Raw genomic sequence first — 140,523 nt, 5'->3', positions numbered from 1 at the left:
ATCTACTGGCTGAGGAGAAAAGCTTGAAAATATAACCCAAGTGCACTGTAGCAGCTCAGAAACCAGACTGACAAATAAAAAGAAACATGTGTGTGTGTGTGTATATATATATATATATATATATATATATATTATGATCATAATCTCATGATTGGGGGGACCTGACTCATGACTTTTGAATGACTAAGGTGTGGTTGACAATGCTGATCATGCATCCGTTCCCACTGGTGCTTGGCAAAACACTTTCAGGGGAACCTTTTTTCCATTGGAAAATGCAGTTTTGTCAAAGTCCAACTATTTTGCGGGAATGTGTCAATTCTGACAACATTTTAGATGCATAAAGAACCAAAATGAACCGTTTTGACTTTCTGGTTTTGTTTCGATAATGTTGAAGTGGTTCATATTGATAGAGTCAAAACACAGCGTTTTGAATCTCCTCATTTTCATTTGTTTCGTTTTGACTTTTATATTAAACCGTTAATTGTAATGTATTTAAGATTGATGGTTTAATAGTGTGTATTGCTTTGACATTAACTAAACAAAACATTTTAATGGTTCCAAATTTAAATTTTTGGAATTTTTTATTTTGCGGGCAATTTCAGCTTTTCAGTCCAATTTGGAACAAAAACCCGTTTCAAAACGTTGGCACTTCCATGTTTCCTCCAGTTTCCTGGGAACAGCTGTAATTCCTGTTATTCAGTGAGTGTCTCTCCAGAGAGTGGATTGATTTGCTCACCCCACCCCCACCCAAGATGAGGTCTCATTAACTCTCCTGGTCTCTGTTTCTGCAGGCTGGACTCACACCTTGCTAAATTCCGGCACCAGCCACAAGCCTTGGGGGAGCTGAAGGGAATGAAACTGCTGGCTGCCTGCTTCATGTACCTGCTGCTCATCTGTCTGGCCCTGCCCAAAGCCGAATGCCGACTCCACGAGCGATCCATGGAAATCAGGAGTAAGTCCCTGTAACTGCAGCAGCCAGGCCAGCTCCTCAGCTGGTGCAGACTGGCGCAGAGCCACCCCAAATGGCTCTGCTGCCCCCCCCCCCCCCCTTTTGTCTGCCCTCCCCAGATAATTGGACCCAGCACAGAAGAGCCTAGGAGGTCGGTGACGGTATCAGTGGGTGGCATGGCAGGGTCAGTGTTTAATAGAGAGGCTTCTCCTGTCTCTCTCCCATGGTAGCCTATGTTCAGAGCCTGGTTTAGTCACAGGGTGGAGAGTCTCCAGAGCGCCCAGGCGTTGAACAGGGTGTAGTGCAGAGGTGCAGGAGCAGCGCTGTGCGCGTATGAAGTCTGCCCGCACTCAGAGCACCTCAAGCCACTCTGCCTCCTCCCTGTATCTCCCCGTGCACACTGACCGCAGCCGGGCATGGGCCTGGCATGGCAGGAGCAGGGTCTCCTTGCACGCACGCACACACCTGTGTAAGGACTTGTCCCAACCTGACCCCAAACACGTGGAGTTGTTCAAATGCAGCAAAAGTTTTTGAAAAGGCCTCTGGGTTAAGGCTGTCATTGCTAGTTACTGTGTGCTCGGGCCTGTGTAGCAGCGCCCTCTGCCGGTGAACGTGCAACATTGCGGGTCACTGCAAGGCTAGAGGCTGCAGCGTGAGATGGCTGAGCTTTCTGTCCTTTCATTATCTAGGCTTTGATCTTGTCCTTCCAGAATCCCCCTCTTGCTCCTCCCTCACCCAGCCACTCTGCTCTGGCTCAGTCCAGGAGCTGGACTTCAAAACGGTCCTTTAGAGAGACTTCAGACACTCTAAAACAATTCCTTACATCTTTTCACCCCCTTCCTCCCGCCCACCCCGAAGGCCGTTCTCCCCAGCAAGGCCTACAAAGGGCCAACAGACGGAGTTTCCTGGCCCAGCCGCGTTGCAGATTCCATGAGCCAGGAAAAGTCTAGAGGAACTTTCCAGACAGCAGAACTCAAAAACTTGCAGTTTTTAATCAGCCTGTCCAGCAAATCTCTTCCTACAACGTGTGTCACGGCAGCACCCGGTGGCACCCGACGCGATCAGGCCGCTCTGTGCTAAGCGCCAGGCACACCCCTGGCAGTAACAGCCCTTCCTGAATGAGTTTGCAATATAAACACACCAGACACAGGGGCGGTGACTTTCTCGAGGTGACAGGCAGGGTTAGAACCCAGCTCTCCTGACTCCCCAGCCCACCTGAATTAGCTTGGGCAATGGAGTTGCCTGGTGCTCTGGTGGTGGGGCAGCCTATACACACACCGGGCTGTCGGCAGTCTCAGGATGACAGGGCCCCACGTGCTCATAGCACAAAGCCCATGTTCTAACTGCCGCGAGGACGCACAGGTCGCATGTCAGCAAGTGAGTCACTGCAGAGCCAGAGAACTAAGCACATGGGCCAGATCCTCAGCGGCTGTGAATCAGCAGAGCCCCACTGATTTCAAAGGATCTGCTCCAAGCCAAGAATGTGGCCCTTGGTTCCCGTCACCCCAGCAGGGCCCTGTTTGCGCTGCGTGGCTCAGGGTGCCTGCTGTTGGTTTTTAGCGGTGGTTGTGAAAGGGGCTGGACGGCAGTCCCTGGAGAATCGAGTCCTGTGCTTCTCCATAGGCCTGGCACAACGGGAACCAGACAGGGGAAGAGGGTTGCACCCCATTCCCAGTGCCCTGAGTCACCCAGTCCTCTGTATGGCTACCCCCTTCCCTCCTGCATTACTGTGCAAAAGACATTGTCATTTTAAAATAAGCGAAGGCCACGCCACCTGCTCACCACCGGCAATGACAAGGCAGGTGCAACCACTGGCAAGTGTATGTTACAGGTTGGGGCCTGAGCCTGAGCCACAGAGGATATGAGCGATCACAGCCTAGAGCTTGGGAGCTTTAACTCCAGCTGGACCAGTCCATGGTTTTAGCTCGGGAAGTCCCTCCTTCTCCATCCCAAGCAGGTGGCTGTGACACATGCTCAGGAGAATTAGTCCTCAGCCTCACGTTCTAAAGACTTCCTGGCCTTTGCCTTCTAGACCCTGATATCGACCCTTCCTGGTACACGGGGTGTGGAATCAGACCCGTGGGATGGTTTGGCCGAAGGAGAGCTGTCGTGGAGAGCTCCCGGAAGTCGGGCTATGGACACAGGCAAGCTTGCTTCCCTCTAGAACAAAGCAGTGAATCCCTTCAAGATGAATGAAATGGCCAAGACAAAGAATGAATTTGAATGATGATAAGAAAAGACCCTTCTCCTCTCTCCCTTCCACATCCCAGCCTCTCTTCTAGGCACATGAAAATGTTTGGTCTCATTTCAATGTAAAGTATCTTTGTGGCTATAAATGATAGAAACCAAAGAGCAGTTGCTAACTCCAGTATTTTTGCAGACAATTTCCCTCTTGTCTGTTTTTTCTTTTTCTCTCCCCTGTTCCCCATTTGTCCCCATCTCTGGCTTTTGCTCTTAAATCTAACATGATTTGTGCCAGAAAATTGCTGGGGGAAAGAAATACAAATTCCCATGTTAATTATCTTCCTAGAACATGGGCTCTTTTATACAAACCAAAAAAATAATTAAAAAAATTGAGAAACCGAGCCCGGCACGTGTCTGCTGTGACTTGAAACGTATCAGACTTGTCTCAACTCTCCTGGGCCGTAGGATCTTTAGAACCGAGTGGCGTCACTTTCCCCTGAGATTGAGTCTCTCTTCCTGAACAATTTCTCTTCCACACAATAAAGTCTTTTGACGTGATCACCGGGCAGAGGAGCCAGCGTTTTAGTCTGGATTCTGAATCCATCTGAAAGCAGGTGGAATATAACTGGCCCTACTCCCCTGACCAATGTGTCATGCCAGCAGGAGTAATACGCTGGCGAATCAAGATGACCATTTCAGCAGGCCCCACACAGCTGGCTTTGCAGCAGTCCAGATGGCAGCCATCTTGCCATTGTGCATCTGTGCAGTTCCACCCACCTCCTAGGACAACAAACACTTATTGCTCTGCTGAGGCCTGAGCTGGCGTCTCTAATTCCCAGCTCTGTTAGTCACTCACTGCGGGCCACCCCTGCCGCTCTGCATGAGATTTGCCTATTAGTCAGGTCAGACCAGATGATCTAATGGTCCCTTCTGGCTTAAAAGTCTAGAAGATGCTGAATTAGGGTGACCAGACAGCAAGTGTGAACAATCGGGACGGGGATGGGGGTAATAGGAGCCTATATAAGAAAAAGCCCCAAATATCGGGACTGTCCCTATAAAATCGGGACATCTGGTCACCCTCTGCTGAATCCACGTAGGCCTGACTTCCCCCTTCCACCAAACTGCCATGTCCAATGTCCCTGCTCTCCTTTTAAACACTGCATGCCTGCTGCCCCGCACTGAGCTGGCTGGGCTGAGCTCCCCGCTGCTATCCTGCCGTCCGCGGCCCACCGGCAGCCAGCCCGGAGTGCCAGGCTGCGCTACGGTACTTGAGAAACACTGCGGAGTAGGCCAGATCCGCTGCGGGTGAAACTCGGCCTAGCGCCATTGGCTTCAGTGGGGCTGCAAGCGCCTCTGGAAAAGGGGGATACGAGTCACGCACCACGTTTGGCAGTGGGAGCAATACGCAGCTGCTAGCACAGAATCAGAAATGAGGGTTGCCAGGTGTGCGGTTTCTGACCAGAAAGTCCAGCTGAAAAGGGAACCTGGCGTGTTCGGTCAGACGTAGTGACCGGACACTAACAGCCTGGTTACTGCGGGCGGGGGGGTAGTGGCAGCCTGTTACCCAGCCCTGAAGTGGCGGCTCCCGCGGCAGCAGGCACCAGCAGGCGGCAGGCAGCCCCTTTGCAGAGCCTGGCTTGTGGGGCTGTGGCAGGAGACAGCGTGCGGGACCCCTGGCGAGTGGGGGAAGGGGCTCTCAGCAGGCACAGAACGTTCCCCAGGAGGGAAGGAACACGAGCTGCCCCCCCAGCCGGCCGGCGCTTCCCCTGGCTGCGCTCTCAGGCGGCTCCGGGGCAGAGAGGGCTGGAGCGGGCGAGGAAGGGGGCTGCTGGGCAGGCAGCACAGAAGGAGGCAGGAGGCTGCTCTGTCCTCTGGGGGAGCAACTTGGGTGCTGAGAGCTGCCCACTGGCCTCTGCTTCTAATGACCATGGAGAGCCCCACCGTGCAGCCTGCGGGGAAACAAAAGCCCAGGGAGAAAGCCCAGCCCTGAGCTCCTGCAGCATGAACAGCCGCTGCTGGGGAAAGCAGCAACTGCTACATAATTAGGGGCCCGGATTCTCCTTTCTCCCCCCCAGGGTAACTCAGGAGTCACTCCACTGAAGCGGGTGGGGGAAATTCTCCACCTCCAAAAGTGACACAAGCCTTGCGCACAGTGAGGCTGCTGGGCAGGAAGCAAATGGAACGACAGCCCAGGGGCTGAGAAGGCTTCTGGAGTGTGTCAGCGCTGGGGTGAATGTGTCCCACGCTCAATCAGATGGAAAAGGGTTAATGTTCTGCAAAGGGAGCCAGGCCCCAGAGGCCCTGCTCAGCCTGCCAATTAGAGGCAGCCAGCTTCCAGCTGGGCTTAGCAGGGCAGGTATTTAAGCAGGAAGAGGCAGCAGCCTAGGAGTTCCTAAGAGGAAAGCCCCTGAGACAAACCCCTGGATTCTCTGTGTGACCCAGAGCCCAGCCAGTGATCTGCTCCTGCTGGAGGGTGGCCTGTCTCCTAAAGACCCTTTCAGATAAGCCTCTCCATTCCCTTTTGGTTTTGAGCTGCCTGGGATGTGGGTGATGGATTGTGCCTGACAGGTCTATGCTGGAGGCAGGGCTGATTCACTTCCCAGAGCCAGATCAGTGCATAGACAAACTATAGACCCAGGCCTAAAGCTTCAGTGCCTGGGATCCCACTTCTGACCCTCCTGGCTGCAGGGCAGTGGATGGAAAATGTGACCTGAGACTAACCAACGTGGCGATGTCTGCCTGGGGTCTGGCCCTCCCTTGAAAGGCTTTGCCCCCATGGATTATTCCAGACTCTCCCCGCCGCAGAAACAAGCTGTCCCAGTAACAGTGCAGTTCTGCTGTGTATCTGCACTCCAGGCTTGGTGCAGGCACAGGTGTGTTACACAGGGGTCACCCCCCCGATCCAGCCATGCTGGCAGAAGGCTGTAGTGATGACCTGGCTTGAGCCAGCGGATGGCCAGAAACAGCCACCCTGAGAGGTGTGAACTGCCCCATGCCTCTAAATGTGTCTTTACAACAAAACCCACTGCAAGGGGGGCTAATGTGCCACCCAAGCAGGAGGGGAAGAGAGAAGCATGCTTAGTCCACCATCGAAACAGATCCACCCTGGCTCCTTGAGAAAATACACCAGGGGGATGGGGTGTAACCCTGACATGCCTGTGTGACACATCCAGGACCAAGCCTGCACACTGCTAGGAGCTGTCCTGGCCTCAACACAGGTGATGGGAGGTTCCTCTTTCTCCATGTGGTGCTAAGTGCACTTGTCTGTAATACTTGAGTTGATGGCTGATGCTAATAGCAAGGTGGCCCCCCTTGCTGTATCTCAACACAGGCCAGTGATGGCCTCTGAATTCCCTATACCCTGACATAGGGAAGCAAGCTGGGAAGTTTTCCGTACTGTCTGTCTAGAGGAGAAGCTCGTATACAATTGACACCTTTGCAAAGCAATGAAGCTCAAAACCAGCTGCAAGATGCAGCACCTCAGTGTAGGAGTGTGGCCGTTTGTCAGTAACTAATTGCGGTGAACCCACCACAGTGCAAGCAAAGTTGCTAGGTTCAGCCCCAGCTGAGTCAATGTGGCATACTTCAGCCATGGAACTCTGTAACGGTTCCCCTGGGCTGAGTCTGTCTGGGGTGGGATGATGTGTATAAGCAACAGCAGGAGTTTAGCGGTGAGATCATGTGACGTGCTGTAAGCACATGTGCACAGGAGGATGACTTCACCCTCCTGAAATAGCAGAGACTGGCTGGTGGCTGCTACAGCTGCAGTGAAATGAGCCCTGCACTTCCCAAATGTGGGGTCATTGAACCAATTCACTGAGTCTTGAGCACTGGTTATAGCAAATGCCCTGTAGACCCTCAGCTGTGACCCCTTCCAGGGTGTTTTCTCGCTGCATGTGCAGTGCTCCTATTGACAGTACATCTCACCCTGGCTTTATCTTGCAACGTTGGCTGCAGTGTAAATACTGTAGCTCAGATGGTAAAATGGCTTCAGTTAAAGTCCGTTTTCACAAGCTCATGATCCTGTGCCTTTTCAGATCAAGCTTTCCATGCTTGGTCTCCACTGGAACTTAGGTAAAAAATTCAGTAAACCTGAGCAAAGTCCCTTCAGCTCTTTCGTGCTCCTCAGACATAAGTGAATCAACTCCCTCCCGCCACACACCATTAAAACTACTGCCTCTCTTCAGAGGGACAATTCCCAAGTATCAGAGGGGGAGCCGTGTTAGTCTGGATCTGTAAAAGCGGCAAAGAGTCCTGTGGCACCTTATAGACTAAGAGACGTATTGGAGCATGAGCTTTGTGGATGAATACATCATACATTCGGCGAAGTGGGTATTCACCCACGAGCGCATGCTCCAATACGTCTGTTAGTCTATAAGGAGCCACAGGACTCTTTGCTGAATTCACAAGTAGATGATCTTTGAATCTTGACATGCCCTTAGCATTGGGGCATCGGTGATCAGTTCACAACTAAGTGTGCTGAAATTAACAAGGTTAGATTACAGTTAGTAAACTGTTTACCTGACAAGCACAAGACAGAATTAGATTTTTTGCGTAGTCTGCAACAGAAAAAGTGTGCTGGGCTGGGGTAGCATCTTGGCAAACCCTTTTTGTGTAGATGCAGCACCACTGTGCCAGCTGGAGTTTCTAGTGTGGACGTGGCCTAAGTGAGAAGGTCTGATTCTCTTATTTACACCAATGTAAGTTAACGCCGTTCGCTTTAGTGTTGCAAGTGTGTAAGTTTGAGCAGAATCAGGCCCTGGTTTATTTCTATAAATCTATACTATTGAAGTATTGCCAATCCCAGGTACTCAATTGAGAAATCAGCCCCCATCTCCTCCCAGAAATTCATGAGACTTTTAAATAATGTTCAGAGTCTCCTTATTTACAATCTGGTTTCTGGACCTTCAGGGTGTGCTTGTTTCATGTTCTCAGTTTTTTCCACAACCAGGAGGGCCAGAAAATGTTAGTTTTGGATTTGTTGTTTGTTTAAAGATTCCCAAGTGATCATTTGACTCCAGCAGCTGAAGCTTTAAGAAACGCCTAAAATCACAAGACTCATGACAAAATCATGAGTTCTTAAGGCAATATTAAATTCGAGCTGCATGTTCTGGCTATTCCATGTCTTGCATTTAAGATTTGGTGACCTTAATGTTAACAGCCTCTGTAAAAGTTTTATAGAATTTGCAAAGGTGAAGGGGGGGGAGAGAGAGAGAGAGATTACTCCTCCTTTTTGCTGTTTTTATTTGTGAAGCTATTTTGCACTGTATTCTTGTATAATGATAACACTGAGCAAACACAAGCGAGAGGAGACTTGCAGCGCTTTTCAGGTTCCTTGCATTGGGCAATATCTCCTCTCGTACAGTTCTTCAATCGAACACTGACAATAATGAAAAATAAAAGCAATAATCACGGTCTGACACACCAGCTGCCCCCTAGAACCATGCTGCCTGCACACAATACATAGGGCGAGCCTCCCTTTCCCCTTTCCCCCCCCCCCCCAATAAAAACACACTTGATGGTAACCTTAGGTCAGTCTGCCATTTCCTTTAGTTCATGCAACACTTCTTAGTGTGATTGCTTGGCTCTCGCAGGTCCACGCGTGACTTCTTCCAGGGCTGAGGCTGAGGGGCTGGTTCCTTCTGTTGTTCCTATTTCAATAACTCGGCAGCTGTGAAGAAACTCAGAATAAGAAATTCTCGGTCCTTCTCTGCTGAGCTATTGTAACATTTTGTGCTACATACTCGGACCCTGCTCTGACTTTGTTAGGGCAACTTTCCATCCGCTAATGGAGCAGCTACGGGTTCCCCTGCTGTGTCCCCCTCCCATCAGCAGTGGGCTGGGGTGTGGCCCAATCCCCAACCAGCAGAATGGTTCCTGGTGGTGAAACTTAGAGCAGCCCCAGGGCTCTTTCAATTTATGCCAAGGACTGACCCACAACAAGCAAGAGAGAGAGGAAAAGGAACCTTAGGAGCCACTTTCTCCATCCCTCATGTGCTTTTTGGCTAGGCCTGGGGATCTGCCCCTCTAAATTTATTAAGATTTAAAATATCTAAATATGAGCAACAGGGGATGGATCACTTGATGATTACCTGTTCTGTTCATTCCCTTTGGGACGCCTGGCAGTGGCCACTGTCAGAAGACTGGATACTGGACTAGATGGACCTTTGGTCTGACCCGGTATGTTCTTATTTATAATGTTGATTTAAGTTAAGTTTACATTTTAACTTTATTAACTTCCTATTTTTTTACCTTGAGACCCATATGGTTCTTGGCCTAGGACTCCTGCATTTACTATTTAACAAACTTCCATCCACAATTTTCCTCATGCTCCTTTGTTCTTTCTGGAAAATGGTCCCTCCCTCAGGACTCTCCCATACACCTCTTCATTCCCCACCCTAGAACATCTACAGATTCCACCGCACCTGCATCATGGACATCCCCCTAAAAACATCCCAGGACAGCAAATGTTGTATTGCACCAAGTTGTCTGTAGGAAATCCCATTATCAGATAGAATGGTGGTGATGATGTGCAAATCACATCTCTATAAGCTTTAGTGAAATTCTTTTTAAAAGGAAGTAGAAGTAGGAGACCCTAACTTGAAACTGGCATAAGATGGGTGCTAGGTGACTCATGAATTGTCACTCTCAAACTGCTAGCATTCTTAAGGACCAAGAATATCTATGGGGTAGTAAATGCTTATTATTGGTTCATGATATGCTGTAGGTGGAATCTGTTGCTGCCGTTGTGTCCTATTATTCTAGAGCTTTCTCCAAGCGGTTTCATTAATAGGAACAAACATGAGAAGACTCTAGTGCCATCTCACGGACTGCCAAGGTAATGGCAGCGGTTTGCCATTTGTGCACTAGTGCAGGGTCAAGCGGGAGGCATACCCCACGTTTGAATCCCCATATGGCAATACAGGGTCAGCTGGCTAACGTCTGTGGGGTAAGCTACGTATCAGAGGCCCAGGAGGCGAAGTGGGATGGGTGGGACAGAGCCCCAGGGTTCCAGGCCTGGGCCAGTCCAGTGGAGCGAGGCTGACTCAGTCTAGCTGAGCCTCTGGCTCTGTTGCCTAGCCCCGTGGTTCTCAACCAGCGATATGCAGAGGGCTTCCAGGGGGAACATCAGCTCATCTAGATATTTGCCTACGTTTCCAACAGGCCACATTAAAAAGCAGTAGCTAAGTCAGTACAAACTCCAATTTTATACAGACAATGACTTGTTTATGCTGCTCTGTGCGCTATACACTGAAATGTAAGTACAATATTTATATTCTAATTAATGATGGTAAAAGAGAAAGTAAGCAATTTTTAGTAGTTGTGTGCTGCGACACAGCTGTATATTTGATTTTACAAGCAAGTAGTTTTTAAGCGAGGTGAAACTTGGGGTGCATAAGACAAATCAGGCTCCTGAAAGGGGACAGTGATCTGGAAAGGTTGAGAGCCACTGTCCTAGCCGGTTCGAGGGCTTTATTCTAACCCCTAAGGAAGAAGGATGCAGGGATCTTGTTTTGCAGCCTGGGTGAGGCCTCTGATCTCTGGCCTGAGGGATGAAGGAAACATGGCTTGGTTTGTCTGGGGATCATAACTGGGGCCAAGGGGAATGGGTCTCGGAGAGAAGAGCTCCTCTGGGAGTGACAGTGAGGAATCTGGGGAGTGGGGAGAAATTCCCACTTCCCCATTGCTAGGGCCAGTGGCTGGTGTTCCAAAGGGTGGGTGAACCTCCTCCCCATTCAGCGCTCAGCAGGTTCCACCCTCACCCGGCGGCAAAGGCAGAACCACTCCAGAAGTTTGCTTGTCTCAGAAGTTGGGGGCAGCAGGGGGGCAGCCTGTCTGTGTTTGCAATGGGGAAGCCACTGCTCTGGATCTGTCTCGCTCGCTCTTGGCAGCTGTGAGGCTTGACAGGCCAGAGTGTACCAGTCACCTCTTGTCTAGGCCTACAGGCAAGGCACTGCTGCAGTCACAGTAAAGACTTTCCAGTTCCTGGACCTCTTCAGGTCAAGTGACTCAACCCTAATTGCCCCTGAGCAACTGGGAGCAGACAAGCGGTGCAGTGCTATCGCTCACAAGGCAGAGAGCTGGCACAGACCTCTCTAGTGCTGTTACCTGTCCAGCGGCTTCTCACTTGGAACTTACCTATGGCCATAAGCACCTCGGTCACTTGGTGGTTGGATTTTGCCAACGTTTCCATGTAGATTAAGCTTTCACTCTTTGCAAACTCCTCCGCCTCCTAGTTGGGCGGGGAAGGTACAAAACCAGGGTTATTTCAAAGTAGACGAGGTGTGTTCTGCACGGTAATCACATCCAGCTTGGGAAATGTCCTGGAAAGTGGTGGAAATAAGGGCTCCATTTACAAGGTATTGGCTCTTGTCCTTAGGCCTGGCAGGGAGGCACAGCTCCTCCCTGTATGATCAGACACCTCAGGCGTTACAGGGCCCTGCCCAGTGTGGACAGGGCTGCAGGGTGCCAACCTGGAGAAGCAATCTCGGAATGGACACAAACACTAGTGTAGCAGGGCAAGTTGCGGTTCTTCTGACTAGTGGCTGAGAAGTAGGAAGAGGAGCATGCAGAAATCTCCAGCTATTTGCAAGGGTGGCTCTGGAACAAATCTCCAAGCCGGATGCTGCAAACTGCCTTAGGGCCTCGTACCCCCGTCGTTAGCTCCAGCGCTTGCACTGTCAGACTAATGATGTACAAGGAGCCTTAAGGCTCAGAACTCATCTGCATGGTGCATTAGTCTGCACTGGAGTGGGACACATTCCAGTGTGTTGTGCACTAACAGGCCTGTGCGTGCTGCAGTGATGCACACTAGGGAACTCTCCGTGCATGCCAGCAGGTCCTTATGGGCCAGTTAGTGCACAACACACAAGTGCACCCTAGACCTTGCCCCCCCCGCTCGTGCAGACAAGCTCTTAGTTTACACTGACTTTAGTTCCCCACCTTTCTGAAGAGCAGCGTGTCCGGTGATAGAGCCACCGTTGCATTCCAGCAGATTCTGCTGCGAAGCCTAAAGCTTCCTATTTCCCCAGCTCACGCTCCTTCTGTTCCAGGCACACGGTTGCAGCCGAACTGTTTAGGCAACACTTGTTTTCTCTCTTGCACAGCTCAAGGCATTGCAGCCGCTCTCTGACTGGAACCTGTTAAAACTCCCTGGCTCACCGGGTTTGGATGCACTAGCCTTGCAGACGGCTTGGTTTGGACTGGACATATTCAGAGCGAGATCTTGTCCAAAGTGGAGGGGGTGGGGGTGAGAAGAAAGGTGTCAACACATTAATACCACAGGGTCAAAGCAGGAGCACAACTGCAACCATAGATGCACTAACAGGCTCTCCTGGGCTGAGATTTAAAGCTTCTTAGGGAGCTTCCTGTTTCCTGCTGCTTCCCTGAACCCGCTTGAGGAGAACAGGCAGTCAACTGACATAATAGGAGCCAGTTAGGCCTTAAGATGCTGATATCTTCCCTCACTCAGGCCCTGCTACCAGCCTGCTTATTTGTCCCCTTCAACTGAGTGTTGAGAGCCACTCTAGCTGGCACAGAACAGCAGTCATGAGTGAAAGAAGAAACGCCCCTCTGGGGCAGCATTCAGAAAAAGAAAGCAAAGGAAGCTTTTGTATCTAAGCAGGAAGGAGCTCTCCTGAGATACATAGACACAAATGTTCACCGTGAGCCTTCCGGCCCCAGTGATGATGTGAGTGGTGAGGAGATGCCTGATCTTCCAGTTAGTCAGAGTGCAGGTGACCTGGCAGCTACTGCAGCATCCATATCTCCCATCTCAAATGGATGTAACCAAGCACATTCCTGAAGAAAAGCGTAGATCAGAGAAGAGTGTGGTGGAGGCACAAGAAGCAGCTGCTGCTGAGTTTAGTTCCTTAAGTCTAGATGATCCAGGACTGTGGACCCACTTGAGCAGTAGCCTGAGGGACTTCCTTGTTCTGCATGGGCCACAGCAAGTGAAACTTCATGTTCCCCAAAGACAATGAAAATAGAAGTTTCCATCCAACACATTACTGGTGTGAAATCCCCAATGGTGACAAAGTGGAGGCCACGGCTTATGTACTCAGAAACCCAGAATGCTGCATACTGTTTTTGTTGCAAACTCTTCCAGTCTAATGTTCCAGCCACATTGGGTTCTACAGAAACAAAGGACTGGAAACATCTGGCAAGAAATCTGGCATGCCATGAGAAGGCAGCAAATCACCAGAGAGCATTGCATAGGTGGAAAGAGCTTGAGATGAGACTAAGGTTAAAGGCCACCCTAGATGATCAGCATCAAGAGAAGATTGCATCAGAGTCTCTGTACTGGCAAAATGTTCTGAAAATGCTTCCGACCCAAAACCTAGCACTTCAGATCAGCTGTCTGGGCCAAACAATGGAAACTTCCTTAAAACTGTGGCGCTAATGGCTGAGTTTGATGCTGTACTCAGGAGCATCTAAGAAGAGTCACCACTCAAGAAATGTACATACACCACTACCTTGGAAAAACCATTCAAAATGAGATCATATAGTTACTGGTAACAAAAATCAAACAGAAGATTGTGGCAGATTTGAAGTCAGCAAGGTATTACTAAAAAGAACAGGCGTACTTGTGGCACCTTGGAGACTAACAAATTGATTTGAGCATAAGCTTTTGTGGGCTACAGCCCACTTCATCGGATGCATGCAGTGGAAAATACAAGAGGAAGCTATATATACACAGAGAACCTGAAACAATGGGTGTTACCATACACACTCTAATGAGAGTGATCAGTTAAGGTGAGCCTTTACCAGCAGGAGAGGAAAAAGAATTTGTAGTGGTACTCAAAATGGTCCATTTGCAGCAGTTGACTTCTGGGCTGCACACCTAACATCAGCCATATGCAATAAATGACTTTAATGGTGCATTTTGTAACAAGAGAAGAACCTAGTGAAAATGTCCTTGCAATGGTGACGGTCAGAGAGCATTTTCTAGAATTTATTGACATTGATGATACTACAGGAGCTGGTATGACAAATGTGCTTCTTAAAAGCTGGAAGATACAGGAATTGCGATAGCTGACATGAGAGGTCAGGGCTACGATCATGGTGCCAACGTGAGAGGAAAGAACAGAGGAGTGCAGACACGGATCCGAGAGTTAAACCCTCGAGCTTCTTTTGTCCCATGCAGTTCTCATTCACTGAACTTGGTGGTCAGTGATGCAGCATCAGCTTCTAGTGAGGCTGCTGAATTTTTAATATAATTCAAAGCATCTATGTATTTTTCTCTGCATTGACTCGTCGATGGCAAGTTTTGAAGCAACATCTGGGAACATTCTGTCTGACATGGAAACCTACCGATGCACACTCTGAACCCTCTGAACAAACCCACCAAAGCTCAGAAAAGTCTCGAAGATCCAAGAAAGTTAGCAGCTGAAACAGATGGCAAAATGGGATTTATGACCTCTAACATCACTGGCAGCCAGTGGGGCCTTGCTATATTGCTCACTGCTAGGAGAATGGCGTTCACATAAACATTTACTTATAAACTGTTCAGTGTGAAAGCCTGAAGTGCAGCACTTGGGAAACACGCTGCCGTGGTGTTTTTGAAAGAGAGAATCTGCCAAGTGCTGAGATTTTACTGCAGTGCACTTACCTCAAAGGTGAATTCCGCTGAGCAGCAAGATCTATCTTATTGCCGACTAAAACAATCACGAGCTCATCGGAAGAAATTCCTTCTCTAATTCCCTCAACCATAGCTTTGCTCTCGCAAAGTTGCCTGGAAAGGTGAGAGAGAGACACACACACACCGACGTTAAACCAACAGATACTCAGCAGCTGTCACATGGCCCAAAGGAGATTGGCAGGTGAGGGGTAAAAATGGTAGAAACAAATGGGTAATGCACTTGACAGATAGTGATGCTAGGAGCACTACTCAGCATGGAACCAGCTCTAAATATACTTGCTTCCCCAAAGCCAAGGATGACTTCTCCTCCATCAGACATGACCCAACCACCATGGATCCCCAGTGGGTCGTAGACCCAGCCTACAGGTGATGGGCTGAGGTGATTGGGCTCTCTTGTGATGGGGCAAGGATTCTTAGAAGCTTGGTCTACCTCTTCAATAAAGCTCTGTTACTGTGAGATGTTACTCGTCAGCAGCCTATGGTCTCCTCCTTCTGTAACTACCATGGCAGTAATACAGACATATGGCCCTCGGTGTTGCGGTTCCTGTGTGTTGCATATTACTAGTAAAAGGTAAAACCTTCATAACGTAGTGGGAGATCATGCGACATGTCCCCCTGGAACAGTCCATCAGAAACAGACATTAGTGTAACTCATTTTATCTCTCTCTAAGTCAGGGCTTGGCAACCTTTCAGAAGTGCTGTGCCGAGTCTTCATTTATTCACTCTAAGTTAACGTTTCGTGTGCCAGTCATACCTTTTAATGTTTTTAGAAGGTCTCTTTCTATAAGTCTATAATATATAAACTAAACTATTGTTGTCTGTAAAGTAAATAAAGTTTTTAAAATGTTTAAGAAGCTTCATTTAAAATTAAATTAAAATGCAGGGCCCCCCGGACCGGTGGCCAGGACCCGGGCAGTGTGAGTGCCACTGAAAATGAGCTTGCGTGCCACCTTCGGCACCCTTGCCATAGGTTGCCTACCTCTGCTCTAAGTGGTGTCGGTGCCACTAGATGGGACAGGACACCACACCCAGGTGTGGGGTTACATGAGGGTAGGGGAACAAAGAGCACTTAGTGATGCTCCCTCATTACCTACTTGGCTGGTGAGCTGGACTGGGCTGGGAGGCAGGGGTAGACAGAGAAATCTTGGCTTTGAGGGGGAAAGCGTGAGCATTTATTGTCCACTGTCAGTGAAATGTCTGTACCAGTTCCTTGCATGTCTTCACCCACCTTTACCAGAAGAGAAGGATAAACCTGCCCATGATGTGTAGCCCTTACGTGATGTGTGCAGGAAAAAGCAGTCTTGGTTGAAATGTCTGGAGACGTATTGGGAAGCGACCCTACACTAGAACTATTGCAGCCTACCAGCGGCGTGGCTGCATGATCAAGATTCAGTTGGGATATTTTAGAAAGATAAAGGCAAACCCTTCTGGAGGAGAGAGGCAGGAGAACAAGCCATCGCTGCTCTTACCTTTCTGGCTATGTCAAATACAAGAAGGGCAGCATTCGCCCCTCTGTAATAAAGATGGCAAACACCATGGTACTTCTCCTGTCCTGCAGTGTCCCAGATCACAAGCTTGATCGTGGCAGTCTCTAAACATACCAGCTGGGTAAAGAAAGAACCTGGAAGCGCAGAGATGGGACAGCTCCTTGAGAAAGCCATAGCATGCACCTTAATTAATGTTAACCTTCATCTCGGTGATCTGTGTGAAAGATGGGTGTCGAGATTGGGTTGGAAAGGGCTGCAGGGGGAGGGAGGATGAGAGAGAGAGAATTAAAACACCCCCCCCCCCAAAAGCAATGTAACAAACAGGCTGGTGAACTGGTCTTACCCAATCACAGCCCGGTAGTGCACCAATGCACATCAGCAGGGTGTAGCTGGGAGATGGGGAGGAAGAGGAATGAGAACAATGGTTCTTGCTCAATCCATCAATATTAGTGGCATTAGCAAGCTTTGGTTTTGCAGCTGTCTAGCTGGAGGAAATGTGATGGCAGGGTGGGAATTAGGAGTCTTGAGTTCTAATCCAGCTGTACAGTGCCTGGCCCCTGTTGGGTGCTGCTGTAACAGAAATACTGCTGTCTCCCCGACACTGATTTGCATGACCTTGGGCAAGTCACTTAAGACTCGCGTGGGCCCCTAAGCACAGCCCTGATTATACAGAAGCAGCGCTGTCCCAGGAGTAGCCCGGGAGGTGCTCAGATGCTTCTGAGCTACAACTGCTTGTTCTTGCTCTTAGCCCATGCCAGCAAACCTGCCCCACCCCCAAACTGGCAGGGCTCTGCTGGCCAGTGGGCGGGGGTGACACCAAGGCCATGCCTGCTCCCCTCTCTCCCTGCTCTAGGGAAGTGAGAGGTGCACGTTTGCTCCTGCACACCTGGCCCAGAGGCGTAAAGGGGGGCAGAGGCCTTTGCTCTCCCATACTCCCCCAGGCAAATGTGTGGGCCAAGTCCCAGCCTAGCCCCTAACCTTTCTGTCTCAGCTTGCCCAGATGGAAAATGGGTCTAATTAAAATCCACCTCCCTGGAGTGCTGCGAAAGCCAGCAAATGTCTGCAAAATGTTTGAAGATCCTTGGTCTGAAAATGCTATAGCAGCTCAAATGTGCGGCTGTGCACAGTAGACAGGCAGAAGCCATCGGTTAAGGGCCAGATTGTCTGACAAATACATGGGCTTGAGGTAAAGGAGGCAGTACAGAGCCAAAGCTCTCCAGAGAGCCCTGGGAGGGACAGAAGCTTTCTCTGAGTGGCAAGTAATGTAGGCGAATGACACCACACTCCTTGGTGTAGGCACTGTGACTGCCTGGTGTGTGTGGCAGCGTGGGAGACCCCTTGGGCCCTCCATCCCCACTCTCCTGGCAAAGGTCGGGGCCCTTCTTTAAAACAGGAAGAAAAGGGTCTTTCTGCCTATTTCTGACGTAAAGACACCGAGCCAGATCCTTGCTTATGTAAATTGGCCTTGCCTCCATTGAAGTCAACATCTAACAGGTGGGGATCAGTCCCATGAACATCAATGGCCTCCCTAGCTCATACCAGGGTCTGTAAGCTTGCAAAACTTCCTAAAGAGACTTAACCGACCTTGGGTTGACATCTCCAATAAAAACTAAAGCCATGTTTTCCACCAATGTTGCCTACTGAGATGAATGTTTTTGCTTCTGATGATGGGAGCGCGTAGCAGAACTGGGTGAATAATGGTGGTTTGGTTTTGTTGTTGGCAATTTGAAAAGTCAAAACAAAATTGATTGCAAGTCCAACACCACATGAAATGTTTCAAAGATTTTGACTCTACGTCGAGAGAAATTTTATTCTGGGTCAAATGAAACATTTATTTTAACTTTGACCATTCTAAATAAATTTTTTTAAAATAAGACTAAAGGAATTTTTGAAAGTCATTTCAAACCAAAAAAATGAAACATTGTGATTTTTTTTTAAAAACAATTCAGTGAAACTACCATGAACTCACAAGGTGGGTGAGATAAGATCTTATCTCGACCAACCTCTGTTGGGGGAAGCGACACACTTTCATGCTACACAGAGCTCTTCTTCAGGTCTGAGGAAGGAACCGGAGTGTTACAGCTAAATCCTCTGCTTCCTACCCAGACCCCGAAGAGCTCTGTAAAGCTCAAAAGCTTGTCCCCTCTAGGGTGACCAGACAGCAAGTGTGAAAAATCGGAATGGGGGTGGAGGGTAACAGGCACCTAGATAAGATAAAGCCCCAAATATTGGGACTGTCCCTGTAAAATTGAGACATCTGGTCACCCTAGTCCTCTCGACCAACAGAAATTGGTCCAATAAAACACCTACCTTGTCTCTTCAATATTCTGGGACCAACCTGGCTACATGAACACTGTTACCATGAACTCCTAAAATGTGGTCGTGTCCCTGGATCTGCAGCTTTTTCAGAAAAATGTTCAGCTGAAATTTCACCTAGTTCTAGTGAGAGTGGGTGTCTGTTGAAACAGCAGGAAAATGTCAAAGGCAGGTTTGCTGATCACATTGGAGAGTCTAGATGGGCTGCTTTGACTAGAGTGACTGGAGCGATATCATGGGCAGAGCTGCTGGGAGTCTGGGAAGATAGCCTTTTAAATGTCATCCGTTGGAGGCTCCGTTGTCATACGTCCTCTGTCACAAACAGGGCAGAACAGAGTGTTACGTCTGTTTTTCTGACACCCAGGAATTATACAAGGGGTGGTTCCAACCCAAACCCACTAGATCGGACTCTGAAGCGCAGTTCCTGGGATTCCAGGATGCGCCTGTGTCAGTTTGTGCAGCGAGAGTAAGAACGTGGTGCAATGTCGCAGTGAGCGCTGGGACTGGGACTGGCACCCATCCAGAGATAATACAGTGCGATTGGTAGTATTTCTGTGGGGCAGCTGGGAGAGCCAGGACTAGGGGGAGAGCACGGAGAGAACGCAGAGGGGAAAATCTATAACATTGAATAGTAAATGGTGAACACTCTCTTGGGTTACTCAGAACTGGCAGGTGTAGACCAAAACGCTCCGCTGAGGTGACCTATTTAAATGCTGCACTACCTGCAATGAACCGCTAGCTGTCACTCTGACTCCACAATGAACACAGCTGTGTTGCTGGTCCCCTGTTCATGATTTCCTGTCTCCAATCTACCCCAGCAGAGAAATGTGTCCTGCCTGGGGCCTGAGCCTCCCTGCCAGTGAACTCCAAAGGCCCTTTGCCACTGGTGTCGGTGGAGCAGGAGATGCTGAGGCCTGACTTTTTTCAGACGTGCTTCTTAGGTTGGTGCCTAAAGATCCAGCTCTGAAGAGCAGCGTCAGACAAGGCCCAGCTTTTAAAATGGGCACATCAGCCTGCACAGCTTGTGCCGCCTTAACCAGACTTTTCCGGATCTCGCCGTTGTCAGTCCTGTGCCTGAGCTGAGAAACCAAACTAACCCCGCGCTCACGGGCTGTACCGTTGGGGGTCTGTTGGGTCACGTTCCGTTAGCTGCCAGAGCTGCCAGCTGGAGCCCCTAACCCTGCCTGCTGAGTGACGTCCTGCTGCTGCTCTGCTGGGCCTGAGAGCTTAAGCAAAACCAAACGTCACGCTAGCGTCGCTCCGCTGACTTCAGCAGAGACACTCCTGCTACAAGGGAGATGCAGATCAGGCCCTTTGTGTTGCACCAAAGGATTAGTTCATTGCTGCCACTCACTCACATCCCACAGCGGGCACGGATTCCCTGACGTCCTTTTTCACATGGCGGAAGGCTGTGCTTGACTTTCCCACGGCCGCGCTCCCCAGCAGAACCACCTTGGAGATGTAGGCTTGCTCCGTGGACGGCCCCGCCCCCACCTGCTGCGTTCTTCTCGGGGCCATATTCTGCAAAGAAGAGAGAACCCTGTTCAAAAGGCATTGACAGTGCGCTCCAAGGCCCTCGGATGATTAGCTGCGTACACTCTAAAGAGTTAGGCCCAAGTCCTCGATTTCCCACTCAGCGTAGCAGGAGACGTGGCTCCAGTTTAACCCTGATATTCTGTGATTCTATCTGCTATTCTATGATGCTGTATGATTTAGTTGGGAATTGGTCCTGCTTTGAGCAGGGGGTTGGACTAGCTGAGCTCCTGAGATCCCTGCCAACCCTGATATTCTATGATCCTTCCTGCACCCCCGTTCCAATCATTCAAGCTCAACATGCTTAAAAGAATCCTAATGGGAGTCTAACCCTACGGGTACATGTACAGTACAGGGGGGCTGTACCAACAGAGCTCTGTCACTGTATTGGCCAGTATGACGCCGTGGTATAGACACAGCCCACACCAACAGAAATGGGGTTTCCTTTAGTGTAGGCCACCACTTCCCCGACAGACAGGCGCTTCAGCGATGGAAGCCTTCTTCTGTCAACACAGGTGCATCCACCGTGCAGGTTAGGTTGCCATGGCAATGTCACGCAGGAGTGTGGCCAACCACAGGGCAACGTGCTGACCTAACTTAGGTGTAGACCAAGTCTCATCCATAGACTCATCAACAGTCTGAGCTGCTGTGGCCACAGTCACAATGTCAGGTGGCCTCTCGTAGCAGCACTGTGAACTCCAGAGTCCCGATCCTAAATACTGGTCATAGCGCTCCAACCAACCTGTTTCCCCAATACCTGACCTCCTGAGAGAGCTACCCATCAATACACTGGCTTGGGCTCTTGGAACCATCAATACACTGGCTTGGTCCCAAAGCTTCTCAACTTGATACAGGTGGTCCCAAAGCTTCCAGCGCTAGGCTCACAAGGGGCAGTCCAGATGCACAGCCCTGAATCCGTCGGACTTGTTCCTTACCAAGAAACCTCACTGGCCCTATCCCTGTGGTTCTCAGGAGTCTCAAAGGCCAGGTGAGGCTGGCTATGGTGGGAGGCCTGGGGGTAGGGGGTGGGGAACCATCAGTGGCTGAACTTTCAACCCTAACAAATAGGTTCTCTTGAAGTCAGTTTCTAGTGCTTGGTGTTATGAAGATGGGCCACATTTTCAAAGCTATATTCAGTCTCTGGTCTGGCTCAGCTCAGTGCACCAACTGAGTGTGGGGGGGAGGGGTGTGCAAAGAGGTCATTCCTGCAGCTGGGGGTCCTGTCCTGCACTTTAGGAGCGGAGGGTTGCTTAGAGTTCTTGCTGATTGGCCATATAGGGTCTGGGCATTTCGCTACAGCAATAAATTAGCACAGAAGTCTTAGCAAACTGTATTTCACCCCTCTAATGTTGGTCGAGATACACATGGTGCCAGTGATGACCTGCCAAAATCTTAACAACTGGTTTCCTATAAAAAGTTCTGATTTAAGAGGGGGGAACGGGGGAGGGGCCAGGGCAGGGGGAGACATACCCGTGGGGCCAGGAGCCCCTGCAGGGCCTGGGGCAAATTGCCCCACTCGCCCCCCCCGGCAACCCTAGAGCTTGCAGCCCCTTCCCCCCTTACCTTGCTGGCAGCTCAAAGCAGCAGGACGACTCAGGATCACAGCTGAGCTGCCCAGCTGCTGGCCATGCTGCAGCTGTGTGGGGGGGGGCGGTAGAGCTGGGAGGAGACATCCTCATGGGGCCATGGGCCCTGCAGGGCCTGGGCCAATGGACCCACTTGACCCCTCCTCCTAGCCAGCCCTGGAGCTTTCAGCAGGACCCCCACACACACCTGCTGCCTCAAAAAGCGGCAGCAGGACGACTCCCGAGCTCAGCTGCCCAGCTGGTGCCGGCGGCTGGCCATGCTGCAGCTGGGGGGATGCGGGGGAAGGGCCGGGGGAGCCTCAGCCTCCCCAGCTGGGACTCCTGGGAGCAACAGATCTTTGCCCACCCCTGGCCCTTTAACAACCGGCTCTCCACGGAGGTCTAATTTTAGCAACCGGTTCTTGGGAACCTGTGGGAACCGGCTCCAGCTCCCCCCTGCATGGTGCCTCCATGGGGCTCCACTGCTGAAACCTATGAGACACCAATGGTGCCCAGAGAGCAGCAACCACTCCTCTGTGGTGTGGTTCAGCCTGCCCGCCCTTGGCCACTGTGCAGTCACTGGAGCCTGCTAGGCAAGAAATGGAGCTGTTGAGTGCAGAGCCGATCTCAAGGCATGTGCCTAGGACAGCAGCACGCACGAGACCATGACATGGGCATGATGAAAGGAGGCAGTTGGATCTTCCAGGGGTACGTCTCCCCCGGGAGCCATGCTGGTGGCTTCATCTCCTGCTCTGGAAGGGGCAGCGAGGGCAGCCCACGGCGAGTGGAGATGGCAGGAGGAGAGGCACGCAGCTTGGGAGAAGGGAAATGGAAAGCAAACAGTGCGAGTCCCGGGGCGAATGAGATTCATGTCTTCGATCCTGTAGCCCTGAGGTTTTCAATTCAGTGTCTTGGTGCCTTGCAGAAGCCTGTGATGACCCATCGACCCTGAAGAAGATGGAGCCTCAAGACACTGCAATTTTACTAACAATGCCTGGCCTCAGCTCAGAGCTTCACCTTTATTTCCCTCAACACATTCTCCGAAGGGCTGGACAGAGAGGAGGAGGCAGTCCCGTGGGACAGGGAAATCCTGCCGAGTTGTGCTTACAGAGCTCCGGCTCCACCTCGCTACCCAAGCAATCAAGTCCCGAAAAGAAACTTGCTGCCTGTTCCTGACAGGATTTCCAGCCCACAGTGTCTGGCAAAGCAGCCCCAGCTCTTTGTTACAGCACACACCCACTCTGTCTCTTCCGCAAGTCTCCATTGTTGTGAAACCAGGGTGTCTGTCTGCATTTGAAAGCAGCGTTGTCAAGGCTGGGAGCTGGGAGGGTTAACTCAGTGGGCCAGATACATGCTGGGTGTAATTCTGGTGGCTTCAGTGGAGTGAGTTGCTTTCCTCTTGGGTTGGTGCAGAGAAGTCAGTGATTGGACCCAGCAGTGTTCAAGAGTTTGCAGTGGATTTAAAGTGCCCACTCCCCACTGCCTTGAATGGGCGTCACGTGCCTAAAACCCAGCCCAACACTCTGAAACTGTGCGGCTAGACGTTTGCAAAGGTCACTCTGCAGTTCTCCAAGTTCTTTCCATTCGCCCCTCTCCCCCCCCCCATGGGCAGGAGCGACAGAAGCTTCCTAAAAGAGGGCTGGAGGCCACCTCAGTATTTCAAAATGGAAACATCTAGTTTAAGAATGATCCATGTGAATCCTCGTGTGAGTAACATGTCATTGCATTAGGCTTTGGTCACGAGCGGAAGCACCGAACCTCTGCAGATCCGTCCTGCAGTCACTTCATTGCAATAGCAGTGAGCTGGACCCAGAGTTACCACGTCACAGGAAATTCTGTGCTTTGGGGCATTTTTACCGTTCTGAAATGGAACAAAAACAAAATATTTTATCTCCAGCGGAATCAAATTCCAAAAAAAGGTTGGGGGTCAATCAAAACGTTTCATTTTAATAAAACTGAAACCTTTAATTCCCATTTCGATCTCAAAACTTTCAAATGTTTTTAGATAAAAAAGTTTTTTTTTTAAAAAGTCATCTTAAACTGAAAAATGAAACTGTTCCAGTCCCAATATGTCAAAATTGGATGTTTCAATGTTATTAAAATGCTTCTTAGGATGTGGAGAAAATTCATCAAAATCAACATGTTTTTCAAAACATTCTGATTTGACAAAATTTGCATTTTGGGGGTTAAAAAAAGCAAATTTTGATGAAAATTTTCCAACTAGCTGTAGTTGTAACCAACTAATGGTATTTGTATCATCAGCCTACTGTTCTTATTCTCTTGGTCATGATAGCTGAAATGAACCAATGCGACTTCTCCGCAGCTGCTGCCTCATTTTTAGTATAATTCATGGAGAAGCTACTTAAATGCTCAGATTCCCTTCATGACCCTTTAGAAGTCATTTCCATTCTCACTAGTATAGTCCAAGCTGAGATCTTGAGTTCTCTTTAAGTTGGCATATGGCTAGGCTGTTCCAAGAAATGAATATAATTATCTCTCTGTTAGAAACCAACTTCTAGCCACAACCATGTCATCACAGCACCCTGCAAGTCAATTAAATGACCAGTTGTGTATATATCTCACCACTGAGCTGACATCAAGCATAACCCAGTGACCCAGATCCTCAGCTGGTGTAAGGCAACTCAGTTGAAGTCAATACAATGATGCAGATTTATACCAGCTGAGGACACTCAGATGCCCAACTCCCAATGGGGTCTAAACCCATTGGGTCTAAACCCAAATAAATCCATTTTACCCTGGATAAAGCTTATACAAGGTAAACTCCTAAATTGTTTGCCCTCTATAATGCTGATAGAGAAATATGCACAGCTGTTTGCCCCTCCCCCTGGTATTAATACATACTCTGGGTTAATTAATAAGTAAAAAGTGATTTTATTAAATACAGAAAGTAGGATTTAAGTGGTTCCAAGTAGTAACAGACAGAACAAAGTGAATTACCAAGGAAAATAAAATAGAACACGCAAGTCTATGTCTAAGAAACTGAATACAGCTATAACCTCACCAGTTCCAGTAAGCTTCCTTTTACAGTCTAGTCTCCTTCTGGTCTGGGTCCAGCAATCACTCACCCCCCCTGTAGTTACTGTCCTTTGTTCCAGTTTCTTTCGGGTATCCTTGGGTTTGGAGAGGCTCTCTCTTTAGCCAGCTGAAGACAAAATGGAGGGGTCTCCCAGGGGTTTAAGTAGACTGTCTCTTGTGGGTGGAGGCCTCCTCCTCTCTCCTATACAAAGTCCAGCTCCAAGATGGAGCTTTGGAGTCACATGGGCAAGTCACATGTCCCTGCATGACTCAATTTTTACAGGCAGCAGCCATGGCTTACCTGCTACCTTGAACGTCCTCGTGTAGACTTCTTATGTGGATTGGAGCCTCCCAAGATCCATTGTCTCTTAAGTGCTTCTTGATTGGGCACTTAACTTGCACATTCCTTTCTCAAGAAGCTGCTCAAATGCTTTACAGAGGCTACTTAGAAATCAAGCAAGTATACAGCCAATATTGCTAACTTCAAGTACAAAAATGCTACATGCATACAAATAGGAGGGGTGTATTGAGTAGATCATAACCTTTACGTAGATATATTACATGGCATGTGTAGCATAAAACATATTCCAGTTATATCATGTATACATTCATAAGCATATTCCCATGAAGCCTTATGGGGTTCACCGTCACCCGCAGTTCCCCCTTTAGTTCAGTACCAGTCTATCAGAATCTCATGACAAACCTCGGCAATGTAAAATAAGACTCTAGCTTTCAGGCCATTTTTATTTATCTGCTTTCATCCGCCTCTGTCCCTATATATCTGTACATATGTTAAGTCTTACAATAAAGCCGATTTTGTGTTAGGAGATCCTAGCACCCCATTTTGCGTCTGCGTTCCTCCCTCTTGATCTCGGCAGAATTGTTTGCCTCTCCGCTGACTTTCCTCACTTAACCAGGCAGTGCAACTGCATCATATTTGCAAAATACAATTGTTAAAGTACAGGAAATGAAGCTGTGGCGTTGAAACAGAGGATTGGGGGGCGGGGGGGAGAGAAATACATTCATTAACTTGGCATGGATCACAGGCCTGTGTTTTCACACTCATTCAGGAGCTACAGAGGAGACTTATTAAACAATGCCCCATACCATACATGCCCTATGGGCTGCATTTTGTTATCTGGGGCCTGTGCCGTTGTGTTTTAAGCACAGGAGCTACCAGAACATCCGCGAATTAACAAATGGGATTGATGCATAAAAGGAAGTAGGAACAGGAGAAATTCTTTAGAACAACCCTGCCCCACCCCAACAAAAAAGGTTTGATTTATTGGTGCATTAAGTTCTTTGCTTATTTGAATGGCCACACCTCTGCAAAGACCAAACAAATCACATTCCGATGCTGTGATCTAATTCGGGTTCATGCAGTTTGCAAGCAGGCAGGTTTCATGGTGAATCCCATCAGCTGAGCTGGTGAGCTGTTCAAAATGGCAAGCTGTAAAGTTGAAAACCATGAAAGGATTCCTGGATACACAAACCAGAAGGGCTGTGGTCATTTTTCTTTAACGACTGGCTTACAAATTGCGGGACACAACGGCTGATTTATGCAGCTTAACTACAGTTACACAGTAATTTCCATGAGAAACATCCTCGCCTCTCAACGCTGCAGTGCACTTTCAATTCTGGAACAGGACAAGCGCTTCCATAAAGTAACATTTCCTCGTCAAGGCTCCGTTGGCGGGAATATCCCACCCTATGACTAGTTTAGCAGTATCTGTGTCTATTGCCACTGTAGCCAAGACCTTTAGAATCCAGCTTTTCCAGCTGAGCAAAGCATATCCTGAGGTTTTGCCCTGATTCCGGTCTTCAGTGTAGCTGGTCTAATACAGTCCCGTTGTAGACAAGGTAAATGGTGTGTTGAACTGGTGTAGCTTATCTCTGCATGAAACCAGGCTAAGCTACACTGGTGACAATTAGCAGCATTACCTTGTTTACACTGGGGTTTTGCAATGGGGCCTGGAAACAAGCCAGATCTCTCAGTGTAGAGCAGTAGTTCTTAACCCAGGGCCCAATCAGCACACAGCTGCAGCCCATGTGACATCCTCAGAGCCATTCAGGTAGTATATATGTTGTGTGGATGCGGCCCACATAACACAGAGAGCTGCATGTGCAGCTCACAATGGTAAATACGTTGAAAACCACTGGTGAAGAGGGAGCCATAGAGAGGCTGGTGGGATATAATTGGTTAAATAACCATGTTACAGTATGTTAGGATTGGTTAGTTAAATGTCAGTACAATGACTGGTTAAGGTCTAGCTAAGCAGAACTCAAGTTTTTCTATGTAGTCTGCAGTCAGTCAGGAAGTAAGGGGGGGATGGGAACAGGGGCTGGGGGTGGGGGAATTGGGATCATGTTTTGCTAAGGGGGGAATGAGAACAGGGAATAGGAACAGGGACACAGGCAAGGCTCTGTGGTGTCAGAGCTGGGAAGGGAGACACTAAGGAAGGAAACTGGAATCATGCTTGCTGGAAGTTGACCCCAATAAACATCAAATTGTTTGCACCTTCAGACTCGGGTATTGTTGCTCTCTGTTCATGCGAGAAGGACCAGGGAAGTGAGAGGGTGAAGGAATAAGCCCCCTAACATTTCTCAAGGATTAATTCTTGAAAATAAATATCAGTGAACTGCAACGCAATATAAAATCACTGCCACTAACGTGGGTGGGTGATCAAATACTAGCAGAGCGGTAATTAATGCTGAGGACAGGGCAGTGACGCAGAGCAATCGGATCCCGTGATAAGCTGGACCCATTCAAAGAAAACAAGTTTGAAAAGAACCAAAGGAAAGGTCCTACACCTAGCAGCAAAGCATGCAGGCCACACCTGCAGAATGGGGAAGTGTATCCAGGAAAGCACTAACTGTGAAGAGGATTGAGAGGCCATGCTGGGCAAGCCATTCAACATGAGCAGCCAGTGTGATGCTGTGGTGCCCAGGGCTAACGCCATCATTGGCTGGATGAAAAGAGCAGTGAGGAGCACAGGGAGGTGACGCACCATCGGTAAGACTGATCCTGGAATACTGCATCCAGTTTTGGCGTCCGCCTTTGAAAAAGATTTTGAAATATTGGAGATGGGGCAGCAAAAAGCAATGAAACGTTTTGAGGGCTGGAGAAAAATGCCTGCTAGTGAACTAGTGAAAGAGCTCAGCATGTTTAGATTATCAAAAAGATCAGGAGGTGATGTCATTGAAGTGTTGAAGTGACTTCATGGAGAGAAAATAGCTGATATTAAAGGGCTCATTAATCTAGCAGAGAAAAGCATAACAAGTCCCAGTGGCTGGAAACTCAAAAGAGACCAATTCATATTAGAAATAGGGCACAAATAGTCAACAGTGAGGATGAATCACCAAAGGAATAAACTAGAAAGGGAAGTGGTGGGAATTCCCCATTTCTTGAGGTCTTCTAATGAAGACTAGATGCCTTTCTGGAACGTGTTTAGTCAAAAACTAGCTACTATGCTATACAGAAAGCAAGTGATATGCAGGGTGTCAGATTCCATGGTCTAATTGTCTCTTCTGTCCATAAAGTCTACTAATTTATGAACAACTGAGCGTAGCATGGGGAAGAGCGTCTCGTGTTCTACTGTATAGTCGGTGTCATCCCCACAATGAAGAGTCATTGAGTGGGGTGATCCAGGGAAAGCAGCACAAACATCCAATGTGGCTGGACAGGGGCAGGACATCAGCACTGCGGGGGAGGGGTGGGTGTGGCAGTGACATCACAAGGGCCTTTGGCAGGACCTCAGCCTATTGGACAAAGGTGGTGAGGCGATGATCTCACAGAGAGCTCTTGACATCATCCAGGCAGGACAGGGGTGCACGACAGGGGCAACCTTGGAGATCCCTGTGGCTTTGCTTCAGCGCGTCTCCATCTCGAGGTCTCTCCTTGAGTACCGAGATAATTCACTTTTACCTACGTGAGCGTAACGAGGACCCTCTTCAGAGTTTTCTCTTCTTCAATTATTGATTTTGCCAGAAAACAGACGTCCCTATATAGAAGGTAAGAGCCTCTGAAAGATTTGGAACCTGTTCAGTCTGATCCATCAGGTGCCGGCTGATTTTTAGGAAAGGAAAACACTAGATTGTGGGGGCAGCATTTTATTTCTGACCTAGGACTTTGTCCCTTAGAATCACTGGGGACATTGGGGTTTCTCCTTTTTGTTTTCCCTTTTCCTGTCTCTCCCTCCTTTCTCTTCTTCTCTTGCATCTTTGTCCTTTCCCCCTGCTCTCCTTTCACCACCAGGACCTGTGTGCGCATGTGGAGTGGGGGGCAGGGGTGGGGGGTTGCGCTCCAACTCTCCTTGCGGGAGGCCCTCCCAAAGATGTGGCTGGAATAGTGCTCTAAGAGTGACTCCCTCCGGTGGTGACCTGCGACAGCTGGTGAGACCTCTCCGCTTTCTGAGTCTCAGAGTCTCAATGCTGATTGGGCTGAGCATGGGGCTATTGTGAGGGAGGAGACTCAGGTCCTTGTTACTCTCTTTTAAGACCAAGGAAATAAGCCAGAACCAAACGTGTTTGTTTGCTCTTGCTGCTTTTCTCCATTCGTTGTCTTTGAGCAATTCATGATTCTCTCTCTAATGGGCTAGTTCTTCTAAACTACTTACTGAATCATTAGCTTTTAATAAAGCCACATGCAAACCCAGCCTGCCAGTAACAGAGGAGTCAGGCAGCACCCTACAGAATGGGGGACAGTCCGCTGGAAAGCTGTGACTCTGAAAAGGATTTGGGGGCCATAGTGGATGAGCTGCTCACCATAATCTGTCAATGTGAAACTGTGGTAAAAAAGGTTAAAGCCATTCTTGGCTGGATAGAGTAGTGAGTATGGAAAGGGAAGTGATCCAGCATTGGTGAGCCTGAAACTGGAATGTTGAATCCAGTTCTTGTGTCCACATTTTGAATATTATGTTAAAAAAATTAGAGAGGGTGCAGAAAAGATTCCTAATTGAGTGATTATTTCCTGGGCTCTCTCCTGCCTCTGTGGGGTTGTTGTCTGTTAGTTAGAACAGGAGTCAGGACTGTTGGCTTCTCTTTCTGGCTCTGTCCCCACTTTGCTGTGGGACTCCTTGGGTAGGTCCAAGGGAATAGGGTGGATTCTCTAACTCCTGGCAGCAGTGAGCCTGGGTGAGGATGGATGCTCAAGCTGTCTGCGAAGGAGAAAGGGATGTTTCCAGGTGTTGAACGTCAAGAATTCTAAACTTTGCTAAAATGGCAAGTGTAGAGAAACAAGAAAGAGTTGGGGCCAAACTTTAACCATTGTCTTCTTTAAAGCCCATTCGGGGATGTGAGGCCCAGAGAGCCCAGTCCCACAGATCAATAGGCAGCAATGGAGCCAGGAGTGACACTCCCTCTCAAAGGCAGGGGGTGCGGACACTAGGGCCTGGTTGCGATTGCCAGCTGTGGGAGGAGTGTGCAGCAGTGGTTAGGAAGGGGTCCATCCATGGCTCTGACACTCGGTGTGACCCTGAGCCAGTAGCTGAGGCCTGTTTGCCATCAGTAGGGTCAGGGTCCCATGGCTACAGGCCATGGGGTTGGGAGGCTGCAGGAAGGTGTGTAAAGTGCTGGCATGTCAGGATCCTGGAGGAGCTGCTTGTCCAGAGTAACCGATGGTCTTTGGGACTGACCCCATTGCTCTAAAAGGATGAGACTTCCTGGATCTAGCAGCAGCAGGGATGACGAGGGGGAACGTTGAGGGGGAGCAGATCACGCAATGAACTCCTGCCAGTGTGTGTAGCTTGCACTCCCTGCGCTCCTATGGGGGGAGAAGGGGCTGCTCTGGTTGGAGCAGGGCTGAGGAGGACCGAAAAGGCCCAGGAGTGACCCCAGACTCACACCTGTTCCCGCTCGATTCCAGGATGGCCAAGCTCCTGCGGAGGTTCAGGAGGAAGGCTCTGCAGGTGCCCCAGAGCCTTCGGGAAGGAGCGCCCATCTTCCCAAGGGGCAGAGCCACCTCTCCGTCCCCGCTGGCGGGGAAGCAGCTCCCATCCAGGCCAGAAGGCGGAAGTTCCCAGCCTCCTGGAGAACAAAGCCAGCTCGGCGCAGGCGCCGACCTGGGAGAGGCCCGACCAAGCCCAGGTGGAGCTGGCTCAGGATGAGGTTTGCGGACAGGACCCAGCCCAGGAGGCGCCGGGCAGGGAGGCTCTGGGGCCTGTTATGTGGGCAGCAGCGGCCCCAGGAGCCCAGCCGTCATTCCCAGCAGGGGGCATCGCCCTGCCCGGGCTCTGAGGATCTTTCAGCCCCCTCAGACCAGGAGCTAGAAGATCCCAGCACCATCAGCTCAGCACGGGACAGCAGCAGTGCCTGGGGCTCCAGCAGCAGCGACGCCTCTGGACGCTGCTGCTTTGTTCCAGGTGAGGAGCCAGGCTGGGCTGAGGGAGGGGTGAGGACGGGGATGTGAACACCCTGGGCCCAGACACTCTCCCAGTGATATGGCGGGGGGGGAGTCCCCAGCCCAGGTGTCTGGCCTGAGCCACGTGAACCCCACTGACACCAGCAGCAGTCACACAGCTGCCCCTGCAGCAAGGGAGCTGGGGTGGGGCATCAAGAGCTGCTGCCACTTTGTCCCTTGATGCTCCGGGGCTGGGGGAGTCGGCACCTCCCGTGGAGTCCTGGACAGTGTGAAGGCAGCCCTGAGAGGGAGGTGTGGGGCCCGATCTGCCCTGGGTGCCTGAGGTGGGAAGGGGGGTCCTTTATCCTGCGCTCCCCACCACACCCCTGTCCTTCCCCCAAGGGGCAGCAGACATCCCCCTGTTCCCTTCTCTCCCGGGTGCAGGGACCCCCACGGAGTCAGCGGCGGAGGAATGGCTGGAGATGACCACAGAGGAAGCTGCTCTCAAGGTCATCGGAGAGCAGCTCCAGGGCAGAGACAAGGTACAAATGTTCCCCACCTGGGCTGGAACCAAGATTGTCCTGTCCCTTCCCAGCATCCCCACCCCCTGCCGAGGTCTTGTCCTGATGATCCACCACCCCTAATGGGGCCCTTGTACATCCCTGATGTGGGACCCCAAGATGGGGGTGTTTGTCCCACAACAGCCGAGGTCTCCTCCCCCCACAGGCACTGTCCCAGTTCCCAGTCCTGCTTGTGTAGGAGTCGTGGGGGATTTGGACACGAGGCGGCTCCCCACAATCCCCCATTGAGGCCTGAGCCCTGGAGCTGGTGTGGGTGGGGAGGAAGGTCCCTAGCTAACAGGTTCTCTCTCACTATCCCCCACTCCCGGTGGGTACAGGATGAGGGGCAGCAGCTCAGGTTCCTGCGGGCCATCTACCCGCGTGTCTTGCTGCACAGGACAGAGGGCAGGACACGCTGGAGCCGCACTGCTGCAAGGCGGCTGTGGTGGAGAGGATTGTGGTGAGTGAGACCCGTCATCCGGCAGCTGGAGGGGGGAGAGAGATGTGGGATTGGCCGGGGTATGGCCGGGCTAATGGGTGGGGGCTGGGGGGTGTGGGTGGGGGCAGCAGAGGGCAGGGATTGCTGGGGCTGAAGGCAGGGAGAAGAGAAGGGAGAATTGTGAGATTGGGCAGTGGGGGAATTGTGGGGCTGGAGGGCAGCTGTGACTGGGGGACAAGGAATCACATGGTCCCAGCTCGGTTGTGGGGATGGTGCTGAATGGGGGCAGGTTTGACAGGGAGGAGGGAAGAAGGGGATTGGGACTGAGCTGGGCAGGAATCCTGGAAGGGGACCAGTTTGCTGGGCAGGAAGAAATGGGAGGAGCGGGAGGTAGTGGGGGATCCTGCTGGCCATGTGGGGCACTGGCTGTGTCATCTCCTCACGGGGAGGTGTCAGCAGGGCCCGAATCTCTGACGCTCCTTTGTCTCCTTCGCGTCTCACAGGAGCTCATTGAGGAGCTTCCTAAAGACTCTCCACCCAGCGAGATCCTCGCCAGCTGCCTGGCTGCTGTGGGCAACCTCAGGTACCGAGACAGCCCCCTCCTCCCCATCCCCACCTGCCCTCCGCTGGCTCCCCTAACCCCAGTGCTGCTCAGGCCCAAGGCTGGGAGACTGTCCCTCCCACTCCCAGGTCGCTCACCTCCCAGGAGTGGCTCCTCTGGCAGAGCTGGTGGGGCGGGAAGGGTCACTCTGTCCTGGCTGGGCTCTTCTTTTCACCCCACTAACATTGCAGGGGCCTTGGGGAGGGGCTCACTCCCGGGCTCAGATACAGGAGGGGCAGCAGGCTCCAGGGACCTGCCCTGCCACTGTCTGTCTGTGACGCCTCGGCCTTGTCATTCCCTAGCTCAGTGCCTCAGTTTCCATTCTCGCCAGCCTGTGCCTGTAGCCCTGTGGTTTCGTGTCCGTGTTGGCGACAGTCCCACCCCCGCACTGCGCAGTCTAATACCAGCTCCTCTCTCTTGCCAGCACCATGAAACCAGCCCTTGAGCCTGAGCTAGAGTCCCGCCTCTTGCAAGCTGCCCTTGGCTCGGTCTTCACCCTGGGCACGGAGACGGACGCCACCGACATCCAGGTACATCCTCCGCCTCTTCCAGAGTGGTCCTTGTCCGGGCTCCCTTGATTCGCTGGAGCTCCAGATTTAGGGGTGGGGTAGGCAGAGATGGAACAAGCTGTAGGGTTGGATCCTTCCCTCCAGAGGATTACCCCCTTCTTTCTTTCTTTCTTTCTTTCTTTCTTTCTTTCTTTCTCTTCCATATGCCGTGTTTTGCCCAGCAGCCCAGCTTCCATCCATAGCAACTTGGCTGTATCCTACTCTTCCGCCTACAAGGCCGTCTGCAGAGACCTGCTAAGCTCATGGATCAAAGATCCAGGTGTCATCAATCCTTGCTAATTGCCTGCAGTGGGACATGAATGAGCGAGGCCAGGAGATGTGTTTGGGAGTCTCACCAGTGCTTCCCAGAGAACCCTCTTCCCATCCTGTGGCAGGGGTCGGCCCAGTTTCCCTAACTCTGACCCATGCTTTGCAGGCGCTACACAAAGTCATGCCAGAGCTCCTGGATGCTGTGCTGGGGAACCTGCTGGCAGAGTCCCCAGACGCAGGCAGGCTCCACTTCATCTTGGAGGTGAGTCCCATAAGGAGGGGTGGGAACCAATTTTACCTTAACTCTTTGGGGGCTGGTAAGGAGAGACTGGCAGATCCAGTTTCTATTCTGTCCTCCTAGCTGGGTCCCCATTGGGGCGTCCTTGGCTGGGGAGGTCAGTGCAATGCAGTGTCAGGTCCTGCTTTCTTGAGGGACAGAGGAAGGAGCTGGGACATCAAGCCAGAGCTCTGCCTGCTTCTGTTGAACACTAATCACAGGGCCCCTGGTTGTCTTGGGAGTGAGAGTCTGAAACCCCCCCTTCCCCCGCCCCCCCAACACACACACCCCACGAGTTTCCAGAGATGGTTCTCAGAGAAGAGGCACACGCTCCTTCCTAGAGAAACAGGAGGAACCCAGGGAATCAGCCCTTCTCTCTGATATGCTCTGAAATTCCTGGGGGGATTGTGCTCTCAGTGACTCCTTACATCCCACCAAGGATTTTAGTGGCAGGGAAGGGCGAGGATTCAGTCTCCTTTCTGGTGAACTCTTCAGGAATCAGGAGCTCTGGGAGGATGGGACCAATCTAGAGAGACCCTGACAAGTTGTGACCTGCAGGATACAAGCTGCGTCCTGGGGGAAAGAATCCCCTTCTAAAGCTCTGTGATCAATGACTCAGCTATTCTCTCTGTGCATAATGTCTCGGGCCCCTGGGGCTGGGGCGGGAGGTGGGGCTCATTTGCAAAGCACCACCTGCCCATTCATCCTGACCTGCCTCCTTTCCCCACAGCATGTCAACCGCTGGATCGTGTCCAGGGTGCCCCAGGAGAGAGCCAGGGCCATTAAGAGCAGCACGGCCCTGCTGAGATTTGCAGTCACCCTCCCCGAGTTTGACGTAAGTGACCTCTGACCCCAGCTTCCTGACTCCAGGCGCAGGCGGGCTGGCTCCACCGGGCTGTAGGATCTGCTGCTGCAGGGGCTGTGGGTTCGCAGTGTTCCTCTTGGGAAGGCAGAGTCAGAGCAGGGAATGAGACAGGCTTGAGTCAAGTTCTTCTTGTCCTGGTCAAGTGTCGTCCCTGGGCCTTGAAGGGGATTGTCATAACTATAAAGGGAAGGGAACAGCCCTCCTGTGTACAATACTATCCAATCCCTCCTGGCCAGAGACACCAAAATCCTTTTCCCTGTAAAGGGTGAAGAAGCTCAGGTAATCTGGCTGACACCTGACCCAAAGGACCAATAAGGGGACAGGATACTTTCAAATCTTGGTGGGAGGGGGAGGCTTTTGTTTGTGTGCTCTTTGTGTTGGGGGTTGTTCGCTCTTGGGACTAAGAGGGACCAGCCATCAATCCAGGCTCTCCAAATCTTTCTGAACCAGTCTCTCATATTTCAAACTTGTAAGTACCAGCCAGGCAAGGCGTGTTAGGTTTCTCTTTGTTTTTTCAACTTGTAAATGTTCCTTTTTGCTAAGAGGATTTACCCTGTTTGCTGCAACTTTGAACCTAAGGCTAGAGGGGGTTCCTCTGGGCTCCTTGAATCTGATGACCCTGTAAAGTTATTTTCCATCCTGATTTTACAGAGATGATTTTTACCTTTCTTTCTTTAATGAAAAGCCTTCTTTTTAAGAACCTGATTGATTTTTCCTTGTTTTAAGATCCAAGGGTTTGGATCAGTGTTCACCAGGAAATTGGTGGAGGAGTCTCTCAAGGCTACCCAGGGAAGGGTTCTAGTATTTGGGAGGGAGATATTCTAGGGGGGAGGTCGACAGAGTTTCCCAAATAACTCTTAAATGCTTTGGGTGGTGGCAGAAAAACCAGATCTAAGCTGGTAATTAAGCTTAGAGGTTCTCATGCAGGTCCCCACATCTGTACCCTAGAGTTCGGAGTGGGAAGGAACCTTGACAGGGACCATGTTCCAGCCCCTGCTTGGCATCCCAAAGCAGCTCCTGGCTCCCTTGGCAGCAGAGCAAATGAAGGGTCTGTCTCAGGCTCCTCTCCCCCAGCATCTCCTGCAGAAGGAGCCTTCTGGCCCAGGGGGGACAGGGAGCTGACAGGAAAATGCTGATGGAGTCTCCTCTCCTCTCCCTTCCATTAGATCTCAGCAGAGTTCCCTAGGCTGGGTCAGCACGTGGCCCAGCTGGCTCTGTTTGTGAGTTACCCAGACCAGGACATCAGCCGGCAGGCCAGGAGGACTTACCGGCTGTACCAGCTGCTGCTCGAACAGAGGGTAAGGAACCCACTGGGACACGGAACCCATCAGGGGACTGAAAGGGACCACAGGTGGATAATGGGACCCCAGACAATTTCCCTCAGCCTGACCCAGCTGGAGAACAAGTCTCTCTCCACCTCTGTTCTTCTCCACTCCACTGGGCAGCCACCAATGGGATTGGAAGGACACAGAAACTGCAACCAGAATGATCAAAGTGTCTCTCTCTCTCTCTCTCTTCCAGGGCTGAGCATACACGAGGTGGAGGATCTGTGGTGCCACAACTGGTACCAGGACAGCAGGCTCCTGGGCTATCAAAACACAGCCAGGGTGGGGGAGGTAAGGACACTGTGGCAGGGTAGGACACAGCTCAGGGAGTGGGGCTGGCTGGGGTCCCTGCAGTGGATGCCTCCTGGAGACAGGACAAGAGCCCACTCCTTATTTCCAGCTCAGAGTTCCTCACCCAGCACCCAGTGGGACAGGCTGGTGCTAAAGGTCCCACATTGGAACCTCGCTAGTTGCTGTGATTTGAGTGTCTTCCATGGAGCCGTTGCTACGTGGCATAAGGCGAATCCCCGGGTGGGTGAGTTAATAGAGGATTATGGCTCTGGGTGTCTCTCTGCTCCTTGTCCCCTTGGCTGATCCCCAAGTGTCTGAGAGAAGAGCACTGGGTCCGTCAGTCACTAGTGCTTGAGCAGACCCTTGTTTACTTCCCTGCACCCTGTAGAAGCAGAGAAAGGAGGTGGGGTTTGCCCAAGTCCATTGCCAGTCAGGAAGCAGAATGCCCCAAGCCGAGAACTGGGGAGGGGACACAGTGAGCTCCAGAGCCAATATGCACCACATGCGCCTCCTCATGTCTCCAGTCCCGGCCAGGGAATGGCAGAGTATCTGGACCTCAGCCACTGTGCCAAAGAAGCACATTGTCACTGACCCAAGTTGCGACTACTTGCTGCACAAGTAGAAAATCAAAGACCTCCCGGCCCCCTGTCTCACAGCTGTGCTGAGAACATCCAAACCTTGGAACACACCATAACCCAGTGCCCCCAGATTGGAGTCAAAGGTGAAATGGGTGATTTCCACAACATCACAGAGGAGGCCTTGGAATGGCTCCTGGATCTCCAAGTGCATCTACAGAATGCTGCCCTATAGACGCCACGTGAGAGAGACTCTGTGAGCTTGTCCTGCCTCCCACAAGCTGAATTGCTGCAGCAGAAGAAAAGTTTCCTAGGAGTGTCTGTGATGGGGACTGGGACATGAGTCTCCTTATCCTGGTCAGGTTGCAGATTGGATTCCCTTTGGCAGAAACCAAGGAGCTGCCGAGGCCATAGCCAGCTACTAGAGAAATCACTAATTTGGGGGCAATAGACCTTTGGTCTGTCAGCTCCAACCCCTTCCCCCCCCCCCACGCACACTCCTCTAGCCACTGAGGTGCAGGAGATCTCTCTGCTGGAAGCAATACAGGGTCCCCTATCATCTCGGTGCGCTGCACAGCAGAGTGGGCCCTGCTCACCCACATTAGAGATCTATTTCCAGCCCATCATGGCCCCTGCGATCAATTGCCCTCCAGAAAGAGCCACTGGAGGCTTTGGTCCCTAAGCATCTGCCACCTTTTCATAAAGGGGCTTCCTGAGCATGGGACCCTGAAAGCCTCCTGGGGAATGAACGGCCTTGGCTACAGCAGCTCTCTTACCCTTCCTTTGGGGCACCGGACACTGAGGCCATTCTATCTCCAGGGCTTGGAGGCTGGCTCTGGGCAATCTGCTACAGCCTCCTGTCCTGTTGGTTTTAGGTCTTTGGAAAATTCTTCTCTGCGGGGCAGAGGAAATGCTTCCTCAAGACAGCCGTGCCAGCGATCTACAACCCCCTGCTGTGCATTAGCCAGGCTGGGCTTCTCCTCACATACGCCATCCTGGGGGAAGCCGAGCAACTGCTGGGGTACACGGTAAGCAGCTGCATTCGACTCAGGAGATTGGAGCGGGGCCCAGGCCTCATTCCCATCCTATCACCATTTGCTGGCCTGGGAGCAAGGAGCCTAGTGGGGACTTGTGGACTTCATGGACTTGTGTTCTTAGGATGTGATGCTCTGCTCTCACTCCTGGGAAGGGCAGGAGAGTCCCCTAAGTGCCCTGTGTGAACCTTTCCTGCCCCACAGAGCTGCACCCATTTCCCCATGGCCTAGTGTCCATGTCACCCCAGCCACCACCCAGAGTTGCTCCCATCACTGGCAGCCTGGGAGGCCAAGGACTGATGGGTGATGGCGACCGGCCAGGCAGTTCTGAGGCACATGGGTGGGGGAAGCTTGTCCTGCTGCTGGCAGGGCTGGACCCGCTCTAGAGAGAATGGGAGGATTCAGCCAGCAGGGGCTGCTGACCTGCCCCGTTCACCAGGGCTGCCATCCTCTGGCTTCAGCATTTGTCACTGGGGTGACTTGGGGAAAGGTCTCAACCTCCCCGCAGGCCACTTCACTGCTGTCAGAATCCCTCCTGCCCTACCTGGGTGGGGATGGAGGCAGGGGTGGAGGAGAGGGTTCTACCAACTTGAGCGGTGTCCCCAGGTGGGTTGGAGGTGGAACAGCTGTCAGGGGCACTGAGGGGGAGGCGGCAGGAGCTAACCCTAAAGGAGGGGGGCTGGCACTGGAGGTCACTAGAGAGGACAAGAAGCCTCCATCCTGAGGATCAGGAGGGTGAATCCACCACTCAGACATGAGCAGCTGCTGGGTGGAAATGGTGCTGGTTCCAGGTGCCCTTAATCCTCCCTGATTCCTGGGCAGTGTCTCAGTCTCTGACATGTTCTCCTTCCCCTGCAGCTGGAGGACACCACCGCCAAGGTGATGGGTCAGCTCCGCAGCATCCGGCAGCTGCACCAGGTGCCTGAGGTGCTGCAAGGGCTGAGCCTCACCTGATGCCCTTAAAGGTCCCCCCTCAGCAACTCCTGCTCCCTGCTGCAGGTACTGCTCTGTCTCCCTGGAAATGGGGGGCTAGTGGAAGGGGAAATGGAGGCCCCTGTCACTGACAGAAACTCTCTCCCCTCTCTGTGGAGCAGGGTCCTTCCCTCTGACCCCAAACGTCCTTCATCTGGGGCATGAGCTCTTCCCCTCACTCCCATACCCCTCCCCTCTTTCCTTGCTCTCACCCCCATCCCATTCCCCGGGCTCCCAGGCAGAGCTCTCCCTGCCCCAGATGGCGCAGAAGCACCTTTGTGCCAGAGCTACATTTTCCGTCTGCCCAACTGAAGCTCAGGAAGCTCCACATTTGAGGAGGTGAGGATGGGACAGAGGCTCAGGGCCTGCTTCACCTCTTGCCCTTAATTCTTCCTTTGGCCCTTCTGTGGGCTCTCAGAGGGTGACATGAACGGGAACCTCCTCCCCACCTGTCTGCTAGGCCCTGGGGTGTGTGACAGCCTCCCAGATGGGCCACCTCAGGGAGCAGTGGGGACAGGTCACCTTGTCCTAGGAAACCAAGCAGTGCTAGTTCTCAGAGAGGCTGAGAGGGAGACCCCGCTCCCTCGTGGAGGTAAGAGCCATTGACTGCTTTGGGCAGATGGCAGTGGTGAGCTGGAGCCGGTTCGCAGGAACTGGATGTTAAATTTAGAAACCCTTTTAGAACCAGCTGTTCCAGGACAACCGGTTCTGAAAAAGCTTTTCCATTTAACAAAAGCTCGGGCAGCCGTCCCCCGCCCCGCCCCAGCTCACCTCCCCTCCTCCTGAACGCTCCGCCCTCCTTCTCCTCCCCTCCCCTGCTTCCCGCGAATCAGATGTTCGCTGGAAGCCTGAAACAAGCAGCAGGCAGGTAGGCTGGGGCTGGGGGTGCAGTACAGCTCAGGGAGGCACAGCGCGGCCCTGTCTGGCCCCAGCCGAGTGCCCCAGCCCAGTCGGCCAAGCACCCCCGGCTCTGGCCCCAGTGGCTCCGGCCTGGCTCGGCCCCGTGGCGCCAGTGCTGGTCCCGGACGAGCGGCCCCGGCCCGGCACAGCCCAGGGAGTCGGGCCCCGCGGCCCCGGTCCTGGTCCTGACTGACCAGCTCCGGCCTGGCTCGGCCCAGCCTGTGGAGTCGGGCCCCACTGCACCAGTCCGGTCCTGGCCAAGCGGACCTGGCCCGGCCCGGCCCCAGGCAGTGTGGTAAGGGGGCAGGAAGCAGGGAGGGGTTGGAAGAGGGCAGGGGAGTTCGGTGGGTTTGGGGGGGGGTGGATAGGGGTTGGGGCGGTCAGAGAGCAGGGAACAGGGGGATCGAATGGGGGCAAGGGTTCCAGGGGGGCAGTCAGGAAGGAGCAGGGGTTAGATGAGACGATGGGGGGCAGTCGGGACAGAGAGAAGGGGTGGTTGGATGGGGCAGGGGTCCTGGGGGCCATCAGGAATGAGAGGAGGGTTGGATGGGATGGCAAGGGGGCAGTCAGGGGACAGGGAAGGGGTGGATGGGTCAGGGGTCCTGGGGAGGTGTCAAGGAACATGGGGGGCTGGATGGGGCATGACCCCCTGGGGGGGCACGGCCCCCTTGTGGGTGAGCAGGAGGGACACCCTTTGAACGGATGGGCTTGGACTTAGTGGGGCCTTTGGAGAAGAGTAGCTCCGGCCATAAGTATATCAGGTTGTGGTTGACTATGCCACACGGTATCCAGAGGTGGTACCACTATGGTCTGCCACGGCTCCAGTTATCGCCAATGAACTCTTGCAGATCTTCGCACGGGTCGGCTTGCTGCAGGAGACACTGACGGACATCATCATCTACAGTGCCAACTGGAAGGAACAGCTCCAGCTGCGGCGCTGGGCAGAGCAGGACTCACATAAACCGAACCAAATGTCACCTGGGCCAGAAAGAACTGATCTACCCGGGCTATACGGTGGGCCAAGGGAAAATACGGTCTTTGGTATCTGAGCCACAAGCTGTTCTATCTAATAGGGAACCCCTTCTCCTTGGTAACAGACCACGCACCCCTCAGGTGGATTAACAGCATGAAGGACTCACACACACGGATCATGTGGTGGTACATGTCCCTCCAACCCTATTCCTTTCGAGTGTTACACCGGCCGGGAAAGGCTCATGCGGATGGATCTTTTCCCGAGATGGGGGTCGGAGGGTAGGGGGAAGGGGAGGAGACGACCAAGGGTCAGGCTGCCCAGGGGACTGTCTTAAGGGGGAGAGTGTGTGATGGGGCAGAGCGGCCCCGCACTGGCATAGCAGGGGTTAACCCTTCCTCCCTGGCAGAGGAAGCCCCGCCCCGGAAGCTCTGCTGGGCATGCTCCAACTGGAGCTCAGATATAAAAGCCTGCACATCAGCTCAGTCTGGGCTGACCGCCAGAGGGGAAGGACACACGCTGTTAGCTCCTGCAGAGAGAGGGGCTGCGAGCCAGGATCCAGGCGTCAGCCCTGTCGAGGCTCCACCGGAGACTCTGACGGAGGACGACCCAGGGGAGGAACAGACCGGAGGACCCCTCGCCGCAGAAGCACTGCCATTCCCAGGGGAAAGTAGAGATAAACGGTGTTAATGCTGTATTACCACTCGGCGTGTTGCGGGCAGATCCCCGCTGAGCAAGCGGCAAGTAGAGCTTGCCGCTACCAGGGCCCTGGCTTAGGGCTCGGTGGAGAGGGTGGGCCCGAGTGCCCCTACCCCCCCACCCTGAACCGTGAAGGATTATATGGACTCTGGCTGTTAGGCCGTGCTACCCCATGTGTACAGGGGGATTATATGGACTCTGGCCACTAGGCCATGCTCCCCCGCCTGCAAGGGGGGATTTTATAGACTCTGCTCGCTAGGCCGCGCTACCCCACCTGCAAAGGAGGATTAAATGGACTTTGGCTGCAGGGGGGAGAGGGAGGCCAGGGAGGGGAGACCAGGGAGGGGCTCTGACTACTGGAGGCCCGGATGTGAGTGGCTCAATCGGGCCTGGCCGCCGTTTCAGCTGAGTCACACTCTGCATTGGGTGGGGCCGCCCAGAGGATTCAGGGGTCCCGGGGTCTTTGGCGGCGGGACCTGGAGCGGAAGGACCCCCCCACCGCTGAATTGCCGCTGAAGAGCCAGAGCAGAAGAAGCTTTGGGGGCCCGGGCCCCGCGAGAGTTTTCTGGGGCCCCCGGCGCGAGTGACAGACCCTTCTCCAGAGGCCCCCAAAAACTCTCGTGAGGGCCTCTGCGGGGCCCAGGGCCTGGGGCAAATTGCCCCACTTGCTCCCCCTCTGTGTGGCCCGGGCATTGGGAGGGAAATCACGGACCTTTAGATTTTTACAGATTCCTCCCTGACGGCTATTTAAAAACAAAAAGCTGGACATGTCTTGGAAAATCCGGATGCATGGTAACCATATCATAGCGACTCCAGGATCTGAAACTGCTGCCAGCTATATGGTGAATCCTCCAACAAGGCACCAAACAGCTCTTCCACATGCTGCAAACTGGCCTCACTGGCTGACTATGTAGGAGAACAGAAACCCTTTGTTACTGCAGGAGAGTCTCTTCAATGCTGCACTCTTTGCATGGCTTTCAGAGGTCACCGTGAAACACGACTACCCTGCCCCTAGGAGTCTCTCAAGGAGCTGCCTGCGCACTCACTTGGCACCCACCAGTAATGGTCTCTGACAGTGGCATTGCAGAGGGAGCTTAGCAGACCGTCCCTTCTATGACTTCCTGAATTGCTGCCAGGACTGATTCTAAGAGAAGAGCGGATTTCTCCTCTGCGCTAGGGAGATTCTCATAGGAAAAGCAGCTGTGGTGCGGGATGGGGCAATACAAGCACTACCCCTGAGCCCTTGAATAGCAGCAACTAGGACTTTGGGAGCCAGGGGATTGGTGTGTCTTGCTGGGAGAGCAGAGCTGGAGAGCAGAAAAGGGCATTGGAGGAATTGTAGAAAAGTCAGTGTCATGGCCGGGTCATGAGCAGCCAGACCTAGTGCTCAGAGGCAGAGTCTACACTCAGAAGACAGGAGTCGAGAGTCAGCTGGGTCAGGATACTGGAAGAGCAGAAGCAAAAGACCAAATTGTGTTCAGACCCTCAAATCCGATGAGCCACAGCGAGTCACATGGTCCAGAAGACAGGGGAGCCCCGGTGAGCAGACAGCTTCTTGTTCCTGCTGTTGGTTTAAGGAGGTCCCGGGGGCCGATTAGCTGCTCTGGGACTCTGCCAATAGGCCTCAGGGATGGAGCCTCAAACTGGGTCTGGACTTTGTAAGTCGTAGGTAAGCAGTTTTTAGTAGGCTTCCAGATGGCCTGCTGGAGTGTGGCTGCTCCCATGAACCCTGCAGACCCGAGTGATCTTCTGAGTGATCTCTCCCCGCTCAAACCTCCAGCAGGAAACAGTCTCCAGGATCCCAGACACGTCCTCTGATAATAATAAAACAAAGTCATGATGACAACTAGGCTATGGAACAGGAAGCCCAAAGTGCCCAGAAGAGTGAATGGTTTTTACCTCCACGAGATACCTGGGATCTTCCATCTAAGCCTCAATGGGACCCATGTTGCTTGGTTTGACAGGATGAGATCATGTGTCCCCACTGCTCTCTGAGCTGGGCTGGCTGCAGCATACGTCTGTGGAAGAGGCTGGGCCAGAGACTGGAAGAGAGATGTTGCAGTCAGGGTCCAGGCACCCCAGAAAGAGAACAGAGGGTCTGAAACCGAAAGGCTAAGCAATCAAATCAGCAGATTCGACAGAGAATTTTTGTACCGTACAGGGACATCAAATAAGGTCTGTTAGGAAAGCGGAGATGTTAGTCTGGAAACTGCTAAGGCCACAATTGTGACTCTTATGATTCAGTTTGAGTCACTACAAAGTGTGTTTTGTTTTGTTTGTCTGTTTGAAATTTGTCTCTTTCTCTTGCTTAGTATCACTTAAATCTCTTCTTTGTTACTGTGCTTCCCAAAGCCCCTCAGTGTTGTGTGTGTGAGTGAAGTGTGAGTCTCCAGCCTACCTACCAGGCTGTGCTGTGCCCTGTTTCTTTGAAGGTAGCGAATAATTTCGGAGCGGTGCGGGGCACAGAGTCCACAGGCAGTTCACCAGACATCTCCTGTGAAGCCCAAAGAGAACAAAGGAGCAGGAGAGATTCAGGCCACACTGACCCATGGGAACTTCCCACAGAAGAGGCTGCACAGTGCGCCAGACACAGCCAGCAGGATCCTTCCCACAAGCTGGGCCATGTCCTTCCCCTCCCAGCCCCACAGCTTCTTCCCCACCCCAGCCCCAGTAACCCCTCCCATCTCCCTGGTCTCCCCACCCACTCGCCAGTACCAGGCTGTTTCCATAATGGAAGCAGCTTTGTACCAGAGTTCACTGGCCACTAGATCCGAGGCTGCTCTGTTTGTCCATGGGCGTAGCAGGTTCATTTCCCTTTGTAGGATCTCTGACAGGTCTTGCTGCTGCTCCCTCAAGATTACCAGCTGCATCTGCAGCTCTGCCTGCACTTCCTTCTGCTTCTGGGGAGTTTCTAGGAGCTGCTGGAGAAACCCCGAGCCCTGCTTTGCCTGCTTAACCAGTCCCTGGAACTCAAATGGGATTCCCACTTGTGGGGACGGACCTTCCTTCAGTATCCAAGACTTCCATGAGCCATCGCAGATGACGGGAGGAATTCATTTCTGCTGACGATGCCAATAATCAATGAATCTACTCATTGTTAGGTGCCCTCTGGTCCTTCATCGACGGTCACTCCAGCACCATGGCAGTCTCTCTGCCTGGTAATTCGGCCCTCTGGCCGGCTCACTACTTTTAGTCACCGCTTCTGGGGCTCAGTTTGTCACACAGTAAAAGTCCAAAAAGGTCTTCCCAGAGAAAAAAGTTCTTCTCCTCTCACTGGGGCTCTGGCTCAGCCTGCAGCCCCCTTGCTGGGCTTGGTAACCTCTCTGGGTGCATTTATGCCCCCTTCTTTGGGGTCAGTAGAGGAACCCGGTCCCATCCTGAACCTGGTAGCAGCCCAGGGCTCTGTGCTCAACAGCTAGGTCTGCTCTTTTCTCTTTGCTGCAGGTTTCCCTGGGCACATCCTACCTCTCTTCTCAAGTTCCCTTCTAGGCTTTCCTTGCTGCTTTCAACTTCCTACCTAGTTCTCATTCCAGTGCATAGCCCAGCTAGGCTTTATCGCCGCTGCAGTCTGGTTCTTTCGGGGCCAATACATGGTCCCTCGGAGGTAGGACTCATTCTGTAATCAATTTGGCTAAGCCCCAGGCTCTGCCGCCCAGGGGAAAGCACTCTCCTTTCCCTGGTACAGACCTGCTCTGCCCAGGCCTGCTCTTCTTGGGTCGAGGTGAGTCTTGCCCACATGCTCAGGGTTTAGCTGATCGCCATAGCTGGGCTTTTCACCTTCCTCTGCAGTACAGGGCCTGGTTCACTTGCTGGAGGAGTCTCTGCACCTTAAAGTCTTGAAACCATTATTTGAGGACTTGAGTAGTTCAGACATAGGTCAGGGGTTTATTACAAGAGTGGGTGGGTGAGCTTCTGTGGCCTGTATTGTGCAGGAGGTCAGACTAGATGATCATAAATGGTCCCCTCTGACCTTAAAGTCTAGGAGTCTGTAGTGGACCTGGCACCGCAGCGCCCCTTTGTGGCAGGTGCCGGAACGGTGCTGGGGCCTCGCGTCTCTCTAGTCTCGGTGTTTGCCTCTCTACGGGCCGTCTGTTACTGTCACTCGGTCTTACGCTCTTCCCTCCCCCAGTATTTGCAGTAGCGCGACCTCGTGGGCGGCATCTATATAACCCCTCTTAAGGGTGGGGTAGCACGGCCTAGCGGACAAAGTCCATATAATCCCTCTTTGCAGCAGGGTAGAACAGCCTAGCGGCCAACGTTCATATAATCCAGGCCTGCACAACATACGGCCCGCGGAGCCTCACTGTGCGGCCCGCGAGGGGATTCTAAATCCCCCGCACATGGAGCTCTGCGGGCAGCCCAGAGCCCTTTGAATCCCGGCTGCGGCCAGGAAGCAGAGAGCTCTGGGCTGCCGGCAACCGCGGGGAGCCCTTTGAATCTCAGCCGCGGCCGGGAGTCAGAGGGCTCTGGGCTGCTGGCAGCCGCGGGGAGCCCAGAGCCCTTTAAATCCCAGCCGCGTCCGGGAGTCAGAGGGCTCTGGGCTGCCGGCAGCGGCGGGGAGCCCAGAGCCCTTTAAATCCCAGCCGCGTCCAGGAGTCAGAGGGCTCTGGGCTGCCGGTAGCAGCGGGGAGCCCAGAGCCCTTTAAATCCCAGCCGCGGCCGTGACTCAGAGGACTCTGGGCTGCTGGCAGCCGCGGGGAGCCCAGAGCCCTTTAAATCCCAGCCGCGGCTGGGAGTCAGAGGGCTCTGGGCTGCCGGCAGCGGCGGGGAGCCCAGAGCCCTTTAAATCCCAGCCGCGGCTGGGAGTCAGAGGGCTCTGGGCTGCCGGCAGCCGCGGGGAGGCCAGAGCCCTTTAAATCCCAGCCACGGCCGGGAGTCAGAGGGCTCTGGGCTGCCGGCAGCCGCGGGGAGCGCAGAGCCCTTTAAATCTCAGCCAGAGTTGGGAGTCAGAGGGCTCTGGGCTGCCCACAGATTCCCGGCTGCGGCTGGGATTTAAAGGGCTCAGGGCTCCCCCCAGCTGCCAGCAGCCCAGAGCGTTTTGAATCCCGGCATGCGACCGCTGTTTGCACCCTCCCCAACTGCCCCCCAGAACCCCCACGCCCTATCTAACACCGTTGGTCCTTGTCCCCTGATACCCCTCTCCTGGGACTCCTGCCGCCCAGAACCCCCACCCCCTATCTAACACCGCTGGTCCTTGTCCTCTGATACCCCTCTCCTGGGACTCCTGCCCCTAACTGCCCCGCCGGACCCCATCCCCTATCTAAATGCCGCTGCTCCTTGTCCCCCGATTGCTCCCTCCCAAGACCCCTGCTCCCACTGCCCCTTGGGACCCCAGCCCCTATCTAAGCCTCCCTTCTCCTTGTCCCCAACTGCCCCCTCCTGAGACCCCCCCCAACTTTCCCCCAGGACCCCACCCCCTACCTATCCCCTGATAAACCCCTGGGACTCCCATGCCTATCCTACTGCTGCCTGTCCCCTGACTGCCCCCTGAACCTCTGCCCCATCCAGCCCCCACAGCTCCCTGTCCCTTGACTGCCCCCTGGATCTCCCTACCCCTTCTCCAACCTCCAGTCCACTTACTGTGCCACTCAGACCAGCATGTCTGGCTCCATGCAGCTCCAGACACATTGCTGCCATACTCCCCCGTGGAGCCCACAGCCCCCCACCCCCAGCGCCTGCCTTCCAGATTTGAACACCTCAGGATTCAGGAGTGCTCAAGCTCAGTTTGGGCAGCTGTTACTTCATTTCTCCCAAATCAAATATACTGATCCACTGTAACTTGCTGTAGAAAAAGCAGGATAAAATTGAGCAAGAAATGCTTATTAGGACTGGAATTGCTATTTTCAGCAGCCATTGCCTTTTTGTTTGTTTAAGGAAGACAGTGATATTGCATAGGCAAATTCCCCATAGAAAGAAAGAGTGGAACAAAAGAATAATAAAGGCACCTCAACTTTTCCTCATTTATGGAGGACAGGCTTATAATATGCATCCAGATATCCTCCAATCACACAAGCTGAAAATTGTTCCACTTTACTGCAGCTCTGTAACCATATGGGAACCAATCCTGTCTGTGTTTTGTGCACATCCAAAATTCCTGCTGAATGACCTGCCCTGGGAGCGTTACTAGTGACCCAGGGCTGGGGAGGCAGGAGGTGTGTGGGGAGGCACTGGTGGGGGGAGCCCAGGGCTGGGGCAGCAGCAGGGTGGAGGAGGGCACTGGTGGGGAGGAAGGGAAGCCCAGCGCTGGGGCGGCAGGGGGTGTGGGTCAGTGGGGGGAGAGCCCAGGATTGGGGCAGCAGGAGGGTACAGGGGGGAGCCCAGGGCTGGGACGGGGGGCAGCCAAGTTTTTTTTTTTGCTTGGGGCAGCAAAACACCTAGAGCTGACCCTGCCGGGTTCCCCCAGCCACCGGAGCCCTGGGCCCTTTAATTTGACCCTGAGGGCTCCCAGCCACCTCTTCAGCTGGGAGCCCCCGGTTGATTTAAAATAAAGTATCACCTCCCCACCCCCAACCTTCCTTTTTGGCCCACAGCTGTTTTCGTGGGGCAGCGCTGGGGAAGGAGGGTTTGTTTCCGCAGGGCTGGGCGGCCCTGGGGCGGGGTGTTTCTGCGGGGCCGGGAGGATTCGGCCCTCGGCTGTTTTCTTTGGAGGAATGTGGCCCTCGCTGCTTTACGAGTTGTGCGGGCCTGATATAATCCCCCCTTTCAGGCGGGGTAGCGCGGCCAGAGTCCACATAATCCTTCACGGTTGGACTCGGGCCCACCCTCTCCTCTGAGCTCCAAGCCAGGGCCCTGATAGCTGCAAGCTCTACTTGCCGCTCGCTTGGCAGGGATCTGCCCACAACACGCCGAGTGCTAATACAGCTTTAACACCGTTTATCTCTACTTTCCCCTGGGAATGGCAGTGCTTCTGCAGCGAGGGGTCCTCCGGTCTGTTCCGCCCCTGGGTCGTCCTCCGTCAGGGTCTCCGGTGGTGCCTCGGCAGGGCTGACGCCCAGATCCTGGCTTGCAGGCCCTCTCTCTGCAGGAGCTAACAGTGTGCGTCCTTCCCCTCCGGCGGTCAGCCCAGACTGAGCTGATGTGCAGGCTTTTATATCTGAGCTCCAGTTGGAGCATGCCCAGCAGAACTTCCAGGGCGGGGCTTCCTCTGCCAGGGAGGAAGGGTTAACCCCTGCTATACCAGTGCGGGGCCACTCTGCCCCATCACACACCCTCCCCCTTAAGACAGTCGCCTGGGCCGGCTGACCCTTAGTCGTCTCCTCCCCTTCCCCCTACCCCCCTACCGCCCCACATCTTGGGAAAAGAAATCTGCATCCGCATGAGCCTTTCCCGGCCGGTGTAACACTCGGAAGGAATAGGGTTGGAGGGACATGTACCACCACATGATCCGTGTGTTTGAGTCCTTCATGCTGTTAATCCACCTGAGGGGTGCGTGTTCTATTACCAAGGAGAAGGAGGGCTTCGTAGAACTGCTTATAGTCATTCCTGTCCGCATATGCCTGTATTTCATCTGCTTTGGCGCTCAGCCACAAGTCCCGCATTTTGTGCAGTCGGTGCTGTACTGTTCTGCGAGCATGATAAAGGCCGTCTTCTTTGCCGCTGAGGATGGGTCGTTCTGATGTGCACGATGCAGGCGATGCTTCTCAGCAAGTAGGACCTGGATTTCTGCATCATTTTCGTCAAACCAGCCTTGCCGCCTGCGTGTGGAGGGCCCCAATACCTTCGATGCAGCTGTATGGACAGTGCTGCGGAATGGCTCCCAGTCTTTCTCAGCGTCATCCTCAATACGAAGATCAGCAAGCTCATTGTCTAGGTCTTCTGATAGATTTTCAGCGATGCGGCTATTCTTCAGCTTCGACACGTTGATCCTTTTGAGAGCCTTACAGCCTTGTGGTCGTCTCTTCGGCATGATACGGAGCGTCATTTTGGATACTATGAGCCTGTGATCCGTCCAACAGTCACCGCCGCACATAGCTTTTGTAATCCTGACATCTTGTCTGTCCCTTCTCCTGATGACGACATAGTCGATCAGATGCCAGTGCTTGGAACGGGGATGCATCCACCATGTCCTGTTGCGGGTACGGAGGCGGAAGACCGTATTGGTGATCAGAAGGTCATGTGCTACACAAGTTTTCAGCAGTAACAGGCCATTGCTGTTACACTTTCCCACTCCGTGTTTCCCGATGACTCCTTCCCAGGCTGCGGCATCGCATCCGACTCTTGCGTTAAAATCGCCAAGCAGGATCAGCTTGTCTCTGCGGTGCACTGATGATAACAAAGCATCTAGTCCTTCATAGAATTTATCCTTCACATCCTCTGGGTTGGTCATTGTGGGAGCGTGTGCGCTGATCAAAGTAGCTTGTTTTCCTTTTTGAAGCGGAAGCTGCATTGTCATGAGTCGGTCATTCACAGCCTTGGGGGAACTGGCAAGTTTCCGAACAAGATGATTCTTGATGGTGAAGCCAACTCCAGATTCGCGACGCTCATCACTGCTGCGGCCACTCCAGAAGAATGTACAGCCTCTGCCTGACTCGGACAGCTGTCCTTCATTAGCAAGACGAGTTTCACTAAGGGCTGCAATGTCAATGTTGTAGCGTGCGAGCTCTCTGGCGACAAGTGCTGTTCTTCTCTCCGGTCTGTCTGCCGTGATGTTGTCCACTAGCGTGCGCACATTCCATGTGCCAATGGTGATCGGTGTCACTCTAAGTTTTATTTTGTTCGACCGCTTTTATGGGATCCTCCGCCAGCTGCGGTATGCTGGCCAGGGTAAGGTGAAGCAGGCAATGTTTAGGGCACCTTTTCTAGCCCCCTCCTCATGCTACGGAGGTGAGCAGTGCAATTCTGAATAGGGCTGCTCAGTCGCTCAAGAAGATGCCGCGCTCCACTGCTGCTTCGGTCAGTGAGGAACGACCATTATACCTGAGCCACCTGTGTGCAGGTCCGCGGCAACAGCTCCCAGTGTATCCACACCTGCTGCTTCGTCGCTTGCCCATCACCACAGGACTTGATATGTTATGATGTCGAGACTTGCGCGTGAATTGGATTAAAGTGAGGGAGAGTCTATGGTCCACAGTCTTCTGGGAGCTTTCCCCTCCTGAGCTCTGATGGCACTGTGCTCCTTACAGAGAAGACGCAGATTCTCCAGAGATGGGCTGAACATTTTGAAGCAGTTCTCAACAGCCCCTCAGTCATCAATGATGAGGCCATTGACAAGATGCCCCAGGTTGCAGTCCATGACTCCATGGATGCTTCACCAAAAGAGGATGAAGTGAAGGAAGCCATCAACCAGCTGTCAAGTGGCAAAGCCCCAGGGTCAGATACCATACCAGCAGAGGTGTACAAAGTCAGTGGACCCGTGCTGCTACGGAAAGTCACTGAGCTGTTTCAGTCCTTCTGAAAGCAGGGATCCATTCCGCAGGAATTTAGAGATGTGTCCATGGTGCACCTCTATAAGAGGAAGGGCAATCGCCAGGTATGCAACAATCACCATGGAATCTCGCTGCTCTCTACAGCGTGGAAAATTCTTGCACGGGTTCTGTTGAACTGATTGATCACTCACCTGGAGCAGGGCTTACTTCCAGAATCACAGTGCGGCTTCCGCAAGGGACGTGGGACTATTGACATGATCTTCGCTGTGCGTCAAGAACAGAATCGTGAACTCTACACAACTTTTGTGGACCTCACGAAAGCATTCGACTCTGTCAGTCACCAGGGTCTGGGGAGGATCATGTCGAAATTCGGCTGTCCAGACAGATTCATACGAATGGTACGTCAATTTCATCATGGTATGATGGCTTGTGTCCTGGATGACAGTGAAACATCTGAGGCCTTCCCTGTCACCAACAGCGTCAAGCAAGGATGTATTTTAGCACCCACTTTGTTCAGCATGATATTCTCTGCCACTCTGACTGATGCTTTTCAACACTGCACTGAAGGAGTAGGCCTGAAGTACAGAACTGACGGGAAACTATTCAATCCGAGGCGACTGCGTGCCATCACCAAGGTGAAGGAAACTGTACTTCGAGACTTTGTCTTTGCCGATGATTGTGCTCTGAATGCTAGTACAGAGCCACAAATGAAAGGCAATATGGACAAGTTTTCATCTGCATGTAACAACTTCAGTCTCACCATTAACATCAAGAAGACTGAGGTCATGCACCAGCCAGCTCGCCACGCTCCGTACTCAGAACCGTCCATCACTGTAAATGGACAGAGACTCCAGGCAGTGGAGCACTTCACATACCTGGGCAGTACCCTTTCCCAAGCAAAGTCAGTCGATGGCGAAGTAAACGGCAGAATTGCTAAAGCCAGCTCTGCATTTGGCCGATTGCGCTCCAACGTCTGGGAACGTCGAGGGATCAGCCTACCAACGAAGCTGATGGTCTACCGAGCAGTGGTGCTTCCAACTCTGCTGTAGGCCTGCAAGCCGTGGACTGTCTATCAGAGTCATGCACGAAGGCTCAATCACTTCCACATTTCCTGTCTGCGAAAGCTTCTAAAAATCAGATGGCAGGACAAAGTGCCCGATACTGAAGTCCTTACCAGAGCCAGTCTGCCGTCAGTTCACACACTGCTGATGAGAGCCCAGACCAGATGGGCTGGACATGTCGTGAGAATGTCAGAGGAGCGCATTTCTAAACAGCTCTTCTACGGAGAACTCACCAGGGAAAGCGCTCCCATGGAGGACAAAAGAAGCGGTTCAAGGACACGCTGAAGACCTCTCTGAACTCCCTCGAGATCAACACTGCCACATGGGAAACCCTCGCACTGAACCGTCCAGCATGGCGCAGCCTCATTCACACAGGCAGTAATACCTCTGAGGCGAGGCGTACTGCTGAGTCTGAAAGAAAGCGTGAGCTGCGCGAGTCCAGAGCTGCCCGCACATCATCGACAGTGCCATCGCATGTCTGTCCAACGTGTGGCAGGACGTTCCACGCCCGAATCGGACTGATCAGTCATCTCCGGACTCACAGAGTCCGGTCATTGAACGAATGAGTTGTTGAGGTCTTCATCGACAACGATGGACGAACATCACAGTACCTCAGCGCCACGAATGCCCATTTCACTCCCAGGGCCTCCCGCTCTGTGGTGGAATACCGGGTCTCTCTGGGGAACAGCTTGTGGCTCAGGTCCAAAATGGGGGGGGTGTTCTTCTCCCCCCATCTCTTGCGACAGTACGGCCCTGTAGTGAGGCAGCCTGGCTCCCGGCTGCACCCGAGAGGGAGGAGCCAGAACAGCTGCCACAGTGGGCGGAGCCACTGCCACCTGTCCCCGCCCCCGGAAGTCAAGGGGCGGGACAGGACGTATAAAAGCCCCGGCCCAGCGCTCAGTTGCAGCCCGGCGGCCGGAGAGGACAGACGCTCCTGACCGAGCTCCTGCTGGACCGAGGCTGCCCCAAGCCCGGTACCCTGAAGAAGACTGGCCGAGCCTTCCCCGAGCCCGGTACCCTGAGGAGAACTGGCCGAGCCTTCCCCGAGCCCGGTACCCTGAGGAGAACTGGCCGAGCCTGCCCCGAGCCCGGTACCCCGAGGAGCTGCCCGAGCGTCCCCCCGACCCGTGTCCTGAGGAGCAGCCCGACCTAGCCAGCCCTCAGCACGACGAGGAGCCCATGGTATGGGACCCCGCTGCGGACACCCGCGATGAGCAGGGACCCATGGAGGGGGAGATGGGAAGTAGCCCGGGGGTAGCTGACCCCAGTCTGGCTACTGCAGATTTCAAGCCGATGTCGGTGTGTTGCGGTCAGGACCCCACCGACACAGCAGCAGACTAACTGGGTCTGGGACACAGTGGAGTGGGTGGGCCTGTGTCCCCCCTGCCACCGCCTCACGGCTGGCAGTCTCCCCCTCACATCAGAGCTCTGACCCAGAAGTCTGGACTCACCTATTGTTGCTGCTCAGCTCCTGCTTTAAGGACCTGAGCCCTGAACTATTGTTGTTGCTGCTCAGCTCCTGCTTTAAGGACCTGAGCCCTGAACTATTGTTGTTTGCTCAGCTCCTGCTTTAAGGACCTGAGCCCTGAACTATTGTTGTTGCTGCTCAGCTCCTGCTTTAAGGACCTGAGCCCTGAACTATTGTTGTTTGCTCAGCTCCTGCTTAAGGACCTGAGCCCTGAACTATTATTGCTGCTCAGCTCCTGCTTTAAGGACCTGAGCCCTGAACTATTGTTGTTTGCTCAGCTCCTGCTTAAGGACCTGAGCCCTGAACTATTGTTGTTGCTGTTCAGCTCCTGCTTTAGGAACCTGAGCCCTGAACTATTATTGCTGCTCAGCTCCTGCTTAAGGACCTGAGCCCTGAACTATTATTGCTGCTCAGCTCCTGCTTAAGGACCTGAGCCCTGAACTATTATTGCTGCTCAGCTCCTGCTTAAAGATCTGAGCCCTGAACTATTATTGTTTGCTCAGCTCCTGCTTTAAGGACCTGAGCCCTGAACTATTGTTATTTGCTTAGCTCCTGCTTAAGGAGCTGAGCCCCTTGAACTACTGCTTATTGCCCCGCCCTGACTAGGGCTAGGGCTTTACTGACTCTGGGTGCTCAGCCCCTGCCTGAGGGTCTGAGCCTAGAACTGCTGTTTGCTGCCCCACCCTGACTGAGGGCTTGGGCTTCGTTGACTGTTTATTTCTGCTCAGCCCTGCCTGAGGGTCTGAGCCCTTGGACCTTCGGAGACTGAACTGCTGATTTAGGCCGTGTAGTGATGCGGCCTGGCTCCCGGCCACACCCGAGAGGGCCGAGGCCCCACACCGGACTCTTACACGTGGTGCCTTCTCTGAGGACCTCTCGCCCAGGATGTGGGCGCGAGCTCTTGACGCTGATGAAAAGGGGGCCGCGGGAGAGAGGCCTCCCGCCAGAGAGATGGATCTGTCCCAGCTCCTGCCCTCATGACGGAGAGCCAGGAGCGACAACAGGCGGCCCAGTCGCAACAGCAGCAGCAGCTCGTCGAGCAGCTAGGTTCGCAACAACGGCAGCTCATTCAAGACCTGGTTACCCAGCACCAGGACTTCCAGCGGCAATGTGTCCAGCAGCTCGCAGCGGTGCTGACTCGACCGGGGGAACCCCAGCCAGGAGATGCTGCAGGGGCCCCGCGGCCCAGCCCCCCAATTCGGCTGACGAAGATGGGGCCCGGCGACGACCCCGAAGCCTTTCTCGTCACATTCGAGCGGGTGGCCATCGTCGCGGGCTGGGCCCAGGACCAATGGGCCACCATCCTGGCCCCATACTTAACGGGGACTGCTCAGACGGTCTATCGAGGCTTGTCTGTGGAGGCAGCCCAGGACTACAGCCAGGTGAAAGCCGCTATCCTAGACACCCTGGATGTGAGTCCAGAGACCTACCGACAGCGGTTTAGAAGCCTGGCGTATCCTCCAGGGGCCCGACCTCGGATAGTGGCCCAGGAGCTTCGAGAGACCTGCAATAAGTGGCTACAGCCCGAACGCCGGACATCAGAGGAGCTGATGGAGCAGGTAGTATTGGAGCAGTTTGCCCATGTACTCCCGCCACGAGGAAGAGCCTGGGTCCTCCGCCATAGGCCGGCAACAGTGGCCGCGGCCATTACGTTAATGGAGGACTTCCTCGCGGCTGAAACCCCGCTGGGCTCGGCTTGCCGGACAGCCCCGCCCCGGACGGAGCGCCCAAACCCAGAAAAGAAGGGAGCGCCCACCCTCACAGACGTACGAGTTTCCTCCCGTGGAGCGGAGGCCCGGACCCGTACCGCCACGTCCTCCGGGAGACCCGCTCGGACCCCGGTTCCCGCGGCGAGAGGGGACTACCGGAACCTGCCTGGAGGTAACCCCGGGACCCGGTCACGGACGGGACGAGCAGACCTGGGGCCCTGTTTCTCCTGTGGAGAGTATGGCCATTTACAGCGGGACTGCCGAGGACTGGAGTGTACCTTTGGCCAGGTTTACTCAGGGGAAGGCCGTGCCCGGCGTTGGCAAGCGGCCAAGATCACCGTGCCCGTGGTCATTGAGGGGCGCCCGACGGTGGCCCTCCTCGATTCAGGCTGCGGCCAGACACTGGTCTGCCAAACCATGGGCCCGCAGGCTGACAACCGCCTGGGGAAGATTCAGCTGCAGTGTATCCACGGGGATATACGGCCCTACCCAAGTACCAGGGCCCAACTGACTATTGATGGGGTCACCCAGCTGATGACAGTGGGACTCGCTCCACGGCTGGCGTACCCGGTGATTCTGGGTCGGGACTGGCTCGAGTTCCCCGCCGTACTATGCCGCCACGCCGAGGGCAGCCCGCAGGTCACGCCAGCCTTGGAAGGGGAGGCCCCAGAGACTGAGGAAGACGAGGTGGAAGCCCCTGACCACACCAACCCGACGGAAGGACGTGAAAATCCTCCCCCCGGAGTGGGGGAGGATCCCTCTGCCCCCATGGACTTTTGCCGGGATCAACGGGCCGACCCTACACTCACGCGGACATACGACCAGCTGGCCTCCATGGATGGGACGGTCCTCGACCCCCATCGAGCGGCGCAGTGGCCGCACTTTGAGTTGCGGCAGGAGCACCTGTATCGCGTCGAGAGGGACCCCCGCACGGGGGATACCCGGACTCAACTCCTCGTGCCTCGGTGTCACCGCCGGGCGGTCATGAAACTGGCCCGCGACATCCCTGCGGCCGGGCACCTCGGTCACGAGAAGACCCTGGCTCGGATCCTGGGGCGCTTCTTCTGGCCAGGGGTACACCAGGAGGTAAAGAATTATTGCAACTCTTGCCCGGAATGCCAGTTGGCTGCCCCAGCACGAACTCCCAAGGCACCGCTGGTCCCGATGCCTCTGATTGAGACCCTCTTTGAACGTGTGGCCATGGACCTGGTGGGGCCCCTCCCTAAGAGCAGCGCAGGGTTCCAATACATTTTGGTGATAATGGACTATGCTACCAGGTTCCCCGAAGCAATCCCTCTCCGGACCATCACAGCCCGCACCATCGCAGCTGAGCTGGTGAAGGTCTTCGCCCGTGTCGGCCTGCCCCGGGAGATCCTCACGGATCAGGGGACCAACTTTACGTCACGGCTGCTCCAGCAGGTGTGCGAACTCTTGGGGATAAAGCAACTCCGGACGTCCGTTTACCATCCCCAGACAGATGGGCTGGTTGAAAGATTCAATCGGACGCTGAAAGAGATGTTGCGTAGGTTCCCCCAGGAGGACCTTCGCCGATGGGACCAGCTCCTTCCACCCCTGCTCCTGGCGGTGCGGGAAGTCCCCCAGTCTTCAACCAAGTTCTCACCCTTTGAATTGCTGTACGGTCGGCGACCTCGGGGCCTGCTGGATCTCATGAGGGAAACCTGGGAGCAAGCCCCATCGCCGGCCCAGGGCCTCTTAAAGTACGTACTCCAGCTTCAGGAGCGCCTTAAGCAGGCGGGGGCCCTGGCGCAGGAGAACTTGAAAGCCACCCAGGACACGCAGGCCCAGACTTATAACCGGGACGCCCAGACTCGGGACTTTCATCCCGGAGACCGGGTATTACTCCTTCTTCCCTCCAGTGAATCGAAGATCCTGGCCCGGTGGCAAGGGCCATATGAGGTGGTTCGGAAGGTGGGCCCGGTTAATTATGAAATCAATCAGCCGGACCGGAAAAAGAAGACCCAACGGTACCATGTCAACCTCCTCAAGCCCTGGCGGGAACGTGAAGGTCTCCTGATCAACCCCTACCTGCCAGAACCTGAGCTAGGACCCCAGGTAGCCCATTCCGAGGACCCCGGAAACCCCAGCTCGGGGAGACCCTAACAGACGACCAACTCAAGCAGACCCGGTGCCTCTTGCAAGCCTTTTCCCACACCTTTACGGGCCAACCGGGATACACCACCCTGGTATACCATAGGATCCAGACGGAGCCTGGGGTGGTGATCCGGGGCGCGACCAGGCCCTTGCCGTATCACAGGAGGCAGGTCGTTGAGGAGGAGGTACGAGCTATGCTGGATCTAGGGGTGATTGAACCATCGCAAAGTGAGTGGCGCAGCCCTGTAGTGCTGGTACCAAAGCCCGACGGCTCACAGAGATTCTGTTTCGACTTTAGGCGCGTTAATGCTATCTCCAAGTTCGATGCCTATCCCATGCCTCGGATAGATGAGCTGTTGGCCCGCTTAGGGGAGGCCCGCTATATCACCACCCTTGATCTAAGCAAAGGGTACTGGCAGATCCCCCTGGAACCAGCCTCCAGGGAGAAGACTGCGTTCGCCACACCCACGGGCCTATACCAGTTTACCCGGATGCTCTTCGGCCTCCATGGGCCTCCGGCCACCTTTCAGCGCCTAATGGAGCGCCTCCTCCAGCCACATCAGGACTACGCGGCCGCCTATCTAGATGACGTGGTCATTTACAGTCCTCGGTGGGAGAACCACCTAGAAAGGGTCGCAGCCATCCTGAGGTCCCTGCGGAAGGCCGGGTTAACAGCCAACCCTAAGAAATGTCGCATCGGCTGACAAGAGACCACGTACCTGGGGTATACTATCGGGCATGGAAGGTAAAACCTCTTGTCGGCAAGGTCCAGGCCATCGCAACCTGCCCCACGCCAGCCACGAAGCGCCAGGTGTGCCAGTTTCTGGGGCTGGCAGGGTATTACAGAAGATTTATTCCTCAATTCGCGGCAATTGCCGCCCCCTTACCGGGGCTCCTGACAAAGGATAGCCCGCGGCAGGTGAAATGGACCCGCGAGTGCGACGAGGCCTTTCAGACACTCAAGACGAGCCTCTGCAGCGAGCCGGTCTTGTATAGTCCTGATTTCCACTGGACATTTGTTTTACAGACAGACGCCTCGTAAGTGGGACTTGGGGCCGTCTCTTCCCCCTCTACTTCTTGGGAAAGGCATCTGGTTCTTTACATCAGCCAGAAGCTGTTCCCCCGAGAGAAAAACTACACGGTGGTCGAAAAGGAAGCCCTCGCTGTGAAGTGGGCCTGTGAAGCCCTGAGGTATTACATCCTGGGAGCCCCCTTCACCTTGGTCACCGACCATTCCGCCCTTGAGGGAGGAGCCAGAACAGCTGCCACAGTGGGCGCAGCCACTGCCACCTGTCCCCGCCCCCCCCGGAAGTCAAGGGGCGAGACAGGAAGTATAAAAGCCCCGGCCCAGCGCTCAGTGGCAGCCCGGCGGCCGGAGAGGACAGACGCTCCTGACCGAGTTCCTGCTGGACCGAGCCTGCCCCAAGCCCGGTACCCTGAGGAGGACTGTCCGAGCCTTCCCCGAGCCCGGTACCCTGAGGAGGACTGGCCGAGCCTGCCCCGAGCTCGGTACCCTGAGGAGAACTGGCCGAGCCTGCCCCGAGCCCGGTACCCTGAGGAGGACTGGCCGAGCCTGCCCCGAGCCCGGTATCCTGAGGAGAACTGGCCGAGCCTGCCCCAAGCCCGGCATCCAGAGGAGAACTGGCTGAGCCTGCCCCAAACCCGGTACCCCGAGGAGCTGCCCGAGCTTCCCCCCGACCCGTGTCCTGAGGAGCAGCCCGACCTAGCCAGCCCTCAGCACGACGAGGAGCCCATGGTATGGGACCCCGCTGCGGACACCTGCGATGAGCAGGTACCCATGGAGGGGGAGATGGGAAGTAGGCCAGGGGTAGCTGACCCCAGTCTGGCTACTGCAGATTTCAAGCCGATGTCGGTGTGTTGTGGTCAGGACCCCACCGACACAGCAGCAGACTAACTGCTGCTGTTAGGGCCCCGGGCTGGGACACAGTGGAGTGGGCGGGCCTGTGTCCCCCCATGCCACCGCCTCACGGGTGGCAGTCTCCCCCTCACATCAGAGCTCTGACCCAGAAGTCTGGACTCACCTATTGTTGCTGCTCAGCTCCTGCTTTAAGGACCTGAGCCCTGAACTATTGTTGTTTGCTCAGCTCCTGCTTAAGGACCTGAGCCCCTTGAACTACTGCTTATTGCCCCGCCCTGACTAGGGCTAGGGCTTTACTGACTCTGGGTGCTCAGCCCCTGCCTGAGGGTCTGAGCCTAGAACTGCTGTTTGCTGCCCCACCCTGACTGAGGGCTTGGGCTTCGTTGACTGTTTATTTCTGCTCAGCCCTGCCTGAGGGTCTGAGCCCTTGGACCTTCGGAGACTGAACTGCTGATTTAGGCCGTGTAGTGACGCGGCCTGGCTCCCGGCCACACCCGAGAGGGCCGAGCCCCCACACCGGACTCTTACACGCCCCCAACCCTACCTGCGAGGTGTCTGTCTGGAGCATTTAAACCACTCCCCCGCCCATGGAGTGTCCTCTTTTTTGACAGTTCCAATATGGTAACCCTACCCTATGGGCCAAGCCTCCACTCCTGACAGTTCAGGCTAACCTCCCTTGGCTGCTTGGCCTGCCTGCCGAGACAGAGGACTCAGGGATTTCCATCAGGCTGCTCAGTTGCAAATGCAGCCCCCCAAAGAAGTGAAGAATGGAAGTGAAAGAGCAAAGCTGGACCATCCGCTGAGCCGCTGCAATCAAGTGAGCAGAGCCTGGGAGAGAAGAGGGAAAGCTCGAAGGTGGCTAGTGGCTGTAGGGAGCCAGGGGAGGAGAAATAAATAGTTAATGAGGAATCCTACAGGCTTTGTCTTGTGTGGTGAAGGGTTTCAAATGGGTCTAGTTACGATCACGTTACACTTGAAAATAGCTGGGGATGGCTGAAGGGCAGGTCTATAAAGGTAAGAGGTCACTCTAGGAGCTTCAAGTCTCAGATTCTGTCCCTACTGCCTGCTTGGATCAGCTGATCTCAACCCAACACGTCCCTCAGGTGGGAGCAGGGGCGAGCTCTTTTTCCGGATTAGCCGCCAGAATAGGGACAGGATACATGTGGCCAAGGAACTAGAGAGGCCTGGGGGTCAATTGCAGAGTTGCCTGTTAATGCAGCTCTTCTGGGGGAGCATGGTAGGGGACTGTGCACACAGGAGCCCCGTTTCAAATGGTGGGGGGGGGAGGGTAATTTAACCATGATTCCAGGGGCTACTTGCGCACCTGAAAACTCCAGTGTTTTGGCAGGGAAGTTAGCAATGAGCTGGCAGGAGCCCTGTATCTAATTCCTTTATAAAAGAAAGAAAATTAAATCGATATTAGACCCACTGAGCTCTAATACTAATGTGGTCTGACATCTTGTGGAAAATCACTGTAGGGACACTGGTTAAAATGTGACTGTATATCCCTACTTTGTTACTAACACTGTCGGGAGAGACCCTGCCAGGAGTCCTGGGTTCGATCCCAGCTCTAGGAGGGGACTGGGGTCTAGTGGGTTACAGTGGGGGGCAGATACAGCTCGGTTAGTTATAAGAACATCAGAATGGCCCGAGTGGTCAGATCAAAGGTCCACATAGTCCAGTATCCTGTCTTCAAACAGTACCAATAAGTCTCTGTTTCCTGGCCTGGGCGTTGAGGCTGCATTAGGGGAGGGAGCTTCCCTCTGGGGTTTAAAGCTGGTACCTGCCTCTTCTGATCCCTCCTCACCAAAAGCTTCTGGCCCCTTCATTGCTGTGTCTCTGCCGCTGGGGATGGAGCAGCCCAAGCAGCAGGGCCGGTGCAAGGAGATTTTGCGCCCTAGGCAAAACTTCCACCTTGCAGCCCCCTCCCCCCCCAACAGGAGCAGAGGGGCCCTGAGGGCAGACGTGGGGCTGCAGGGGCAGAACTGAGGGAGGGGCTGGGGCAGAAGTGATGGGAGGGTTGAGGAGGAGAATTAACAGCCGGGCTGGGGACAGGCAGATGTGGGGGTGGCAGGGACACAGAATGAATTAGGATTTGGGGTTTGGGGGAGAAGCTGGAGGCTCCCCAGGAGCAGGGAGCCTGGGAGAGGGAGACCCAGAAACTGCAGAGTGTGACCTACAAGTCATGAGAGAAGGGAGGCTCTAGTGGGAAGCGGTTAGAGGGTGTGGAGGGTCAAGTACAGGGTAGGTTTACCCAAACCGGGGGAAAGAAATGAAAGAATAAAAGAGAAAAAATAAAGTAAAACCAGTGTAAGGGCAGAAGCCTGGAGAAAGTGGCGGGAAACTCAACTGAAGAGTGAAAGCCAAATGGTGCTGTGAGGGGAAATGCTCTGGGGCAGGCGGCAAGAGCGGAAGGGATCTCAAGCTGCAGTGGGGATTCAGGATCCAGATGCCTAGTGACTTTAATAGCTCTTAGGCATGGATGTCAGTCACGTCCATACTGACTGTTACCGGACCAGAATAGCCATGGTTGTTATGAAAGGAAAGGAATTGCTCCTTGGAAATTGATACTCTCACCACTGGAGCCTATTTAGTTGCACTTAGTATTGGGCAAATAACTGACTTTTTGCTTCACTGGCAGTTTTGCACACACACAAAAAAATCAGCAAACCAAACAGAAAAATCATTATTGCAGACGGCAGGACTGGCCTCGCTGGCAGGAGCAATTTTAACTATTTGGACCCACTTTGATGCTAAGTAGGACCTGCTGTTTAGGTTTCTAACATGTCGCCATTTCTTATTAATTGCCCAAACATCTTCTCATTGTCTCTCTTGCTGAAGACAGATTTCCAAAGGCGGTCAATATCCCAGCCATGTCATTTTGTCCCGCCGCTACATACACGAACAGGCCTCCTTCTCCAGCATGTTTTCCGCTTGTTGGATAGAGACATTCACTTACTCAGCCAGTAGGTCTAACAGATCCTGATAACGGCAAAACACGCAGTGATTTTGTCACACTTGCCTCCAGTGCCGGACAATGCAGCTTCAGCTTCCGTTGGTTTCGCAAATGTATTGATCCCTTTTTGTTAAGCTTTTCTTAGACATTTCTCATTACCAGGTAGGGTGACCTGACAGCAAGTGTGAAAAATTGGGACGGGGGTAAGGGGTAATAGGTGCCTATATAAGACAAAGCCCGAAATATCGGGACTGTCCCTATAATATCAGGACATCTGGTCACCCTATTTCCATGTTAACTCCCCTCCCAGGTTTGGGGTTAGTTCAAATCAGTTGCTTCTAGCTTTGTAGCTACTTTATCTTTTATTGGCCTCACAAAGGTGGTTACTCTGTAGCACTAAGCATCACTACTCTGCCATTCCTTAGACACGCAGCATTCTGCTAAAGATTAAGCTGTTCAATGCTATCAGAACAGATTCTTAAAAGTCCCAGCAGGCTCTGTCTCAGGGCTGAATGAGCTTCCTCCCCTGGACCAGCTGTTCTTACGGCATGTTACTCTCTTGGCTTTTGTCAGCCCAGGCTGATTTGCGGAGGAGGAAGGGGGGATACGCTGTTCACGGTGATGGGGTGTATGGGCCCCTCACTGATCCAGTATTGGACTAGGGGTGCCCTGCCCCTCAACAGGTGCAGGGCCTGCTCCCAGCGGAGGAAGAATTTAAAAGGACACCGGTAGCCGAGGGGAAGGGGGAATGAACTGCATGTGGCACCAGGCTACAAGGCTGGTGCTGAGAGCTTTGCCAGGAGCGGCAACAGCTTTGTGAGGGTTTCTCCAGCAGCAGGGACGGGGATTCCTCCCCACCCCCACCCCTTTGGGAGATGAAAGCCTGAGAGAGATGGACTGACTGAACTGGACACAGAGACAGAGGGCAATCTGCTAAGCCAGCGACCGTGCCCCAGACTGAGGAGCTCCAGATGGGTAGGAGGTGACAAATTTTGGGGCTGGTCAGTACCTGAACTGGACACTTTGAGAGCCCCTCAGGGAGCTGAGCTGACCCCCAATGGAGTGGACGGGCCTGGGCCTAGGTTTGGGATGGAGGAACTGTACAGGCTTGTCGGCAGTAAAGAAATTGACACTGATACAAACTCCTAACATAGAAGCACCAAGTGGGATTTACACCATTGTAGCTTAATTCAGCAACCACATGCAGATACGTACCAGTGTGCACCTTGTGGAATGCGTCTGCACAACATACACTCCCTGATGAGGTCCAGCTCCTTACGTGGGAAATAATGGCCCACGTGGGGGAAAGATTAGCGTATTTCCAAGCTATCTGATTTGTCCAAATGAAGAAAATATTAGAATCCCAAGATAAAATAGGCGCCCCCATGAGTCATGAAAATCCCTTTCTTGATTTGATACAAATTAACATAATGGGTTATGGGGAGGGGAGCTGACGTGAAAATGCCCTGGCTTTGTCCAGGGCTGGCTTTGTCTGTGACATCAGCACTAAGGCAAGGCATAAAACAGGCAAACAGGGGCTCTTTGGCTCACAGAGTCCAATCATCGGAGGAAGGAAGCAGCATCGCACTCCAGAACTCCTGCTTGACACACAGTAAGTACTTTAGCATGTCTGTGTGCCAGCCACACACTCGCAGCCAGAGGTAAACTGGAAGGGGTTGGAACTGCACCTTATTTGAATCCACTGGTTTTTCCTTCCACTCTTTGTTTGCTTGTGTGATGCGTTATCTTGGGGACGCAGCCAGGTGTTTTCATGCAGTGACCCTTGTGTGCTGTGGCAATGTGCTTGTTCGCATGTTTGAAGTTTTTGGTGTGAGTTTTTCTGCACATGAATGTCTGTGTACTATCCATCCATGTGAGCAGTGTTACACGTTCAGCAAACAGTATTTCCCATGGGGAAGCACTGGTGAGGAGTTTTGACTCCCATGCCCGGTATGTTCGGCTGCATGGTTGCCATCACTTTAAACGAGAACGTAAGAAGCACAGTGTAAATTGTGCCATAAGGGGTGTGAAGAAGCCTCAGTGCTCAGAGTCCGTCTCTCCCAAGGGGCCAGAATGCATCTATTATCTGTAGCACAGAATTTCACATTTTAAAATGGTGTGCATACAGCGGTGGGTGCATAACTTCATGTACAATTATCGCCGCATGCAGGAGAGAAACCCTGAGTGCTAAAAAGGAGGCGATCAATGGTGATACAGCCCAGGGGAAAAGAACAGGTGTGGATGGACAGAAGGTTCTCTAACGATTAGCACATTTCCTTCCGTTGGATATTTGCTGCTATAAGGTTCAAACTCAGCAGCCTGCTGGCAGCGCTATAACTGCAATCAGCTGGCCTTTCTGGTAAGAGATTGCCAAACAGCATCACTTCGTTTCTACCTGGAGTCCCAGGGTGATTCCCGGCAAGGGGAAGGGCTATGTGACTTTGTCAGAGTAAATCACGCTGACAAATTGAAGCCACACACCAGCTCGGTGGTGGGAGGCATCGGAGTAAACGCAAATCGAGCCTAGGGCCGCCATCCACTGACGGCTCGGCCAGTTACAGGTGTGAGAGTCAGGGCTTGTGCAGCTCTGTCACGGGACTCCTCCTGCTCTCCCAAAGGGGTGCTTCTGCAGCTCATAGGAATTAATGGTTTGCGATTCAGAGAAATAAGGAGGTGGCAACTAAGGGCTAGTCTAAACTAGAAAATTTACGTTGCTCAAGGGTATGAAAAATGCACACCCTTCCGCGGGTAGTTAAGCTGACCTAAGTTCCCGTGTAGCCAGTGCTAGGTTGCTGGAACCATCAACCTAGCTACCACCTCTCAGGGAGGTGGATTAACTACACCGATGGGAGAATCTCTCCTGTCAGCATCGGGAGCGTCTACACCAAAGCGCTACAGCGGTGCAACAACTCTGCTGCTGTAGCATTTCAAGTGCAGACAAGTCCTAAAGCACCTGACTTCCAGCCCTTCACTAAGACACCTGAAACCCTTCTTAGGATGCCCGCTAAGGGCCTGCTGCCATCCATGGAAAGACTCCCAGTGGGCTTTGAGCTGGGCCCGAGAGCTCCAGTGTCTGCAGTGTCAGACGTAGGGGTGCAGGAGGAGTCAGTCTGACAGTTGCCTTCGGTGTCTCTGGGAACTGCGTGGCTCCTTCCCCAGGCACAGCTTTCAGTAGGTAGCCGTCCCCACCGAACACCTTCATGGCATCATCCAATTACATGGATTTCCTAGCATGATTCAGACCAATAGTTTGCGGGTGTACAGCCCCGCCCACCCCCCAAGGATCTCAGCCTGCTTAACAATCGTTCATTAGGCCTCAGAACCTGCTGCCGGGAAGTATTGTGATGCCTGTTTGACAGACAGGAAAGTGAGGACTAAAGAGAGTAAGGGCCTGGCAAGGGTCAGCGATAGAACCAGAACCAGAAATCTACCAGTTCTGGGCCCCAGCCCAATGGTCTCACCACTAGCCCATCCAGCTTCAAGTTCTGCTGGCCTTAGTCATGCACGTGGGCTCATTGGGCCAGAGCTTGGATCCCCTACAGCTTCCCCTATATTTTTCTAACCATTGCTTCATTAAATGACAGTCGGCCTTCCCCCCGCACCCCCCAGCACGAGTTTCCTTTTTATTCACACCAATAAGAAATGGCTTCCAAAACGCCCTCTCTGATGTGCTAGGGAAAGAATTAACAAGGTAGTAGGACTTGCCACTGAGACTGGAGGTTACAATGAACACTTACACTTGTGTTGACTCCTCACGCAGCCAGATGACTTGGTCATTTATTTCCTAGGCTGAAGACCTCTGTCTATTTCTGAACGACTTCAGTGTTTTAAGCAGGTCAGTAACTTGGATAGAAAATAACAATGAACAGAAGTAATAGACCAAGAAGCTTTTCAAAGCAATTCTTTTCTTTCAATGTCTTATGGCAAACACACGGTAAAAGACAGACCAGGCCCCGATGAACTCGGTCTGAGATCCTGACCCTGGCCACGCAATGCAGGGTTCTGGTCAAACACAGCCGCTTGCAGGGTAAGGGCCCAACTTACGACAAGACACACCAGAGAAAGTCAAAAGTAATCGAGCAGGCGTAGTAAACAATGTGAGGGAATGAGGTGATGGAACAACAGATAAGGTGACTGAAGGATGCATAGCCGATGAATGTGCACTGTAGATGGGTCTGAGTCTTACAAGATCAAATAAATTTTGAGATGCAAACAAATGCACAAAATACTCTGTGCGATCCCCACAGTCCATTAATGAGCCATTAGCAGTTGTCACCACCAGTGGCTTCGTGACACACAAGTAGGCCTTGAGGAGAAGGAGGCCTGGGGTGGCAGTTCTGAGGGCTAGTTGGGACAGGAACTCTCTGCACCGGGGAAGCATGGGAGAAGTGGACAGACAGGCCGACAAGGGCGGCATCGTTGGCAGAGTGGAGGCACTAGGCTCAGACAAAACGAAGCGCAGGTAAGGAGCCGAGCCATGAACGACATTAACAGTGAGAACAAGACGTTTAACCGACTGCAGGGAAGCAGGGTGACGTGGTCATAGCTACAAGGTCAGAAGACAATCCCAGCCATCAGACAGGAGGGAGGGGCTTGACCTGGCTGTCAGGGAGGCCTGGAAAGGAGGTTGCAGGATCGAGGCCAGAGATGACGAGGGCTCAGAGAGTTTTTATGGTCCTTGGTGCCTTCAAAATATGTAGCTTTTGGTGCAGGGCTCAATCATCTCCAGGGCAGAGTACTCTCAAAACTCTGGGCCCAGGGCATTCACTCGCACCAACACCCCTGATGGAGGGAGCAAAGGTCACGGATCTCCCCAGTGGCTGCACTGCCAGGACTTCCAAAGCCAGCAGCTACTCGGCGGCTTTACGGATGGATGGGCAGCAGAAACGTATTAGCCCTGGCTGTGTTACATCTCTGCCATGAGCAATGCAAATGGGTGGGACAATGCTGGCCTGCCCACTGCACCCTTTGCCCCCCCCCCCACTGCCTGCCTCTACCCCAGCCAGCTCCTTGGACCCATGTCACAGATGCAGTTACCAGCTCAAGGCATCGGTGCCCGTGTCACTCTGGTGGTGCGGCTTGCAGCCCTTTCACTGCCCTTTGCTGCCCTAGAGTGTTGCTGCCGCCGAAGCGCCCCCTTGTGGCCAGGGATGCCTCTGCAGTGTCTTGCCTCTAGCAGCCCCTTATGGGCCCCTTAAGCACCCCAGAGAGTCTTGTACCCAAAGCCGCCGGGTCTCAGCCCTCTGGCTCCTTTGCTTGCCCTCCTGCTCCTTCCTCCCTCTCAGCCAGCCACACACCTGCCGCATCCTGCTGCCTCTTATATTAAATCACCTGCATCCGCTCAGGTGAGGCTCCTGTTGTACTCCGGCCTGGCTTAGCCCAGACTCCAGAACCCAGGCAAGCCGCCCTGTTACATGCCCACAGAGGAGACGCTCAGGTGTGCACCTGTGTGTGGTTTCACAGGTAAGTTTAGGTCTCAGGTTTACTTGCAACTCCAAAAAGGCAACTACTCACTCACTGCTGAGAGTGATGCCAACTCTCGAGATGTTTTATCCAGGTTTCGGAATCCAGAGATCGCACGAGAGTCTTGGCTTTCATCAAAAATGGTTTTTCGCTCTACTGGCTGAGGAGAAAACCTTGAAAATATAACCCACGTGCACTGTATCAGCTCAGAAACCAGACTGGCAAATAAAAAGAAACGTGTGTGTGTGTGTATATATATATAAAATCATCTCATGATTGGGGGGACCTGACTCATGACTTTAGAATGGCTAAGGTGTGGTTGACAATGCTGATCATGCATCCGTTCCCACTGGTGCTGGACAAAACACTTTCAGGGGAACCTTTTTTCCATTGGAAAATGCAGTTTTGTCAAAGTCCAACTATTTTGCGGGAATGTGTCAATTCTGACAACATTTTAGATGCATAAAGAACCAAAATGAACCGTTTTGACTTTCTGGTTTTGTTTCGATAATGTTGAAGTGGTTCATATTGATAGAGTCAGAACACTGCGTTTTGAATCTCCTCATTTTCATTTGTTTCGTTTTGACTTTTATATTAAACCGTTAATTGTAATGTATTTAAGATTGATGGTTTAATAGTGTGTATTGCTTTGACATTAACTAAACAAAACATTTTAATGGTTCCAAATTTAAAAAAATCTTGGAATTTTTTATTTTGCGGGCAATTTCAGCTTTTCAGTCCAATTTGGAACAAAAACCCGTTTCAAAACGTTGGCACTTCCATGTTTCCTCCAGTTTCTTGGGAACAGCTGTAATTCCTGTTATTCAGTGAGTGTCTCTCCAGAGAGTGGATTGATTTGCTCACCCCACCCCCACCCAAGATGAGGTCTCATTAACTCTCCTGGTCTCTGTTTCTGCAGGCTGGACTCACACCTTGCTAAATTCTGGCACCAGCCACAAGCCTTGGGGGAGCTGAAGGGAATGAAACTGCTGGCTGCCTGCTTCATGGACCTGCTGCTCACCTGTCTGGCCCTGCCCAAAGCCGAATGCCGACTCCACGAGCGATCCATGGAAATCAGGAGTAAGTCCCTGTAACTGCAGCAGCCAGGCCAGCTCCTCAGCTGGTGCAGACTGGCGCAGAGCCACCCCAAATGGCTCTGCTGCCCCCCCACCCCCGTTATCTCTGCCCTCCCCAGATAATTGGACCCAGCACAGAAGAGCCTAGGAGGTCGGTGACGGTATCAGTGGGTGGCATGGCAGGGTCAGTGTTTAATAGAGAGGCTTCTCCTGTCTCTCTCCCATGGTAGCCTATGTTCAGAGCCTGGTTTAGTCACAGGGTGGAGAGTCTCCAGAGCGCCCAGGCGTTGAACAGGGTGTAGTGCAGAGGTGCAGGAGCAGCGCTGTGCGCGTATGAAGCCTGCCCGCACTCAGAGCACCTCAAGCCGCTCTGCCTCCTCCCTGTACCTCCCCGTGCACACTGACCGCAGCCGGGCATGGGCCTGGCATGGCAGGAGCAGGGTCTCCTTGCACACACGCACACGCCTATGTAAGGACTTGTCCCAACCTGACCCCAAACACGTGGAGTTGTTCAAATGCAGCAAAAGTTTTTGAAAAGGCCTCTGGGTTCAGGCTGTCATTGCTAGCCACAGTGTGCTCGGGCCTGTGTAGCAGCGCCCTCTGCCGGTGAACGTGCAACATTGCGGGTCACTGCCAGGCTAGAGGGCTGCAGTGTGAGATGGCTGAGCTTTCTGTCCTTTCATTATCTAGGCTTTGTTCTTCTCCCTCCAGAATCCGCCTCTTACTCCCCATAGCTTCCCCCTCCTGCCTCTGCATTTTCCCTCTCATCTTCTGCAACCCAATCCATCCTCCCCCTCACCCAGCCACTCCGCTCTGGCTCAGTCCAGGAGCTGGACTTCAAACGGTCCTTTCGAGGGACTTCAGACACTCTAAAACAATTCCTTACATCTTTTCACCCCCGTCCTCCCGCCCACCCCGAAGGCCGTTCTCCCCAGCAAGGCCTACAAAGGGCCAACAGACGGCGTTTCCTGGCCCAGCCGCGTTGCAGATTCCATGAGCCAGGAAAAGTCTAGAGGAACTTTCCAGACAGCAGAACTCAAAAACTTGCAGTTTTTAATCAGCCTGTCCAGCAAGTCTCTTCCTACAACGTGTGTCACGGCAGCACCCGGTGGCACCCGACGCGATCAGGCCGCTCTGTGCTAAGCGCCAGGCACACCCCTGGCAGTAACAGCCCTTCCTGAAGGAGTTTGCAATATAAACACACCAGACTCAGGGGCGGTGACTTTCTCGAGGTGACAGGCAGGGTTAGAACCCAGCTCTCCTGACTCCCCAGCCCACCTGAATTAGCTTGGGCAATGGAGTTGCCTGGTGCTCTGGTGGTGGGGCAGCCTATACACACACCGGGCTGTCGGCAGTCTCAGGATGACAGGGCCCCACATGCTCATAGCACAAAGCCCATGTTCTAACTGCCGCGAGGACGCACAGGTCGCATGTCAGCAAGTGAGTCACTGCAGAGCCAGAGAACTAAGCACATGGGCCAGATCCTCAGCGGCTGTGAATCAGCAGAGCCCCACTGATTTCAAAGGATCTGCTCCAAGCCAAGAATGTGGCCCTTGGTTCCCGTCACCCCAGCAGGGCCCTGTTTGCGCTGCGTGGCTCAGGGTGCCTGCTGTTGGTTTTCAGCGGTGGTTGTGAAAGGGGCTGGACGGCAGTCCCTGGAGAATCGAGTCCTGTGCTTCTCCATAGGCCTGGCACAACGGGAACCAGACAGGGGAAGAGGGTTGAACCCCATTCCCAGTGCCCTGAGTCACCCAGTCCTCTGTATGGCTACCCCCTTCCCTCCTGCATTACTGTGCAAAAGACATTGTCATTTTAAAATAAGCGAAGGCCACGCCACCTGCTCCCCACCGGCAATGACAAGGCAGGTGCAACCACTGGCAAGTGTATGTTAGAGGTTGGGGCCTGAGCCTGAGCCACAGAGGATGTGAGCGATCACAGCCTAGAGCTTGGGAGCTTTAACTCCAGCTGGACCAGTCCATGGTTTTAGCTCGGGAAGTCCCTCCTTCTCCATCCCAAGCAGGTGGCTGTGACACATGCTCAGGAGAATTAGTCCTCAGCCTCACGTTCTAAAGACTTCCTGGCCTTTGCCTTCTAGACCCTGATATCGACCCTTCCTGGTACACGGGGCGTGGGATCAGCCCCGTGGGACGGTTTGGCCAGAGGAGAGCTGTCGTGGAGAGCTCCCGGATGTTGGGCTATGGACACAGGCAAGCTTGCTTCCCTCTAGAAGAAAGCAGTGAATCCCTTCAAGATGAATGAAATGGCCAAGACAAAGAATGAATTTGAATGATGATAAGAAAAGACCCTTCTCCTCTCTCCCTTCCACATCCCAGCCTCTCTTCTAGGCACATGAAAATGTTTGGTCTCATTTCAATGTAAAGTATCTTTGTGGCTATAAATGATAGAAACCAAAGAGCAGTTGCTAACTCCACTATTTTTGCAGACAATTTCCCTCTTGTCTGTTTTTCCTTTTTCTCTCCCCTGTTCCCCATTTGTCCCCATCTCTGGCTTTTGCTCTTAAATCTAACATGATTTGTGCCAGAAAATTGCTGGGGGAAAGAAATACAAATTCCCATGTTAATTATCTTCCTAGAACATGGGCTCTTTTATACAAACCAAAAAATAATTAAAAAAAATTGAGAAACCGAGCCCGGCACGTGTCTGCTGTGACTTGAAACGTATCAGACTTGTCTCAACTCTCCTGGGCCGTAGGATCTTTAGAACCGAGTGGCGTCACTTTCCCCTGAGATTGAGTCTCTCTTCCTGAACAATTTCTCTTCCACACAATAAAGTCTTTTGACGTGATCACCGGGCAGAGGAGCCAGCGTTTTAGTCTGGATTCTGAATCCATCTGAAAGCAGGTGGAATATAACTGGCCCTACTCCCCTGACCAATGTGTCATGCCAGCAGGAGTAATACGCTGGCGAATCAAGATGACCATTTCAGCAGGCCCCACACAGCTGGCTCTGCAGCAGTCCAGATGGCAGCCATCTTGCCATTGTGCATCTGTGCAGTTCCACCCACCTCCTAGGACAACAAACACTTACTGCTCTGCTGAGGCCTGAGCTGGCGTCTCTAATTCCCAGCTCTGTTAGTCACTCACTGCGGGCCACCCCTGCCGCTCTGCATGAGATTTGCCTATTAGTCAGGTCAGACCAGATGATCTAATGGTCCCTTCTGGCTTAAAAGTCTAGAAGATGCTGAATTAGGGTGACCAGACAGCAAGTGTGAACAATCGGGACGGGGATGGGGGTAATAGGAGCCTATATAAGAAAAAGCCCCAAATATCGGGACTGTCCCTATAAAATCGGGACATCTGGTCACCCTCTGCTGAATCCACGTAGGCCTGACTTCCCCCTTCCACCAAACTGCCATGTCCAATGTCCCTGCTCTCCTTTTAAACACTGCATGCCTGCTGCCCCGCACTGAGCTGGCTGGGCTGAGCTCCCCGCTGCTATCCTGCCATCTGCGGCCCACCGGCAGCCAGCCCGGAGTGCCAGGCTGCGCTACGGTACTTGAGAAACACTGCGGAGTAGGCCAGATCCGCTGCGGGTGAAACTCGGCCTAGCGCCATTGGCTTCAGTGGGGCTGCAAGCGCCTCTGGAAAAGGGGGATACGAGTCACGCACCACGTTTGGCAGTGGGAGCAATACGCAGCCGCTAGCACAGAATCAGAAATGAGGGTTGCCAGGTGTCTGGTTTCTGACCGGAAAGTCCAGTTGAAAAGGGAACCTGACGTGTTCGGTCAGACGTAGTGACCGGACACTAACAGCCTGGTTACTGCGGGCGGGGGGGTAGTGGCAGCCTGTTACCCAGCCCTGAAGTGGCGGCTCCCGCGGCAGCAGGCACCAGCTTGGGCGGCAGGCAGCCCCTTTGCAGAGCCTGGCTTGCGGGGCTGTGGCAGGAGACAGCGTGCGGGACCCCTGGCGAGTGGGGGAAGGGGCTCTCAGCAGGCACAGAACGTTCCCCAGGAGGGAAGGAAGACGAGCTGCCCCGCCAGCCGGCCGGCGCTTCCCCTGGCTGCGCTCTCAGGCGGCTCCGGGGCAGAGAGGGCTGGAGCGGGCGAGGAAGGGGGCTGCTGGGCAGGCAGCACAGAAGGAGGCAGGAGGCTGCTCTGTCCTCTGGGGGAGCAACCTGGGTGCTGAGAGCTGCCCACTGGCCTCTGCTTCTACTGACCATGGAGAGCCCCACTGTGCAGCCTGCGGGGAAACAGAAGCCCAGGGAGAAAGCCCAGCCCTGAGGTCCTGCAGCATGAACAGCCGCTGCTGGGGAAAGCAGCAACTACTACATAATTAGGGGCCGGATTCTCCTTTCTCCCCCCAGGGTAACTCAGGAGTCACTGCACTGAAGGGGGAGGGGGAAATTCTCCACCTCCAAAAGTGACACAAGCCTTGCGCACAGTGAGGCTGCTGGGCAGGAAGCAAATGGAACGACAGCCCAAGGGCTGAGAAGGCTTCTGGAGTGTGTACTATTGGGTTATCCGGGAGAGGGGGCGGGCGGAAGCCCGCCCCATGCTAACGGATCCCTCCCCCAGCCTAAGGGGAGGATCCACAGGGCCACAGAAACCCACTAAATGCGGGGGACAACTAATAAAAGAACAGGGACAGGAGTGAGGTCAAAGGGTCATAAGGAGGGAGCCTGATGGGGACACCGAGCAGAGAACCCCGGACAGCACCCACTGCTCCTCGAAGGCGTCAAGGGAGCCAGCGGACGCTGCCCAGAGGAACTCCGCCCGGAGACGTGAGCGGACGAGGGACCGGAACCAAGCCCCACAGTCGCAGGAGTCTCCGTCGGCCAACCTCCCCTCCCTGGTTGCGTGGATGGCCTTTTTAGCCAGGGCGAGGAGGAGGTTGACCAGGAGGTCCCGCGGCTTTGTGGGGCCACGGATAGGGAGTGCATGGAGAAGGAGGTGGGGGGAAAAGTGCAGCCAGAAACGTAACAGAATGTCGGTGAGGAGCCGGTATAGGGGCTGCAACCTGGCGCACTCTAGGTAAACATGCGCCAGGGTCTCCCTCACGCCGCAGAAGGGGCAGGTGTCCGGGACAGGGGTGAACCGCGCCAAGTACACGCCCGTGCTCACGGCCCCGTGAAGGAGCCGCCAGCTGATATCCCCGGCGGGCCTCAGGACCAGGGTGGAGTACAGGCTGGCCCACCGGGGCTCCTCACCCTCCACAGGTGGCAAGAGGTCCCGCCACTTGGTGTCGGGGCGGGACACGAGGGTGAGGAAGTGAAGGGTGTGGAGCACGAGTGTGTAGAGATGCTTCCTTGGCGCGGTTTGGAAACGGACCGGCTGCAGATCGTGCAGCCGGCTGGCGGAGAAGGGGCGGGGGGGCCGGTTGGGTCCACGGGGCAGGGGCCCGATGAAGAGGTCCGGAGGGCTCGGGGTGGGGGGTGGGCGGGGCGTGCCCTCACGCAGGACCCGGTCGAGGTAGGCCCGAGCAGCGGGCGGCAAAGCGGCCTGCAGCTCCTGTAGTACGCGCCGGGGAGTACACGGTCTGGAGAGCCCCATCCGCTGAGCGAGCATCAGGGGATCCAGCCAGTCTCCCCGGTCGTAGTCCAGGAGGTCTCCGACCCTGGTGGCATCTGCCAGGACCAACCTCTGGTGCACCGCGGGGGACTCCGCCACCTGCACACAGAGCTGGGGGTTGTGTAGCAGGGGCTCCGCGAGGAGGTCCACCCCCTCGGTGGCCGCCACAGACCTGGTTGCAGAGAACAGCTTCCAGGTCCGGAGGAGGTCCTGGTAGAAGACCGGCAGCCCGGAGAGGTCTCGCGGAAGGCCCCTCGGGTCGAGATAAAGGAGCTGCCGGTCGTATCGGAGCCCTCGGAAGCGGCGCAGGAAGGCGTGCGCCAGGGCTCTCCATGCCGGACTACCCGCACCATAAAGGAGCCTCTGCAGTGCCTGGAGGCGGAAGACGTGGACCTGAGTGCGGAGGCACTTCAGGCCCTGCCCTCCCTCCTCCAGGGGCAGGTGGAGCACCCCTGCAGGGACCCAGTGCAGTCCTGGCCAAAAGAACTCCAGCACCACCCTCCGGAGGTCGGTCAGGAACACCGGGGCCGGGACCAGGGTGTTGAGCTGGTACCAGAGCATGGACAGGACTAGTTGATTGAGCACCAGTGCCCTCCCTCGGAGGGAAAGGCACCGGAGGAGTCCTGTCCATTTCCGGAGCCGCTCCGCCACCCTGCCCTGCAAACCGTGCCAGTTCTCCGGTGGAGAGGGATGCGTGGCAGAAAGGTAAACGCCAAGATAGAGCAGCGGGCCCGCGCTCCACCGGATGGCCTGATGCGCGGGTGGGAGGGAGCTCGCCTGCCACCCGTCCCCGACCACCAGGCCAGAGCTCTTGACCCAGTTGACCCGGGCGGAGGAGGCCACCGAGTACACGGTTTGGCAAGCCTCCACCCGTGCCAAGTCGCCCGGGTCCTGGACCACGAGGAGCACATCGTCGGCGTACGCCGAGGCTAGCCTCTGTAGCGGGGTGGACCCCCTCTCCTGCCCTGAAGGGTTAAAAACAGCCCTGGGAAGGGGCTGTGGCTGGAGAAAGCAGCTTTTAGGCTGGGCGGATTGGGGGAAGTGGCTGCAGCTGGGGCCATGCCCCAAACAGACTAGCTGGCCCTATAAAGGCAGAGAAGCCAGGGGCAGACAGGAGTCTCTCGCTGCATTCAGAGAGAGAAGGGCCTGGCTGCAGGGAGCCAGAGACAGGGTACCTGAGTGGAGCAGGGCTGGGGAAAGGCTGGGGAGCTCTAGCCTGGAAAGCCCCAGGCTGCGGCCTAGCAGAAGGCCAAGGGGTACTGGGGGTTGCAGAGGGTAGGCAGAGGCAGCAGGTCCAAACCCTCCTTGCCAGTGATGAGTGGCTGATCCTGCAGCCTGCCCCAGGGCGTGGGGCTAGACAATGACTGGCAGTAGCCATACACTGAGGAAGGTCGGGATAGTGGTTGGGGGTTCCCTGGGGAGGGGAGACCCTAAGACTGAGGGGTTACTGCCGGGGGGGGGCAGCACCCCAGGTAAAAGGGCACCGGGTCCTGGGAGGGACATGGGGCCAGAGGACAGGTGGCTCACCGGCCTGCAGAGGGCGCCCAGGATGCTGGAATGAGCTAATTCCCAGAAGTCACCAGCAGGAGGTGCTGCAGGGGTGAGTCTGCACATCTACAGCCTCCCCTGAGGAGGGGGCTCCACCGGCCACCCAGGCCCATTTCTGACCGTGGGTGCGACTAGACTGGGGCTGACCCAGCCAGGAGCGTGGCTGGGGGGGAGCGAGGGGAGTGGCCATTCCCGAGCACATTATCCTTAGGCGCTGACTCATGGGTGCTCTGGAGCTGGAGCACCCACAGAGAAAACTTGGTGTAGCTCCCAGGCCCAGCTCACCTCCGCTCTGCCTCCTCCCCGAATGCTCCACCCCGATTCTCCCCCGCTCCTGCGAATCAGCTGTTTGCGTGGGAAGCCTGGAAGGGCTGAGAAGCAAGCAGTGCCTTCACGCTCAGGCCCAGGGAGGTGGAGACAGAGCAGAGGTGAGCTGGGGCAGGGGGGCCACTCATGCTGCAGCAGGTAATGGGGGGGGAACCACCCCTCGCCCCAGCTCACCTCCACCTCCCTGGGCCTGAGCGCGGAGCCGCTGCCTGCTTCTCTGCCCTCTCAGGCTTCCCGCATGAACAGCTGATTCGCAGGAAGCATGGGGCTGCGAGCTCGGCCTGGCCCCGTGCTCCAGGCGCTGTGTGGCAGCCATGTGGCCCGGCTCCAGTGGAGCCTCACAGCTGCAGCACCTCCAGGCAGCGCAGTAGGGGGTGCGGGGGGTGTTGGATAGAGGGCAGGGGAGTTTGGGGGGTGGATAGAGGTTGGGGCAGTCAGAGGGCAGGGACCGGGGGGTTGAATGGAGGCAGGGGTCCCGGGGGCAGTCAGGAAGGAGGGGGGTTGGATGGGGCAGTGGGAGGCAGTCAGGGGCAGGGGTTCCAGGGGCGGTCAGGGGATAGGGAGAAGGGGTGGTTGGATGGGGCAGGGATCCTGGGGGGCCATCAGGAATGAGAGGAAAGGTTGGATGGGGTGGCAGGGGGCAGTCAAGGGACAGGGAAGGGGGATGGATGGGGCAGGGGTCCTGGGGGGGGGGCAGGCCACAACACCCTTGTGGGGTGAGGAGGGAACTGGTTAAGATTTTGGCAGCTCATCACTGGTCAGAGCTGGGGGTGGCTGTTAGGAGTTGGGGGAGGGGGGTGGGGATGTTCCCCATGTACTAAGCAGAGAAGTGAACTGCACATTGTACCCTGGTCAATAGAAAGCGCTTTAAACATGCTTCTAGATTAATCAGTAATAAGTTACCAGGACCACTTGGTGTTCCCCCCCAATATTTTTTAAGGAACTCAAATGTGAAATTCAATTCAGTGTTACTAATGGTGGTACGTCATCTATCCCTGAAACAAGCCTCTGTTCCACATGATTGGAAGGTAGCTAATGTAACGCTGATTTCTAAAAAAGGTTTACTGGCCAGGATCACTTCTGGCACTTAACTTCAGCACTGGGCAAGTTGTACCATTAAGTGGATACATAATTAGTTAAACAACTGAAAACAAAGAGTAACTATTAATGGAACAGGAGTACTTGTGGCACCTTAAAGACTAACAAATTTATTTTAGCATGAGCTTTCGTGAGCTGCAGCTCACTTCTTCGGATGCATAGAATGGAACACACAGACAGGAGACATTTATACATACAGAGAACATGAAAAGGTGGAAGTATGCATGCCAACAGGCAGAGTCTAATCAATTGAGATGAGCAATCATCAGCAGGAGGAAAAAAAACTTTTTGAAGTGATAATTAAGATGGCCCATAGAAGGTGTGAGGAGAACTTAACATAGGGAAATAGATTCAATTAGTGTAATGACCCAATCATTCCCAGTCTCTGTTTCGGCCAGAGTTAATTGTATCTAATTTGCATATTAATTCAAGTTCAGCAGTTTCTCTTTGGAGTCTGTTTTTGAAGTTTTTTTGTTGCAAAATTGCCACCTTCAAGTCTGTCACTGAGTGGTTAGAGAGGTTGAAGTGTCTCCCACTGGTTTTTGAATGTTATGATTCCTGATGTCAGATTTGTGTCCATTTATTCTTTTGCGTAGGGACTGTCCGGTTTGGCCAATGTACATGGCAGAGGGGCGTTACTGGCACATGATGGCATATATCACCTTGGTAGATGTGCAGGTGAACGAGCCCCTGATGGCGTGTCTGATGTGATTAGGTCCTATGATGGTGTCACTTGAATGGATATGTGGACAGAGCTGGCATCGGGCTTTGTTGCAAGGATAGGTTCCTGGGTTAGTGTTTATGTTGTATGGTGTGCGGTTGCAGGAATAATGTCGGATTGGAGGTGTAAGGAGATGCCTGGACTTGACATGACTCACAGCCATTTCCTGTATGGACTTAGCATACCCTGAAGACACCTTGTATGCTCAACCACCTAAGTTGGAAACAAACTATAGGAGAATTTGGCCTTGGCTTAGATCAGGGGTCTCAAACACACGCCCCACGGGCTGTTATTTCCTGTGGCCCCCACCATAGGTGCCAACTGCACCGGCAGCCAAGCTCCCCTCACTCCCTGACCCCCCAAGCACGCCGTGTCCCCACTCCTCTGCCTACCTCCCAGTGCTTCCCACCGTCAAATAGCTGTTTGGCAGAATTTAGGACTATCCAGGGGGGAAGGGGCGAGGATGCGGCGCGCTCAGGGGAGGAGGTGGAGGACAGGCGGGGCCAGGGCCAGGATTTGGGAAAGGGGTTGCAATAGGGGCAGGGAGGGGGGTGGAGTTGGGGCGTGGACTTTGGGGAATGGGGGTGGGGAAGGGGTGGGAAGAGGCGGGCCAGGGGCAGGGCCTCATGGAAGGGGTGGAGTGGGGACAAGGACGGGTGCAAAGGAGGGGGCTTTAACCAAAGTAATTCTAAAAGTAACTGTGTGTTTTGTCGTTTGCATGAGGTGCATCACTGAGTGTTTGTGTTTTATTAAAACCCCTCTTTGCATTACAGTTTTTAAAAAGTTAATACATTGACTTTTAATAGCACACGATGTTACTCTTCATGTTTTTCATTTTTGACTATACTTTTGTATCGTTGTATGAAAAGGTTTCAGTGATACAGCCCTCGGGCCAATGTACTAGTCCTCATGTGGTGCGTGTGGTGATTTGAGTCTGAGATCCCTGATTTAGACAGAGAGAGAAGTATTAGCTGCAGCATTACTAACAGGGATAGATACAGTAAAATCACAGATTCACTGGAATGGAAAGGATTATGACAAGCTAACCTTGAGTGTCTGCAAGTTTCTTACTGGGAGCCTGTGTGAGCTTTTGTTAAAGGTTGCTTTTGCTGCTGAGTAGAAATTATAAGGTTTTCCTGTTGCTAGAGAAATTGTTTTAGCCCATTAGGGGTTATGATTGGTTAGATGTAGGGCATAGTGTGAAGGTATTAGAAGAAGAACTCTCATTTTAACTATATAATGAGGGTTAGAAAACAAGCTCATTGGAACTTAATTCAGGGATACAGCTCAAGACCAGAACGGCTAGGGTTTTTAACCCTTGCATGACCAGACTGTGGAGAAGCCAGAGCCCCAGGTGACACAACACTGACTGGCCATTAGGAGATGTCTGTCTGCTTTATTGGGAGTGGTGAATGTTAGATGTTTGGTGTGTGCATTCTACTAATCGTTGATTGCTAATAAATACATCACACTCCATATGCTTATGAATGTGAATATAACATAACTGGAATATGCCTTATGCAAAAGGTCTCTTGTAATGTATCATTGAAAAAGTTAAATGTGCTGAATTTGATTTTCCTGTTTGTATGCATGTATCATTCTTATATCTAAAGTTAGAAATATAAGATACAAACTTGTATCACTGATGTAAACATATTAAGTGGAAGCCATTAAGGGTGCTCCAGAAACAATGAGTTGTGAATGGCCCTGTTTACCTGCAAGCCTTCCTGTGTACTGTGGGCTAACCCAGGAAGAATGGAGGCTGGGGTCTTACAGAGACATGTGACCCTGTCACCTGATACTGAAATTCCTCTTGAAGTTGGCACCTTTCCAGAGGGGGGTGGGATTTCAAACAAAGGTTTCCCACTTTAGGGAAGTTCTATATAAAGTGGGGGAAGCAAACAATAAGAATCTTAAACTGGCTTAAGAGACGGCCTCCCCACCCCATAAAGATACCTGCAAGCACCTGGAAACAAAAGGACTGTAACCACAGAGGTGTGTGAGAACAGGCTGGACTCAGGTCACAGAAAGGATCTGACAGGATGATTTTATCTGAAGTAACAACTTGGGTGAGAAGTTAACATTTGTAACTGATTTCTTAGTATCATCAGCTTAGCCTTGCGTGTTTTGTTTTATTTTGCTTTGTGACTTACTTTGTTCTGTCTGTTATTACTTGAAACCACTTAAATCCTACTTTTTATACTTAATAAAATCACTTTTGTTTAATAATAAGCTCAGAGTAAGTAATTGGTACCTGGGGAGCTGTGCATCTCTCTCTACTGGTGATATAGAGCGCAGACATTTTATGAATTTACCCTGTATAAGCTTCATACAGAGTAAAATGGATTTATTTGGGGTTCAAGCTTCCAGAAAGGTTGCACTGGGCGCTGGGAAAGTCCCGGTAACTGAGAAGCCCCTGGGCTGAGTGAATCTCAGGTTCTGTGAACTGCAGAGGGATATGGCCCAATCTCTGGAGCTGACTGGACCATCTGGCTCAGCACGACAGGAGTGGAGGGGCACCTGTTCCGGCTGGAGGGTTGTTCTCAGTGGTACCCCAGTGCATCGAGTGACAGTCTCCAAGGGGGTCTCTGTGATTGAACCCGTCACAAATCCATGTACATGGTTAAGAATGTCCACTGTGTGATAAAGGCTCTTCCACTGGAAAAAGGTCCTGTTAACCGCTAGAGGGTCATTGCACCCAGAGGGGGAGGAGAGAGCTCTAAATTATGAGGGCAAAAGAGGAAGTCTTAACAGGGCCACTGGTGGGGAGGGGAGCAAGATGGCCGAGGCCCTGGGCCCCGCAGGGTCCCCGTGAGCCCTGGACGAGAATCCCTTCCCTGGCAAGAGCACATGGGGGAAACTAAGGCACACACAGTATACATATGCAACGTTAGAAAAATGCTCCACTTCAGGTTGCCTAGAGAGGCTGTGGAATCCCCGTCATTGGAGGCTTTTAAGAACAGGTTGGACAAACACCTGTCAGGGATGGTCTAGGTTTACTTGGTGCTGCCCGAGATCACGGGCGGGACTTGATGACCTCTTGAGGTCCCTTCTAGCCCAGCATTTCTATGGCTCTGTGAATGGTGAAAAACCTGTTTACTCACCCGGCGGTGGTCCGGGTCTTTGGCCGCTCCGGGTCTTCGACGGCATTTCGGCAGCGGGTCCTTCAGTGCTGCCGAAGACGCGGAGCGAGTGAAGGACCTGCTGCCGCCACCGCAGGCTCCCCTGCTTTGCCCCAGGCCCCCTGAATACTCTGGGCGGCCCTGGGTCTTAAGTAGGGTTCCACAGGGATCTGTTCTGGGTCCTGTGTTTAAATTCTTTATTAACGACCTGATTGTAGGTATAGAAAGCATACTTATCAATGCTGCAGATGACACAAGTTGCTGGGGGTTGGGGGTGGGAGGAGGTAGCCAACACTTTGAAAGATAGACCTAAAATTCAGAAGGATCTTGATAAACTGGAGAACTGTGCAACAGACAACAAAATGAAATTCAATAAAGACAAATGTGAGGTGCGCCGCATAGGGAAGAAAAACCAAATGCATAAATACAGAATGAGGAAAACTGGCTTGGCAGCAGCACTGCTGACAAGGATCTGGGAGTTGTGGTGGGTGTGTATTTGTTATTGGAAAGGCTTGAATCATAAAAGATAGAGTGTTCAGGTGTAATAAATGTTTCTTTCAAACTCTGATACTTATGGTAAATAAACCACAAAAGGCTGAAAAAGTTTTGAATATGTTTATCTACTATATGCAGATATGCCTACAATAATTGTATTTGATAAAACCCATACAAAACTTTAAAAATACTTTCAGGCAACAGTTTAATGCTAATATTTGCATGTATTTGACATTTTTCTAAATACTTTCTCAAAGTTTCAGATAAATTACATCTTTCTTAGAGGTTATTTTAGGCTGTACAAGGATTTGGTTTTATTTTTCATTTAATGCACTAAAATATAAACAATATAGGCCCTGGGTACATTTCACAGCATTGTGTGTGTGTTCATTGAACAGGGGCACTTGTGGTGTGAAAAATGTTTCTCTTGATTCTGGACCGTGACTATATCTGGACCAAGAAATTTGGACCTTGACAAAAAATAATTAAACTACCCCTGCATTAAGGGCTGCTATGAAGAGGATGGTGATCAATTGTTCTCCAATTGCACTGATAGTAGGAGAAGGGGGAATTTAGGTTAGACATTAGGAAAAACTTTCTAGCTATAAGGACAGTTCACTGTGGAACAGGTTGTCACAGACTCTCAGGCCAGTGCTCTCTTGGTGCCGTATGGCCCCTGGAAGGAACCGCCCTTCAGAGTACTGACCCTACGTAAGGTCACACTCTTTGCTCGGGGTTTAAGCTGTAGGCTTCTCCTCCACCTCCCAATACTGCACATCTAAGCCTCCAGCAGGCCTGCCTCTCTCTAGCCTGCAGTGATTCTCAGCCAGTGCAACACAGAAGTGTTTATTGTACGTCTGGAGCACAGCACAAGACGTTCTCAGGGGCGTCCATCTGGGTCTGTCCCCGTCCAGGTGGGCTCAGGCCGCTCTTTGTTCCCAGCCCAGAAGTGACTCCTCCTTTCTGCGGCCCACCCTGTGTCACCTCCAAGGCCCCACCTCCATCCTTTGTCTTCTTTCCTAGGCAAAGACTCTCTCTTCAGCTCTTTGTTCTCTCTGCTGCCCAAAACTGGCTGGCTCCAAGTTGGGATGGGCCTTTGGGTCATCAGTCGCTAAGTTACAAAGTGTCCAGGCCATGGTCTGGGGTTCAGGCTGCTGGACTGGGTCACACCTTGTTCCCTGCAACAATAGACGCCCCCTCCCACCTTGGCTAGACATGCAGCACATGGGGAAAACTAAGGCACACACAGTATACATATGCAACGTTAGAAAAATGCCCCATTTCAGGTTGCCTAGAGAGGATGTGGAATCCCCATCATTGGAGGCTTTTAAGAACAGGTTGGACAAACACCTGTCAGGGATGGTCTAGGTTTACTTGGTGCTGCCCGAGATCACGGGCGGGACTTGATGACCTCTTGAGGTCCCTTCTAGCTCAGCATTTCTATGGCTCTGTGAATGGTGAAAAGGACAGAGGCACCTATAAACTAATTGCAGACACTTATTCCTGTCCAACAGATGTCCTCAGCTGATGATGGCAACAGCGCTACCAGCTGTGAGTATACAAGGGCATTTACCATCTTATAATCATGAAATTCTACAGAAAAAAAATACATCCCCCACCATATAAACACAAGCAGTTACTGCTCACATATCTAGCATATGGTACAGGGTGTGCAAACAGCACAGCACAGCACAGAGCACTGAGTGCACACACTAAAGATAGCAAATATTAAACTCTTACTAAAGGGGTTTTTATCCATTAAATTTTTGGAAATTATTTTCTGCAAATAAAACATTATTACAGAAAACTATTACATCTGAAAAGCAAAAACGGGTCAGTGAGCAGAGAGATGAGCCTAGAAATCCCACGCAGGATGCTCCAAGTGCCAGGCAAAAGCTAGGGAGAGGCTGATTGGTTCTTGTAGGGAGACAGAGCAGAGCTCATCCATCTTCCTCTCTGGGATCCCCTCAGGTTGTGGCACAGACTCCAACAGGCTCTGTTAAGCTGCAGAAATTAAACACAGGCAACGTTTATTAAGGGAACCTGTCATAATGTTTTGCAATGACAGTGCACACTGCTGTGGTACGGTCACCCGAGTGGCTGCAGTGTTCAGTGGACAAAATCTCTAACCCTGCTGACAAAGTTTTCACCCAAGTCTGTTCCTGGAGCCTAAGGCCTGGTCTACACTACGATTTTAGCAGCGTTACCTCAATTTAACCCTGCACCCGTCCACACGATGAAGCCCTTTTTTTCGACTTAAACGGCTCTTAAAATCGATTTCTTTACTCTACCCCCGACAAGGGGATTAGCGCTGAAATCGGCCTTGCCGGGTCGAATTTGGGGTAGCGTGGACGCAATTCGATGGTATTGGCCTCTGGGAGCTATCCCAGAGTGCTCCATTGTGACCGCTCTGGACAGCGCTCTCAACTCAGATGCACTGGCCAGGTAGACAGGAAAAGTCCCGCAAACTTTTGATTTTCATTTCCTGTTTGGCCAGCGTGGCAAGCTCATCAGCAGAGGTGACCATGGAGTCCCAGAATTGCAAAAGAGCTCCAGCATGGACCAAACGGGAGGTACGGGGTCTGATCGCTGTATGGGGAGATGAATCCGTGCTAGCTGAACTCCGTTCCAGTAAACGAAATGCCAAAACATTTGAAAACATCTCCAAGGGCATGAAGGACAGAGGCTATAACAGGGACTCGAATCAGTGCCACATGAAAATTAAGGAGCTCAGGCAAGCCTACCAAAAAAACAGAGGCAAACGGCCGCTCCGGGTCAAAGCCCCAAACATGCCACTTCTATGATGAGCTGCATGCCATTCTAGGGGGTGCAGCTACCAGTACCCCAACCCTGTGCTTTGACTCCGTCAATGGAGTAGGACACAACATGGAAGCGGGTTTTGGGGACGAGGAAGATGATGATGAGGAGGTTGAAGATAGCTCACAGCAAGGAAGTGGAAAAACTGGTTTCCCCAACAGCCAGGATCTGTTTCTCACCCTGGGCTTGGAGCCAGTAACCCCTAAACCCACCCAAGGCGGGCTCCCGGACCCTGAAGGCAGAGAAGGGACCTCTTATGAGTGTACCTTTGTAAATATTAGACATGGTTTAAAAGCAAGCATGTTTAATGATTAATTTGCCCTGGTATTCGCAGCCAGTACAGCTACTGGAAAAGTCTGTTAACGTGTCTGGGGATGAAGTGGAAATCCTCCAGGGACATCTCCATAAAGCTCTCCTGGATGTACTTCCAAATTCTTTGCAAAAGGTTTCTAGGGAGGGCAGCCTTATTCTGTCCTACCACTTTACCACGCCAGGACAGTAGCATGTAGTCGAGAATCATTGCAGAACAAAGTATTGCAGCATATGGTCCCAGTGTTTGCTGGCATTCAAACAACATCTGTTCTTTATCTCTCTGTGTTATCCTCAGGAGAGTGATATCGTTCATGTTGAAATAGGGTGGTTTTATTAAGCGGACATTCAGAGGTGCCTGTTCCTGCTGAGCTGTTTGCCTGTGGCTGAACAGAAATGTTCCCCGCTGTTAGGATGAATTCAAACTGGAACAGGTTCAGAGACGGGCTACTAGGATGATTCGAAGAATGGAAAACCTGTCTTATGAAAGGAGACTCAAAGAGCTTGGCTTGTTTAGCCTAACCAAAAGAACGTTGAGGGGGGATATGATGGCTCTTTATAAATATATCAGAGGGATTAATATCAGGGAGGGAGAGGAATTATTTAAGCTTAGTACCAATGTGGACACAAGAACAAATGGATTTAAACTGGACACTAGGAAGTTTAGACTTGAAATTAGATGAAGGTTTCTAACCATTAGAGGAATGAAGTTCTGGAACAGCCTTCCAAGGGGAGTAGTGGGGGCAAAAGACATATCTGGCTTTAAGACTAAGCTTGATAAGTATATAGAGGGGATGGTATGATGGGATAGCCTAATTTTGGCAATTAATTTAGCAATTGATCTTTGATTATCAACAGGTAAATATGCCCAGTGGTCTGGGATGGGATGTTAGATGGGGTGGGATCTGAGTTACTACAGAGAATTCTTTCCTGGGTGCTGGCTGGAGAGTCTTGCCCACATGCTCAGGGTTTAACTGATCGCCATATTTGGGGTCGGGAAGGAATTTTCCTCCAGGGCAGATTGGCAGAGGCCCTGGAGGTTTTTCGCCTTCCTCTGCAGCATGGGGCCCGGGTCACTTGCTGGAGGATTCTCTGCAGCTTGAGATCTTCAAACCGCAATTTGGGGACTTCAATAACTCAGACACAGGTTAGGGGTTTGTTACAGGAGTGGGTGGGAGAGATTCTGTGGCCTGCATTGTGCAGGAGGTCAGACTAGATCATCATAATGGTCCCTTCTGACCTTAAAGTCTATGAGTCTATGAGTTAGCCCCGCAGTGGGGCAAGGAGGTGAAGCCATCATCCCAGAGAATTGAGGGGGGGAAGGGGAGGGTTAGTTGGGTTTGTGCTGCACGTTAACCCGGAAACCACAGCCCCTCCTTTTAAACTGCCAACCCATGTTAAACGGCCAACCCAATGGCTGCTTGGTATGGGAAATGAGGACGCTGCTCTTTGAAACCATTCCCACATGTTATGAAGGCTAAAGAAGCCAAAAGACTGTGGCTTACCATGGCTGCCTGCAAGCCGAATTCTGTTGCCTGGCCCTGCGTGAGTGATCTCTCGCATCAAACAGGCATACCCCTCAATAAGAGGCAAAATGCGATCTTGTAACGAAAGCACACGTGCTATGTAATGTTAACAGCAAGGTTTACAGTGACAGAGTGTACCCATTGTTCTATAAAATGTGTCTTTTTAACTACCACGCTCCCTTTTTTTCCCTCCACCAGCTGTAAATGTTTCTCCTTCCCAGAGGCTAGCGAAGATTAGAAGGCAAAAAAAAACCACACTCGGGATGAAATGTTCTCTGAGCTCATGCTGTCCTCCCACACTGATAGAGCACAGCAGAATGCATGGAGGCAGACAATGTCAGAGTGCAGAAAAGCACAATATGAACACAAGGAGAGGTGGCGGGCTGAAGAGAGTAAGTGATGGGCTGAAGATGATTGGTGGCATCAGCTTGCTAACAGAAGGCAGGAGTCAATGCTCAGGCTGCTGGAAGATCAAACTCATATGCTCAAGCGTATGGTTGAGCTGCAGGAAAGGCAGCAGGAGCACAGACCGCCGCTACAACCCCTGTGTAACCAACAGCCCTTCTCCCCAAGTTCCATAGCCTCCTCACCCAGATGCCCAAGAACGCGGTGGGGGGGCCTCCGGCCACCCAGCCACTCCACCCCAGAGGATTGCCCAAGCAACAGAAGGCTGGCATTCAATAAGTTTTAAAGTTTTTAAGTTTTAAAGTGCAGCGTGGCCTTGTCCTTCCCTCCTCCTCCCCCACCCCTCCCAGGCTACCTTGGCAGTTATCCCCCTATTTGTGTGATGAATTAATAAAGAATGCAAGAATGTGAAGCAACAATGACTTTATTGCCTCTGCAAGCGCTGATGGAAGGGGGGAGGGGAGGGTGGTTAGCTTACAGGGAAGTAGAGTGAACCCGGGGGGGGGGGGGGGGGGTTCCAACAAGGAGAAACAAACAGAACTTTCACAGTGTAGCCTGGCCAGTCTGAAACTGGTTTTCGAAGCTTCTCTAATGCGCACCGTAACCTCCTGTACTCTTCTACCACGCTGGTGTCTGGCTGTGCGTAATCAGCGGCCAGGCGATTTGCCTCAGCCTCCCACCCTGCCATAAACGTCTCCCCCTTACTCTCACAGATATTGTGGAGCGCACAGCAAGCAGTAATAACAATGGGAATATTGGTTTGGCAGAGGTCTATCCAAGTCAGTAAACTGTGCCAGCGAGCTTTTAAATGTCCAAATGTACATTCTACCACCATTCTGCACTTGCTCAGCCTATAGTTGAATAGCTCCTGACTACTGTCCAGGCTGCCTGTGTATGGCTTCATGAGCCATGGCATTAAGGGATAGGCTGGGTCCCCCAGGATAACTATAGGCATTTCAACATCCCCAATGGTTATTTTCTGGTCTGGGAAAAAGTCCCTCCCTGCAGCTTTTGAAACAGACCAGAGTTCCTGAAGATGCGAGCGTCATGTACCTTTCCCGGCCATCCCACGTTGATGTTGGTGAAACATCCCTTGTGATCCACCAGGGCTTGCAGCACCATTGAAAAGTACCCTTTCGATGTATGTACTCGCTGGCTTGGTGCTCTGGTGCCAAGATAGGGATATGGGTACCGTCTATCGCCCCACCTGAGTTAGGGAATCCCATTGCAGCAAAGCCATCCACTATGGCCTGCACATTTCCCAGAGTCACTACCCTTGATAGCAGCAGTTCTTTGATTGCGTTGGCTACTTGGATCACAGCAGCCCCCACAGTAGATTTGCCCACTCCAAATTGATGCCCAACTGACCAGTAGCTGTCTGGCGTTGCAAGCTTCCAGAGGGCTATCGCCAGTCGCTTCTGAACTATGAAGGCTGCTCTCATCTTGGTAGTCTGGCGCTTCAGGGCAGGGGAAAGCAAGTCACAAAGTTCCGTGAAAGTGCCCTTACGCATGCGAAAGTTTCACAGCCACTGTGAATCGTCCCACACCTGCAACACTATGCGGTACCACCAGTCTGTGCTTGTTTCCTGGGCCCAGAATCGGCATTCCACAGCATGAACCTGCCCCATTAATACCATGATGTGCACATTGCCGGGGCCCGTACGTTGTGAGAAGTCTATGTCCATGTCCTCATCACTCTCATCACCGCGCTGCTGTCGCCTCCTCACCTGGTTTTGCTTTTGCAGGTTCTGGTTCTGCATATACTGCAGGATATTTACAGTGTGTGGTGTTTACAGTGCTTATAACTGCCGCAGTGATCTGAGCGGGCTCCATGTTCCCAGTGCTATGGTGTCTGCGCTGAAAAAAGGCGTGAAACGATTGTCTGATGTTGCGCTGACGGAGGGAGGGGCAACCGACGACATGGCTTACACGGAATTAAAATCAACAAAGGGGGTGGCTTTGCATCAAGAAGAAACACAAACAACTGTCACACAGAATGGCCCCCTCAAGGATTGAACTCAAAACGCTGGGTTTAGCAGGCCGTTTATTTCATGGAGGGAGGGAGGGAGGAGCAAATGAATACAAATCAAATTTGGTCTATTTCTTGTTCTGATGCACTCCATCTATCTTATACATCTTGGGCTGGCATCAGACGATGCAGTACAACTGCTAGCCATCATCATCTCCTGGGTGCTTGCCAGAAGACGGTGCAGTATGACTGCTGGCAGAACTGAATCTCCAGGAGACAAAACTTAAAAAGAGAATGACCTGGCTGAGTCACTCCCATGTCTGCCCAGGAGCCCCTGACCGACCTCACCAAGGTCGGCTAAAAGAGCACCCAGGAGTACGACGACGATGGCTACCAGTCGTAATGCACCTTCTGCTGCCAAAAGGCAATGAGCTGCTGCTGTGTAGCAATGCAGTCCCAGTTCTGTCAGCACCCAGGAGACATACAGTGACGGTGAGCTGAGCGGGCTCCATGCTTGCCGTGGTATGGCGTCTGCACAGGTAACCCAGGAAAAAAGGCGCGAAACAATTGTCTGCTGTTGCTTTCACGGAAGGAGGGAGAGGGGGGCCTGATGACATGTACCCAGAACCACCCGTGACACTGTTTTTGCCCCAAGAGGCATTGGGATCTCAACCCAGAATTCCAATGGGCAGTGGAGACTGCGGGAACTGTGGGATAGCTACCCGCAGTGCAACGCTCCGGAAGTCGATGCTAGCCTCGGTACTGTGGACGCAGTCCGCCAACTTAATACACTTAGAACATTTTGTATGGGGACACACACAATCGACTGTATAAAAATGATTGCTAAAAAACTGACTTCTATAAATTTGACCAAATTTCGTAGTGTAGAATACCCTAAAATGCTGGGCTCAATCCCTTCTGCTTCCTCCATACAGTTTCACTGGAGACTGTTCTCTGAAGCAACTGGATTTATCATTACAAACCTCAACCAATGCTGTCTCAGCAGCCACAGAGAAATCCCTCTCACTAGAGTCTTTCACACCTAAATTAATCTCAGAGAAAACAAGGGGGATTTGGCTGCAAACCTGTTCCTGCCCCCCCAGTGTGAATAAAAGGGAAATAAGGGATCCAGAACATCCCTGTTCTGCTCCTTGAGGCTGGTTTGCTAGAGGGGATGGGCCAGTGAGACTCAGGGTCCAATGACTTGGACGAGGTGTCTCTCTCCAGAGGCCAGAGTCAGAGCAGTGAACCCCTAGGCTAGAGCCCCCCCTCACTTACCCTTGGCAGCCACGGCAGAGCCACTAGATCCCTGGTCATTTGCTGTGCAGAAGAGGAGGAGAAGAGAGAGTATATTAGCATCTCTCATAAGGCAGGTTTCAGCATAGTTAGTAGATACAGGGACTCTTCTCCAAAGACTCTTCCCTAGCAGTGAGATGGTTGGTGCACAGATCAGTCTACAGTGCAGCTGCCCTGGATTTCCATTATTCACATGCTAAAAACGTTACCATTGTAGGGGGTCAGCACTGCTTTGTGCTTCTCACGCCTCTTCAGAATGGGAGCACCGAATACTCAACATTCAACAGCTAGCAAAGTAGGAGATGCTGGGCTAAGGATAGATAAGAATGGCCGTACTGAGTCAGACAGAAGGTCCATCTAGCTCTGTACCCTGTCTTCTGACAATGGCCAGTGCCAGGTGGCTCAGAGGGAATGAACAGAACAGGTAACCATCAAACTATCCCTGCCCATCCTGGCTAATAGCCATCGATGGACCTATCCTCCATGAATTTATCTTGTTCTTTTTTTAACCCTGTTATAGTCATTGCCTTCACAACATCCTCTAGCAAGGAGTTCCACAGATACCCCTGCTAAACAACCTCAACTCTGCCCCCTTCAGTCTGTGCCCAGAGGGGTCCTTCAAGCACACCATAGACTTCACCCTCACCCTGTGTGCCCTCTAAGCTGTGTGGTCACTCAGCCACCCAGGAGTGAATCAAATGCCGCACATTTAACTAGCAGAGCCGCGTATGGTGGCATGTGTTCAGGTGTCCCTCCCCCAGCTGCTCTGCAGTCACATTGCTCCTTCCCTTTGTCTTGGGGCCCCTGGCCAGCTGCTCCAGGGACCCTCCTCCTGGCTGTGCAGAGCGGGGAGGAGGGGGTGGCGCTGACGTCAGGGTTTCTCCCTCCCATATGCCCCATCTCTGCAGTGCAGGGGTGAGGGGAACAGAGCCCAGGAGCTGGAGAGCTCAGCTGCTACGGTCTGAGCCTTCTGGTGTGAGTGCCTTAAAGAGACAGCGCACGGTCTCATAGACTTCCCCAGCAGCCAGCACATATACACATGATCTCTCTCTGTCTCTCTCTCTCTCTCTCACACACACACACACACACACACACGCCTGGCTTTATCATGAGGTGAACTGAGGCAGCCACCTAAGCTGCCAGACTGGGGGAGGGGAAGGGGGCGCCACAAGGACCCAGAGTGTAGAAAATTGTGTCTGCTGCTGGTCATATGTATTCTCTCTGCTGGAGATGCACAGAGCTGGTGGAGTGCTGTGCTGGAGGAAGGAGGGCACAAGAGTCATAACAGGCAGGCAGGAGAAAAGGTGAGAGGGACTAACAGAAAGCAACAGGAGCTGCAAGAAGAGAGAGGAGGCGGTGCTTCTTATGTACCTCTCTAGCACCCCCAGGAGCCTGGACTGATTCACACCAGCTTGTCAGGGAACTTCCGGTTTCCTGCTGCTTCCCTGAACCCACTTGAGGAGAACAGACAGTCAACTGAAGTAGTAGGAGCCAGTTGGCCCTTAAGACGCTGATATCTTCCCTCACTCAGGCCCTGCTACCAGCCTGCTTATTTGTCCCCTTCAAGTGAGTGTTGAGAGCCACTCTAGCTGGCACAGAACAGCAGTCATGAGTGGAAGAAGAAAACGCCCCTCTGGAGCAGCATTCAGAAAAAGAAAGCAAGCAAGGGAAGCTTTTCTATCTAAGCAGGAAGGAGCTCTCCTGAGATACACAGACACAAATGTTCACGCTGAGCCTTCCGGCCCCAATGAGGATGTGAGTGGTGAGGAGATGCCTGATCTTCCAGTTAGTCAGAGTGCAGGTGACCTGGCAGCTACTGCAGCATCCATATCGCCATCTCAAATGGATGTAACCAAGCACATTCCTGAAGTAACGTGCAGATCAGAGAAGAGTGTGGTGGAGGCGCAAGAAACAGCTGCTGCTGAGTTTAGTTCCTTAAGTCTAGATGAGCCAGGACTGTGGACCCACTTGAGCAGTAGCCTGAAGGACTTCCTTGTACTGCATGGGCCACAGCAAGTGAAACTTCATGTTTCCCAAAGACAATGAAAACAGAAGTTTCCATCCAACACATTCCTGGCATGAAATCCCCAATGGTGACAAAGTGGAGAGGCCATGGCTTAGGTACTCAAAACCCCAGAATGCTGCATACTGTTTTTGTAGCAAACTCTTCCAGTCTAATGTCCCAGACACACTGGGTTCTACAGGAACAAAGGACTGGAAAAATCTGGCAAGAAATCTGGCATGCCAAGAGAAGGCAGCAAATCACCAGAGAGCATTCCATAGGTGGAAAGAGCTTGAGATGAGACTAAGGTTAAAGCCACCATAGATGATCAGCATGAAGAGAAGATTGCATCAGAGTCTCTTTACTGGCAAAATGTTCCTAAAAGACTCATTGCCATTGTGAGAATGCTTGCTACCCAAAACCTAGCACTGCGTGGCACTTCAGATCAGCTGCATGTGCCAAACAATAGAAACTTCCTTAAAACTGCGGAGCTGATGACGGAGTTTGATGCTGTACTCCAGGAGCATCTAAGAAGAGTCACCACCCACGAAATGTACGCACACCACGACCTTGGAAAAACAATTCAAAATGAGATCATACAGTTACTGGCAACAAAAGTCAAACAGAAGATTGTGGCAGATCTGAAGTCAGCAAGATATTACTCTATTATTCTGGACTGCACACCTGACATCAGCCATATGGAAAAAATTACTTTAATGGTGCATTTTGTAACAACAACAGAACCTAGTGAAAATGTCCCTGCAATGGTGACTGTCAGAGAGCATTTTCTAGAATGTATTGACATTGATGATACTACAGGAGCTAGTATGATAAATGTGCTTCTTAAAAAGCTGGAAGATACAGGAATTGCGATAGCTGACATGAGAGGTCAGGGCTATGATAATGGTGCCAACATGAGAGGAAAGAACAGAGGAGTGCAGACACGGATCCGAGAGTTAAACCCTCCGGCTTTATTTGTCCCATGCAGGTCTCATTCAATGAACTTGGTGGTCAGTGATGCAGCATAAACTTCTAGTGAGGCTGCTGAATTTTTTAATGTAATTCAAAGCATCCATGTATTTTTCTCTGCATCAACTCATCAATGGCAAATTTTGAAGCAACATCTGGGAACATCCTTTCTGACACTGAAACCACTGAGTGCCACACGATGGGAAAGTCGAGTGGAGGCGATAAAGCCTATCAAACACCAAACTGGGAAGACAGATGATGCCATAGTTGCCATTATGGAGGATAATGCTATGACAGGAACTGTTCATGGGAGAACAGTGGCAGAGGGAAATGGAATCACCAGAAACATACATAACTTCAAATTTCTGTGTGGCTTAGTGTTGTGGCATGACGTACCGTTTGAAATAAATGTTGTAAGCAAGAAACTTCAAGGTGTTGCCCTTGATATATCTGGAGCAATGGAACAACTGGACAAAGCAAAGTCATACCTACAGTCTTACCCGTCAGATGAGGGATTTCAAAACATTCTGAAGAGTGCACAGTAGCTGGCAGAGGAACTTCACACTGAAGCTATTTTCCCACCCATTCAAGAATACAAGAGTCACCGAAAAAGACATTTTGATTACGAGGCACGGAATAAGCCCATAAGAGACCCCAAACAACAATTCAAAGTTGAATTCTTTAACCAGATGCTAGATTGTGCAATACAGTCAGTTGAAGAACGTTTTATGCAGCTCAGGGAACACGGCAGTATATTTGGGATATTGTATGATATTCCAAAACTCCTCACTATAACTGAAGAAGACCTACACCAGCAATGCAGGGCACTAGAGACACATGATGACATGCACAATATTGATCCGAGTGATTTAGGTGATGAACTGAAAGCCCTTTCAAGATACATTTCAGCAGGATCAACTCCAAAGGCTGTTCTGGAATATATGTGCACAAATAAGATGACCACCCTCTTTCCAAACGCTTTTGTTGCTCTGTGCATATTTCTAACCCTTCCTGTAACAGTTGCCAGTGGAGAACGCAGCTTCTCCAAGCTGAAGTTAATAAAAACACATCTACGCTCCACAATGACACAGGAGAGGCTGGTCGGCCTTGCAACCATCTCAATAGAGCATGAGGTGACTCAGACTGTGAACCTGCAGGAAGTAGTTCAAATCTTTGCAACCAAGGAGGCATGGAAAGCACCACTTTGATTATTCAAACAGATAAAAATGCCAGTGTTTACTATGCAGACAAGAAAAGTTACATTTGCTGTTCAGGCGTGTGAAAGTTACGTGTTACTTAAAAATTCTGAACAAGGCATTTTAAGTTGTTAGTTCTCCTTTATTGGGGTGGGTAGCAGAGCAGTACCATGAGAGGAGTAAAACAGGAAGAAGGCAGAATTGAGACCTTTCAAAGTTTTGGCCCAAGTGAGGGGGCATCATTTGAACTCCCTGCCTGTTGTGGGGCTGGCCCTGCACACACACACACACACACACACACACACACAGTTTCGCTCTCTCTCACGCACTTTATTTTTCACACTCACCTCCAACACATACTTGTGTTGTTCTTGTTGTTATTTCTTGTTACTTCCTGCAATGCACAGATATTCTCTGTAATTTTATTCTTTCCAAGTGCTGCTATTTTAGTCTTTTGACTGGTTTGTGCAGTTAAAAAATTATTTCTCTTATGCTTAAGTTTAATTCTTTGAGTAGTGAGTTCTAAGATGCCTAACCTGTCCTGGCTGGAGTAATTATCCCTATGGTAACTTAAAAAAAATAAAAATAAATCTAGGTTTTTTGTGTCTACTGGTGGGGCGCGTCCTCAAATTACCTTGATATCGGTGCACATAGCAAAATTCTTTCCACAAAGGGATTGAAAAAGTTAGAGGGAACAGTCCCCCTGCCAATCAAGATCAGTTAAATTCTTGCCTTAATCAACGGTGCTGCACAGAGCAGTGTGGACGGTATGAAGAGGAATGGTGATCTGGGGTGGTGCTGGGCACACAGACAAGGGCAAGTTTGGTTTGGCCTGGTGCTGTTCTACTTCCTGTTCCTATTCCCAGACCTACTGGGGCAGAGTTCGAGTTGCGTGGGAAGCATCATAATTGGGACCCTACCAAATTCACGATCCATTTTGGTAAATTTCACAGTCATAGGATTTAAAAAACTGTAAATTTCATTATTCAGATACTAAAATCTGATATTTCATGGTATTGTAACCCAAGTTCCCTCTAAGCTGCGCAGCAGACTATAAAGGGCCGCGCAGCAGGGGGCTGGAGAGGACAGAGGCAGGTGGTGGGGTGGAACTGGGGAGGGGAGTAAGTTGGGGGCATACAGCGATGCTGTGGGCCCCTCTACCAGCCCTGGAGCTCCCATGCTGCTGGTGGGGAGAGGGGGCCCCCTCCCCCAGAGCTCACTGCTGCCAGCAAGGAGAGGACTGCGGGGAGTCCTCTGGTCCCAACCCCAGGGCAGACGGCCTGTACCCCAAATCCCTCATCCCCAGACCCACACCAGAGCCCGCAGCCCCTGTACCCCCAGCCACTGGGTATCATTTTATAAAATTGCTGTACACAAAAATCCCAATATTGAAAATTAATTCCCTGAACCTGCAAACACTTGAACAGATACATAACTTTACTCACAGAAACAGTCCCGTTGTTTAAAGTTAAGTAAGCATTTGCAGCATCAGGGACTCAGTGTATTTTTATTAAGAACTTGTCATGTAGTGGCATAAAAAAGACGGTTACTCACCGTTGTAACTGTTGTTCTTAGAGATGTGTTGCTCATATCCATTCCAGTTAGGTGTGCGCGCGCCGCGTGCACGCTCGTCGGAAGATTTTTACCCTAGCAACACTCAGTGGGTCGGCTGGGCGCCCCCTGGAGTGGCGCCACCATGGCCCCAGATATATACCCCAGCCGACCCACCCACTCCTCAGTTCCTTCTTGCCGGCTACTCTGACAGTGGGGAAGGAGGGTGGGTGTGGAATGGATATGAGCAACACATCTCGAAGAACAACAGTTACAACGGTGAGTAACCGTCTTTTCTTCTTCGAGTGATTGCTCATATCCATTCCAGTTAGGTGATTCCCAAGCCTTACCTAGGCGGTGGGGTCGGAGAAAGACATGGCGGAATGCAAAACCGCCGAGCCAAAGGCCGTGTCATCTCTAGACTGTTGGACGAGAGCATAGTGCGAAGCAAACACGTGGACCGATGACCAGGTCGCTGCACGGCATATCTCCTGGATCGGTATGTGCACCAGGAACGCAGCTGAGGAAGCCTGAGCCCTGGTAGAATGGGCAGTGAGGTGGCCCGCTGGGACATGGGCCAAGTCATAGCATGTGCGTATGCACGCCGTTAGCCAAGAGGAGATCCTCTGTGCGGAGACGGGGAGGCCTTTCATACGGTCTGCCACTGCCACAAAAAGCTGGGGGGATTTACGGAAGGGCCTTGTACGGTCAATATAAAATGCAAGCGCCCTGTGAACATCTAAGGAGTGTAACCACTGCTCCCGCGGGGAGGAATGAGGTTTAGGGAAGAAAACTGGGAGGAAGATGTCCTGATTCGTATGAAAGGCCGAAACCACCTTAGGGAGAAAAGCGGGATGTGGCCGCAACTGAACTTTGTCCTTATGAAAGACAGCGTAAGGGGTGTCTACAGTGAGTGCTCTAAGTTCGGAGACCCGCCTGGCCAAAGTAATGGCCACCAGAAAAACGTCTTCCATGATAGGTACAGCAGAGAGCAGGTTGCCAGCGGCTTGAAGGGGGGATCCATAAAAGCTTGTTTAACACGAGGTTGAGGTCCCAGGTGGGGGCAGGACGACGAACTTGAGGGTAGAGGCATTCCAGCCCCTTCCTAAACCTGGCGACCACCGGGTGAGAGAACACAAGAGTGACCAGCCTCTCCAGGATGGAAAGCAGATATGGCTGCCAAGTGAACTTTCAGGGAGGATACGGCAAGGCCCTGCTACTTAAGCTGCCAGATGTAGTCCAGAATGACTGGAATGGGGGCCCCTGCGCCGCGGAGAGGCCGAAGGGAAGGACCGCAAATTGGAAATGCCCATGGTCCGCTACAAAGCGGAGGTATCTCCTGTGTGGAGGAAATATGGCTATATGAAAGTAAGCGTCCTTCATGTCGAGGGCAGCATACCAGTCTCCGGGATCCAAGGATGGGATAATGGTCCCTAGGGAGACCATCCGGAATTTTAACTTTATCAGGAATTGTTGAGGCCACGTAGGTCTAGGATAGGCCTGAGACCCCCTTCGACTTGGGGATCAGGAAGTAACGGGAGTAAAACCCTTTGCCCCATTCCTCCCTTGGCACCTCCTCTATCGCTCCGATGGTGAGAAGCGTCTGGACCTCTTGCAAGAGGATTTGCTCGTGAGAGGGGTCTCTGAAGAGGGACTGGGAGGGGGGGTGGTAAGGCGGGGTTGAAGCAAATTGGAGGTGGTATCCTTGCTTCATGGTGCGCAGGACCCAGATGTCCGAAGTCAGGTGGGACCACGCCGGGAAAAAATAAGAGGCGGTCGGAGAAGGGAGGTGAAGGATCCCGAATGGAAAGTGGCATGCTGTCCTCGGGCGCGCCTTCAAAAGGACGACTTCGGGCCCGGCTGCGGTTTGACAATGTGTCTGCCTTGGCCTGAACAGTTTTAATAAAGGGCAGAGCCACTCTGGTGGGTGTGTCAGCTGTAAGGATGCTGACGACAGGATCCTCGACCTCTGGGACCTCCTCCACTTGCAGATTTATATTCAGGGCGATTCTCCTGAGGAGGTCCTGGTGCGCCATAAGGTCTATAGGAGGCGGGCTCGAGAACGATGCGCCTGCCACTGCCTCATCCGGTGAGGAAGAGGACGAGACGCCGGGGGCAAGGGTATCGTGCACCTGCTCGTGGTCCTGCCGAGGTTCCTGCTTGAGGTGCACTGGTGAGGTGGACACTGGAGCCAACTGGTCGTCCGTGCCAGCTGGTGGAGGACGACTAACTGTGGCCTCTGGGGCCCGGTGCTCTGAAGAGGCGGCACGTGAGGGAACCAAAGGGGCACCTCGGGCTTGATGGTACGCCCATGGTGTCCAAAAGGGCCACTGCTGAGCACCTTGCGCTTGGGGGTGGGCTTCCTGAAACAGGCCCTCTGGCACATCCGCATCCTGGTCCTGAGAGTAGTAACTTCCCGCTTGGGACGAAACCGACGGATGCCTGGAAGGCCATGGAGGAGCCGAGAGACCTTGGGCCGACGTCCCCACCGATCTGGTGCTTTTACGCACAGGGGACCAGTGCCGCGAAGAACTTCGGTGCCGAGATCGAGACCGGGACCTGCAACCTGGAATAGCGGCACCGTGAGCAGCTCCTAGGGGAGCGGTGCCGGGAGTGGTGCCTAGACGGTGATCAGCGCTGTAAGTAGCAGGATGGCGACCGGGATGCAGAGCGGTCCCGCGAGTCGGACCGGCGCCGTGTGGTGCAGCGGTGCCGGGACTGCGAGCGGCGCGAAGATCGAGAGCGGTGCCGGGATCTGGAACGCCTGCGGGACCGCGATCAAGAGCGGTGCCGGTCAGGTGCGCTGTTCGAGCTGGATGAATGAGGGCCGGCTTCCCGATTGATTGAATCACCCGCTCTGGCGGTGCCGGGGGTGGTGGCGGTGCCGGGTCCGTCAGCTCGATCAGGTCTTTAGCCACTTCGCATACCTCCGGCGTGGATGGTATGACCAGCTCAACCACGGCGGGTTCTGGGGAGACATACCTCCGGCGTGGATGGTATGACCAGCTCAACCACGGCGGGTTCTGGGGAGACAGGTGCCGGACTCGACGGCCCTTGGCGGACCGGAGTCGACGGCGCCGGCTTAGCAGGTGCTGCGGCGGGAGCGGGCGCCGGGCGGAGCATCCGAGCCGTGCCCTCGTGCCGTACGTCGGGCGGTGCCGGAGCGGCAGGGTTCTTAGCGAGCGCCTCAGGCCTGGTTTTGGTGCCGGCGATGTCCGGTGCCGAGAGGGCTTAGGCGTGCACGACGGTACCGATGGCGAGGCGCCTGGAGTCCCGCGGGGCCGCCGACGGGACGGAGAGGAGGTGAGAGCCGCTTCCATAAGGAGCTGTTTAAGCCTAATGTCCCTCTCCTTAGTGCGTGGCTTAAAAGACTTGCAAATTGGGCACTTAGCTGTTAAGTGCGACTCGCCGAGGCACTTCAGACAGGAGTCGTGCGGATCCCCTGTGGGCATCGGCCTGTGGCAAGCCGAGCACGGCTTGACTCCTGGGGAGCCGGGCATGTGCTCCGGTCCCGGTGCGGGAAGGGGCTAAGCCCCGAACCTGACTAAGTCTACCAAGTACTTACTTAACAATTAACTACACTATATTTCAACTATATCTACAACTATATACACAAACAGAACGAGAACTACGAGAATGCTAGGGAGGTGAAGGTCAGCTATGCCGCACTCCACTGTTCCAATGACCGACACGGGCGGTAAGAAGGAACTGAGGAGTGGGTGGGTCGGCTGGGGTATATATCCGGGGCCATGGTGGCGCCACTCCAGGGGGCGCCCAGCCGACCCACCGAGTGTTGCTAGGGTAAAAGTCTTCCGACGAACGTGCACGCGGCGCGCGCACACCTAACTGGAATGGATATGAGCAATCACTCAAAGAAGAATCTGTCACTTCAACAGTGAAACAATTTTGTTTTAACAATAAAAAAAAGTTATTTAAACTCTCAGTAATTTACAGTAGCAATTTTTTTTATATAGGCCAAAGTTTTCAAAAAGTGGAGCCCGAAGTTAGGCTCTTCAGCCTGCCTTTAGCCATCTAAGGGAGGGATTTTCAAGAATGCTTAGGGCAAAAGTCCCATTGACTTCAAACTGCAAAACTTGATGGTTGAAGCATTTCAGCTCTTTACTTGTGGAAGTACAGTATCCTGGATGGTGATGCTGGGCGCAAATCATCTAACTCTTACACATCACTTGTCACTAGTAGATCTCAAAGCTCTTTACAAAGATTTCCAAAGGAGGAGCAGAGCACAGGCTACTTGCTTTTCAATTCTGTGTCTGTACAGTCTCATAATAGGGGATATTAATGAGGCCTTGGGCTTGTCTTTTTCAGCACAGATGAGCATTTTAAGTCTGAAACTTCTTAGTAGAAAAAAATCTACATAAAATCTGAAATTTTATTAACAATTGGGAAACTAAAAAAAACCAAACAAGTAGAAAACATCCACTCTGACAATTTGAGACCATAAAACGGAAGAGAAGAACTAGCAATATGTAAATAAGAAATTTGATTGAAATTTAAAAAAAAACCCTAAATTTAAATGTCATAATTTAAATAAAAATTTTAAAGTTGTGATTTTTATCCACTCTAAGAAGAGGAGCTCCCAAAGGGGGCTGATGAAAATGTGGGCAGGTACAAGAAACACCAAAACAAAACCAAGACCTGTTGTTTGAAAACACAAGGCAAAGGAGACAGCGACAACACTCAAGGCAACCGAATTAAGAGGAGAAAATTACTTGTCTTTCGTTGAAAGCAACCTGAGCAGAGAGAGTAGGTGAAAGACAGACTGCAAGGGATAGAGAAGAGTTGGGAAAGGCCAACTGGTCCCAATACAACAGTCTCTTTGATCCTATATAAAACGTATAAATTTTCAATTCAGGTAGGTAGCGGGGTGGTGACCCGCTCCAGCCCTGACAGGGTTAAAACCAGCCCTGGGAGAGGGCTGGAGGGCTGGCAGAACAGCTCAGGCTGAGTGGGAAGCAGGCTCAGCTGGGGCCACGCCCCAATTAGGGCCCAGCTGGCCCTATAAAAGCTTGCAGAGGGCAGCCCAGGGGTAGGCCAAGGCAGCAGGTCCAAACCCTCCTTGCCAGTGATGAGTGGCTGATCCTGCAGCCTGCCCCAGGGCGTGGGGCTAGACAATGACTGGCAGTAGCCTTAAACTGAGGCAAGGTGGGGATAGTGGGTTGGGGGTTCCCTGAGGAGGGGAGACCCTAAGACTGAAGGGTTACTGCCAGGGGGCAGCACCCCAGATAACAGAGCACTGGGTATGGGAGGGAGACAGGGTACCTCAGTGAAGCAGGGCTGGGAAAAGGCAGAGGAGCAGGGGAGCTCCAGCCTGGAAAGCCCCAGGCTGCGGCCTAGCATAAGGCTAATAGATACCACTATCCCCATCTTGCCTCAGTTTAAGGAAGAAAAGGCAATAATAGAACATGTGAATGTGGGAACAGGGCTAAATAACTTTTTTGTTTCAGTTTTCATCAAAACGTTTCAAAGCGAGGGGGAGATGTGATAGCAGTTTTCAAGTACGTAAAAGGTTGTTACAAGGAGGAGGGGAAACATTTTTTTCCCATCAACCTGCAAGGACAGGACAAGAAGCGATGGGCTTAAACTGCAGCAAGTGAGGCTTAGGTTGGACATAAGATTAAAAAATCCTGTCAGGGTGGTTAAGCACTGAAATAAATGGCCTAGAGAGGTTGTGGAATCTCCCTCTAGTCAGGGATGGTCTAGATAATACCTAGTCCTGCCCTGAGTGCAGGGAACTGGACTGGGTGTCCTCTCGAGGTCCCTTCCAGTCCTACGATTCTATGGTACTAGAGCAATAGTTGGAGATTTCCCTAAAACCCTCAGTGCAGACAAGGCCTATGAGTGGGAGCAAGGATCTCCTGTCAGAGCCTCTAGGTTAAAATCAACAAGGAAATACTGATGGCTGTTCAGAGGTGGCCACTTGAAAAGAGGCGATGGGTTTGTTGTCACTTACCCTGAGCTACAGCGTAGCGTCTCCCTTTCTCCCTGCAGAGAGAAGGCAAATGTCAGTGAATGCAGCTCCCAAGGCAGGAACCGACTGCAATCAGTGTCCACAGCTCAGAAACAGGGCCCCTGGCCCAGCACAGCTCCCTGGTGCTCAGTAATGGACTCAAGGTCCCAGGTGCTCATGATCAGCAGGAGAGAAAGACACAAAGAGACAGAGTTTCTAAAGATCTCAGCCCACTGGCTGCTGAGCTCTTCGGAAAACCTAACCCCATATAAACTGTAACCCCACACCCAGTTTCTGGGTCTGGCCCTCCAGCAGCTCCCATTGGGTGTCACTAGCTCAGTCCCGCAGTGGGGCAGTTACACTGTACTGACACTGGCGCCTGTAGTACTGCTGTCCTTAGGGGTGTTTGCAGGGCCCACCAAGTCCAGGGAATCCCCCCATCCCAGGCTCTTTACCTGGGCGTTTCTTTTTCCAGACGACTACTCCGATTATAACACCAACCAGGACAACTGCAGTGATAACTCCAGCCACAATGGGAATCAGACTGTTATTTGGTTCTAAAATGGAATGGAGAGAATGATCAATGGGGAAAAATCCCCACTAAAACCCTCTTTCATCTCATTGCAGGGATCAGTCAGTCAGCTCCCCAGATAAGGGCTGAGTCCTGCAACCCTCCACCTCTTCCAATGCAGCTACCATGCATTGCACCCCACCATGGAAAGTCCTGGACAGTAGACCCACCCTCTACCAGTTCAATTCATAATAAATATTTAGCACTTAAAACAGAGGACTTTTACAGCATTAATCAATCTTCATAAACCTAACTATGGGAGAGCAGGGATGTCAGTATCGTCCCTAAATGGGAAAGGGGGGAGACTTGCTGAAGATCACACAGTGAGTCGTGCAAGAGCCAGGAATAGACTCCAGGAATCCTGACTTCCAGCCCCTCCTGCTCTAACCCACCAGGCCCCACTCCCCTTCCAGAGACAGAACCCAGGAGCCCTGGCTCCCAGACCTCCTGCTCTAACCTACGAGACCCCACTCCCCTTCTAGAGCCAGGGATAGAAACCAGGAGATCTGGCTCCCAGCCCCCTTACTCTAACCCATTAGCCCCCACTTAACTCCGAGAGCCAAGGACAGAACCCAGGAGACCTGGCTCCCAGCCCCTAACCCCTCCTTGACCATGATGACTTTCATGACTAACGGAGCACAGTCCCATTGTGGGAGTCTGGTGACAAACTGGAAACTGACCTCAAAGCTCTGGATTTCCCTGGCATGACTGGAGTTACAGACACAATGCGTGTTTTTTGAGGGGGGCAGGAAGTGAAGAGGGGACGATAGAGATATTTTAATACTGCTCTTGGCTTATATACACCTGTTAAACCCCAAGTTCTGTATACACTTTCAGTTTCACTAATCAACTTTGCCTGTTTTCTGAAAGATCTACATAATAATACAGCAAAAAGAAAAATTTTTCTAAGAGAATAAGGAAATGTGGTTTATGACACAAAAATTGGCAGGGGACGTGGTAGCAGGATTATGATGTGAAACCATCTGATGACTAGATTTCCAGTGCAGGCTGCCCTTTTAGAAATGGTTTGCACTTCCAACTGCTGCATTTTTCCACATCTGAATTAACCAAGCAAAAAGATGCCTGGAAGGCAGCTCCATGTGTAATAAATTCTTCCCCAACTTTCAAGTACTAGGGGCATAGGAGACTCTCCCCACTGATGAAGGGCTCCAATCTGCCTCCTCGCTCCATTCCAAGGCCAACCCTCTCTTCCAGCATCACTGCACACAGAAACAAGCTGCTCCCAAAATTAAACATCTCTCTGGCCACATGGACAAGAATGAAGGACCCATAGAGCCATGTTTCTGAGAACCTGCTGGATCATAGGACTGGAAGGGACCGCGAGAGGTCATCTAGTCCCGTCCTCTGCACTCATGGCAGGACCACGAGTGCATGAAGTTGAGACCAGGGGCTGCAAGCTAAAGCCAGACCAATTCTGTCTAGAAATAAGAGGCAGATTTGAGCTTCCCCTGGGATGTGGTAAATTCTCCATCCCTTGGAGACTTTACATCTGGAATGGGCATCTCCTTCTGAAGGATCAGATCTAGTTTGCCCCCACATGACCAGACTAGATGCTGGGGTCCCTGGTGTGATTTCCCCCTGCCCTGGGCTATGCAGGAGCTCAGATCAGATGATTAGAATGGTCCCTTCAGGCCTTAATGTCTCATTGTTAATCTTCTCCCTTCAGAGACACTGTATTGCTGAGATGTATCCAACAGCCCCAGAAGCAGCAACCTGGAGAGCAAGGCATGAGCCCCAGGCACTGTGGGTCCCAACTCTAGCACAAGAACTTGACTGCAGAGGGACAGGGCCAAAGGGGACAGGACCTCACAGGCCCTGAGGAAATTCCAGCTTCAGCCTATAAATCCGAATGAGAATTTTTCAGGGGTTGAGAGTAATGGATTCCCCCTCTCCCACTAGGAACACAGACACACACACAAACTCCTTACCCCAGGGGACAGAGAGTGGCTCTAACAGGCTTTCATGCTCCACGTGACATGAATAATGGGCTTTGATCGTGGGGTCAATCTCCATTGCCACCCAGGTCTGGTAGGTCCCATCCCCACTGGGTAGGATGCCTTCAGAGTAGGTCACCTGCTCTCTGCTCTCCCCATTTTTCAGCCAGGTCACGGTGATGTCCCGTGGGTAGAACCCACTGACCTTACAGGAGAGGGTGGTGAGGCCGTCATGAGATGACCTGTCACTCACTCTAGCTGTTGGGCGCACTGGGAAAAAGAAGAAATTGAAGTTAGCTGTTTTCAAGCTCTAATCCAGGCAGTCTTTGCTGGAGGTTTGCAACATGAAATTCTGAGACCCCAGCAGTGGGAGAGGATGAGAGTCCATGAGACGGAATCCCTCTGATGAGGATTTTCCACCATGCTAGAGGATTTCTATGCCAAATCCACAGCATTAGCATCCCTGACCATATTCTATTAATCATAGAATATAAGGGTTGGAAGGGACCTCAGGAGGTCATCTAGTCCAACCCCCTGCTCAAAGCAGGACCAAACCCAACTAAATTATCCCAGCCAGGGCTTTGTCAAGCCTGACCTTAAAAACTTCTAAGAAGGAGATTCCACCACCTCCCTAGGTAACCCATTCCAGTGCTTCACCACCTTCCTAGTGAAAAAGTTTTTCCTAATATCCAACCTAAACCTCCCCCACTGCAACTTGAGACCATTACTCCTTGTTCTGTCGTCATCTACCACTGAGAACAGTCTAGATCCATCCTCTTTGGAACCCCCTTTCAGGTAGTTGAAAGCAGCTATCAAATCCCCCCTTATTCTTCTCTTCTGCAGACTAAACAATCCCAGTTCCCTCAGCCTCTCCTCCTAAGTCATGTGCTCCAGCCCCCTAATCATTTTTGTTGCCCTCCGCTGGACTCTTTCCAATTTATCCACATCCTTCTTGTAGTGTGGGGCCCAAAACTGGACACAGTACTCCAGATGAGGCCTCACCAGTGCTGAGTAGAGGGGAATGATCACATCCCTCGATCTGCTGGCAATGCCCCTACTTATACAGCCCCAAATGCCGTTAGTCTTCTTGGCAACAAGGGCACACTGCTGACTCATATCCAGCTTCTCGTCCACTGTAACCCCTAGGTCCTTTTCTGCAGAACTGCTGCCCAGCCATTCGGTCCCTAGTCTGTAGCAGTGCATGGGATTCTTCCATCCTAGGTGCAGGACTCTGCACTTGTCCTTGCTGAACCTCATCAGGTTTCTTTTGGCCCAATCCTCTAATTTGTCTAGGTTCCTCTGTATCCTATTCCTACCCTCCAGCGTATCTACCACTCCTCCCAGTTTAGTGTCATCTGCAGACTTGCTGAGAGTGCAGTCCAAGCCATCCTCCAGATCATTAATGAAGATATTGAACAAAACCGGCCCCAGGACCAACCCTTGGGGCACTCTGCTTGAAACTGGCTGCCAGCTAGACATGGAACCATTGATCACTACCCGTTGAGCCTGACAATCTAGCCAGCTTTCTATCCACCTTATAGTCCATTCATCCAGCCAATACTTCTTTAACTTGCTGGCAAGAATACTGTGGGAGACCGTATCAAAAGCTTTGCTAAAGTCAAGGAATAAACACATCCACTGCTTTCCCCTCATCCACAGAGCCAGTTATCTCATCATAGAAGGCAATTAGGTTAGTCAGGCATGACTTGCCCTTGGTGAATCCATGCTGACTGTTCCTGATCACTTTCCTCTCCTCTAAGAGGTTCAGAATTGATTCCTTGAGGACCTGCTCCCTGATTTTTCCAGGGACTGAGGTGAGGCTTACTGGCCTGTAGTTCCCCAGATCCTCCTCCTTCCCTTTTTTAAAGATGGGCACTACATTAACCTTATTCCAGTCATCCGGGACCTCAACCAATCACCATGAGTTTTCAAAGATAATGGCCAATGGCTCTGCAATCACATCGGCCAACTCCTTTAGCACCCTCGGATGCAGCGCATCTGGCCCCATGGACTTGTGCTCGTCCAGTTTTTCTAAATAGTCCCGAACCACTTCTTTCTCCACAGAGGGCTGCTCACCTCCTCCCCATACTGTGCTGCACAGAGCAGCCATCTGGGAGCTGACCTTTGTGAAGACCGGCAAAAAAAGCATTGAGTACATTAGCTTTTTCCATGTCCTCTGTCACTAGTTTGCCTCCCTCATTCAGCAAAGAATCTTGTGGCATCTTATAGACTAACAGATGTTTTGCAGCATGAGCTTTCGTGGGTGAATACCCACTTCATCGGATGCAAGTCATCCGACGAAGTGGGTATTCACCCACGAAAGCTCATGCTGCAAAACATCTGTTAGTCTATAAGGTGCCACAGGATTCTTTGCTGCTTTTACAGATCCAGACTAACACGGCTACCCCTCTGATTCTTGACTTCCTCATTCAGTAAGGGGTCCACACTTTACTTGACTTTCTTCTTGTTGCTAACATACCTGAAGAAACCCTTCTTGTTACTCTTAACATCTCTTGCTAGCTGCAACTCCAAGTGTGATTGGCCTTCCTGATTTCACTCCTGCATTCCTGAGCAATATTTTTATATTCCTCCCTGGTCATTTGTCCAATCTTCCACTTCTTTTAAGCTTCTTTTTTTGCATTTAAGATCAGCAAGGATTTCACTGTTAAGCCAAGCTGGTCGCCTGCCATATTTACTATTCTTTCTACACATCGGGATGTTTTTTTCCTGCAACCTCAATAAGGATTCTTTAAAATACAGCAGCTCTCCTGGACTCCTTTCCCCCTCATGTTATTCTCCCAAGGGTTCCTGCCCATCAGTTCCCTGAGGGAGTCAAAGTCTGCTTTTCTGAAGTCCAGGGTCTGTATTCTGCTGCTCTCCTTTCTTCCTTGTGTCAGGATCCTGAACTTGACCATCTCATGGTCACTGCCTCCCAGGTTCCCATCTACTTTTGCTTCCCCTACTAATTCTTCCCAGTTTGTGAGCAGGTTTAGAAGAGCTCTGCCCCTAGTTGGTTCCTCCAGCACTTGCACCAGGAAATTGTCCCCTACCCTTTCCAAAAGCTTCCTGGATTGTCTGTGCACCGCTGTATTGCTCTCCCAGCAGATATCAGGGTGATTAAAGTCTCCCATGAGAACCAGGGCCTGCGATCTAGTAACTTCTGTTAGTTGCTGGAAGAAAGCCTTGTCCACCTCATCCCCCTGGTCTGGTGGTCTGTAGCAGACTCCCACCACGACATTACCCTTGTTGTTCATACTTCTAAATTTAATCCAGAGACTCTCAGGTTTTTCTGCAGTTTCATACTGGAGCTCTGAGCAGTCATACTGCTCTCTTACATACAACGCAACTCCCCCACCTCTTCTGCCCTGCCTGTCCTTCCTGAACAGTTTATATCCATCCATGACAGCACTCCAGTCTCTGCACCAAGTCTGTGTTATTCCAATCACATCATAATTCCCTGACTGTGCCAGGACTTCCAGTTCTCCCTGCTTGTTCCCCAGGCTTCTTGCATTTGTGTATAGGCACTGAAGATAAAGCGGGACAATCAGTGAGTTCTCGGTCTGAGACAGGAGTCCTCCCCTCTTGCACTCTCCTGCTCGTGCTTCCTCCCGGTATCCCATTTCCCCACTTACCTCAGGGCTTTGGTCTCCTTCCCCCGGTGAACCTAACCAGAAGCCTTTACTCCCAGCCACAGACACAAGTACCTTGAAAGGCTTTACTAAGCTCCAGATACAGGTGTCAATCATGTGCTAGGTTTGTGCCCATCTCCTCTCAGTCCCTGGATATGAAAAAGGGAATAATCTTGCCCTGGCCAAGGAGCAAAAAATGGACTTGTAGGGCAGTTTGGCCGGGGCTCATCCCCTTCCGGGGCGGCGGGGAGCCAGACGGCCTCACTACTTTGGGCAGGTGTGTCGGGGAATTAGCTTGGCTGTGCGGGAAACTGTCAGCAGCTCCGGGCCTCTGGCAGGGGCTGAGCAAACAGGCTGAACAGCAAACCCCAGGCTCCTGGCTCTGAGCAGCCAGGGAGAGGGGGAGACTGACACCCACGGGTGGGTGGCAGGGGGGACCCAGGCCCACCCACTCCACTGCGTCCCAGCCCGGGGCCCTAGCAACGTCAGAAGACCAGCTGCTGTGTCAGAGGGTATCTTAACTGCAACACACTGACATTGGCTCTGGCAGTGTTGCAGCCAGACTCAGGTCGGCTGCCCCAGGCTACTTCCAGACTCCCCTTGTCTGGACGGCGTCCTCCACGGGGTCACACACCATGGGCTCCGCGGGGTAGCTGGCGAGCGGTTGGTTTGGCAGCTCCTCGGGGTAACTGGCACACGGGAGGCCTGGCAGTTCCTCAGGGTAATGGGTGAGTGGCAGGCTTGGTAGCGACTCTGGGCTCGGGCTAGCATCAGGCATTGGCTGGTCTGGCCAGTCCTTGGTTCAGCCGCCAATCGCCGTGCTCTCTCCACTGGGAGCTACATCACAGGCGTCAGGTCTCTCCAGTGGCTGAGCTTCAAGTGAGCTCTGGGCTTTTATACTTCCTGTCCTGAGCCTTGACCTCTGAGGGGCGGGCGCAGGGTTTGCTGGCTCCGCCCACTTTGATGTCCAGGGAGGCTCGTTCCCCTCTGGGGTGGTGGGGAGCCAGACTGCTCGCTACACACTCTCCCCCCTTAAGTCTGGCTCCCACTAGTCGGGGCCAGATCCTTCCATACCCCCCCAGACGGGACAGGAAGTCGGCATTAGCGTGGTCCTTGCCTGCCCTATAGCGAACCATAAAGGCATAGGGCTGGAGCGCTAGGTACCAACGCTGTATTCTCATATTATTGTCTTTCATTTTGTTCAGCCACTGAAGTGGGACGTGATCGGTGACTAAGGTGAATGGGGCTCCAATAAGTTAGTAACATAGGGCGTCATAAGCCCATTTCACTGCAAGGGCCTCCTTCTCCACCACCACGTAGTTCTTCTCCCACGGGAACAATTTCCAGCTGATATACAAGACTGGATGGTCTTCCCCATCTATTTCTTGAGACAGGACGGCGCCCAGTCCTACCTCCGAGGCATCCGTCTGGAGGATGACGTCTTGGTTGAAATTTGGGCTGTAGGGAACCGGTTCATGGCAGAGACTCTTTCTGAGTTCCTGAAAGGCGTCCTCCCATTCCTGGGTCCAAACCACACGTCGAGGGCTGTCCTTGGTTAAAAGGCTGGTCAAAGGGGCGGCGATCGACACAAAATGGGGAATGAAACGCTGATAATAGCCGGCAAGGCCTAAGAACTGTCGCACCTGATGCTTTGTGGTGGGAGGTTGGCAGGCCACCAGGGCCTGGACTTTTCCCACGAGGGGCTTCACTTGTCCATTCCCTATAGTGTAGCCCAGATAAGTACTCTTTTGCCAGCCAATGCGGCATTTTTTTGGGTGGGCTGTCAACCTGGCAGCCCGCAGGGATCTCAGGACTGCAGCTACCCGTACCAAATGATCCTCCCAGTGGCGGCTGTAGACGACCACATCGTCCAGGTAGGAGGCCGCATAGTCTCGATGGGGTTGGAGGACATGGTCCATCAGCCGCTGAAACATGGCTGGGGCCCCATGGAGGCCAAAGGGCATCCAGATGAATTGGTACAGACCTGTTGGGAAGGCAAATGCCATCTTCTCTCTCGAAGCGGGGTCAAGGGGGATTTGCCAGTAGCCCTTGCTGAGGTCAAGTGTGGTGAGGAAACGAGCCTCCTCTCACCGGCCAAGCACCTCATCTACACGTGGCATAGGATATGCATCAAATTTGGAAATGGTGCCGACGCGTCAGAAGTCAATTGGGCTTGGATACTAGCACTATCGGACTACGCCATTCACTCTGTGAGGGTTCAATTACGCCTAGCTCTAGCACGGCTTGTACCTCTTCCTTGACAATCTGTGGCAAGGGCCTGGTCGCTTCTCGGATCACTACCCCAGGTTCTGTCTGAATGGTATGATAAACCAGGGTTGTGTAACCCGGCTGGCCAGTGAAGGTTCGCAGGAACGCCTGCAGGAGGCACCGGGCTTGCTTGCGTTGTTCGTTCATGAGGGTCTCCGCGAGCTGGGGCCACTTGGGGCAGGGTCTTGGGGCAGGGCGGCATGGGGGCGCAGTTCTGGCTCTGGCGGGTAAGGGTTAATTAGGGATGGTAAATAGAGGTGCACAACTGCTTGATCCCCAGGAGCCTAGACACCTGCTGCAGCAGTTGGGAAGTAAAGTTGGTGCCCTGGTCAGTGAGAATCTCCCGCAATGGTTCGGGCGGTGATGCTCCGCAGCCGTACCGCCTCCGGGAAATGGGTAGCATAACCTACTAGGACCAACACATACTGAAATCCTGCGGTGCTTTTCGGGAGGGGCCCCACCAGGTCCATGGCCACGTGATTGAAGGGCATTTCAACTATGGGCATGGGGACCAACGGGGCCTTGGGTGTCCGGGGGGGTGCGGCTAGCGGGCACTCTGGGCAGGAGTTACAATAGTTCCTGACTTCCTGATGCACATCAGGCCAGAAGAAGCGTGTCAGTATCCGGGCTAGAGTCTTCTCTTGGCCCAAGTGCCTGGCAGCAGGGATGTCGTGGGCGAGTTTCATAACTGCCCGCCGGTGACTTCGAGGCACGAGTAGTTGGCTCTGGGGTTCTCCAGTGCGTAGGTCCCATTCTATCTGATAGAGCCGATCCTGTCGCAGTTCGAAATGTGGCCGCTGCCTCGGCCGGTGCGGGTCAATTATGGCCCCATCAACCGTGGCTAGTTGCTTGTAAGCGTCACTGAGGGTGGGATCTGCCCTTTGGTCACGACAAAAGTCAGTGTGAAGCAGGGGTTCAGTGGCAGCTTCTGGAATGGAGTCCTCAGGCTCTTCTTCCTGACCGTTGGGGGCTGGTGCCTCCTCCCGCTCAGACTGGGTCTCAGGGAGACTCCCTTCCAGTACTGGGGTAGTTTCAGGCCTCTCATCGGCATTGGAGCGGAGGACTTCTGGGAAGTCTGGCCAGTCCCGCCCCAGGATCACCAGGTAGGTGAGCCGAGGAGCCAGGCCAACCATCGATCACGTGACCCCCCATCTACAGTCAGTTGGGCTTGGGCACTGGGGTAGGGTTGTACGTCGCTGTGAATGTATTGTAGACGGATCATCCTCAATTGTGGGTCAGCCTGGAGGCCTAGGCTTTGGTGAACCAGCGTCTGGCTGCAGCCTGAGTCAATTAGGGCCAAAGTTGGCCAATCCCCGACAACCACTGGCACCGTAATCTTGGCAGCCTGTGGGCATTGGGTGCGGGCTTCTCCCATGCAGACCTGGCCGAAGCTGCAATCCATCTCGGTGCAGTCTTGCTGTAAATGGCCATATTTCCCACAGGAAAAACAGGGCCTGATATCTGAGCGCCCAGGCCAGGACAGTGTTCCCGCCTGGCCCCTGGGAGGGCTTCAGTTGGTCCCTCGGGCATCTGGTCGAGGTGCCAGGCCTTGTCGAACCGGGACCTCAGCAGGTTGGGGTCGGGGCTCCAGGCCCCATGATGGATTTTGTGGTTTACTCCGGATGGCCCCCCTTTTCTCTGGGTTAGGGCGCTCCAGTGCTGGTGGGGCGGGTCAAGTGATTGGTCTCACTGGTGCTTCTGCAGCGAGGAAATCCTCCATCAATGTGATGGCAGCCGTTAAGGTCATAGGCCGATGGGAGCAGACCCAGGCCCTCCCTCGCGATGGGAGTGTATGGACAAATTGCTCCAGAATAATTTGTTCAATGAGCTCATCCGGGGTTTGCCTTTCAGGTTGTAGCCACCACTTGCAGGCTTCCCTCAACTCTTGGGCTACCATCCGGGGTCGGGCCCCCGTAGGGTAGACCAAGCTCCGGAACCGCTGTCAGAAGGTCTCCAGGCTAACATTCAGGGCATCTAAGATTGCCGCCTTTACCTGGGTGTAGTCCCAAGCCGTGTCCATGGACGGCCCCCTTATATGGTTTGGGCCGTCCCGGTCAGATATGGGGCCAAAATAGTAGCCCACTGGTCTTGGGCCCAGCCTGCGACTAATGCCATTCTCTCAAAAGTTACTAGAAAAGCTTCTGGGTTGTCATTGGAGCCCATCTTTGTCAACCGGATGGGAGGGGCCAGGCTGGGGGGCCCAGTGGCACCCGCAGGCTGGGGCTCCGCAGTACAGGGCAGCAAGGTCGCCAACTGCTGCAGGCATTGCTGCTGGTGGTCCCAGTTCTGGCATTCCAGCTCCAAAATCAGCTGCTTCCGTTGGGTCCTGAGCTGCTGGAGCTGGGCGGCCTGCTGCTGCTGCTGCTGTCTTTTGGCTAAGAAGTTTATAAGCTTGTCCATATCCATGGTCACTCGGGCACACTCCACCGCAGATCCCTTCTCACAAGGATCGGGGGGAGGGGGGGGATCGTTGCCCACATTCTCCACCACGTATAGGGCAGCCGGGGAGAGGGAGAGACGGCTACCCGTGACGCACTGACATTGGCTCTGGCAGTGTTGCAGCCGGATTCGGGTCGGCTGCCCCCGGATACTTCCAGACTCCCCCTCTAGAGGTGCTTGGTCTGGACGGTGTCCTCCATGGGGTCACACATCATGGGTTCCTCGGGGTAGCTGGCAAGCGGTTGGTTTGGCAGCTCCTCGGGGTAACTGGCAAACAGGAGGCCTGGCAGTTCCTCAGGGTAATGGGTGAGTGGCAGGCTTGGTAGCGACTCTGGGCTCGGGCTAGCATCAGGCATTGGCTGGTCTGGCCAGTCCTCGGTTCGGCTGCCAATCGCCGTGGTCTCCCCACTGGGAGCTACATCACAGGCGTCAGGTCTCTCCAGTGGCTGAGCTTCAAGTGAGCTCTGGGCTTTTATACTTCCTGTCCTGAGCCTTGATCTCCGAGGGGCGGGCCCAGGGTTTGCTGGCTCCGCCCACTTTGGTGTCCAGGGAGGCTCGTCCCCCTCCGGGGCGGCGGGGAGCCAGACCACCTCACTACAGGACTGGATAAACTGACCAGTTAGAGATGGAAAGGGCCCATTTAACAAAAAGTGACACACACTGCTAAACTGCCCCTCAAACTAGTTAATATTAGTTGGCTAATTTCTCATAGGTTGTTACCAAAACTATTTACCCCAATATTATGGATTTCAAAAGGAATTATGTTGAAAAATCAGTTTCCCAGCCCCTTGGTACTGAACTATACATCACATGTACGGCTTTTTCTTCTTGGCATTTGTAAAGAGGGCCAAGGACAGGATAATGTTCTACTGAGGTTTGTGAGAGAAATAAGCAACTAGTACAATTGTTGCAAAAATCTGGGTACAAATTTCAAGTAACCTTGAACAACAAGCGCAAACTGTTTGGGAAGGGAAAGATTAGGGTGTGTAATGATGCTAACTAATCTGGGAAATTTGTGTCCATGGTAACAGACAAGGTACATACAGGGGTAACAGCGAGTTAACATTTTGAAGCAGACTGTCCTCCTGAGTCGGAGTATTAAAGCATTTAACCTCTTCCCTTCTATGTTTGTGCTGATTAATCTTTAACTAAAAAGCTTTGGTAATAAATTGGAGTGTGATTATCTGAGGTCTTATTGATAAAAGAATCAAGTAATAAGTAAGGGGGTGTTACAGCAAAGATAGGTCTTGAGGAGGGAAAACTTTGAGGACACAGGTAACATTCTTCCAGGTTAGTATGGGGAGGGGAATTCCACATGTAGGGGATGGCGTGGAAGAAAGCACATAGATGACTGTAGGAGAAGTTTGGACAAAGAGGCAACAAGGACAAAGCTACCGTCATTGGTGGGACACAGGGGCTGGGGGTAATAACAAATATGATGGTGCAGACAGTGAATGAGGAAGAATTACATGGTGTTTGAAGCTGGTATCCATAGAAGTGGTGGCACTTCCATAATTAAGCAAAGTGCTCTAAAATGCACATGCACAGGCAGATTGCCTTGATAACTACTGTGTCTCTACACTGAGCTGCTTTTAACATTTTCAATTTCTTATCTTTTTTCCCCAGCAGAGCTGGTGGGGGGGGGGGGGAAGAGGGGTTGTTTCCCCACCCATCCCTGGTGCAAGGTTAGCTGAACGGCCCCCTACCTGCCTGCTTCATTTTGGAACTGGGGCTAAGGAATGGAAATGTAATTTGTAGTGACCTGGGTGGGGCTTGTCCCCCTGCCTTACCTTTCCTCTGGAGAGTCTCCTTCCCGTACTCTAGAGAACGTCTTAGCCAGGGGATACATCTCTCCTCCAAGTAGCGTTTCCACTGCTGGTTGTCAAATACTTCAGCATCCCATCTCCTTTTGGTGATCTGAGCCCCAATATCTGCTGCTCCTAAAGTCATGGTCTCCATATCGAAGGTAAGAAAGTCTCGCCCGTCATAGGAATCCTGGTAAAACCCCCAAGTGGTGTTGTCTTCCCGGAGATCACAGCCGTATTTCATCTGGATAATGTGAAACCCTGAAACACAGCGGAGGGTCAGCAGCAGCAGCTCTCTGAAAATCTCACAAACACCCCACTGCAGGTAGCCCAGTGGTGGTTCTCCTTACTGCTGGACCCTCCTTCCCCTGAGAAATGGGGTTCCCACTTATGCTGTTGGGTCCTGCACCCTCCCAGCTCCTTTCAGGAGGGAACCAAAACCACAGGGGGCACCCTCTCCAACTGTTGGGTCTTTGTACACTAAAGACCCCCCATTGCAGAGAGCTCACAACCTTCAAGGAGTGCCTCATTGCTGCTTGGTGGCAGGACCCCAAAGGGAGTACTCCAGATACTGCAGGGGTCTGTCCCCTCCAGCTCTCTTCTGCTCTCTGAGGAGCCCCCCAATTCTGGTCGTTAGGGTCATTCCGGAGAAGAGAGAGCATTCAGGGTGCCTATACCCCACTCTCTCCTGCGTTGTATTAATTTTGCAGGGTCCTAAGGGTCACTTGGTCCCTGTAGCAGGGTGGTGACCCGCTCCAGCCCTGGAAGGGTTAAAGCCAGCCCTGGGAGAGGGCTGAGGCTGTGAAGGAAAGCCTGGGCTGACTGGGGAAGGCAGCCACAGCTGGGGCCAGCTGGCTCCTGGGTTTTTGCCGCCCCAAGGAGCAAAGAAAAAAAAAAAAGCCATGATCACAATCGGCACCTGCTCCACTGCGCCACTTTCTTCTTCGGCAGCAATCCGAGAGGGACCGAGGGACCCGCCCCCGAGGAGCCCAACGTGCCGCCCCTTCCCCTTGGCCGCCCCAAGCACCTGGTGCTGGCCCTGGCTGGGGCCACGCCCCAATCAGGCCCAGCTGGTCCCTATAAGAGGCTGTGAGCCAGGAGCCCAAACAGTCTCTCTGCTTGTAGAGAGAGAAGGGCCTGGCTGCAGGGAGCCAAGCAGGGTGCTGGGGGTGGAGCAGGGCTGGGGGAAGGCTAGAGGAGCCAGGGAGCTCCAGCCTGGAAAACCCCCAGCCTGCGGGCCTAGCAGAGGGCCTAAGGCAAGTAGTGGGGCTGCAAAGGGGCAGCCCAGCAATAGGCAGAGGCAGCAGGTCCAGACCCAACCTTGCCTGTGATGAGTGGCTGACACTGCAGTCTGCCCCAGGGTGCGGGGCGTGCTGGTGCCTGGCAGTAGCCTACAACTGAGGCAAGGTGGGGGAAGTGGGTGGGGGGTCCCCTGAGCGGGGAGACCTGGAGAAACAGTGGGGGTACTGCCAGGGGGCAGCACCCAGTGACAGGGTCACCCAGGGTCCGAGAGGGACATGGGGGCCAGCAGCAAAGCGAGACACCAGCAGGCAAAGGGTGCTCTGGAGGCTGGAAGCTAATTCTCCTAGATGACCAGCAGGGGGCGCTGCCGGGTGAGTCTGTGCCTGTGGGGAGGGGGTACAGGTCTGTCCCCACACTAACCTCTGCTCTGGTTTAATGACCTCACAGGATCCCCAGGCTCACTCTGTTTCCCTGCCCCATCTCCCCGTGCCCCCAACTCAATCTAGGAACTGCAAGGAACCAACTTCGGATGCTTGGCCTCTTTTTCACATGGCCACTGTCTCAAGGTGATTCCCTGTAAGGATCAGACCACTGACGGCTCTTAGTTCAGCTGGACGCCATTTTCCCACAGCCAGGCTAATCTTCACAACAACGGCCCCCATCTCGCACACAACCAAGAGCAGACTCGGTTAATACCGCCACCCCTGGGCTGAGAGGAGGCAGGGAGGGAGACTAGAGGTGGGGGAACAGAGGGATGTGGGGATGGGGACAGGAAGGAGAGTTTAGGGGACAGGGAGGGAGGCTGTGGTGAACAGAGAACATTGTGGGGATCATGAGGAAGACAAACATGGGGATCAGACCCTTAGCTTGGCAAACGGGGCAGAATGTGGGGCACAAAAATAATCCACACAGGGTCCCAAATATGTTCACTCCTCCACCTCCCTGCATTAGATACATCGAGGTAAATGCCTAGATTTTCAGCAATCACTAGTGATTTTGGGTGCCCAACTGAGAGCTTTTCAAGGGGCCTGATCAAAAAGTGGGAGCACCTGGCCTCTGCATATCAGACACTCAAATATCACTAATCACTTCATAGAATCATAGAACTTAAGATCAGAAGGGACCATTATGATCATCTAGTCTGACCTCCCACAAGATGCAGGCCACAAAAGCTGACCCACCCACTCCTGAAATAATTCTCTCCCTTGACTCTGTTGTTGAAGTCCCCAAATCCTGATTTAAAGACTTCAAGTAGCAGAGAATCCTCCAGCAAGCGATCCCTGCCCCATGCTGCAGAGGAAGGCGAAAAACCTCCAGGGCCTCTGCCAATCTGCCCTGGAGGAAAATTCCTTCCCGACCCCAAATATGGCGATCAGCTGAACCCCGAGCATGCGGGCAAGACTCTCCAGCCAGACCCTCTGGAAAAAGACTTTCAATATCCCAACATTGACCCTCGGTACTAATGGAAAAATGTAGGCCAAAGGATTAAAATACAATTTGGTATCACAGCCATAGGACAGAGCCAAGCCCACTAAGCTGTGTCCCTGAACAATGCCACAGGTGTGGACAAAAACCAGTGACTAACCTTCCTGTAATGGTGGTTTTTAGAGACGTGTTGCACACGTCCATTCCACACTAGGTGTGCGTGCCCCGCACACAGTCGCCAGAAAGTTTTCCCTCAGTGATACCCCTCAGGCCAGCTCTAGCGCCCTCTAGTGCAGCACTCTTATGTCATGGTGCAAGGGGACTGGTTGACCCTGCACCTTCTCACTTCTTGCCAGCAACTCCAACAGAGGGGTAGGACATTGGCTTGTGGAATGGACGTGTGCAACACATCTTAAGGAACAGTTACAGAAAGGTTAGTGACCATTTTTTCTTCTTCAGATGCTTGCACATATCCATTCCACATTCGGTGACTCCCAAGCAGTACCGTAAGAGGTGGGCTCCGAGTTCATGGACACGTGGATTACGACACTGCCCAACCAAACCCAGTGCATGTCTAGCTTGCTGGTTGATGGCGTAGTTGGAAGAAAAAGTATGTCTGATGCCCAGGTCGCCTCTCTGCAAATGTCCTGGATCAGGCCTGGGCCATGAACACCACTGAGGAAGCTTGTGCTCTCACAGAATGGCCCGTCAGGAAGGCAGGTGATGGGACACCTGCCTGCTCGTAGCACGTGTGAATGCACAATGTGATCCAGGATGAAATTCTCTGAGCTGAAATGGGTAGGGCTTTCATCCTGTCAGCTACTGCCACAAAGAGCTGTGTGAATTTACAGATCAACTTTCTATATAGTCCTTTCTACATAGAACAAAAAACCCACACACCCAGCAGTTTTTCCCAATTTGAGAGGGTACAGCTTCCTTATTGGTTCCCCTGGTCAGGTGCCAACTCTTTTTAAGTTTACCTCTTAACCCTTTACAGGTAAGGCAATTCGGGTACAGCTGCTAAGGAGGATTCTACAGCTAACTGAATAGTTGGGGAGTTACACAAGGGTGCTACCCACCCTCGTTTACACAGATGGGTTCCCAGATTTGGGGGTAGAGCCTTTCAAAGCCTTTGAGGAAGTGAATGGACATTTCATGTGAAAAAACGGATCGACCACCCAGCATGGGGTAGAATGCGGAGATCGCGGCTGTGTGTGCCTTAGCAGATGAAATCGCTAGACCTGGCTGTTTCCAGACTGTTCTGGAGTATCTGCTTCTGGAGTATCTGAGAGATGACTCAGTGGGTGAGAGGCAGGGGTGCTGGAACAGGGGGACCAAGGGGCCGTGGCCCTGCCACTTTAGCAGCAGGTGAGAGTAGGGGGGAGGGGAGGAGCCTCAGGAGAAGAGGTGGGGAGGCGTGTCAGGGGAAGAGGCGGAGTCACAGTTTCCGGCGTGAAAGTAGAATGAATTATATTGTAAAAATAAGAATGGGTTAAAGAAATGCTGTATGTTCCTTTAAGCAGAAATAAGAAATGTTGAAATATAGTTGTCAGGAAGAGAAACATTAAGGTACAAAACAATGGGTCCACTTAAGCTAATAGCGGGACATTAACAGAAGATCGGTAATAGTTAGTAAGGAAATAAGATATGCATGTCTAGCCCAGGGAAACTTATCAGATTCTGCTCCCTTTTGTTATCTTGTTAAGTTCGTGCCCTTCTAGCTGTATAAATAAGAGTTTGTGTCTTGCATGGTGCTCACATTATCTGGGTGTATTAGCAGAGCACTTTGCTAATAAAACAGAGTGGTCTGACAAATTGTGAGTCCTGAGTCTGACTTAGACACAGCACCGGTGGCCCCTCCACTTACAGGGAGGTTCTGGTACCCCGGTGAGAGGCCCTGCTGGGGAGACCAAATGGAGAAACGCTTCCACTTGGCCAGGTAAGTAGCGCTAGTAGATGGTTTCCTACTGCCTAGCAAGACATATACTAAAATTGGAACAATAGAGAAGATTAGCATGTCCCCTGCACAAGGATGACATGCAAATTCGTGAAGACCTACCAGACCTGCTCTGAACAGGCCACTTCTACAGGTTTAACCATGAGGCAGATGGAGCATTTGGCCGTGATCTTGTGAGATCAGGTCTGGAAGGGGAGGAAGCAGCATTGGAGTCGCTACTGACAGGTCTAGATCTAAGCCAAACTAGTGGTGATGTGGCCAGGCTGAGGCTATGAGAATAACCTTCACCCTTGACCTTCAGCAAGACCTTGTGCACTAAAGGAATGGGGGGGGGGAGGCGCAGAACAGGTGATTTCTCCAAGGGAGTAAGAAGGCATCCGGGAGCGAGCCCAGGTTGCAGTCACACAGACAGCAGAACTGCTGACATTTCCTGTTCTGTCTGGTTGTGAACAGGTCTTCGAGGGGAGCACCCCACCACTGGAAAATGGTCCTTGCTATGTCATAGGGACCATTCGCAGTGAGAATAGCTGATCTGCCAGCTCGTTCTGGGCTCCCGAAAGGTGAGAAGCTTCAAGGCGGATCGAGTGCTTTATGCAGAGCTCCCACAAGCAAATGGCCTCCTGACACGGGGGGAGAGGAGCGGGCCGCTCTCTGCCTGCTGATGTAAAACATGGCTGCCATGTTGTCTGTAAGAACTTGCAGCAAAGAGTCCTGTGGCACCTTATAGACTAACAGATGTTTTGCAGCAGGAGCTTTCGTGGGTGAATACCCACTTCGTCGGATGCAAGTAAGAACTTGCACCATCTTGCTTGCGATGTGGGGTAAGAACACCTGTGTGCTAGGTGGACCGCCCTGACCTCTCTGTTTATCTGTAGCAAGAGTTCCTGCTGAGACCACTGACCTTGTGTCAGGGCCGGCTCTAGCTTTTCTCCCGCCCCAAGCAGAAAAGAAGAGCGCCGCCCCCCCCGAACGGCGCCGACCGCAGCCCGAGCCCCCGCAGCAGCGCAGCGCCGCCCTAGCCCCCGGAGGCGGCCCGCAGCTGGCTACCGGTTGGTCTGGAGGGTGGGGTGGCCGCTGCCCGCAGGAGAGCAGCGCGAACAAGCTGAGGAGCGGCCCCTCCTCTGCAGCTGGGGCACGGCCACGCTACCAGCTCCGCCTGGGGGGGGGGGCTTAATGCGGAAGAGCGGCGGGAGCTGGGAGCGCGCCCTTCCCCAGCTGCAGAGGAGGGGCCGCTTCTCGGAGTGCACCGGCGGGGACAAGCGGAGGAGAAGCGGCCCTCCTCTGCAGCCCGGGCAGGGCTGCGCTACCAGCTCCCGCCTTCCGCGGTAAGCAACCTCCTCCTCCCCACCCCACCCCACTCCACCCCACCCCAGGCGGAGCTGGTAGCACGGCCCTTCCCCGGCTGCAGAGGAGGGGCCACTTCTTGGTGTGCACCCGCGGGGACAAGCCGAGGAGCGGCCTGTCCTCTGCAGCCGGGGAAGAGCTCCCGCCGCTCTTCCGGTAAGCGGGCACATACACGCCCGTCATTCCGCCGCCCCCTAAATTTCGCCGCCCTAGGCACCTGCTTGTTTAGCTGGTGCCTAGAGCCGCCCCCGCCTTGTATCCTGAGGGAGGGATAGCTCAGTGGTTTGAGCATTGGCCTGCTAAACCCAGGGTTGTGAGTTCAATCCTTGAGAAGGCCACTTAGGGATGTGGGGCAAATACTGGTCCTGCTAGTGAAGGCAGGGGGCTGGACTCGATGACCCTTCAAGGTCCCTTCCAGTTCTAGGAGATTGGCATATCTCCAATTATTACCTTATTACCTGAGCTGCCCGAGATGGGCCCCCAACTGAGCTTGGATGCATCCAAGATTAGGGATACCGAGGGTTGCGGCCTGACGAAGGAACATCCAAGCCTACCAACCAGGGATCTGTCAGAGCACCGAGTTCATATGATGGCTGTTTGGCTGGTACATTGAGGCCAGCCAAGCCTGAAGGGGTCTGAGGTGCAACCCCACATACTGCACCATGTATATTCATGAGGCCATGTGACCCAACAGCCTGAGTGGGCCTTGACCTGCGACGACACTGACTGCAACTGGGCTTCTGGGAGGAAGGCCCTGGCCTGGGTAGAATTGAGCACCGCTCCAATAAACTCTATCCTCTGAGCCGGGAGAAGTGTCGGCTTCTGCTCATTAATCAGCAGGCCCAGTGCTTGAAAGGTTGCTTGTACAAGGTGACGCTGGCTTTTACCTGGGACTTGCACTGGCCCTTGGCCAGCCAGTCACTGAGGTACGGATACACCTGCACCCTTCACCTTCTCAGGAAGGCTGCCACTATTACCAGGCATTCCATAAAGACCCATTTGGCTGCTCACAGGCTGAAAGGGAGGACGGTAAACTGGTAACGAGCCAGGTTCACAATGATCCTGAGAAAGCTTCTGTGGCCTTGAAAAATAGAGATGTGGAAATAAGCATCTTTCAAATTGAGGGCGGCGTCCCCGTCCCCTGGATCCAGGGAAGGAATGATGGAGGCCAGGGAGACAATGCACAACTTCAGCCTTTGAGGTGCTGCAGGTCTAGAATGGGTCAGAGACCCCCTTTGGCCCTCAGGATTAAGGAATTGTGACGTTGCACTCCATATGCTTTATGGAAATATGCTTATGAATATGATGTAACTGGAATATGTTTCATGCAAAAGGTCTCTTGTATGATGTCATCAGAAAGCTTGTAATCTACTGAGGGTGTTCATCCTATTTGTTTGCATGTATTATTTCTATGTCTGGAGCTGGGGAAATAAGATAAACGTGTATCTCTGTTGTAGTCACACCAGGTGAGGGCCATCAATGGGGCATTAGGAACTTGATGGCTCCCACTGATTAGGACAATTGATGGTAAGTGGTTTATTTACCTGAAAGCCTTCCGGGGTGGGGGGGCAGCAAGCCCGGAGGAATGGAGACCAGAGGTCTCAGAGAGATGTGACCATGTCACCTGGTAGTGAAATCCATCTTAAATCTGGTCCTTTTCCATTTAGCAGGAGGGGTGGGGACCCAGAGAGACACAAGATTCCCGCCTTGTGCCAAAGTTATAAAAGGGGGTGCCAGTCATGAGAAACCCCTGCTTATCACCTGAGATGTTCGCTGGCTCTAACAAAGACTGTAGCAGGGGAAAGGATTGGGCCAGAACTAGGAAAGAGTCCAGTCTGTGAAGTAAACTTATTGGAACATCTTTGAGGGTGAAATATTTCCTGTAATCAGTTTCTTAATGTATTAGGCTTAGACTTGCATGTTTTGTTTCATTTTGCTCTGTGACTTACTTTGTTCTGTTTCTTATTACTTGAAATCACTTAAATCCTATGTTTTATACTTCATAAAATCACTTTTGTTTATTAATAAACCCAGAGTAAGTGATTAATACCTGTGGGAGCAAACAGCTGTGCATATCTCTCTATCTGTGCTATAGAGGGTGGACACTTTAGGAATTTACCCTGTATAAGCTTTATACAAAGTAAAACAGGTTTATTTGGAGTTTCGATCCCACTGGGAACTGGGTGTCTGGGTGCTGAAGACAGGTAACCTGCGGAGCAGTTTTCAGCTAAAGCCTGCAGCTTTGGGAGCATGGCCCAGACTCTGGGTCTGTGTAAACAGTTTAGCATGTCTGGCTCAGCCAGACAGGGTTCTGGAATTCCCAAGCTGGCAGGGAAAACCTGCTCAGGGATGATTTCAGCATATCAGTGACAGTCCCAAGGGGATCTCTGTGACCAAACCCATCACAGGAATAATGGGAGTGAAACCCTTTCCCTCTTAAATTCTGAGGCACCTCCCCCACAGCCCCTACCCAGAGAAGGGCTTGCACCTCCTGGGCTAAACGTTGCTCATGAGAAGGGTCCCTGAAGAGGGACGGGGATGGGGGGGTAGGAGGGAGGCATGGAAACGAACTGAATTGTATAACCCTCCTCCACCACACTCAGCACCCAATGGCCTGTTGGCTGGAGCTGTAGTCCACTGGTAGAATACATTTTCCTACCAAAATGGTCTTGCTTTTTTGAGTCTTTTGACTTGGGGGTTTCCCCTTACTACCCTGGCCTTTCCCTCTCATTGGCTGCCGAGGGCACCAAGGAGCCGGGAGACGGATGGGAACATACGTACTCCTACCCTTTGGTGGAGACACAGTATTTCCTATCTGCCTTCCTCGACGTGGGGGGCAGTGAGGAAGGGGTCTGCCCAGGGTTTTAACTGGACCCATGATGGCTTCACTGAGAGGCAGAGCTACCTTCGATGGGGCCACTGCAGCCCAGATGTTGACCAGGCTGTTGGAAGACTTTTTAACTACCTCCACTTCCAGCCCCAAGTTCGAGACCACCTTCTTCCATAACTCCTGGTGATCCTGTCGCTCCAGGTTCTGAGAGTCGGTACCTGGCTCAATATCGTAGTCGGGATCAGCTGCTGCTCAGTGTGACAGAGGAATCCTTCTCTCAGACACCACTGAGAGTAGGAGCACCTAGATGGGGGGCCAGGCAGCAGAGAACCCCAGGGGTTCCAAAAAGGCCATTACATCTGCATGGGTCATTGCCCACTAGGCCAGGCGATCGGAGGAACCCCAACCCCAGGGTCCACCATTGCATAGGGCTGATTGCATAGGGTATTGGTACCAGTCCCTCGGCTGGGTGCAAGATTCAAACTCCAACTTGGATGATGAGTCTTCTTGTGGGGACGTGGGGTGTGTGGTACCCGTCGGCTCCAAGGGACGGTGCTGAGGATCCAGGGAGCAAGGGGCCGGTACCAAACAGGAACTTGGGGCATCATGCTCCCTTCTGCTTGCCTGCACTACTGGCACCAACTGTTGTTCTGCTGGCAACACTGGTACCAAACATGCCAGCAAGTCCCTGGCCACAACAAACACCTCCAGGATGGAACCTCAACCCTGCTAGTGCCTCACTGCCCCTCTGGTGCCGGCGGCTGGTCGGGTACTGGACTCAACAGAGCCTGTGAACAGGGCGGAGTCAATGGTATTGCCTGCAGAGCAGGGGCAGAGGAGTAGCCAGACACAGGTTGCACTCCCCTGCACTGATCTGGTGGCAGAGCTGACAGCGATCCGCAATACAAGTCTCATCCAAGCACTTTAGACAGCTAGAGTGCAGGTCGCTCAAAGGCATGGGCTGGCCGCAGGAGGCACCAGGTTTGAAGCCCGGAGACCGAGCCATGCCCAGTTCCAGGAGTGGAGGAAACTCTGTTACGAGAGTCCAACTAACTATTTATTCCAATCAACTAAAGTCAAAAAGAGAGAAAACAACTTTGGGGAAAAGGGATGGAGTAACGAGAGAACCACTGAGACTCTGGAGAGGTGCTGGGCGGCTGGTCACAGAACACGCAGACATCCCAAGCCAGGCACCCGAGAGGAGTGGGCTGGGACAGGCCTCCCCACCCACCCCTCTTCTCTTCCGTGCTGCACTCCACAGGCATGAGCGAGGTGGGGGCACCAATGGGGTCCCAGAGGAACCAGACCCCGAATTCCCCCATGTGCGTGTTGGGGGCAGACGCAGCTAGCGAGGGGAACACTGTTGGTGGCCAAAGTGCAGGACTCATGACAGTCTCCGGCGAGCTGGCAGCCCCAGGACTGTGAGGAGGGGGTGAATGGGGGGAGGAGGGGGCAGCAGGGACAGAACAGCAGCTCCCCAGCGCAGGCTTAGGGGCCGGGGAGCAGAGCCCCTCTCCTAGCACTGGGCAGGCCGGTGCCCATGTGAGCAGGTCAGGCTGGACAGGCTCAGCAGCAGGGGACCAATGGGTGAGACTAGTCAGGAGAGGGTTAAACTAGCTACAGAGGGGTTGCGCTAGGGGGGGCAGACACTTGGCAACGCTCTGCCCTGTCACTTAGTCCTGGGGCAGGGCCGCCAGGAACCCAGGTGTCCAGGGCAGGATGGGAATTAGTTCTCACTGCTGCTGTCACAGTGCTGGGAGCCAGGAGGGATTGGGGGGCTGTTACAAGAAGGGGCTGGGGACACCCCTGGGTGAGGACCAACGTGACAGGCCAGTATCACTGACAAGAGGGAATCAGGGATTGTCACTCGCCAGTCCCCTGTCAGGAAGGGCAGAGCAATTACATCGGAGAGACCCTCCCCTGCCAGGGACAGTTCAGCAGTGCCAGGCACTGAACGCTTACGGATCATCACCGAGCTAAGTGAGACAGCACAACCGGGGGCCTGGCCAGGTGGCTACAGCCCCGCACACTGGGGACCGAGCAGGAAGAACAGCTCTTTACACATCTATTGATAGTGTGCGGGGGAACCTGCCTGACCCCGGGGCCTCCAACCAGGGGACATGTGCTGGGGTTTGTGCTGCCAGGAGTAAGGAAGCCCGGGAGTCTCTGCACGTTAGAGGGGCTGATTCTCTCACTAACTCTCCAGCCCCAGTTGATGTCAAACCCTTGCTCTGTGGAGTAAAGAGGAATCTGACCTTAGATAAATTCACTCGGGAAATAAGACAACATGAACAATGAAGGAGGCTCACTGGTGAGCAGCTTCTCCCCAGGCTGGAGTGAATGCAGCACTGCCCACTTTTGTGACTTTACTGTGCGTCTCATTATGCTCTGGGAGGGGGAGGGATAGCTCAATCGTTTGTGCATTAGCCTACTAAATCCAGAGTTGTGAGTTCAATCCTTCAGGGGGCCACTTAGGGATCAGGACAAAATCAGTACTTGATTCTGCTAGTGAAGGCAGGGGGCTGGACTCAATGACCTTTCAGGGTCCCTTCCAGTTCAAAATTTTTTTGGGGTGCTTTTATTAAATCCCCAGTTCCTGGATTTATGGGATTAGAGGAAAGTCTCAGCTCTCTTTTCTTACAGCAGTAACTTCTAGTCCTTCTAGGAGCAGGGAAAACCCTGGAAATGTGTCCCCTAAAGGCTCAAACCAGAGGGCAAATAAAAATAAACTCCAATATTATTCCCAAAATACTCACAACATTAAAGCAAACTCAGGATTTTGGGGCCCGACTCATGTCTGAACACTTGGGGCTGTCGATATTGGGATTCCCCGTCACTCAGTGTCTGGGAGTTGAGACAAGACATCTCAGAGCCCTGTTCTAGCTATAGGGTCCGACAGCGTCACTGTCATAGCCGGGAAGAACAAACCCCTCCATGCAGGAATCACTGGGTGTGATCCTCTGGCCTCAGTGACCAGGAGGTCGGACTAGCCGGGTCTGATAGTGACTTCTGGCTTTCGCACCTCTGCCACTCTGTCCAGGAAATTACGACACACAAGGGGCGGGGGGTCCCCCAAAGGGCAGCAGAGGAAGCTCCAAGTGGGACTGGTAACAGAAATCTGGGGTGTTTGGGGAGGGGACAGTACGAGAGTCCCACTTTGGAGGGTGTCAAAAAATGTCCTTCACATGGACCCTCCATCCTGCAGCCCCTCCCCCCACCCCCCGCACGTGTCCCTCTGTCCCCCATGTTCACACTGACGCCAGCGAAAAAATGCCTGAGGGCTGTCCCCTCCCCCCATCCCCAACACGCATCCTGGTGTCCCTTCACCCTGTTTACATCAACCACGTGTCTCCCCCCTCAATGTGCCTGCATCCCTAGGTCAGGTCGTGTCCTTCACTCACCCTCACTCTGGTTGTAGAGCTGACCCAGGGTGTTCAGACTGGCTTTGAACCATTTCTGGTGGCGCTGTGCCCACCAGGTCCTCTCCTCCCAGAACTCCGGGCCCTCGTTCTGCGCCATCCACACTGGGCGAGGCTCTGCCTTCTGCATCCCGCTGGTGTAGACGTAGATGACTTGATCGTCCACGTACACAACACGGCTGTACCAGGGCAGCCCCGGGCCGGGCTCCGACACCACTGTGTCCAATACGCGCCTGGAGTGCAGGCCTGGGGGGGAGAGGGGAGAGTCAGACCCAACCAGACCATGTCAGGGAGCCCCTGGCAATACACAAGAGGTGGTGCTGGCCCTCAGGAGCGCTCCTGTGGGAGGGAGACCTGGGAAAAGGCTCACAGAACAGCCTGACCAGGGAGAAAGAGATGGTGGGGTAGAAGGAGAAAGGGAGGCAGGGCTGGAGGGGGAGTGAGGAGGGGAAGGGGTGGGGAGGTACAGAGGGGCTGGAGCATGTGTGAGGAGTAGGGGAGCATATGGGGAGAGTGTACTGGGGGTACAGGGGAGTGTGAGGAAGGAAAGAGGGCCCCGGAGGAGGGGCAGAGCGGGAGTGCACTGTGGGGAAAAGGAAAGGGGTGTTATGGGAGAGGGTGGGGCAGGAGGACCGGGGACAGGAGATGCAGGAGCTGAAGCTGGGGAAGGCAAGGTGGGCAGAGGGATGTGTCCAAGCTACAGGTGGGAGCCAGGACACTGGCTGTGCACACATTTTACTATAATTTATTCAGAACATAAGAACGGCCAGACTGGGTCAGGCCAAAGGTCCATCTAGCCCAGTATCCTGTCTTCCGATAGTGGCCAGTGCCAGGTGCCCCAGAGGGAATGAATAGAACAGGGAATCATCAAGTGATCCATCCCGTCGCCCATTCCCAGCTTCTGGCAAACAGAAGCTAGGGACACCATCCCTGCCCGTCCTGGCTAATAGCCATTGATGGACCTATCCTCCATGAACTTAACTAGTTCTTTTCTGAATCATGTTATAGTCTTGACCTTCACAACATCTTCTGGCAAGGTGTTCCACTGGTTGACTCTGCGTTGTGTGAAGAAATACTTCCTTTTGTTTGTTTTAGACCTGCTGACTATTAATTTCCTTGGGTGACCCCTAGTTCTTGTGTTACGTGAAGGGGTAAATAACACTTCGGTATTCACTTTCTCCAGACCAGTCATGATGAAGACTATGATTTTGTTATGGATATTTTTAGTACAAGTCCTGGACAGGTCACAGGCAACAAAGAAAAGCTCACGGAAGACGATGACCTATCCAGACTTTTACTAAAAATATCCATGGCAAAATGGGGAGCTCAGCTGCGTGACACACACACCACCTGCAGGGACTAGGCAACTGCAGGCCACTCAGAGCTCCGTGGTCCCCCTACCGCCCACAGCAACTGGGAGCGGTTGCTTCCCCCACAGCCCATGGAGCCCGCCCGCCGTTCCCAGCTGCTACAGGTGGCAGGGGGACCCCACAGCTTCTGGTGGCCACGGGCTGAAGTCATGGAGTTTGCTGGAAGTCACAGATCCCGTGACTTCCGTGAACTCTGTGAAAAAAAACATAGCCTTAGTCTTGATTTTATAGACTTCCATCATATCCTCCTTAGTCGTCTCTTTTCCAAGCTAAAAAGTTCCAGTCTTATTACTCTCTTCTCATGTAGCAGCCATTCCATACCCCTAATCATTTTTGTTGCCCTTTTCTGTACCTTTTCCAATTCCAATATATCTTTTTTCAGATGGGATGACTACATCTGCACGCAGTATTCAAGATGTGGGTGTACCATGGATTTATATAGAGGAAATATCATATTTTCTGTCTTATTATCAATCCCTTTCCTAATGATTCCCAACATTCTGTTAGCTTGTTTGATGGCCACTGCACACTGAAAAAACTAGGAGTCCTGTGGCACCTTGAAGACTAATGCATTTATTTGAGCATAAGCTTTCGTGTCTGCATCTGATGAAGTGGGTTCCAGCCCACGAAAGCTTATGCCCAAATAAACAGCTCCCCTGGAGCCTTCCCTCACCTCAGTAACGTGACACGCAGCATTTGCAGGATTGGGGCCTTGTTCCCTAGTTCCTAATGGCCAGTTACAGACCAGAGACCCCCGTGCTGGGCGCTGGACACACACAATAGGCACAGCCCTGCCCTGGCTTATGTATGAGCTGAAGAACAGATGGATCTAACGGGGGCAGAGCTCTCCCCTTTTCTTCCCCTCAGCTCCACCAGCTCCCGAACGTCCTGCGTCCCTCCTGCCAGCACCAGCCACTGTCCATTTCACTCCCCTTCAGTCACAATCTCACGGCCTGATCCGGCGAGCAGGGCTGCTGATGCTGCTTCTCCCTGGCTAACTAAAGAGTCGGTGGAGCAGAGGGCCTGGACCCGGGGTCTCCACCTCCCGGGTGAAGGCTCCAACCACCCGGCTACAGAGCCGTTCTCACGCCCCTGCTCTCTGGCCCAGTTCTAGTTCTCCCCAGTGGAACAGCTCCCACAGGAGCGATGGAGGGGGCCCCACAGCAGAGTGCTCCACAGCTCAGGGACTAGGACACCCTGGGAGGTGGCAGAGCCCTGCTCAAATCCAGTCTCCCCCGCAGGCCCAGAGGAAGGAACATAGATCCCAAGGGGCCTGTTACTACACAAAGGTGCCAAGTGAGTTCAGGCACCTACAGGGCTCAGCAGCACCTGGGGTGAAGGGGGCTCTGTGAACCCCAGGGGGCCTGATACTGGGATTTAGGCACACCCCTTTACGGCTCTAGCCCTTGGACACTGCAGTCACAGGAGCAACAGGGACACTGTGGATCAGAGTCTGATCCTGCTCCTGCCTCTGGCTCCCTCTGACACTGCCCAGCAGCGACCTCTGCTCCCCATCTCCTCACCCTCCCCTCTGCACTCACCCAGCCGCCCTGGGTCAGCTCCCCCATACTTAAAATGGCCATGCACTGGACTTGGGTTCACCAAGCCCTGCCCTCTGAGCTCTCCGGTGCAGATTTCCCCACTCTGACCATCACCTGGTTTTTGTCAGCATCACCCACCAATCACCTCTCCCCATGATTCATAATGTGTGTGCCTTAGTTTCCCCTATGAACTGCATGGTTAAAGAGGGTGAGGAAAAGGTTGTTTACTCTGCAGAGATCCAGGTGTGACTGACGCCTGGCTGTCTGGGCCCCGGGCCCCATGCCGATGGGGACTGCCCGGACATTCGGAACCTAGCAACTAGTGAGACCCATCCTCTGCAGGAAGCCTGGTTGTGACCAGCTGGAAAACAAAGGGCTGAGGAGGAGGCCAGGTGACAGTGTTTGCCAAGAACAAAGGACGGGGCGGGCGGGGGCCCTTGGGGTTAAGTGTGGGCTTCTGGAAGGAGGAGAAGCATCTGGACTGGGACTAGAGAGAGAGCTCTGGGTTCTGGACTGACCCAGGTCTTTGCTGTAACTTTCCATTCTCTACGTTAACTAAAGATTTTCTACACTGTGTTCCAGACACCCAGCAAACCCTCCTGTTTGTACAGCGCTGGCTGAGAGTCACCCCCGAGTCCGGAAGTCGGGAGCACATTGTCCCCTTTGGGGGTGCAGGTCTCTGGTTCTGGTGGAGTCACTGAGGGGAGCTCATGGCAGGAAGCGGGGTGCTGAAGGCTCGGAAGTTCTGTCCCAGGAGGAGGTGGAGCCAAGCGGCTCACTCCAATGAGAGAGTGTGACCCTAAGGGGGTTAGAGCACTAGTCGGTCAGGTGGATTCCTGACAATGAAACGTGACCTTCCCTTTCCTCTCCCCTGGCCTTCCCTTCCCCTCCTTCAATTCCCACCTCCCTCTCCTTCACAGATGTCGACATTTCTCATCTGCTCTTCTCCTAAACCTTCCACTCACCCCACCCCATCTCCTGATCTCCCTCACACCCACTCTCCTCCCTCCCTCCCTCTTTAACCTCTCACTCTCCTCTGGCTCTTTCCCCTCACAACACAAACACACATTAGAGTCTTCCATCAGAAAGACCTTTGACTCCATTTGCCTCCCCAGCTACCGCCCCTTCTCCCCTTCATCTCTCAGCTCATTGAATGTGCCTCTGCAATTGCTGCCTGGAGTTCCTGTCCTCCGGTTCCATCCTAGACCCTCCCCATCCCAGCTTCCACGCCTTGCGCTCCACAGACATTGCTCCTGACAAAGTCTGTAATGCCTTTTCCTAGCTAGCACTCAGACTCAGCGCTCCATCCTCACCCTCCTTGGTTTGCCAGCCGCCTCTGGCACCATTCACCACTCTTCTTAAACTCTTGTCCTCCTTGGCTTAACTCTGTCCCCACTGACCTCTCTAATCACTCCTTCACCATGTCCATCAGAGGATCTTCCTCATCCCCCCTCCAGCCCTCTGTGGGATTCTGTCCCCACCAGGACTCTGTCCTTGGTCCCCTTCTCTTCTCCCCTACACCTTATCTCTGGGCAAAGTCATCTGCAAACACAAATTCAACTACCATCTCCACGCTGATGACTCACAGATCTACCTATCCACTCCAAACTTGTCTCTTTCTGCTCAAACTACAATCTTGGCCTGTCTCTCTGACGGCTCCTTGTGGTTGTCTCGTCATCAGCTCAAGCTCCATGTGGTTAAAACAGAGTTCCCAATCTTCCCCCCAAGACCTCCCTGCTACCTCCTTTGTCAGTCACTGTGGATAACGCCACCATCCTGCCTGTCACTCAGGACCGTAACCTTGGTGTCATCTTTGACTCGGATCTCTCTCTCTAGGTCCTCACATCCAGGCAGGGACATCCCCAGCTATTCTGGGGCCCTGTGTAGCCCCCCCCCCGCAGGGTGGGGGGGCAGGCCTCTGCATGGGGAGGAAGCGGGGTGGGGGGGCTAGACCCAGGCCTCTGCGGGGGGAGCCAGCCTCCAAGGGGGGACTAGCTTGGGGGGCAGGGGGGGAACCAGCCCCCCAGCACTCACCGGCAGCGTGGCTGGGGCCAAGTCGCTGCACCTCCCACCGCCGCTGAGTGCAGAACTCAGGGGAGTGGGGGCAGGGCTGGGGTGGAGCAGGGGCGGGAAGGGGCAGGGCTGGGGCTGGAGCAGCACGAAGCTGCGCAAGGCACCAGGAAAGGTGGTGCCCTACGCAGCTGCGTACTTTGCATATGGGTAAGGACGGCCCTGCATCCAGGTTATGTCTAAATCCTGCCGACTCTTTCTGCAGAACCTCTCTAAGATGTGGCCTTTCCTATCCACCCCCACAGCTAAAACTCTGCTCCAGGCTCTCAGCATCTTGTGTCTCGACTGCTGCAACATCCTTTTCTCTGGCCTTGACAAACGCAGGCTCATCCCGCTTAGATCCATTCAGAAGATGCTGAAAAGATCATTTCCTAGCCCACCCCCTAGTGCGAGTGCAGTTCTCTCGGTACAGCCGTGCTATACACCAGTGTAGCTTATTGCTGTGAATGTAGGGGAACAATCTGTATGAGTATAACCAGGGCTTAAATTCAGCAGGAGCTGTCCAAAGCGGAGCACAGGTAAATATTTTCTGACCTTGACTCCAGCCTGATGCTGTTGAATGGGGGGACAGAGAGGGGAACTGTGAGGCATTCCAGGAAATACTCGATGGCAATTTAAGCCTTGAGTATAACTGTGTCCACACTAAGGCTATGTCTGCACTGCACTTTAGTTGGTAAAATTTTTGACACACAGGGGTGTAAAAGAAACACCCTGACCAACAAAAGTGTTACCAGTGAAAAGTGCCGGTGCGGACAGCGCTTTGTCAACACAACTTTCACCCCACGTTGAGGGTGGTTTTATTTTGTCAGCGAGAGTCTCTCTCCTGCCGACAAAGAGCGGCTACACTGAGTGCCTTGTAGCTGCCAGGTGAGCAGTGGAGACATAGCCCCAGTGGTGATTTAGGCTAAGTCTACAACTAGACAGTTTGAAGTGCTGCCGCAGGAGCGCTCCCACGGCCGTGCTTTGACCTGACAGTGTGGGTACCCGCGAGCACGGGGGAGAGAGCTCTCCCAGCGCTCCTGGTAAACCAGGGAGACGAGGGGAGTAGCTCCAAGTGCTGGGAGCCTGGCTACACTGGCACTTTACAGCACTGAAACGTGCTGCGCTCAGGGGGGGGTGATTTTTCACACCACTGAGCCAGCAAGTTACTGCGCTGTAAATTGCCAGTGTAGACAAGCCCTTCGCTATCATGGTTTCAAACTGTGTAAAAGTGCTACAAACACTTCATGTAGACCAGCCCTAAAAAGTTTATTCCACCTGTTTAAACTTCATTGTTAACACCTTGGCCTTCTCTACTCACAAATTCACACCAGTTTAAATTAAGATGTGAGTTAAACTGGTTTAGTTAAACCAGTGCAAGAGGCTCTATGGACACTTCTTTTCCAGTTTAAGAATGACTTTTTTCTGTTTACCTTAAGTCGGTTAGGCCTTGTCCACATGGAGAGTTGCACCAGTGTAACTAAACACAAGTGATTCGGCTAAACTGTACAAAGCCTCACATGCACATTTGTATTCCGATGTAAGAGAAGCTTTTTTTTCAGTTCAGGTTAAGATGCTGGGAACCAGTTTAAGCTAAACTGAAAAAAGGCCATGGTTATGCCAAAATAAGAGGGTCCACAAGGGGGTTTGCACTCATTTAACTAAACAGGTTTAATTAAACCAGAGCAAATTTGTGTGTAGCAAAGGCCTATTTAAATCAAGCACCTGCCGAGCAGAAGAAAGAAAAGCTGTCCTTGGTAAAGACTCAACACCCCGGGCCCTTCATTTGAGGACTGAGAATTCCCACTGCAAGTGTCCGATATTCCAAGGAGACCTCCAGCAAAATAGGGCAAACAAGGAGGGGAAAAAACCCTTTCGGGCCTTTGCTATCCTTTGGGAAGCAACAGAAATGGACACCCTATTTCCCCCTTCTCAGGTCACCTGTAATGTACTGAGCACAGAGGATTTTTCTTTCAACAAAGGCCCAGCCAGGCACCGACGGGAGCTGGTGCTGGATGTAACGCATTAAAAAAGCCAAACCAGCCAGTGAGAATGTAAATTTGGCCCAGACCCTCTCTGATCATCATCAACATCCTTCTCTGCCCACACACACACACTGCAGGCCCCAGGCCAAAGCTCTGCACCACTGGAGTTACACCGGGACTGGAAGTGAACCCCTGAGATGGGGGCCTCCCGTCTCGTTGCTGCAGGGATAACCCGACACATGCACCCCCCTCACTTCCCTGCTTTCGTTCCTGGCCCCCCTGACTCAACCCCGCAGGACCAGGCTGCACTGGTCCTAACCCTGTTTACCTCAAACCAAGCCTGTTACTGAGGTGATGTGAGGGCAACAATGTGCCTGAGACCACTTCACACAAACCCCCCAGGCCAACCCACAGCCTCACGCAGCTGGATAAGGGCTGCTGAGCTCCCTGGGGCCTGAGCTGCTGCCGCAGGGAGAACTCTGGGCCAAGATTGGGGCCATGGAAGATTCAAGTCCATGCTAGGAAATGCAGGATGTGCCTGTGCCTGCCCCTCCCCACCTTACTGGCACCTGAAGCTCTTTATCCGGCAGTCACAGGAGATCCCAACAGCACAAACACAGCAGTTGTTACACCCTCTGCAACAGGAGCTCGCACCCAAACCGAGACCTGATCAATGCAAAGATCCTGGGGCTCTAACCTCTCCCCTTGCCCTGGATGCACTGCCAGAGACTGGACACAGCCCCTCCCTAAACCGACACCTCGAATTAGACTTGCCTCCGTTACAGACACGTCCCATCACTGACCCTGGGGTCACTGGACTGGTGCTGACAGAGCCCAGCTGTATGTAGCCAAGGACAAGCCACACTCAGGAGTTCCAGGCACTGGGGTGAAACCCACCGTGAAGAACCTTCTGGGAGCCATTAAAGGTCAGAGATCCAAGAACCCTTTTCCCTTCAGTTAACCCTGGTCTATCGGGGGTGTGTGTGTCTGTGTGTGTGTCCCTCTCACTAGCCAGCAGCCAGAGCTCTGCAAACAGGAATTGGGTCTGAAAGCCCGGCACTGCCCTGAGGCGCTGGGAATGAAACAGCCTGGGCAGCGCCTGGAACCGGGGATTTCCCCGCAGCCTGGGAGCCTCACGGGGCTGCGAGGGGCTTGTCAGCATGTGCAGCACCCATAGGTGCTGGCCCCAACGGTGCCGCACCCCCTGGCTGGGAGTGGTTGGCATTAGATGAAGGGGCTACAGTTCGGGTCAGCGGCTCTCAACCCCTCTCCCCACTACACACATTGTCCCAGCAGCACCTGGCACAAGGGGGCCGGGACCCCCCCAGTCACTATAGCAACGTCGCTGTTCCCTGTCAGTGACCGCTCAGTGCTGGGGGGAGCGCGGTGTGGTTATCCCGACACCTGTGAACGCAGAGACCAGAACTGCCCCCCCCGACACCCAGCTCCCCCGAACCCCAGGCCCAGCTCCCCACGGCACCCAGCTCCCCCTCCCGCACCCCCGGCCCAGCTCCCAGCTCCCCCGCACCCCGGCCCGGCTGCCCCCGACACCCAGCTCCCCTCCCGCACCCCGGCCCGGCTGCCCCCAACACCCAGCTCCCCCGGCTGCCCCCAACACCCAGCTCCCCGGCCCGGCTGCCCCCGACACCCAGCTCCCCGCACCCCGGCCCGGCTGCCTCCCCGACACCCAGCTCCCCCTCCTGCACCCCGGCCCGACTGCCCCCAGCACCCAGCTCCCCTGCACCCCGGCCCGGCTGCCCCCAGCACCCAGCTCCCCTCCCTGCACCCCGGCCCGGCTGCCCCCGACACCCAGCTCCCCGCACCCCCAGCCCGGCTGCCCCCAGCACCCAGCTCCCCTCCTGCACCCCTGGCCCGACTGCCCCCGACACCCAGCTCCCCTCCCGCACCCCGGCCCGGCTGCCCCCGACACCCAGCTCCCCGCACCCCTGGCCCGGCTGCACCCCTGACACCCAGCTCCCCCTCCCGCACCCCCGGCCTGACTGCCCCCGACACCCAGCTCCCCCTCCCGCATCCCCGGCCCGACTGCCCCCGACACCCAGCTCCTCCCTGCACCCCCGGCCCGACTGCCCCCGACACCCAGCTCCCCTCCCTGCACCCCGGCCCGGCTGCCCCCAGCACCCAGCTCCCCTCCCTGCACCCCGGCCCGGCTGCCCCCGACACCCAGCTCCCCGCACCCCCAGCCCGGCTGCCCCCAGCACCCAGCTCCCCTCCTGCACCCCGGCCCGACTGCCCCCGACACCCAGCTCCCCTCCCCGCACCCCGGCCCGGCTGCCCCCGACACCCAGCTCCCCTCCCCGCACCCCGGCCCGGCTGCCCCCGACACCCAGCTCCTCCCTGCACCCCCGGCCCGGCTGCCTCCCCGACACCCAGCTCCCTCCCCGACACCCAGCTCCCCTCCCTGCACCCCGGCCCGGCTGCCCCCAGCACCCAGCTCCCTCCTGCACCCCGGCCCGGCTGCCCCCGACACCCAGCTCCCTGCACCCCCAGCCCGGCTGCCCCCAGCACCCAGCTCCCCTCCCTGCACCCCCCAGCCCGACTGCCCCCCCCGGCCCGGGGTCTCCCCCGATACTCACGGGAGTGGCCCCCCCGCAGGGCTACAGCCCCCAGCAGCAGCAGCAGGCGCAGCGCCAGGCCCAGCGCCGCCCCGCAGCGCGGCAGGACTCGGCCCATGGACCCGCTCCCGGCCCGGCCCGGCCCCGGGAACCTCGCTGCGCTGCCGGCGCCCGAGACCCCGCTACCGGCCGCGGAACCTCTGCGCTGCGGGGATTGGCTGAGCGGGGAACAGCCCACCAATAGCGACGCACGGACCCGCCCGCGTCACCGGTCGCTGGGCAGAACCCGGCCGGGCGGGAGGGGGCGAAGGGGAAGCGAAAGTCTGAGGGGATTTGGCGCCGCGGAGAACTTGGCCCCGGGGCTGTGATGAGCAGAGCGGCGATTAACGAATGTAGCCCCGCCCTTGCTAGAGGGGCCTCTGAGCTTCATTGGGCGTGTCCCAGGTGGGGACCCTGCGCTGCTGCCAGGGAATCTTCCATGGCCCCAGCATGGGTCTAGCCCAGAGACTACAACTCCCATGGTGCCCCGGGGGAGGCGTGCGGGGGCGGGGCCGTGGGCTCTGCTTTGGGGGGAGGAGCCAGGCTGCGGGGGCGGGGCTCTGGCCCTACAGGAGCTGCTGCGAGGGTGGGCGGGGTCTCAAGCCTTTGCCCTGGTGACCCTTCCACCCAGCAGCCTCTGAGTGCGCCCCTCAGGGCGCGTCCTTTGGGGTGGAGGCTGACAGCTCGAGTCCCAACCCCACTTTGAGACCCTGCTGCGAGGGTGACCAGATGTCCTGAGTATATAGGGACAGTCCCGATATTTGGGGCTTTGTCTAATATAGGCACCTATTACCCCCCACCCCATGTCCCGATTTTTCACACTTCCCATCTGGTCAGGCCAGCTGCTGTAGGGCGCTGCTGGAGCCTGCTGGGGCTTTGCGCTGCAGGGAGCCTCAAGGGCTGTTGGTGGCTTCACTGGAGTCAGAGCAGAGAGGGTTGCTGCGCTTGGAGCCTGCAGGGGAGGAAGGGTGAGTAACCCCCCTTCTGGCTTGGGAAAGTGCTGGCAAGGGAAGGGGCACAGCAGAGACTGAGTCTGAGGAGAGGCATCAGGGGCTCTGGGAGGGATGCGTTAGCCTTGGGCGTTGGGGGGGAGGGGGATCCAGCAGCCAAATGGAGGGAAACACATCCCTCCATTGAACTAGGACCCAGAGCTGCTGACATTTGGTGGGGCCAATTCCTGTTGGCAGAGGGGTGTGCAGCTTGCTGCCTTGGCTGGACGGATACACAGAACCTGCAGGGTGCTGGCTCCAGCTGCAGCTCTCCAAGCGCTCCCATGCAAGTGCCTAGAACTCTGAAATCCAGAGGAGTGTGCGCTCCGGGGTGGGGTAAATGGGGGCAGTGTCAAGGCCAGTTATACATTTCATTTATTGCTGTAGCCTGTATTTGTGAATTGATTTTATTCAACTGTCTCCTGTGGATTTAAATTAGTAGTGACATTTAATCTTAGTCTGTTATTCCGTTTCTTTAAATTGTTAAGTAAAGGTGTGTTAAATCTAATTTAAGTACATTGGCTGTATATGATTTATAATTGGTATTTTTGAGTTAGACCAGCGCCACAGATTATTGTTAGAATAGGTTTATTCCTGGAGTGTGTGTGTACAGGGGCCCAGCCAGGTGGAGGTATCAGCAATTTTAAATTCCTTTAGGAGTAAAGGGCCTGCAGCAGAGAGGTGGAGACAGGAGTCCCACCATGGGCGGAGGGTGAAGGCTTGGGTTGGGGAGGCAAGCCCCAGACCCGCCCCTTTCACCCAAAGCCCTGCCCCTTTCATGCCCACCGGACTCCGGAGGCCAGCCCCCATTGTGGCCGCTGGCCCCTGCCCTGCGCCCCCAGTCCCCTCCATCTGGGAGGGTAACACATCCCTCCCAGAGCCCCAGGCAGCCCCATCTTCTCCCCACTGGCCCCCAGAGCACTGGGCAACCCCACCCCCCAGACACCTCCATCTTCACCCCCCTGGCCTCCAGAGTGCTGGGCAACCCCATCTCCCCCCCCCCCCCGAGCACCTGGGCATATCCATCTTCCTGCCCCCCCGGCCCCCAGAGCACCTGGCAACCCCATCTCTGCCCTAGGCCCCCACAGCAGCTTGGCAGCCCCATCTCCCCCTGCCCCTAGCCCCCAGAGCAGCTGGGCAGTCACAGATCCTCCCCCAGCCCCACTCCAGCCCCCAGAGCAAGCCAGAGCAGCCACTCAGCCCCACTCAGTCACCTACCAGAGAAGCCAGGCAGCGGTCTGGCTCTGTTTTGGGAAGGCTGGGGAGCTGGGGCTACAGCGTGGCTGGAGAGGACCAGGGGGAAGCTAGCTGGGGTTGCCTGGCACTCCAGGGACAGGGTTGTGGGGAGCTGGGGCCACGTGGCTATCTGGCACTACGGGGGGAGGCACTAACCTTGGGCAGGTGCCAGTGGCCATAATGCAGGCAGGGACCTGGGGGCACAGGACAGAGGCCAATAGCTACAATTAGGGCTGCACTCCCGGTGGCATGGAAGGTGCGGGGCCTTGGCTGGATGGGGTGGTGCTGTGGCCAGGCCAGCCGTTCACTCACCATCCATGCCCAGCACCCTGACACCATTATCTCATCTACTCTGAGCTCCTGCTGAACGCAGGCCTGAGAACTTCCAGCGATGCCTGTATGGAGCTCAGTAATTTGTGTGTCATGAAGGCTCTCCAAGCACTTTATGAATTAGGCCTCCCAGGCTGCACCCTCTTTGTGGGGAGTGATAACACTGTAACCCCCACGGAGCTGACCTAGCCATGGGCACAGTTTGGGGGGGCAGGGAGCCATTACTCCCCAAAGGGAGATGAGGGGTTGGGGGCACAAGGAGCCACATGCCACTGCCCCACTCCCCATTTCTGCAAGCACTGGGGAGGGGGACTCTGTCCTCACATTGCACTGCCCCTCCCACAACTCTGCAGCTGGATGCCACCTCCCAGATCCTGGTGCCTGTTTTCATTGCCCTCTAGTTTGCTGGGTGCCGTGCATGTTCACATCCTTTCCCTATACAATGGGGAGGGGAGAAGGGGGTAGGGTGAAGGGCGGGGAGGCTGTGGGGAAGGAAGGGGGATGGGATAGGGCAGGGGGAAGAGAATGGGAACATGAGGAGAGGAAGGGGGCTTAGGGCTACTGTATTTCAGGTTCCCAAAAAGAAGAGATTGGGGGGGGAGGATGGGGAAGTGGGGGAGGCACAGTTGGGGGTTCTGGAGGGTACAGTTGGGGTGTAGTTGGGTAACTGGAAGGGGGCCTGTGGTGAAGGTGGAGGGTACATTTGGGGAACTGAAGGGGAGCAGGGGGTACAGTTGGGAGCACTGAGGCAGTACCTGCGGCTGGGGGGTAGTGTTGCTCCCTGTCATGGTGGCAGGGCAGCTGGTACAAACCCAGGACCCAGTGCCAGTCCCTCAGTCAGTGCCTCCCTGTGTGACCCCTTCCCCAAGGCATGTCAGGGGCCCCATCGGCGTGGGGGAGGGTGGCAGGTGCCTGCTCGGAGGAGGGGGCAGAGTCAAATGATTGACAAAGGACAGCCCAGGAAGAAGAGCTAACCTGACCCATAGGGAGTGAGGTGCCTCTCGCCTGAGAAGCCATTTTGGAGGGGTCTGGGGCTGGCCACAGCAAGGGCAGGGTTGGCTGTGGGGGCTGGTGAGGCCCAGGCCGGAATTCAGGATCCCTCTTAGAACAGCAACACCCATCAGCCTGGCCCTTTCCCCCTCCAGGGTGATGCCCAGTTTAGAGTTTTGTTGCAAAAATTCCCCATCCAGCCCGGCTGAGTTAGCCCCCCACCCCCCAGCTGAGATCAGTCACCACGTGGCCCCATTGCTCTGGCTGCTGGGGCAGGGTTGCTGCTGGCTGGGAGCGTGTCTGAATGCTGGAGTGGGAGACGAACGTTGGGCATTTAGTAGAGTTATTGTAACCTGCACCCAGAGCCCTGCACCCCTTTGGGTGAGGGGAAATCCTAGGGGCAGAAGCAGCCTGACTCCTGCATGAAGAGGATCCCAGCCAGCAGCGATCCTCAGCCCCTCTGCAGTGACTGAGGCATCCAGAGCCATCTCTAAAGCTACTGTGTCACCATCCTTTATCCTTTAGTTAGCTAGTCAGGGAGAGTGTTTGTTTGGGAGACCCCCCTGCTCCCTGAACTGTGTCCTCAAGCCAGGGGGTCAGGGGTTGCGGATTTTATTACCTGCTGCTGCCTATAAATCTGCACAGGGACTTACCACCCTATCCCACGTGTGAGTCACTTGGGTAGCACTGAGCCCAGTCAGCCATCTTGCTAACAGCTGAACAGATGATATCGTGGTCACAGGTCATCAAGGGCCCCTACAAAGTACGTGTGCCAACAGGACCCGCATTTTATATTTGCTTTATCAGGTCAGGTGCTTGGGGAAATTCATCTGTATTATCAGCATGGGCACCGATGACCCTGAGAATAGTGTTTTAACCGGTTACATTATATTTACCTCCTGTTTAATATAATTACTGTGTTGAATTGTGTGTGTGTGTGTGTGTCTTATTTCTTGGGAGTCTCCAATTATCTGGCAGGTAAGTGGGGGTTACACTGGTGTTAGAATTTCCCTCCTAAGCTGCCCTGATGATCCTGCCAGGAAGGGGCACGGGGTGTGGAGGCACCGCCAAATAAATTCATATGGGAAGAAAATAAGGAAGTTAGAGCTGGAGGCAGGACCCAGAAGAACCCAGGCCTGTCCACCAAAGCCTGTAAGGAGATTACCTCCTTTCGGGCTAGCCTGGTGGGTGGGGGGGCGCGTGGAATGTGAGACACTTTACTATAGTGT

The 140,523-nt window shown here is 53.3% G+C and overlaps 3 protein-coding genes, 1 long non-coding RNA gene and 1 other non-coding gene across 8 annotated transcripts in view; 3 read left to right on the top strand and 2 right to left on the bottom strand.

Moving 5' to 3' along the window:
- LOC120395133 (prolactin-releasing peptide-like) overlaps window positions 1-3,534 on the top strand; it is a 5,310-nt gene extending 1,776 nt beyond the window's left edge. The window contains exons 2-3 of one of the 2 annotated variants that reach the window (XM_039519300.1): window positions 792-952; window positions 2,982-3,534. In XM_039519300.1, coding sequence (XP_039375234.1) covers window positions 792-952; window positions 2,982-3,145 — 325 coding nt within the window. In that variant the 3' untranslated portion in view covers window positions 3,146-3,534. The other variant, XM_039519301.1, reaches the window with a different exon arrangement.
- Window positions 3,535-8,360: 4,826 nt separating this feature from the next.
- Window positions 8,361-8,795, bottom strand: LOC120395134. Its single transcript, XR_005592481.1, has 2 exons — window positions 8,660-8,795; window positions 8,361-8,513 (listed from the first exon to the last, which is right to left on the bottom strand). It is a non-coding gene; the product is annotated as an uncharacterized LOC120395134 (long non-coding RNA).
- Window positions 8,796-62,875: 54,080 nt separating this feature from the next.
- Window positions 62,876-71,075, top strand: LOC120395126 (prolactin-releasing peptide-like). The gene is made up of 3 exons (XM_039519296.1): window positions 62,876-63,536; window positions 68,307-68,467; window positions 70,559-71,075. Exons 2-3 carry the CDS (start codon window positions 68,368-68,370, stop codon window positions 70,720-70,722), a joined length of 264 nt encoding a protein of 87 aa, XP_039375230.1. The 5' UTR covers window positions 62,876-63,536; window positions 68,307-68,367; the 3' UTR covers window positions 70,723-71,075.
- Window positions 71,076-81,488: 10,413 nt separating this feature from the next.
- On the bottom strand, window positions 81,489-135,900 carry LOC120395132 (class I histocompatibility antigen, F10 alpha chain-like). Of its 3 annotated transcripts, XR_005592480.1 has the most exons (9): window positions 135,732-135,900; window positions 126,175-126,438; window positions 113,961-114,236; window positions 103,829-104,104; window positions 101,764-101,865; window positions 101,312-101,343; window positions 94,137-94,183; window positions 89,605-89,646; window positions 81,489-83,304 (listed from the first exon to the last, which is right to left on the bottom strand). XR_005592480.1 is itself a non-coding variant. In XM_039519298.1 (8 exons), exons 1-6 carry the CDS (start codon window positions 135,826-135,828, stop codon window positions 101,318-101,320), a joined length of 1,041 nt encoding a protein of 346 aa, XP_039375232.1. In that variant the 5' UTR covers window positions 135,829-135,899; the 3' UTR covers window positions 81,489-83,304; window positions 89,605-89,646; window positions 101,312-101,317. The 3 variants fall into 3 exon arrangements, 2 of the variants coding, with proteins under 2 accessions (XP_039375232.1, XP_039375233.1); XM_039519298.1 differs by lacking the exon at window positions 94,137-94,183 and having other exon boundaries at window positions 135,732-135,899; XM_039519299.1 differs by lacking the exons at window positions 89,605-89,646; window positions 94,137-94,183.
- LOC120395136 lies at window positions 118,602-118,709 on the top strand. The gene has a single exon (XR_005592483.1). It is a non-coding gene; the product is annotated as a U6 spliceosomal RNA (small nuclear RNA).
- Window positions 135,901-140,523: the final 4,623 nt, after the last annotated feature.

Source organism: Mauremys reevesii, unplaced genomic scaffold (assembly GCF_016161935.1).
Source record: "Mauremys reevesii isolate NIE-2019 unplaced genomic scaffold, ASM1616193v1 Contig97, whole genome shotgun sequence".
In the NCBI taxonomy this organism is placed as follows: Eukaryota; Metazoa; Chordata; order Testudines; family Geoemydidae; genus Mauremys; species Mauremys reevesii.
This window is presented reverse-complemented; position numbering and strand designations above follow the sequence as displayed.

Excerpts from the sequence above, each read along its gene's own strand:
- LOC120395132 (XM_039519299.1), bottom strand. The coding sequence starts at position 135,828 with ATGGGCCGAGTCCTGCCGCGCTGCGGGGCGGCGCTGGGCCTGGCGCTG. Across the intron at positions 126,439-135,731 it reads CCTGCGGGGGGGCCACTCCC|GCCTGCACTCCAGGCGCGTA; the intron begins GTGAGTATCGGG and ends TCTCCCCCCCAG. Across the intron at positions 114,237-126,174 it reads GCTCTACAACCAGAGTGAGG|GGTTTCACATTATCCAGATG; the intron begins GTGAGTGAAGGA and ends GCTGTGTTTCAG.
- LOC120395126 (XM_039519296.1), top strand. The coding sequence starts at position 68,368 with ATGAAACTGCTGGCTGCCTGCTTCATGGACCTGCTGCTCACCTGTCTG. Across the intron at positions 68,468-70,558 it reads GCGATCCATGGAAATCAGGA|ACCCTGATATCGACCCTTCC; the intron begins GTAAGTCCCTGT and ends TTTGCCTTCTAG.